The sequence below is a fragment of the Gymnogyps californianus genome, chromosome 5, assembly GCF_018139145.2.
Source record: "Gymnogyps californianus isolate 813 chromosome 5, ASM1813914v2, whole genome shotgun sequence".
NCBI lineage: Eukaryota > Metazoa > Chordata > Aves > Accipitriformes > Cathartidae > Gymnogyps > Gymnogyps californianus.
This window is the reverse complement of record NC_059475.1, coordinates 55137719-55249230: the sequence shown is the minus strand read 5'-3', so window position 1 is coordinate 55249230 and position 111512 is coordinate 55137719. Positions and strand designations below refer to the sequence as shown.

General features: G+C 42.3%; 1 protein-coding gene across 1 annotated transcript; it reads left to right on the top strand.

Annotated features, from left to right (window-relative positions):
- Positions 1 to 24826: 24826 nt before the first annotated feature.
- Positions 24827 to 96912, top strand: CLMN (calmin). Its single transcript, XM_050897827.1, has 13 exons — positions 24827 to 24908; positions 76542 to 76603; positions 79198 to 79293; positions 80829 to 80912; positions 83539 to 83631; positions 84920 to 85110; positions 86907 to 87100; positions 88099 to 88181; positions 89628 to 90938; positions 91986 to 92167; positions 93729 to 93789; positions 94857 to 94918; positions 96469 to 96912. Exons 1-13 carry the CDS (start codon positions 24827 to 24829, stop codon positions 96620 to 96622), a joined length of 2655 nt encoding a protein of 884 aa, XP_050753784.1. The 3' UTR covers positions 96623 to 96912.
- Positions 96913 to 111512: the final 14600 nt, after the last annotated feature.

The following is a 111512-nucleotide window of genomic DNA, read 5'->3' as shown; positions in this document are numbered from 1 at the left end:
TTTATTACACATAGGATATGTTCTTCATCTGGGAAAGACAACTTGAATGATGGGTGGATTTTTATGTCTAATAAAGCATTAACTGTGATCTAAACTTTTCCTGCAGTTGAAGTATTTAGAATGGCTCTTTCCTGTGTGGATTCTCTGATGTCTCTCTCCTCTACCTGGCTGCTTATTTAATATAGAAATTGCAGGAGCATCCTGTCTTTGTGATTTCTCCTCCTTGGTCAAATCTGGTTGAAACTGGTCCATGAGTTCAAAAGTTATTATGGGAAGGGCAGATCGAGATGCACAAACATACACACACACAGAATGTGATCACATAAGCCTTTTTATCCAAGCTAAAAATAGAAAACCAATGAAATACCCAAAAATGACTTTAAAAGATGAAGCTTAGGCTGGAGATAGACTGTTTTTCATCTCCAGTATTAACCATCAGTATTTTGCTGTCTGCCTTCAGTGTGCCTATGGGGTGGAAGGTAACCCACTGGCCCCAGCAGTGGTTTCTGTGATGTGAACACTGGGCAGTTGTACCACAACCTCATTACCTGAAGGACTAGTACATAGGTGCAATTGTCGCCTTTGGGGAGGAAAAGCTGCTGGTCCTACCCTGCGTAGCTAGGCTGCCACATCATCCCTTCTACACGAGCCTCTCCAGGGAACGCCACTGCCCCCTAACTTACATATTTTGATATCACAAATAACCATGGAAACGGGATTAAGCCAAGACTCAGATGGGAATTTCTGTCGAAATTTGGATCAAAATCCTCACAGCAGGGCCCTGGAGAGGGCTGGGAGCCTCCAGCATCAGTACCTTGCTGACGTGCCTGCGAGGGTATGCCACTCTTTCCCCATAGGACCTTCCCCAGGACAACAAACCCACCAGCCTGTAAGACACCGAATCCATCTCTCTTAATGAAGATGACGTACCCTGATGTACCCCAGCGGAGCATGGCTTACCCAAGCAAAAACCATCGGGTCGGTTTATCAAAGAGCAGCTTTTTGCAGGCATATGACCTGCTTTTCTTTGCCTACCCAAAGCCTAGGATTTCTTGGTTTTGCGGAGAACCATTTCCAGTTCCACCTGCCACCTGCCACAAAGGTGTAGTTGTGCTGCCACGCAAAACGGAGACGGCTGCAGAAAAGCACCCAGACTGCCTCAACAAAAGGCCCTAAACGTGAGGGAAACATCAAAAAAAAAAGCAGGAGATGTAGCTCAGCCAATGCAAACATGTAAGAAACTGTGCAAGGGCTCAGAAGAGAAACCAGATTGCTGTTGAAATAGCTGGTTAACATTTTGTCTGGAAGCACAGCTTCAATAAAATAGGTAAGGAAACCAGCTAAGGACCCCCAATGGCAAACATATTTATTGAGAATCCAATAAAAGACTCAGAACAAATAGCCTGAAGGACCTGTAGACACAGCCTCTGCTGTAATAAAAATGCAATACAAGGCATGAGGGAAATGGTAAGGGAAAAGGGCTGCTCCATGAGAAAACCAAACAAGAATCCCAGAGCACAAGGCCTGGAGACACAGGCTGGGATGTAATAAAATAACTGCCATTGGGGAAAAAGAAAGAAAAACAAAACATCTAACAAAGGCACAAAGAAGCCCCAGATACCCCAGCTAGTCTAGAAAATCACCACGAGTTGCCATAAAAACACATGGGAAAATAGGAAAAGAATAATGACTGCAAAGTGATCGACTCCTGCAGGTACCTAAAGGCAGCGCATAGGCGAAAGTCCACAGGAAGCCATGTCAGCTGCAGTAAACTCTGAGGGTGCCTAGGAGACAAAGCTGTAAAAGGTGACAAAACAGCGGCCTCAGAGGGGCTAAATCTCTGCATTGGAGGGAGATTTACATTAAATGCAAACCCCCACATCGCACAGAGCTGCTCTTTTTGTTTTATTTATCTTGGTCAGCAAAACTTTTTAGTAGGTACAAAAAGATGCTAGAGAATTTCTATTAGAAGTGCACAGGAAAAATTGGTTTCAGAGACATCTGTTCGCTCAAAGGGTTCAATCTGTACCCGCTTATTGCGAATTCTCATGTATCGTAAAAGCAGCCAGAAAAATGGGCAATTATCGTCAAAGTCATTGTCATGTTAAGTACTGTTAATGAAAATGACATAAATAAGGGTTCGTAGGAATAAGCAAGATTTTTTATTAAGGCAAATGAGTAAATTGAGAAAGAAGGTGATTTTCATTTCCTGGCTTCAGTCGCACGCTGCAGGTCATGGCCATAAAAGAGCGGTTGCCTGTTGCAAGGCAAGGACCCTCATTCTTGGACCGCGCTGCTGCCTGGACCCCTGCTCTGCTAACAGAACACATATACGGACAGGACAGGTCTAGGCTGGCATCTCAGCAGCACATTCTCCTGGCTGACGGCAATTTAGCATGCCTTGCTGCAGAGAGATGTTTCAATATAGGTAGGTCTGCCACAGACGTTTCTCATCGCTGCCCCTGGTTTTACCATCAGTGAGCAAGGGCAGCGTCTGACAGTTCTGCCTGGGTTTGGGCAAGGATGCCCTCAGGACAACCCAAGGTGCAGATGTCACCTGATTTTCTCCAGATAAATGCCAGCCTTGGAGGAGCTGTGGCACACACTCGTGTTATGAATAACACAGCTCTGCAGTTGGGATTTTTGAGTCTCTTCAAAAATTCATTCAACCCATGCCCAGAGGTTTTGCTTTTTTTTTTTTGTATATATATACTTCTCCTGGAACAACCGCTGAGTTAATTTGCTTAGAAATGTGCTAGAAGTTGGCAGTAACAAAGTATTTTTTTGTTTACAAGCCTCTGAACTAGGAAACCTAACGCTGACAGTGCTAAGTTAGACCCATGAATCCAGTTGTCGAGTTTTACTTTACATTGCCGGCAGTGCTTTTTCAACACAAGCACAGCACAAAGTATGTGCTTTTTCAACAACTCTCCTTCCACCTGTTTGTCAGTTCTGTTCCTTGCACCAATCCCTCTAACCACCTACACTCCTGAAATTGTCCTTCCTGAACTCGGCTTCCTAGGCTGCAACGGTCCTAGGGTTTGCTGGGCACATGGTTTAATGGTAGAGGATGGTGTTTTTAAGATTTCTGAATGACTCTTCAGCCGAGCAGGTAGCGGGCTATTCCTCACAGCCTAGATCTCTCCAGCTCCCATCGATACCTCGGGGTAGATTTTGCCCTCCTTGGGTTACTTACAGTGTCACTCCCTGCCAAGGAGACTTCAAGTTATAGCCACTTCTTCCAGTTGTCAGGCCACCTGATGCAGATTTATCCATCTCTACCCAAGTAGTTTCCATCCGCTGCTACGCCATGAAGTGCTGTGAGGACATGCTAGTGCCTGCAGTTTGCAAAGCCATACGTGCAGGGGTGCTCTCATCACGCGCAGGTCTGGAAGGAAGAAAACCCGAAAAGACCAGTTACAGCAAAAAGGTTAAGCTGTTATGTCTGTGGTCCAAAAGAGTGGCGAGCTGAGCTCATTCCACCAAGTCTCTTGCTAATCTGGTGCTCTCATGGGTGTGAAATATTATCAGCTGTTAGAGTTATTAACCAGTGTTAACCAGGTAGTGCGTGCACTGAGCTACGTTTAAGGTTAACTGTGCCATTAAGGGCTTACAAACTCAATTAAAGATTTTAGTGCTCAACAGTTAATGGTTAATTTCTGCAGATGTCCTGTTTCCAATTACTATTCATACATAATGTAAGCAGCATGGCATCACACTTCAACTCAGACAGACCAATTTTTTTTTTAATATATTTTATACCAGCAGAAGGTTTCACTTAATTGCGTAATACCCAATATTTAGTATTCCTGGACTGTCTTTGAAATCCCTCCTAAATCCCAAGTATTTTCACCTTTCTTTTTCTATTATTATCACTGCTCCCTGCCTCACTTGTGCTCATCTGACCCCGCAAGGGTATGGAGGTGTTCTCCACGTTGTGCCATGACCCTGCTGCCCGATGAGGAGGAAGGCACGCTGAGAAATGGCCCTCCTGGTCCCCGCAGCCACAGGGAGAGACTCAGAGATTTTCTTTTTTCTCTCTCTTTGGAAATGACATGGGAAGCTCACAACCCTCAGTGTATCGAGGAGCTCAAATGCAGATTTAAAAGCCTACATTTGAGCCCGCTGAGTTTGGAAATTTTTAAGCAACAAAAACCCTCTTGTAAGACCAACTCTGATAAGGGAGCGTTTGACTAAATCTGCAGGTGGAGTTAAGTGGAAAGTTCTGAGTCCTGGAGTTACACCCAGGTGGAAGGAAACCTGCTACTGTCAGTAAAGAGAAAGAGTGAATAAATCCGCTCTCAACTAATGAGACAAATAAACTCATAACTGGAATCACCCATTAGGAAAAATCAATTCCTTTCTATACACGCAATTGTGATATTCCTCCTGAGAAATACTCTCAGTTCAGCGAAGAGCATGAACGCATACCTAACTCTGCACATGTGAGTAAATCTATGCTTATCATTAAATTTAAGTTAAGAATATAATTAAATTGAAATTAAATATGAAATGCCTTGGGAATTACTCATGAGCTTGAAATTCAGTCATTTAAATGCAACGTTGAACTGCGGCCTCTGGGAGAAAAGGACCCAGGGAGATGCACACAGCGCTAGGCTTGCAAAACCCTATGAGATGGTTCCACCAGTGCTTTCAGCCATCTGATGATTGCACTGTTATTAAAAAGGCATGTCCCACCTCTTTTCCCTGCCATGCTTCCCCAGTACCGCAACCAACCAGGCTGTTTGGCCAACTGCATCAGCAAACTGATCTGGACAAAAACCAATCCTACAAAAGCCCCAGTCATTTTCAGATGGGTGTGTTCTCTGAGTCATCTCACTGCGTGGCCACGCGACTGCAGGCGCTGGCCCACGAGACAGAGGGGTAAGGGGACAGGGTGATCCTACCTCCTCTGGTGGCTGCAGAGTCTTCAGTCGGTCAAGCTGATAAGGAAACCTCATGTGTTCTGAGGGCCTGTTACAAAGTTTGCATCATTTGGGAAGTCTTTGCAGTCACTTCTGATCTGTTCTATTGCATGTGAAATCGTGGCTCTTCAAGTCATTCTTTTGGGTAGAGGAGCTTTTTGGAGGATATCTAAGGAGATGTTCTTTGAGATTCACAGAGGTGCAGCATCAGTGCCTCCTATGGCTATACAGGCTATAGTTAGTCTCTGCAGAAAAGGTGTGAGCCACTTGATGGTAGAGATATACTTTTTCTAAAGAAACATCAACAGGAGTCATTAACCCCAGTGGCATAAGTGTGCTCAGCCATTGTAAACTGGGAAAGATCTCAACAAGAAGTTAACAGAAGAGAGATACAACTTCAGCTATTAAATACAAAAGAGGCAATGCTAAGTTCATATGATAGCATATCTAAAAATTATCATGGATGGAGATAACAGATGGTTGGGACTCAGAATTTGTCTAGAAGTCTCCAAAGTTTTGGGGTGAGATCCATCCTTCTCAGGTGTACAGAGGTTTTACAGTGTGGGTAGAGCTACTCTGGGCAGAAATCTCCACTCTGGTGGTTGTTCAGAAGCTGTGGGAGAAACTCCAGCAAGATGTAGGACCCATCCTAACGCTCTGTGCTTCTTGCTCCAAATGTTAGGGGCACTTTTTAACCTTGTCGTCTCCCACAGAAATACAGACTATTGGCACCTCTAAATGCCCCCCACCGAGTCCCCAAAGGGGAGAGACCAGCCCACACAAGCCTGTAAATGGAGAGCAGGTGAGATGAGGAATGAAGCATGTATGACAGATATTCATCACTTCCTTCAAGGCATCACTGGATGAGGTTCACACAGGCCGTGCAAGTATGAGCAGTGTAGAACAGATCCAAAACCAGAGGATTTATCTATCAAAAGATAATGCGTGTCTGACTTTTTCTTTCATTTAAGCTAGTGAAAATGACGGAACAGACAATCCTGCTTAAGGACCTGTTTCCACTTAGTGTTGAGCACCTCGCTGAAGACATGTGTTTTTATCAAGCATTTATTTTACAATAGCGGTGGCACCTCTAACCACGATCAGGCCACCAGAGTAGAGAATAACCCCAGCTCCTTACAAAGAGACGAAATCAACTGACGAGTTGAAAGGGTTTCTCAGACCTCATAGGATTTTTCTTTGCTTTTTTTTCCTCGGTGGAAACTCAGAAAAGCACTCAAGTGGATGGCAAAGTGTCTGACAAATATCTTGTATAATTCGGTAACCACCATGTTCCACATCTAATTTCATTACAGCACATTGAATGTTTTGGGATTTTTTACAATGGTTTTTGCACCTTTAACAACATGTTGATTATTGCATTTTGAAATAACTCACTTCTTTAAGAATAACTTAAGTGAAAATTTCATTTAGAATTGCAACACCTGGAGAAAATCAACATCATGTGACTTGTAGGCACTTCTAAACAGGAAATACTCCGTTTATTTTTTTAGCTGTGTTTGTGTAATAAAGTCTAGCATCCAAGTGTGAGCAACACATTTTCTTGTTTTATTAAACAGCATGAAAGGATTTATTACTTCTCCACTGAATACACTTCTGGCACCAAATGGAGCTGGACAATAATTGTCAGGCACTGAGTTTAACATTACGAGAAAACACCTTTGGTGGAGTTCAGAGTTTATTGTATAATGAAAAATACACCTAGATGGTGAGGCTTCCTCTGAGAATTTGCTTGGTGAGTGTAATCTCAGGTACTGCTGCTTAATAAATTGGATTCTTTGAAATCGAAATTAAAGTACTGAAATAATATCTAAGAAGGTTTTTTTTCTTTTCCTCCTCCAGCTACGTGAAGTTCCTTGAGAAGGAAAATAAAAATAGAGGGAACAGAGAACATTTCTTTTACCACTCAACAGGTTAGGGCTGTGAGATGCTCTCAAGAGCCGTGTACCACGCTCGGAACTTTTCTCCCCCTCTCCATTGATCTTTCTCAACTGCACTGGCTGCTCCTGTTCCTGTGGTCCCACCCCTGGCCGGAGCCAGGCGTGAAGCACTTTCCTCCCTTTCTTTGCTTTATTCCCTGTATTGTAAGGGAAATGTGCCCCAAGCAGGGCAGGAGCCTTGAAGATGGGCTTGGCTGGAGAGAAGTCACTGGGTGTTTTGCAGGTGTGCAGCATTCTTGTACCCTCAGGAGTTCCCCAGAAATGGAGACTGATGAGAAAAGGGAGAGATGTGGTTAAAATCAAAGTCCTGCTCTTCAGAGGATGAGCAGAAGGGACCGATCTGCAGCGCTCTGCTCACGAGTTCCCTGCACCTCGTACAGGCAAAGGTGCCCATGCAAAGTGCCTGGAAAACACAGACGGCAGAGCTTTATGCTCTGTTGACACTGTCACAAATGACTGCTCAAGGTCGAAATAAGAAAAAGGCCCTGTATACCTCTATGGTCCTGGGCTGACAAATTCTCCCCAAGGTGTCACTGGAGCATTGCAACACTCAATGTATGATTCATTTTCCACCGAGACTGGCAGTGCATGTGTTAGAGGTTTCGGGTTAACTACAGGAATGGGAAAACGCTTTACACAATCCCCAAATCAGGGGTTCTGACTAATGAAAAAGCTCTCCCCTTAACTGCCTTCCTCTGTGCAGGACAGCAGGCTCCGGGCACCATGGCACGTCCTGCCCCAGCTGCCCTGGTGGGGAAGGCAAGAAGATGGGGAGGGGAGCATGGGTCGGCCCGGTCCCCCTAATGCAGGGAAACACTGAAAATCTTCTTTCTGAGAATTACCACAGTCTTTAACATCTCCCTTTAGTGATCTGTAAACGGGTAAGTTGGGTTGAAACCAGGAAACCCCACTTTTTTCTGTGCCGTGCCTCGTGTATCCCTGTGGTGCGGTTTTAACGCTCCCACACCCGAGTGCCACATCTACAAGTTTGCACAGGCCACCCGAAGCAAGCCGAGATGCAGGGAGGCGCCAGGAGAGGGCAGCGGTGCCCAGGGCTGAGCGGCTGCCCGGGGGTGCGCGCCCTGCCCGGCGGCGGGGAGGCTGCGGGCTGCTCCCTCCGCGGAGCTGCACCCCGTCCTGCCCCCCACAAACAGGGAGGCTGCACACACGCAGGCATTAGGGGCGATTTTCTGCATCAGGCACAGGGACTACAAATTTGCTTCTTGGCTGAGGTTCCTTGTTTCCTTTGACGGTCAGATGGTGCATTAATCATCAGACGTACAGAAATTCATCTTGCAATCACCCGACTGTAGTACAAGAGATTTCTTAAGGAGTTGCAGGTTTTAAGGCCAGAAGGGACCTTTACAGTGAGACAGTCCGATCTCTTGTCTCAAATGGGCCTTGCATCGTGGTGCCTGCAAACAGCACAGATCCCTGCGGAGACCTCTCCTGCGTGTTTGTAACGGGAAGCATGGCGGATGTGTGGTAGGAAAGAGGGGTTCTCCTCTGATGGCCTCTCCTCTGGTCCCCATAGGGCTCCTGCCAGCTTGGCCTGGCCCTTCCTACCCTGGGGATGCATGTGCATGCGTAGAGCAGGGAAAGGAGCACCAGAGGAAGGAAGGAGAAAAAAAGTGGCCTTTAGCCAGCATGGAGACCACCCTCCCAGAAAAGCTACCAGGCTGACAGCCAAAGGGTTACGGGGCGGACATAACAAAAAGATATCTACAGATCAGGACTGTTGCTGGAGCGCTGGTTTTCCCCATCTTGTAACATCAGAAAAGAGGGCCTTCCCTGAAAAATGAAGGTGGTAAAATCAAATCAGTCATTCCTCTTCACACAACCAGGCAGCAGAAAAGCCGCTCCTAGGACAAATTCAAAAGTTCTCCATTGCCCAGTTTAACCTGTTATTAGATCTGTGCATAGGTAACACTAATACCCAGAATTGCATTAGTTAGCATTGACAAAAAAAAATCAGAAGCAACGTTAAACATCATGTGTCAGCTTTTATGCCAATCTCTGTTTAAGGAACCAGGAAGGCTTCCAACATAGGACAGACTAATTCATGTCTGCTTAGCGAGAGGTTCTTGCATCTTTTGATTCTCTCAGTGCTAGTCACGGTTCCAGGAGAGGACATCGGACAAGATGCCCTTCCTGGCTGACCCTGTCTGACCAACCCTGTGCTCCCGTTTTCCATAGTGAAGAAGAGCTGCCATGTATGTTTTCTTGCACTGGCACACTGGTAACAATGGACGAGGAGAAGGCTGAGGTACTCAACAACTTTTTTGCCTCAGTCTTCACTGGCAACCTCTCTTCCCACTCCTCTCAAATGGATGGACCGCAAGACGGGGACTGGGGGAGCAAAATCCCTCCCACTGTAAGAGAAGATCAGGTTCGAGATCACCTGAGGAACCTGAACATACTTAAGTCTATGGGACCTGACAAGATGCATCCCAGAGTCCTGAGGGAATTGGCTGATGTAGTTGTCAAGCCACTCTCCATGGTATTTGAAAAGTCATGGCAGTCAGGTGAAGTCCCTGGTGACTGGAAAAAGGAAAATCCATTTTTAAAAAGGGTAGAAAGGAGGACGCTGGGAACTACCATCCTGTCAGCCTCACCTCTGCCCAGGAAGATCATGGAACAGATCCTCCTAGAAGCTATGCTAAGGCACATGGAGGACAGGGAGGTGATTCGAGACAGCCAGCATGGCTTCAGCAAGGGCAAGTCTTGCCTGACCAGCCTAGTGACCTTCTATGATGGAGTGACTACATCAGTGGACAAGGGAAGAGCTATGGATGTCATCTATCTGGACTTCTGTAAGGCCTTTGACACGGTCCTCCACAATATCCTTCTCTCTAAATTGAAGAGATATGGATTTGATGGGTGGACTGTTCGGTGGATGAGGAATTGGCTGGATGGTTGCATCCAGAGGATAGTGGTCAACAGCTCAATGTCTGGATGGATATCAGTGATGAGTGGTGTCCCTCAGGGGTCCGTACTGGGACCAGTACTGTTTAATATCTTCATCAGTGACATAGACAGTGGGATCGAGTGCACCCTCAGCAAGTTTGCAGATGACACCAAGCTGAGTGGTGTGGTTGACATGCCTGAGGGATGGGATGCCATCCAGAGGGACCTGGACAAACTCGAGAAGTGGGCCTGTGTGAACCTCATGAAGTTCAACAAGGCCAAGTGCAAGGTCCTGCACCTGGGTTGGGGCAACCCCCGGTATCAATACAGGCTGGGCGATGAAGGGATTGAGAGCAGCCCTGCAGAGAAGGACTTGAGGGTACTGGTGGATGAAAAACGGGACATGAGCCAACAATGTGCACTCACAGCCCAGAAGGCCAACCGTATCCTGGGCTGCATCAAAAGAAGCGTGGCCAGCAGGTCAAGGGAGGCGATTCTGCCCCTCTACTCTGCCCTGGTGAGACCCCAGCTGGAGTACTGCATCCAGCTCTGGAGCCCTCAGCACAGGAAAGACATGGACCTGTTGCAGCAGGTCCAGAGGAGGGCCACAAAAATGATCAAAGGGCTGGAACACCTCTCCTATGAAGAAAGGCTGAGAGACTTGGGGTTGTTCAGCCTGGAGAACAGAAGGCTCTGGGGATACCTTATTGCAGCGTTTCAGTACTTAAAGGGGGCTTATAAGAAAGATGGGGACAGACTTTTTAGCAGGCCCTGTTGTGATAGGACAAGGGGTAATGGTTTTAAACTAAAAGAGGGTAGACTTAGACTAGATACAAGGAAGAAATTTTTTATGATGAGGGTGGTGAAACACTGGAACAGGTTGCCCAGAGAGGTGGTAGATGCCCCATCCCTGGCAACATTTGAGGTCAGGTTGGCCAGGGCTTTGAGCAACCTGAGCTAGTTGAAGATGTCCCTGCTCATTGCAGGGAGGTTGGACTAGAAGACCTTTAAAGGTCCCTTCCAACCCAAACTACTCTATGATTCTATGATTCTATGATTCTAAATAGCATTTATTGGTTATTTTCAGTTGCTTCTTGTGAGTTTAAATGATCATTTTCATTTGGGTGTACTGCAGATCTCATTGGCAATGCATGAGAACCACAGGTGAAGCAAACTGGAAACAAAAGAAAAATCTGTCTACGCTTCTTGCACTCACTGAAGGAAATACAGAAAATCACAGCCGGTAAATATAGTTAACAGTAAGATAAATCTAGTTAACAGTAAGATAAATCTCCAAAATTCTTTATGCTTTTACACACTAATGTCTTGATGCAGAAAACAGTTATGCATATAATTACTGTTACCACCATGATAATCCCATCATGACGTATTTGCTGTAGGTATTTGCATTTTTATAGAACCAGAAGCCACGATAAGATGTTTCAGTTCTACCTCAGTTATGCAAGTTGCAGGATATTACGTCCTTATGAACATGTGGATAAGTGACATTTTGAGGAAAATTATTATAATTAATAGATATTATAGGATCAAGACCTGATTATAAATAACAAGGTCATTGCTAAAATGGGGATATTTTCCAAGCAGTTTTAAAATTTGTCTGGCAAAAAATAGGTCAGGCCACCCTAAATGGCATTTGCAGTATGGTTCCAGGCAATTCTGAAATCAGTTTGGAGGAACTGATTTAAAACTTATATGAGATGTATCATATAAATTACAACCTCAGGGAACTCAGATCGTATTTATGTGATTCTGCTCTGAGCATGAAACTTTGGTTTCAAAAAGCAGAATAATAAATACCTGAATCTAAGAAATCAGATGTGAGAGAGGGGTGGTCAGAAAATGTCCTGAAAACAGTCTTTCTCTTATACTATAGGTATGTACGGGAAATGAATGGCGAACTTCCGATGCAGTTCTTTGGGCCATCCTCATTACCTTCATAATCCTGGCTCCTCACAGATCATAGATGTCTCCTTGCAATCAGACCCTGGAGTCACTGATCCAGAGCATCAAGCCTTCATTTGGCTGGCAAATGACTCCTTCTGAATATTGCAGTTGCACACACAAAGTTACACACTGTATGAAGGCCTGTTCCTATGGAAAAATGCAGCTGGGATTCAAGCTATTGCTTTTATTTATACTTGGTCTGTTTTTTCATAAGAGGTCTATCCTGTGTGATACCGATGATAATTCTTGGGTGACTAGGCAGCTCTGTGCCTGGAGTCTGTTTCCATGGACAGAAAGACCTAGCCTGATAACTCATATTGGTGAAACTGAAGTCTGGTAAGAGTAAAAATAATTACAAGTATTTTTAAAAATGTGTCTATTTCCAAGTTTCTAGACAAAAATCTAGAGCTGGCACTCTCATCATATTTTAACAGACTGGACATTGTTACTCTCTGATGATTCAGCAAAGCAGCTAAGCATGTGCTTAGATATAAACGATGGCAGGGACGGAGGGAGGGAGAAAAACACGATCAAATGTAGCAGTTCTTCCTAGGTGGGCCTGGACCCTGGAGGTATCTTGGGATGAGGAGCTGGTCATTAGAAATCAGGTAATTACATCAGGGTTAGCCAGAAAATGTTACCTCTCAAGAGGAGAGGGAATTGGGAAGACCCACATGGCATTGGCAAAATGTATGACAATCTAAAACCAAGCCAATAAATACATAGCCAGCCTCCAAGTCAAGTCCTCTCCAGCATCATCCCCATGAAATGCATGTACATGGTAATAATTCCATCATCCCAGTGTCTGGGACATGTGCAGGAAGAGGTTAATTCCCTCTCAGCCTTTATGGCACAAAGTAAAAGCTCTTGTTATTTTTGTTTTGTTTTTTTAAAAAATTGTGTGGAGAAAGAGGCAGGCTTTAAATATTTGTGTAGGCTGCTTGGCAACAAATTGCATGTGATCTTTACAAAAACAATGAGTTCTCATAGAATTTACATTGTGTTTGAACTGGGTGCTAATGGCTCCTGACCAGTGCTCAATGGCTGGTTTGTGGGAAAAAACAGCAAGAGTGTTATATTGTGCATTGTGTGCTGCTACTCCAGCTCTCTGGGAAAGACGGAGCTGTCAGAAGTTGAGGACCAGAGCAGGAATAAAGCTGTGGCTTTTACAGTACATAAAATGCATTAGGTGAGACCTGACACTGGTTGTGGTTGTGCACTTAAGGCCACTGCTGTGGGGTGTAATCCGCACACACGACACGGTGCTCCTGAATATAACTGACGGCTGCAGGCCTGTCTCCTTCAGTCTCAGGAAATTAGCTGTGTACTCGATATTTTTCCTTCAGAAACGATATCTACTTGTCTGCGGTAAAGCCACTATTATACAGATTGTAATCCTTTCCCTATCAGCTGAGAACTGATTTAAAACTGACATATCATCTGTTCAGCCATGCAGGAAAGGCAGAGCATACCTGCACTTGCAGTTGCTCTAAGATTGTTGAAATCAGCTCAGAAATCATGAGATTTCTCAAAACAATAAGCACTACTCACTTTTTTCTTTTTCTTCTTTTTTTTTTTTTTTATTTTTCCCCCCTCCATTTTGGCCCTTTCACCTTTAGGATACAACTGAAGCATGTTTTCTTAGGTTTCTTCCACTACTGCTGAAGCCAAAACCATACTTCATCCCCCCCCCCCCCCCCCCCCAAATTCTCTTCCTGGCAGGAAAATGGACTTTTAAGCAGATATCATTTGCAACAGCAGTGAGAAGAAAACAGTGAGGATTTCTGGTACTGGGTTTGCAACCCCTTCCATAACCTGGGGACGTTACACCATTTCCCTGCACTGATGGCCTTAGGTTAGGACCTTTTGAACCACTCCTGGTGAGGGTAGAGGGGTTAAGCATGTGCAGTACCAACTGGGTTGCTCTAAAAGAGGATATAAAAGAGTTGAACCCAGGTGTATCTGATACCCTACCTTAAAATGTGCATGAATAAAAACTCTGATCACTGTTGCTTCACTTCTACCAGCCAAAACACAGCCATTGCTTTCTGTTTACACAGGTAATAATGAAAGCAGACAGCTTTCCTGAAACTTCCTCCACATGAAGACATGTGAGTGTAGCAGCTCACAAGAGCTGGGAGAAGTAGGGCATGGTAAGCAAACAGCATCCAGTCCTGGAAATAAGATAATATGAATTCAGAGAAGTTAAGCAACTTACATATGATCATCTATGCCCTAAGCCAGAGTCAAAGCCAAACTAATGTCCAGATTTTCCAAATTCAGGTGCTCTGAATTCAGTGAATGATGATGATAAATTCCTGTAGGTGTATAGCAATTTGTGTTTTAACTCTCAGAACATACCTAAATGGGAAAAAGGAGCTCTCAAAAAGTGTCACCCAGTAGCAGGGCACCCACTGACTATCCGAGCCTCTCTCTGCAGATATCACATGAATGTTATGAGTCTTTGTGAAGTTGCATGAGAGGAGCATGAGGCAGTGGCTCCTTGTGCACGGATGTGTACGATTGGTAGAGATGGTGCTGAACAAACGCAGACGTGTGCACATGTTCATGTTCCACCAACAACACTCTTCTGTTTACTCCCATATTCATTAAGTCCATATATATGTGTATGTATATGTACATACATAGAGAATTTTATACACACCTGTGGCAGAGAGGCCATACAGGCTACATACATATACAGGTATGAACTGTGCTATAACAAATATCTAGCAACATGTGTTTTCAAACATTGTGGCGTTGGGTTTGTCTATAAATGCAGGATAACCTCACAAAAAATGGACTGTGTGTTTTAGTGACTGTCTTGCTGAATTGATAGCAGAGGATTAAATTATGACTATCAAACCATTCACCTTTGTCAATGGATCTAATTGCAATCTGTTTGATAGCGACAAAAAAAATACTGTCTGACGGCAGCTTTGTAGCTTTGTGAATGAGTGAATTGGTTCCCACTGGCTGAGCACTAACTGCAAACTGTTATCACTTCGCAGTTGCTGTATTACTTTTGCTTTACTCAATGGCTTCACTTTCCAAGGTAGAAATCTGTAAGGAATGGAATTAAAACTCTTTGACCTAGTCTGTGTAAGAGCTGGAAAAATGAAAAGAAAAACAATACCCTTTTAAGATAAACCTCACAAAACTAAAGGCAAAGGACCATTAGACAGATCCTCTGATATGGCTTTTACATTACAGGCCATTACACTTCACACAATTAACCCACTTTTGAATAAACTGTACTGTGTTTGAGTATGGCACATCTTCTAGAAAGGCATGCTCTCTCTCTGAAGACAGTAAGAGTTGGCAAATCGTCATTTCTCTGGATGACTGACTCACTATTAAAATCTCCTCATTTGGATTCATCTTGGCTTCAGCTTCTGGCCATTGGTTTTTGTCTTTCTTGTCCCCAGTGAATTTAAAAACCCCTTGATGCCTGGTGTTTTCTTCTTAAGAAGAAAATTAACTATATGCATGAAGAGCCCTGAACACTTTTGCCTCTTCATGAAAGACTTCAATGGTATTTCACCAATCATCATAAGAAATTGCTCCCGAACAGACATATATTTTTTTAATCAGTTGTGCAATAAAATGCAACAAGATGTGTAAAAGTGGGTAAAAATTATTGAATATAAAAGGCAGAACTCTCCAGTGTGATGACATGTGGTCACACTTTCCTGGAATCTTGAAGAGCTCCCATAAAAGTTTGTTTGAATCAAATGGGATAAGCCATTGACTTGTATAAAAACACATGAAATATAACAAAGAAAATCCTTGATTGATTGGGCAGCCTTAACAGATCTTACCAAAGCTAGGATATTTGGTGGCTTTTTACGTTGGCAGTTCTACAGTCCTGAAACAGTTATTGCTGTTGGGACTTCCGTTCAAACCCATCACTCACTACTGTGTTGGTTTTGGCAGGTAGGAGATTGCACCAAATGTCTTGTCTTTTTTTTACCAGTTATTCACAGGGGAGAATTACAGAGTGTTTTCCATCCCCAGACTTTCTTTTCAAATTACACCAGTTGAATTTTGTACTATGATATCATCTGCCAATTCAAGTCAACGGAGTTATAACATAAATGGATGTATTCCTGAGCCTTTCTCAGAAGCAAAGTACAAACATTTCCATCAAAGCTGACAAGAATATTTGCCAAGTGATGATGCCTCATACGCTTGTCTTCCTCCTTAACTGCTGTTCATTTTTGCAAAGAAGTTATGAAACCAGGGAAAACAATGCAGAAATACATACAAATCCATCAATTGCTTAGCCCCTCAACACTCATCTCTGCAATCCAGGTGTGACTGGGCGATGCAGGGGGAGGTTGGACATGGGGAGAGGCAACTATAATGAAATCCCCATGCTGACCATTGGCAAGTTATAACCTTCAGCCTGCATTTCTCTGCTCATGCACACACAAATACCTACAAACTGAGCGCAGGAAGTTCTTTTTGGTGCCCCAAACCCCACAGATACCACTGTTTGTTTTCTCTCCAGATTTTTCTGTTTAAAGCACGTGTTTGAAAGCCAGAGCTTGATTCTCATTTGTTCTTGTCCCCTTTTACCAAATGCACAGTGATAGGAAGCAGGCAGCCACCTCTCACTAGAAACACGTCCTTACTGGGGTGCTCCTCTCCAACCCATCACTGAGGGCCCTGCTGACCCCAGCAAAGCAGGGAAGTCAAAATTTGCTCAAGCAAAGGCTCCACTGTGCGTTCTCTAACATGACTTTTAAAGTGATTAGTCTTTAATGACATATTGTTTAGAGGTTGATAAACCCTGATAGATGCTTGCAGTTAACTGTGGTCAGGTGAAATACCACCAACCATGACTTCTAAACTGCCATCTACAGCAACCACAAGGACATGTCTGACATTGGTAGCGCTCCTCAAGGTCACACTTTGGAACATGGTAAAGAGAAACTTTCGAAATCATCAACCTCCTTCTGCTAAGGAATGACTGCCGGGTTTTAATTCTCCCTATTTTCAGAAGCTTCTGGCAGAACTGTGACATTAAATATTCAGTGAAATATAAGTAAGGTTTGAAAATGCCTGCTCTGAAAGAGCTTGGAACCATTAGTCCATCTCATACTGCAAAAGCCTCTGCCTGGCAGGTTATGCATCAGTCATCCACTTTTTACCTCAAAAAAATTATCAGCTTATTTATCAGCTACAGGGAACTGCCCCTCCATTTGAAACATTTATATATTTCTGTTACTTGCAAAGCTAATGTTGTTTGGGAAGGCCAGGGAAGGAATCTCTTCTCACATCTCTTTCACAGTCAAGTTGACTTGACATTGGATGTAAAATTGAAACCACTTCTTCAAATAGAAAAAAACAAATCGGAGAAAGGTTGAATTATGTCTGAAGGAAGCTGTATCGACAGGAGGTTTAGCTGAATGTTGCATTTGGAGAATATTTGACATCTCCAGTGCTGTGAAAGAGGTCAGGCAGTTCAAAAGGAGCCTTCTTGCTTGCTTGCTTCTAAGAAACTAATTCATTTTGTTCTTATGATGAAGTACGCAGAATAGATCACACATAATTCGTTCTTCCACAGACATTTTATTGCAAAAATATGCAGGTTGTTTTCTATAATATAAAATACTATTTCAGGGCTTGTAGATTTTGTTTCAGACAGGTTAAGCCAGGAAATTACAGCAAATTGCAATATACAAGAGATTTGAGATCTGCAGATGGAAAGCTGTGTATAAAAGTCAGCAATGTTATCATTATTTTTATTGCATCTGCAACTGCAGTGCTTAAACACTGTAATAACTACCTGCTGCCCTGCTTCCAATCCTAGTGTTCACGGGGTAAAAAGCAGACCATGCAATCTCCATTTTCCACTTGAAGCATTCACTTCTGGTTGGTGTTGGAGACAGCTGATTTATTATTTACATTGTGTTAAATATTTGTAGTTATGTCCAGAAATAGTCTTTGCCAGTGAATATTATTGCAGAGGCCTTGACTTGTATCAATTGTGTATACAGCGAAAGTACCCCAAGTTTCTCTAGTCAAGATAATTCAGGAAGAAGGTAACCTGGCTAGAGAGGGTCACCTGAAGCTGAACATCACCTGAAGCTGAACATTGTGCAGCAGAGTGAGTTGGCCTGCCCTGAGCAATGTTCAGCTGTGGCTGGATTGCTTCTTGCACAATTTCAGCAGCTTATATAGCTCTGCGGGATCTTATCGTCAGGCATCATCATCTACAGAAATACCCACCATGCCAAATCACTGCTCTGTTGTCCCTCTCTCCTTCCATGAAGTAAGCCCCTACACGGCATAGGCTCCTCTGTTTCTTGGAGCTGCTGCTTGCACTAGGCTGGCATCTCTACCTTCGCATGGAGATCAGATAGGATGAAACAATAAAACTTATGTTATGGGTTGTGAAGAGTTGGAAACTCCTAGGAGACACTCCGATACTTTTAAGATGAAAGCCTTACTTCATGGGTCTTTTTCCTGGCTTTTGGGATGCTACACAACATCTATAGCTGGAAAAATGATCCCCTTACTGCTACACATTGCAACCTTTATTCAGTATCTACTGGGGCAACAAATCTGCATAGTGTGCTGGAGCATACAGAAGGGAATCTGAAGGCCCTGAATTCAGTTGGTCACAGACGACTGAGAGCAAGTCAGGCTCAAAGGGGCAGAATTACACAAGTACTTAATGTTCAAATGAGTTTTACATAACTACTCTCCTTTTCTTCCAACCTTCAGACTGCATGAAAGAACAGCAGAAAACCAAACTGAATGTAAGAAAATCAGTCTGCAAGCCAGGAAAGGACCTTTCCCATTGCCTCTGTCAAATAAAGCATGCACGTTCTCAGTAAGTCACACCTTATAATAAACCATGCTCACCAAAGCAAATGAAAAAAAAACAACAGAGGAAGGACTGGGAGTGACCCACACAACCCTGCTTCCACCACACCAGCTGCCCCAGTGAAGAATCAGAAGGACCTCACCTGCACAGCTCTTGCACGTGGAAGCTGTCCTTGATGTGACATCATCCCCCCAAAAGACCCAGTCTTGAAAATACCACTGCTCACTGGAAAGTGCATTTTGCTACTAAGTTGGTACAAACAGTTGGTACAAACAAACTTCACCTTGGTAGCAAGCAAATAAAACAAATTCAGCTGAACTTGTCCAAGTTAGAAGCCACTGTAACTCCTGGCATTATTCGGAGACTGTGTGATGAAACTTATTTACAGCACATAGAGACCTTCTAGCAAGTCCCATAGTCTATTTATTGCCATTACGTGGCAACAGTTGTCATGAATCAGTGTGACTTATCAGTGCGGCCTACATGGTGGACTTCTGGGAGTCAAGGAAGGAGGAGACACAACAGACTAAAGGAGGGAGGCTGGTCAACATCCAGAGTTTGTATGCTCAGCGGTACATTGAGGCAGGGCCAACACCTCTTCCTCTGTTAGCATCTGAAAGGGACCAAGAGGAGGACTGGTTTAGTGGCACACAGTACTCCTGTTTCTAAGCTGGTATTCATTTTATTGATTATATAAGTTTTCTACATTAATTCATTGCTTGTTATCTAACTTTGGTTGGAGAATTAGAACACACATTTTAGTGTACTCTCCTTTGTCTTTAAAGAAAAAGTCATAAAGCACTTACATTTCATAGCTTATTTGTTTTTTTGCACATGACCTCACTTCTTCCAGTTGCTTAATCGTCTTATTACAATATCTCTCATTCTTTTTGCACCTTTTCCTCAGAGTCTCCTGATTACTTAGTTGAATTAGACTGTCTTTTTTCTCCCAACTTTCCTGGTGTTTTGCTTTGAAAGTCTGTTTTACATGGTACCCCTCCCATTGTTTACATGTGTGTGGGCAGAGGAGTCAGACTAAGGGGTGGCTGCTGTTGGACATGGTAATAGAAACGAAATCTTTGCTTAGCTATTCATCTGGCACAGCTAATGAGTCTTTTCTCATGGTTGGCACTCCTTGGTGTTTCAGATAAGGACTAAACAAGGAAAATGAAGTGTTGATGAGACCTACGGTGGCATGATTATTGCCTTGAAGTGGAGTCACCATTCAGGTCAGGTTGTACTGTATCTGTAAAATATGAGAGTTAAATAAGAATTTGGATTACTTTCCTGTGTTATAGACTTCAACTTTCCTCCCTTTTCCTCATTCAGCTATAGGGTAAGAAAGCCTCCATTTTCAGTTCTCTTCCAGGAACACTTCAGAAAAACTAAACAGGTTAAAAATTGAGTGAGATCCTCACCTTCTCTGTAGCCCCTTTAACGAGCCAGAAGAGCATGCAAAGACTCGAGGGCTACGCCAGTAGTGTAGGGGCAGGACCCAAACGGACCTTCTGACCTTTTCAGAAACAGTATTTGTCGTGGGCAGAGGAGCACCTTGCAGGCCTCTGGTGTTCAACAAGGATGTTTTGGGAATGTGGGCAGAGGGCGGTCTAGCAGGAATCAGTGTGGAGTTATTTTTGTACCTCTTTGACCAGAGCAGCCAGGGGTGGCTAAGGCATGCCTGGATAGGAAGTTACACTTCTCTGAGGTTTGGGCTGAATATACACAATGTCCTCACATGGACGTACCTATTGCAAGATAGACAACATCTTTTTCTGGTTAGCATTGGTCTGGAACTGGTTTAAACAAAGCCAGAAAATAATCCATTCCTGGAATGACTGTTCATATGGGGAACTCTCTTTATAAAACCAAAGCAATTCAGCTACAATGGCATAAATATCTTCCTTAATTCCATAAATAGCTTCCTTTGTGTCAGACACCTTCCCTTGCCGTTTTAGCAGGAGCCACAAGGCACCCTCCATCTGGACAGGCACAAAGCCTAGCTGTAGGATTGGAGGGTTTTGTTGCTACTATCAGACAATCTTCAAGTATAAATTTTCTTCTCAAACTGAGAATTCAACTCGTTAAATCACTCACAGGCAAGATATGCAAAGGATGGTAAACTAAAAGCTTTTAAACATCTTTATTCTGCATACACTAAAAAGAAAAAAGATGAAGGTGATGTAGAACAGTGGTAAGTTCCCCATGAATTTCCTATTAGACTCCCTGCCTTCTCATATGTGACCAAAATCTTTTTTTAATAAACCTGTTATTATAGTTGAGAGTCTCTGCCAAGTGTTTACAGTGTTGCCCTGAGTAACAAGTCTGAGCCAAGGGACTTAATTAAATGTAACCTGCTTTTTCAGTTATAGAATTGTCCTTAAACATCAAAAGGCAAGTGAACTTTAATAATAAAATCTGAAATCACTTTTTGTTTAAGAGAAGTTCTTTACTCCTCACTGTATATAATCAGTTACTTCTTAGAAGGCATATAGTATTTTCACAGATAATTTCCCACAAGCATTTACAGATTTTATGACAAGTAACATAACGTTTGGAGTTCTGGCTTTATGTGAGAATCTCAGATTTCATACTTTCTTCTTGAGCTGATTCACAGACCACAGGGTTGCATGGAAGAACATAAAAACTTAAAGAAAAATGTTTATAAAGGATGTCCCTTTGATCTCACAGTTTTTTAGTGTCCTTACAATTTTAGAGGCTTAGCTTTTCATTTTGGAGTACTTACTTAGTTCTGCATATATTGCAATTTTTTTTACAACCATCTCAGAGGAGGTTCTACCTATGAGGGCTTCTGCTAACCACAGAGTTGGTTTGGGGAAGGTGCTGAAGAGCTGTCTGAAAGTCTCGGATGGACAAATGCAGGCAACACGGCTGCTGCCTCCCTGGACAGAGCTGCACACCTGCTAAGTGAAACTGGACCAGAGTTTTCATTCACAGTAGCTCATGGCCCAGCATATTAACGTAAGATGAGGTCGATGCAGCTTATATTCATGTGCTGGGCTAGAAACTGGAGTGGCCAAACCTGCCAGATGGGCCTGGACCCCAGGCCAAGGTTGAGGTCCCGCCTGACTCACCAGCTGGAGAAGGGCAGGCTGCAGTGTTGATGCTCTCGCCTCCCATCAGCGCAGGAAGAGCGGGCAGTGCCAGCCTGTGCTGCCTGCTGGACCACACTAGCCAGGGCTATTTTGCCAGGCCGATCTCCTTCAGAGGATGGGGGTGCACAGAGCGCACGCCCTCCCAGGTAAGAAAGGTTTAATGCCTTTCTCCTCTCCCTAAGCGGAAGTTTTAACTTCCCTGTGCCCACAATGTTAATCATTTCCAACATCTTAAACCCAGCCTGACCCTGAGACCCAGACTGTGCAGGTCAAATGCAGCTATCCGGCAGGCCTAGAGATGTCAGAAGCACCGGGGCTGCACCCTCAGCCACCCTGATAGTGGAGCTGGACAGCTCTCACACAGGGGCAGGGAGCAGGGTGAAGGCAGTAATTAGCCCCAGAAAAATGTGCAGAGAGCAATGAATCACAGCTGTAACTTCACACGTCAGGTGTGGCTGGCAGTGAGGAGTTACTGGATTGCTTCCTCTGACCTTTGCTCCTTCTGCTCCACCTCAGAGTCTACTTTCTGTATCAGAAATGGTGTGGCCAGCAGGACTAGGGAAGTGATCGCACCCCTGTACTCGGCACTGGTGAGGCCGCACCTCGAATACTGTGTTCAGTTTTGGGCCCCTCACTACAAGACAGACATTGAGGTGCTGGAGGATCTCCAAAGAAGAGCAACGAAGCTGGTGAAGGGTCTAGAGAACAAGTCTTATGAGGAGCAGCTGAGGGAACTGGGGTTGTTTAGCCTGGAGAAAAGGAGGCTCAGGGGAGACCTTATCGCTCTCTACAACTACCTGAAAGGAGGTTGTAGCCGGGTGGGTGTTGGTCTCTTCTCCCAAATAACAAGCGATAGGACAAGAGGAAATGGCCTCAAGTTGCACCAGGGGAAGTTTAGATTGGATGTCAGGAAAAATGTCTTCACCGAAAGGGTTGTCAAGCATTGGAACAGGCTGCCCAGGGAAGTGGTTGAGTCACCATCCCTGGAGGTGTTTAAAAGACAATGTAGATGTGGTGCTTAGGGACATGGCTTAGTGGTGGACTTGGCGGTGTTAGGTTAATGGTTGGACTTGATCTTAGAGGTCTTTTCCAACCTAAATGATTCTATGATTCTATGATTCTGCTGCTGAAGGTTGCAGACTGGTCCACTTCTCCTCGTTCATTTACCTGCGTCTCATACCAACTCCCTTTCTCCAGCTGGCGTGTCAACCATAGCAAGCGGCCACTGGGAGGTCTCACGAGCAGGCCAGTGCACACTGGGACAGGCTATCTAGAGAGCTCATGAAACCCCAGCTCCTGGAGGGTGCCCACACATGATGAGACAAAGCCTCAGCTGTCCCCATCCGACACTGGCAGTAGTCCTGCTTCGAGCAGCAGCATGGACTAGGGACCTCCAGCCGTCCCTTGCGGACAGTATTTCACTGACGCTGTGAAGTCATTCACCTGCTTTTCCCACAGCCGTGCCGGCTCAGTTTCCAGCTCCACCTCTAAAAGCAGTACTGATGCATTCAGCCTGCTTGGATACCTCCTGGAAAAAACAAGTCCTCCCAGAGCAAAATTAATTCAAACCCTGGCATTGCAATTTGTGCAAATCTGGCTGAATTCAGATGTGTTTTCCTTTTCAGAAGATGTTTCTTCTGCTCCTCGCATTCAGGTTTATAAACTCTTTGGCGTGGCCTTCAGCTGTCCTTACATTTGTGCAAAACTTTTGAGCCTTGATATGTAAACAGTAATAAAGCTGAAGACCGCCCCAGACTCTTGGAGACCGATTTTGGGATAGTTGACTGGTGCGTGTTATAGCGGTGACGAATAGTTCACCTATTAGATGCTTTATAGATGACTTTGCCTTCTCATCATCTCAATGATTTTGAGTCGTAACAGAGAAATCACCAGAGTGGGCTGTGGGAAGAGCGCCGCATTCCTGAGCTGGGTGAAACAACTGGTTGTGTGGAGTAAGCGTTTACTGGGGATCATATAAACACTTCCAACTTGAAAGAGCCACAATCTCTGCATCTCAGTTTGTTTATATTTAACTTTGTAGATCTGGGCTTGTGTGTTTTGCTAGTCTAACTAATGATGCTATACTAGTCTGACTGGATTGTGTTAAAATCTGCTGTTTACATTATACAGGCTTCACAGTTCGAAGAGAAAACAGGCATGAAAGTACAAATAGTGGTATATTGTAATGAAATGCCCTGGATGTAAAGCTCATGCTGTTCACCAGGTTTGTAGAGGGCAGATCTTAGTGATACTGAAGAGCCTCGATTAACAATTACTGTCCAATTTTGATGAAAAATGGTGTAAAAAAAGATATTTGATGTGAAAATTCACCACAAAGGAAATTTGACAGCCTAAACAGACTAGCCTAAAGAGCAGGCTAAATGAGTATGCAAACGGCATATTAGTGCTTCTAATTTATAGTGGCGCTTATTCCTCTCCACGAGGAAAACCCCTCTGCTGTTCATACCGTCTTCTTCCATTTCTGCCGTGGATGCGTGACATTTATTCCGGGGGACGACACTTCTCCCGTCCCCAGGCACAGCAAGAGAAAGCGGGCAAGGGCTCGGTATTGTTCGCAGCCCCTCTGCTGCCTCAGCAAGAAAAACGCATTTATTTGGAGTGCCAACAGGCCGCTCCCGAGCGGGATGGGGCGAGGGGCGGCGGGGCAGGCGCTCCGTCCGGGGGCGGCGCGCCGCCGGGCCGGAGGTCGCGGGGGGCTCCGCAGCGCCGAGGCCGGACCCGCCTGCGCCCGGGGGGGGCGGGGGGCGCGCTGCCGCCCACGCCGCTCTCCGGGGAAGCGACGCGGGAGCCCCGCCGCCGCTGGTGAGGGGAGGAAGGGGGCGGCCGGCGGGGAGCTGCCCGCGGCGGGGGCACGGCCGGACCCCCGCCCCGCTCCCCCCCGCTGCGCGCCAGCGCTCCGCCGCCCCCGGCCGGGCGGAGGGAGGCGGGCGGGCAGGAGGGGCGGGCCGCGGGGCGGGGCGCAGCGCGGCGCGGCGCGGAGAGGGGCCGCCCCCCCGCCCGCTCCGCTCCGCTCCGCGCCCGCCGTCGGTGCCGGTGAAGGCGGCGGTGCCGGTGCCGCCGGCTCCCGCCGCCCTCCCCTCACTCCGGCCCGGCGTCCCCATGGCCGGGCAGGAGTGGGACTGGTTCCAGCGCGAGGAGCTCATCGGGCACATCAGCGACATCCGAGTGCAGAACCTCCAAGGTAAACCAACGCTCCCGGAGAAACCCCTCCCTCCGCCCCCGCGCCGCCCCGCTCCGCTTCCTCTCCTTCTCCTTCTCCCTGTGCCGGTCCTTCCTCCCCCGCCTCTCCCCGTGTCCCGGGCTCCCCAGCCCGCCCCGCCCCGGGCCGCCCGGTGCGGGCTCCCCCGGCTCCCCGAAGCGGGGGCGGTGCGGGTGCGGGGCCGGAGGAGGAGGACGGCGGGGCCAAAGTTTCCCCCGAGCGCGGCGCCGGGCCCGCCCAGCCCGCGGAGAGCCCCGGCGCTGGGGCGAGCGGCGCCGGGCCCCGCGGGAGGGACGGGGCGCGGGGGCTCCGCGGGCGCTGGCGATGCTGCGGCGGCGGCGGGGGGCGGCACAGCCCCGGACCCGCCCCGGGGGGGACCCTGCCACCCACAGCCTCCTCCTGAGGGCCGTCGGGGAGGGGGCTGCATGCTCCGGCTCACCTCGCTCCCTCTCGGGGGGACCTCTCCGGCTGGGCGGTGCAGAGCGAGCGGTGCCGGGGCTCACCCTGCCTCTGCGGGTAACGGGAGCTTTGCCTTTTGCTCCCCGTGGAGCCTGGCAAAGGCGCCCCGCAAGCTGGGGGGCAGAGGCCGCCCTGCCACTCCGACCTGGAGATTAGAGGTACTTGGCCGCGGTCAGGATACGGCTCTAGGTCCGTATCAGCGCAATCTGAAGGGAAGCCGATGGCTATCCGAGTACTCAATTTCATGTGCCTTCTCATAAGCTACTGTGGAATAAACATGGGCAGAGCTTTTGGATAAATCATCTACGAGATGCTCTCCTATTCTGCCACGGGCTGTGCTGGCGGAAAGGATGCAAATATCTAGGTTTGAATGTAGTTCGGTATCAGTGTCGTAGTTCCTCCAAAGTTATGTTTGCCCCTCACCAGCTAACTCTTCGTGATTGGGAAGGACAGCAAGAATCGATGGAAGAAGAAAAAGCAGCAGTGCTTTATGGGAGAACAATTTGTTTAATGTAACGTACCAGTCTTAATCAACAGCTCACATTATACTGCAGTGTATCTTCATGTTCCATAAAAATAATAGACTTGAATTATAGGTCATTATCTCTTCCTGTTTATGCATAATGATATTAAGGCACTGTCTACTGGCAGAGGCAGTGCAGTTGCTGGAAATTAGTTTTGGTTTGGCTTGATTATAGAAGATGTATCATTTATCAGAAAAGAGACTCAAATTAGCCATTCTTTCAGCTCTGATGTTGTATTAATGCAGTTAACTGCTGATGGGGTCACTCCACAACATTTTGACCTGCGTCATCATAACCTCTGAAATTCAGGTTTTGAGTACAGCCAGGGCTGTCAATTCCAAGTTGAACTCCCCTTGGGTTTTGACAGTCTGTCATTACAGTGTAATTCTACATTTCTGACTCCTGGCTCTGTCTCTTTCAATTCTGTGTGTTAGCATGGATGGCCTGCCTCTGATCTCTTGTTGCTCAAAACTGTAGCAATTAAACCAAGTTTAATCCTTAATTCATGGGCATTTTTTGAGAAGGAATAGAAAAGAAATCTGTTCTTAAAAAGAATAATATGTTTTTGGCTTTGCCTTTCAGTCATTTGTGTGAGAAGCAGTTAAACTCATTTGCCTTTCTGGAACTTAAAATGCATTTATACAGATGCACACAGCCTTCTCTAAAATTCCTATAGTCCCGTAGGAGAATGTCATCCTACAGGGCAAATTCCTTTGAATAACATTATGTTCGTGAAAAAAATCTCCTGTTCCCCTCTTACCATACAAGAGGAATTTTGAGAGATATATTAGTTGTCACCTTGCTTGCACTACTAAATAGGGTTTTAAGAAGTTTTATGCCCCATGTGGGCTCTTATAGGGGAGAAAAGGCATTTGTTCTAAGGTGCTGCTCCAAAGCAAGTGATAATATCTATCACTTACAGTATATATGATTTGTAACACATAGTTCTCACATTATCTTCTAGAGTTGAAAAACATGTTACAGATGGTGAGTCTGATACTCGGGAGAGTGTGATTTTTGTCACTCAGGAGCTTGGTGGCAAAGCATGGTGCTTCCATTCAGGATAGTTTCTTGTAAAATGGCAGCTTATGCTCTGTGTTCATATGTAGTAATTAAACTTTCTCCTGCTTTATAATTCAAAATTCATTCTCTCCTCTCAAAACAATGAGATCTGAATCACCACTAGTATCATTGTCGATCAGTTGCAGAATCAATAACAGTTTTGATGTGCTAGAAAGTCATGAGTCTAGGATGAAAAACTAGCTGAGGATGATGCAGGGTTTCCAGCAGCACCAGCAGAGCTCCTGCAGGGCCCTGCTGCTCAGGGCCACACGAAGGACCTTGGGTGGTGAGGGTCCCCATCTGCTGCTGCATCTCCTGCTCCTGCAGCACTCTCTTGCAAGACCAGCTGTGTTTAGGGTACGTGCTATGAAGTCGATGGTTTGTCTTATTCTGGAATGCTCCCTTTCAATGGGACATTTTACATATGTGAAGGTAATTCCCGGTCTCTAAGGACCCCATGATACGAATATAGACCCAAGAGGGAGTATATTGTAAGGAGAGGACGGGAGGCAGCAGCTAAATATTTGCAGATATGAACAACACATGAAAACACTGGCATGTCTGCATGGAGAGATGGAGACTACTTCTGCTGATGCACAGAGCCAGCCAAATATGAGGTCTTTCAGGTCTGGAAGGCAGATAGAGGCATTACTGTCATGCTGTGTTGAAGCTATCCTGTCCAGCAGCCGATGGAAGAGCCCAAGGAGATGAGCCCAAGTGGCGATGACCATGGGAAATGGTACCACTAGCACCTGAGCAGCCTAGCTGGTATTAAAGTTTCTGCAGGCATCATACAGCCATCTGCTGTAGCAGTTTTCCGTACCCTTTCTGCCTCCTTTTTTAAAAGCTAAAATTATTCATTTCTCTTGAAAAATTCTTCATTATTTCTTAGCTAAGCTATAGAGCACTGCTGACGTAAAATACTATTTGAAGATAGCATATGCTGTTTCAGTCTGTTGTACCTTCCCTCTCTAGTTTGGTAGTTCCACATCCAGGAAGGATCCAGGATGCTGGTTGCTGGGAAGTGTCTGCTCTCATGGGGATGCTTTTGCAGTGGTATGATCCCACCAAATTCAGGAGTTGTTTTAGGTGCATGTGCTGGGTGCAGAAGTAGCCTCAGGAACTATATATTCTGTCATGTAACTGATGGGTGAAAGTATGGCATGTGTGGGGTTTTCAGCTTTTTCACAGGGAGACCAAAACTGACAGCCAGGCGTGAAATTTGCTAAATGGGCTGGACATAGGGGGAAAAAAAAAAGGATGGTTTTAAAAATGGAATTACATCTGGATATTTAGACATAGGCGTATGATGATGGGCTTTTATTTTTGCTTTCCATCAAGATCTGAGATTTTCCATTTTGTTTTTTCAATGAAGGAAGTGATAGTTCAAAGCTGTCGCAGGTAAGTGATGCTAAAAGCCAGGCACACTGCTTCCGTTCTCGACACAGGTAGTTTCAGAGAACAGAAGCAAAAGTGACAATCTGATGGAGAAGAGGAGAGGGGAATGTAAAGAGGGAATAAACACCAGGTGTGGTGATGCACGAACCAAGTTCCTCGCTCCAGGTCTGTTCAGTTTCTAAATGCATTTAATAAACTGATATTCTTGTGCTCTTTGTTCTCTTTGTATATTCTCCATAGTGAATTTCTCCACATACTGAAAGAGAAAAATGGAAAGCCTGCACAGAATGTAGGAGCGCATCATCAAGCAATGGAATGCTCAATAATTAATTTCCTGCCAGGAGATGTTTTTTTTTCTCTTTCTTTCTTTCATTACAACACCAGCGGGAACATTTTGTTACAACACAAGAATATTTTAAAATCTTCCCTGCTGGAAGCTTGATTTAGGATCATCAAAAATATACTCCCTTATGTGGCGAATTGCACTCACTAGAAAGAGGCAACATCCTCAGCAGGAATTATTCTCTTTTAGATGATGCTTTGGTCCTGTGCTTTGCAATAGTCTGAATGTATATTTAGTAGTATGTATCTTTCCTTACATTCCTTGGAATGAAATATGTGGAGATGAATACTTGTGCAGTCAGATGTTTTGTCCATCTCTGGCAAACAAGTGCTGTTACCACCATTTAAAAATAATTGTGGTTTGAATGTTCATTTCATATATTTTTAATAGAGTACATGGGCTGGGATGGTAGAACTCTACCATTCTTCTGTCAGAGGACTAGACAAGGAGCCCAAAGTCCTGCTACTTATTTCCCTACTCACTCAGGGTTTGATCCCGAACCCACAGAAATCCATAGATGTTTATTCCTTGATTTCAGGAGATTTAAATACTTTCCTGAGTCTCTTGAGCAGGCTTGCTCTGCTGAGGGTTGCATGGCCTTCGAACATATTTTGGCCTTCGAACATATTTGGAGGGCTATGCAGGAATATATCGTAGTGTTGTCAGAAATAATGCAAAAAAAAAAAGTGGTGACAGGCTGGAAGAAATAAGCTGAACAATACCAGCCCCATTGGCTCCCCGCCCTTGCCCTAGTTTGTACCTTTGGGTGAATCAGTCATAAACTCCCAGCACTCTCTGATTTTGCTTGTCTTCCTGTTTGGATCCTTAAGATCTCGGTTTTGTAAGCTTTGGACGGTAGTAACTATAGTTGTCACTGATATGAACCTCAGCTTCCATTGAGGTAACAGGTCACGAAGCCTATGTCTTAAGAGATAATACGGATGCTTAACTCGTAAAAGTTAACTCTGGCAGTGAGTGTATCTACATATCTTTACTTTGGGGGGCTTAGGCATCTCTGATGGACAAGCAAAGGCCGGTGCTATAGTCAGTCTTGAAAATGTTTCTCCCTGTATTTTTGTTTACCCATTTATGTATGATGCATAATTCTTATGACTTTTGCACTTAACTACAGAGAGTAATCATGTTTTTTAATTACAAGATACAGCAGCATTCAACCTGTTTGCGATAGTTTGACATGCCTTTCAAACACATGGAAATTTTACAAATAGAAGGAAACCTTTTTTAATGTATCCATTCGTTCTGACAAAAGTAAGGTGCTGTAACTGTTCGTGACTTTAACTCTTCCATAACTTGTCGCCATATTCAGCAGAATTTCATTCTGCCTGTAGACATGTTCATTTCAGTGGAGCTCTTTGTAGATTAGGGTGACATTTGGAAAGATTAAATTGCCTGGAGAACCTTAGACAAAGCCTTGTAGAACCACAAAGTGATCCTATTCTATATAAAAGTGAAGTTAAATAGGCCTGAGAGTTATAAATGCGAACCCCCAAAATAAAGATTCAGATCTAGGTATAAGAAACCAAAGATAATGCTGGAAACATCAGTCTTCTGGTGGGGATGGTCTTTGTCAGGGTACTGTCATACCTGACAGTACTTGTCAGCAATGGAAGGAAGACTTACCTGCCTCAGATATAGGAAACCCTGGCAGTGAAATAAAGGAGCGGTGAGAGGTAAGGCAAAGTACAGATTGCATGTTTCAGCATGCAGTTTTAACAAGGTCAATGCCTAATTTCTCTAACAAATTAGAAGTCTGGGCTCTCTGTCCCATTGCATGAATGAAATTACACCAAATTCAAATCATGCCCAGTAGCTCCGCAGTCAAATGAACTCTTACACCCACGTATTAACACCTCATCGTAAGAGAGACTTGTGTTTGGCATCCAAGCATGGACATGACTTGAGGCATGAGGTTGATCTGCTGTCGCTCGCCAACATCACCTTCTCTGTCTTTCCTTGGTGAGCTGTTGTTCAAGCACTGACTAGCCTCAGCGTTAGGAGAGCTGGTGACATCTCAGACCATATCACTTGCCTGAAGTTTAATGGCAATAGTTTAAAAATGACAGTCTTCAAAACACTGTGTTAAAACTAGTGCCAATTTAAAAATATAACGTACTTCTCATAGTTTCTCCTGCTCGTTTTTTGTTTTGTCCGCTCAGCTTGGACAGAAATTCAGACAATTTTCTTTCTGCTAAAGACAATTTCAAGGTTATGTCACTTGCATCCTGAAGTATGTGTAGCATTTACTTTGAAAATATTACAAAGGGATGACTTGGTTTCCTTTTTCTGTTTTAAAGACAGCTTTCTATTGGACTAGAAGAAGCAACCTTGGGCATTTTGGCTTGTCAGTGTCCATTTAAACGTTACTTGTTTATGTCCTATGCTGTTTAAACTTACTGTTGTTGCAGAATGATTATTAAGGGCATATGTCTAAAGGGGAAGAGCCAAATGTTATCTGTCTTGTCATGTAGAAGTCAAAAAGATTCTCAAAATTATGTATTCAGGAGAAGAAATTACCAGATAAGCAGTCATATCTGTGTCAGTGCTGGGGTGGTGAAGGGCATCGCAGCACTTTTTAAGAAATAAGTGTCTTTTTCTACATGTCTCCTTACCTGCTATTCTATTTTTATCTCTCCCCAACCAGTTAAATACAGGGACTGTAGGTGGAGGATTGCAGGATGGATTTTACTTCATTAAACTTGCTACAAATTTCTGTGCAAACAGCTGAGCTATGTTTTAGCTGTAGTTTGAGGCTTTATAGCCACAAACACAAGTTTAAATTGGCATCTTCTAAGGAGGCTCATAGTAGCAACAGCCTGGATGTCTACAGAGTGAATGCCTGTGGACATGTAACCTGCAAGCAGGGATGATTTCTTTATAAAACCAGAAATCCTACTGAATCTGAAAAGATGTTATCAAAAACACTTAAAAGATAACTCTCATCTCTATGCCCATTACTTAATTTGATGGCGTGATTCAAAACATAATTGTTGAAATAGTGTAATACTTTGAGGGATTCTGTTAATTATTTTCCACTAATTCAGACACATATAAAAACATATTTTATGCTGTAGTACCTTTAAAGTTACTCCTGATATGTATCAGTGTAATTCAGATCCAGTGAATCTACGAACAACGAGTTACCCTATTTTTTATACTTCTTATGTTAGCATCTTTTACTGTTTGTAGTCAGAAATGAGACCTTTCCCGACCAGTGTTGTTGATCTGCTTCATTATGGCAATTTTTAAGTTTTTCTCTTTCGGTAGTATAATTCTAGTTGTTTACAAAATAAATGCTCACTAGATATGTGCCACAGGATTAATTTCAAGTAGAAACATTTATATTCCAGTCCTTGTTGTCTTTAATGCCTGTATCCCTTTGGATCTTCATCCTGTCCTAATTAAGACTGGGGATGAGTGCATTTCGTAGAGTCCCAAGCTGGACAAAGAAGCCTCTGCACTTGCGCAGTGTCCAGTACCAGAAAACACAGCTGTTTAGTGGCATATTTAGATTTACATGCCAGACAGACCCTGGCCCTGCAGTGGAGATCCCGCAGGCTGCGGTGCTGCCTTGCTCGCTCTGGTGATGCTCCATACATCTGAGTCCATCCAGAGCCCTGCTAAAGTCAGGGATGCTCTACCCATACCCATGAAATGGCCCAGCTAGATCAGATTGTGTCAGCAGGGCCTTCATGTGCGCAAGGATTTTAAGTAGAAGACCAAATCTTGTCTGAAGGCAGTAAATCGTACTCTGCTTGACTGTACTGGTGGGTTTGTGGCTTTCTGGGCAACTGGACTTCTCAGTCTTCTGTTTTGCATTTGGGTCGGGTTGAAGACTCTTGTAGATACCTAGTTGTGAAATGAGTCTCCAGTGTGTAATAAACCTCCAACACGGTGGATGCCATGGTGCTCCTGTTCTTATACTGGGACCCCCAGGGTAGTTGCTCCATGTTTTAGCCAGACTTAATGGAAGCTCAGATTTAGGTCCTGTACCGAGGACTGTCCCTCAGAGGGACTGAAGCTCTCTGAAGCAGCTGTTGTTCACAGTGGCTCAGCAGTTTGCAGTCTCCAAATTAACAAAGAGCCTTTAAAAGAAAGCGTTTTGTATGTTGCACCAGGAAGAAGGTATTTACAGGGGAGAAAATGAACTTCAAATAAACTGCCTATGTGCATTTTTTTCCTCCCCACCCAGGTTACCATCACTGTCAGTGGTAACATGGCAGGTCTTACTGTTTTGGACCTGTCCCTCAGAATAATTCACTTGTTAGCACTTCTGAAACCTGTGAAAGGTCTCTGATGTGCACTAATCTTGCTATTGCCTTCTAACTCTCAAGTGCTTATGGTAAGCTACATTTTTATTTTTCCAGCCTGTTTTTCCTATATTTTCTTCAAGAAACTCAAATAACAGTACAATAAACCCCTCGATGATCAGGCAGCCATGCGTTATTCATATGTTGCGAGAGCCATATCACAGCCTGAACTGTCCATTTTACGGGACTCCAGCTGAAGCTCTGAATTGCTGCCAGAGCACCAGGACTGGTTACGTGCACGGGCTGTCTTTCTGTTGTGCAGTAATGGTCACATAGAAGTACTTTGCCATTTTGTTTTAGTCTTTGCAAAGAACCCCCTAATGTATATCAATAGGTGTTTTGCGTATGCAGTCAGTGTAGTTCACAACTAAGGGCTGATTATGCTTCTCTTGGCTCAGTGAAAAATGGGAAGGGCAAGAGTCCTGGCACTGCGACAAATTAAAGCAATGTCAACAAAGATAACTTTGTTAAAAACCGATCCTTCATATGAGTGCGTCTGGACACGTGATTAAAGTTTTCTGGCTCTTACTGATGTTTGTGATTGATAAACACAAACTGCAGTTATAACTTAATAAAGATACAGTATTTATCAATAACATAGTATGAAATGTCCACTTCAGAAGTACTATCTGGGATATATATAAGGAAAGAAACATAAATCTATCTATCTATCTGGGCTGTTTGCCCAGGGAGAGTAACAAGGTAAACAGAAGTGGGCGAATGGGGAAGAGCATGGTCCTCAGAAACCTAATGATAGCGCTGGAGGGACTGCGGCCAGCACCTTCATGCGATACTTAAAATTGGTGAATCATAAAAATCCTACCCAAATGAGAAGATGAGCTTTCAGAGACAAAATTCCCACTAACTCTCCCTTTTTGACAAGGTACTCAGTAGGCCTCTTTCTGGTACAAATCCTGAGCGATTCCAGCAGTTACTGTTCAGAGTAGCTGGGAAGCATTCGGTCCCTGTCCTTGTTCTCAGGTTCCACGCCGGGTAGGGGACTTCCTGGCCCTGATGATTAATGCCACTGAACAACATTTAGTTCCTGTTACTCTAAGGTTTTTTTTGTCTCTCTCTTTTTTTTTTTTTTTTTTTTTTTAAAGATCTCCCTGGATACAGGACAAGGAGTGATTGGAAGTTATAGGCACTCTTGTGTGAGTTTTTCCATTTCTTCCTGTTATAAAGAAAAAAGTTGTTAAGGGACCTAATGTTGGTTAAAAAGAACTTGTGCTCAGCCTTCTTCCAGAAGTTAATACGATTATTGACGTTGGCTGAAAGACAACAGAGTATGAATTTTTGCTGGCTAAGCTGCATTTCTTCTTTTGAAGGTAGATGGTCTTTTTGATGTATTCGATGTTGGCCTTTCAAAACTTTAAAACATTGTGTGTTTATCAGAAGGATCAAAGAAGATAGGAGACTTAATTGTCTTCAAAAACTATGTGTATCAAGAGGAAGCACCATGTTTTGGTTGCTAGTACAGCTAAGGGACTCTATAAAATCCTTTGTCTGTAATGCTGCAGTTGACAGGATCACTCGTCAAGAGTTTATTTTAATTTAAGAACTTGGAGGTCACACCAGTGTGACTACTCTGAAGTCAGGAAGCAGTTGTGACCCTGGTGATTGTAGCCCATGTCTGCAGGAGATGGACAGCGCATGTTTGCCATCCAGTCCTGGATGTCACCAAGAGGGGCCGTCCTCAGGTGCTGAGAGATCCAGATGTAGCTGGGGAGGTCTGGAAAGTTGGTACCCATCTGTCTCTCAAGACTGTTTGGAAACTAATTAATGCAGCAAGTTGTGTTCAGATTTTGTTTCAACTGGTCAGATCTTGGGTACCTTTCAAGTCCTTGACTTCCTTTAATTTTGGGGGAGGTCTAAACATTGTTTCATTGCCTATCCCACGGATGGCTCTAGAGCAATATTTTTTTCATGCAGGATCCCAATTTTTTCCATGCATATTGAGTCCTTTGCTTTTATGCTGAGACTGATTACGAAAGCCAGTTGCAGAGGTGGTCTGGATGCCTACAGCAAGCTTAGATGAGACCCCTATTGCGTCACTCAAGTCAGTCGACAGCTTTGTCATTCAGGCACATAATTATAAACTGAATGTTCACTTGACCTCTTATATTCTCATTTCACTAATGAACCAAAACTCAGGAAGAGTGACTGACTGCAGAGCTGCTGCAGTTCGGGCTCTTCGAGCCAAAGTTTCCGCTCATTTCATTTATCACACTAATGATCAGTTTTGGAGCCTAAACACAGGAGCTGCATGGAAAACACAGCTTAATGTGCTAACGTGATGTCCACGTGACAAAAAGATTGGTGTGGGCTGCCCACTTCATTTTGGCGTGCTGGTCCTGCTATACATGTGTGTTCTTGCACGCTGCGTCCTTACAGAAGGATGGGGCTGTTATGGATGTGGAAGTAGCATTTAATAACTGTGGTTTTACAGAGAGGGTCCAACCTTGAGTTCTGGTACTCAGATAATATTGATGCCGATGGGCTTTCTTTCCCACTGCTTTGCGTTTGTTTGACTAACATTGAAATGTGTTCTTAATACATTCTAGCAGGGATTTATTTCTATCTTTTTAGTATTTGAGTGTCTCATGGTTTTGATGTATTTCTCTAGATGACACCCTTATGTTAGGGTTGGGGATCAAAGGCACATGAAAGCCAGAGGATTTATTTCCAAGTTATCCAGACAGCCTAATGACATACTTTTCTGTGTGCGAACATGGAAAGTTTTGGTGGAGCAGGCCTTGAACCTTGGTATTCTCTTTTCAAGGTGACCATTGTAACTACCTGACCAAATTCCTCTCTTCACACCTTCTTTTTCTCTCCTTCACCATCTGACAGCAAAAGCTAACAATGTCATCTAACAATTCACATGAACTGTAATACATGTATGCTGCCTTCTCTAATGTAAACTTTTACAAATCGGTAATTCACATGAAGCTACAAACTCATCTTTCGTCCCAGCATGTGGTGTTCCCATGTTTGGTGGCAGGCGGTTTCCTTCTGGGTTTGCTCATGATTATTGGTGTTCTCTCCAGCGCACACCAGTTGGTGTGAAGGCTGAGTGCAATCAGATTTCATTTTGGCTTGGCTTAGGGGTTTTTTAATGCAAGAAGAACAAAATGTTTGTGGAATGGAATCAACCTGCTTTGTTCTACTTCTCCCTATTTGTGAAGATGTGTTTTTTGAATTCTCATGTTGATCATCTTTATAAGTTACTATTTATCATCTAGGTAAAACCTTTTTTCCTCGAAGTGCTTTGGAATTACCTCAGTCAAGATCCAAATCAGCTGTGCTCCCTCTGCCTCTTCTTACTGTGCTTTCAGTTCACTGAGTTTGTTCCAGGAGTTTTGTTTGCTGTGGTTTGAGTATGTGTTGCTGGAAAGGAGATAAAGTGGAGCTGGGGAAGGAAGAAAACTTGTTACTAGAAGCTGGAAGAGGGTAATTCATGATGAACATCTCCAGGAACTATGATTTGTTTTCTTTGAGGAATGTATGCTAATAAAAGCTTCCCATTTGCATGCATAAATGAATCAGATGAAATTTTATCCCAGCCTGAACTTGCTGTCAAATCATGCTCTTCAGTTCAGTTCTCAGAATCATCCAAATGTTATTTTAACAGAGAGCAGTGCTATATCCGCTGTCCTGAAACCGTGTCTGCCTTGCGCACGGGTCTGAAAGAGCTTGGTGGGGTAGAGAGGAAGACCAAGGGAGAGCTTGCTTAGGGCTTGGATAAGACATATTTATCTTGCATGAATGTGGAGAGATATCTTCCTAAAGGTGTCTGTCTGCCCTGGATGATTGTAAGGATATGTTCTGCAGGAGAAGGAAGTCAGAGAGTTAACAGAAACAAAATTAGAAATAGGAGAGCAATCAGATTCTGTTTTTCCTTACTGCAAAGGTCATAGAGGGATGAGGCAATGAATTGCCTCACCTTGAAATGTGATTTATAATGGAAGCTCTGCGATACCGTAGAGTGTAAGCTGCCTTGACTTGAAGCCAGTTGAAGCCAGTGTCTTGTAGAGTTACAGCTCGATAAATAAGCCATTCTGACCTGCTCCTGGAAGACTCCTTTTCTTCTTTGTTTTCTTTTCCCGGTTTCTCAAGCTCTTTGGTATTTGTCTGGTGATCTCCATCTAGGCTTGGCTTCATGGCATGAGCAGAGGAAAGCATTGCTATTTAGTCTCATGATTCTTAGAGATGAGTTATTAATACGTAAAGGAATGAATAGATGACAGGTGCTTTGCTGAGCCCTTCCCCCCCACTTTCTCAATCTTTCCTCCCACTGGAGCATGGGAAGTGCTGAGACCTGGTAACTCCTGAAACAGCCTCGAGTCTTCCCTGGGCAGAGCCTCCCCACTGCACATGGGCGCTGACTTGCGATCAGCATGTGCGTAGGAGCTGATCCATTGCTTAAGGCTTCTTTGGGAACCCCAAAGAACAATAATATCCTGTTGACTAGGATTTTACTATTTATATCCATCAGCTGAGCAGCCGCCGCCTCTGCCTGCTCCCTAGTTACCAGTCTGTAAATCTCTCTTTGGACCACGTTGTCTGTTGCGTAGTTGACAATATGATTTTTAATTTCAAGATGAATTTGCTTGAGACACTTAGAAGGGCAAATGCATTGATGAAGAAAGGTGTCAGCTTTTCTTGCTTTGTTAACCCCTTAGCTTTTTGGACATCCGGCAAAGAGACTGGCAGGAAGCTAACCTAAAAATAAGGGGTATCATTAGAAAACAGTACAAACCTATAGCAATGCAAAGAGGAAAACAATTAGATCCCTTATAGGTATGCTTGTGGAGAAGTGCTGACATACACCTGTCAGATTAAAGACTGAATCCTGCCACCCACATACTCTCCCAGCAGTTTATTCCTTTCTTTTTTCTTTCTTTCTTTTTTTTTCCCCCCATTTTTTTCTGCAGCAGATTTTCAACCTACTTGAGTAGAAAAGGTGTCATCTTCTTCCAGAAAAACCCTTCCCTGGCTTTGAAACATAGGGAAAAACATGTCAAATTCAGCCTGATATTTTCTAGGCTGCGTTTTTAAAGGTGAGCCTTTTAAGAGAGGCTGTACAATTTACTTAGAAGAGAAAAAAATACAGTCAAACCTGTGGGAGTCTGCTAGGATGAAGTGAAAAGAAAGCAATTATTTCACTGTGAGCTTTTATGAAGATTTTTGAGGCTCCTTGCAGAAACGAAAGTGTGTTAATAATGGGACCTAGTTCTAAAGTTCGATTGCTTTGGCTCCGATATGGATAAACCCCATCACGGGGGGAGGGAGTTAAACCTGATCTGAATCAGAAGAAGCCACTGCTCCTAGTTGGAGCTATTTTTAACCATATGAACATGGATCACGTAGTTCCCTAGTTTTGCTTTGGTGCCATCCTGCATGACCAGAGACCAGTTCTTTTCTGAAGACCTTGCTAGTGTATCTACCAGGGAAGCACCGTATAGCTCTTGGCTTCCCGGTTCCTTCTTCTCTGCACTTTGGGAATGTGATGGTTCCCTCCCCTCTCCTGTGCTGTCGCTCCCCACCTCTGCCTTTTGAGGTTTTCTAGTGAATATACATCCTCCTTGTTAAAACAGTGCAAGCAAAATAAAGGGCATGTTCAGCAGTTAAAAGTGAACCGGGAATTCTCAGAGAAACCAGTATATTTTCTGAAACCATTTTTTAATTACAGTGAAAGCTTTGTGCTTATAGAAAGTTTGGAGTATTTTTGGTACCATCTGGATACCTAAGCTAGGACAACAAATCACTTTGACATAATGACGACAGTGTATAATACTGTGTTCTTCTAACCCATGTCTCATTAATGTGGAAGCACATGGATTTTCCTGCAAAATGTTGATTCACCATCTGTGCTAGTATTCTTTGTACGAAGTGAAAGATTGCCCTTTGTGTTGCGACTGCAATGGACCCATTCTGCTTTTACTGACTTTTCTCTCTTGGACCAAATGGGTAGGTCACAGAACAAAATAAAACTACACCAAACAGTACTTACTGCTAATGCTTATTTACCTTACTTCCAATGTGGGAGCTATCAAAATTTATTAAAGGTGGAACTCACAAGATTAAATTACATTTTTCTGTTCTCACTTTCCCATGTTTTGGCTTTAATTTGCTTAGTCGGGCTGTAAACTCCTGGTCTTGGGGAAACTGTGAATTCCTTGTATGCCCCTTGTAGATGTCAAAACCTAAATCAGAGAGTGTGTAAAGGACAGTAACATTGCTAGAGTTAAAATGGTATAGGTAGAGTTAAAATGGTATAGGTGAGAGTTGCCCATTGAATGGGTTGCAGCTTGGTTTGAGTTGTGTTGCACCTCAATTATAAAGTAGCTTAGAGGTTATTTACCTTCAGAGCTAGGCATTGGCATTTTGAGTCTGGTCTAAGTCTGGAGATGCTCAGCTTCATTGTACTTCTCTACTGACTTTTGAATTGCTCTTTAAATTCTTCTGCCTTTGTTGTGAGGCCTTTTATATTTACCGATTAATAGCTAAGATTCTTATATAGAAGGTTTTGCAAAGGTCTGTCTCTCTATCATCATGTGATTTGAAGTATCACAAAAAAGATGTGTTACTTGCTCTGAAACTTTATTCCACTATCATATAATTGGTAGCTTCATTTATACTCACAAGCCAGTACTGATGGTTTCCAGATGAAACCCATCAAACCCCGGGATCTTTAACCATCTAATTTTTTCTTCATCTCTCTTGAGTCCTTCTGCTTTTTCATATGCTTGACCCTGAGAAATAGACGGAACATCTTTAAGTAAATAAGTATATTAGCAGTAAAAATTTGATCTGCTTCAGTAAATTCATCAACATAGTATGACTTAGCACAGTACAGTTAAGGGACAGATTCTGTTTTCTTGCATTTTCAGTAGTTTTACTCTGCAACCTCGTGGAGATAAGCTGCTTTATGGAAGATATTGATCTGCATTTTGTTAATGAGTTTTTAAGGTAATTTTGATACATCAGTAAATAATACCAAAGAGGAAGGAAAGGGCTTAAAAAGAGATTCTTTCTGATGTGTTGTGACAAGGGATGCAGAGTATCAGTTGCAGGGTTAGACTTCTCTAAGGACGCTGCAGGGGAAGACAGTTACAACAGGACAGCAAGAAGATGACTGCTCCGGAGGGGCTGGAGCCAGACAAGCTGGCGGAGCAGGAAGGCAACTGATCCCTGTGCTTTAGAGGCAAGTCCATCTCTCTTCAGACACAGTGAATGACTCCAACTGGATTCAGTCACAAATTGGAAACAGCAATAGCGAAGCCTTTCTTAGCTCCTTGAGGCTAACTTCTGGTGGGGTGTAACAAAGCAGAAGCAGCAGTGGCTGGTGGCGGTCGGCAGGATATTATCAGGGAATTGGCTGGAATAGCGTTTTCCGAAATGAGAGAATGTGAATAGGAGAGACTTGAACATGTAGGTAGATAAAAGCCTACGATCTTGCCTGCTGGGATGAGAAAATCCAAGGGTGTTCACTGGGGACATGGAGGAGGAGGTGGTTGTGGCATAGGAAGCTAAAAGATCTTTTGATGCTTTGTTCATGACTTAGATCCACCAAATTATGCACATGCGCAAACCTCTGTAACTATAAGCTGTTACGCTTGCCTTCGTCCTCCTTACTTGTCATATTAATATCTTTGCCGGCAACTGGGAGCTGATCTTGCACCCATTGAATTTTTTGCCATTGAGCTCAGTGGGGCTAAATCTGGCTAGTGCAGTGGAGGGGCCACGCATCTCTGCCAGCCTCACGTGCACAGAGTTGCATGCTAAGGCTCTGAGCACACAGTGAGGGTCCTCCAAGGGCTGCAGTATGGCTGCAGGCAGTTTATATATCTGCCTGCAGTCCAAACACCTGAATATACAGAAATACGTACCAGAATTAGATCCAGACCCTCGGATCAGCCTGATATCCCATGCACTTGTCCTTGATTGGCATGTTTTCAGATGGGCCAGCAGCACATCTGTGCAAGAGGGGTGATGTGGAAGCCCCTAGGTGGATGTTACAACAGCTTTATGCGTGTATTTGCCTAGGTGTAGGAGTCATTACTATGGCTTCTGGCCTACTTCTCAGCAAAGCAATTAGCAAGTCCGAAAGGTCTTGCCTCAAGGCTCTCACAAGCCATGAATTATGCATTTAATTCTGTATCCGGCCTTCCATTTCTCTAACACGCTCTTTCAGAAGATTGTGTAGTGTCTTATTTTCACCTCACATAAAAATTCAACAGCCTGGTGCCCAGAGCAGGGGAACAGGAAAGCCTTTTCGTCATCTCTTCGCAACATACAACTTTTTTTTTTTTTTTTTTCTTCAGGTGATGGTTGTTATGAAGGAAGATGCTTGTTGCCAGACAATAATATCTTTAGGCTATTCAGTACCTTCCCTGATGAGAGTCCTGAGAGCAATAGCAATCTGCTGGGCATTCAGCAGCAACAGCTGCTGCCTGCCTGATACCATTAAAACACAGGTTTAGCATTTATTTACAGTACCATGGAGCAATAAACCTGGCCAGTGCCACTCTGATATGGTGTAGCTGAGGAATAACGTAGAGTACATCTACATGAGTACACTCAAAAGTTAATCCAAATTAACTTTTCCTGAAAGTCGATTAACTAAACCACTCTGGATGCTGGTGTGATGGTTCCTCTGCAGAACTAAAGTGGCTCTACCTCAGCTGTTTTTAGTTAAATGTAAACTGAATTAAGGATGCTTTTTTCCTCTGCTAGTGTTTTACTTGAGACAAGCTGTTAGCAGCACGGGTCTGTCGCTGCCTGTTTGAAGTCAACCAGAGTCTTGGCAGCGGAGGTGGATGCAGAGCAAGCAGTGAGGGTGGCAGAGGAAAGGACCCTGACCTCCGAGTTCGGACTGTTGGGCCAAGCGTGTGCTTTGTACCAGGATCAATCCACGTGGAGCTGGGCTCAGTCACAGCTGCTGGTGCTGGAGACTGTGCCGGGAGAGGCAGGCAGAGGAGCGGTTTAGCTGGAAAGGCTGAACGCAGAGCCCTGTCCTGCTGGAGCAGTGGGGCTGAGGCTAATTTGTGTGTAATTCTGGCTTTTGCTTTTCTGTCGCCTTGAGGCAGTGAGGAGTTGTGTGGCTACCCTAAACAAAAATAGGCTTGGAAAGAAATTAATGAGTATTTCCCTGCATTTCTGTCTCAACAAGAAGCTCACTGGGGATGCCTGAGCTCTTCTTAATAACAAGGATGCTGAAAAAGGGCCACATGTCTGTGTGTGTGGATATGTTTACTGTGCAGCTGACAAGGCAGGGTTATATACCTTACTGTGCTTAATTCCTGGAAGCAGTTTATTAGTCCTCTCCAGACTTCAGGATGCTCCAGGTAAAATTCTGCTTCCCTAAACTCTCCTAGGTATCCCTGCATTGCCCCATGGCTATACATCACCTGTTCATCTGCTCATCCATGGGATACAATTATTCCTCCAGCCTCACAGAAAATGCTCTCCTGATTCAGTGCTGTGACAGTGAATGTGGAGTGAATAATGGCTTTCAGCCACTTCAGGAGCTTGCTGCTGCCGCCTCTCAGGAGTCCCTGAGGAATCCTGCACGCCTTCGAGGCAGCCAGCTCGTCTCTCAGATCAGTTCTTTGGGATACAGACCCACCCACACTAGCGATGGTAATTCTGGGCAGTGTCAGCTGGGAGGTAATTTGGTCCCAAGGCCCATCGTTTTGCTTCTGGGGATTCTCCACGGATGCTGGGATTGCAGCATGTGGGGGTGGAGGAACTTGCAGATCCAATGCCTGCTCTGGCAAAATTATACAAGCTTTGTCTCCAGTACTGGTGTTCCCATGCTTTCTTTGCCCTTCTGCACTGAAAATCCTGTTTAGTTACAAAAGTCAATTATAAACTGAGGCTAGAAGTCTCCGACTTCCAGCAAATGTAAAATTGAATTGTTAGCATGAGAAATATTTGGATAGTGAAGTTGCTGCCATGATATAAGCAAGGCAAGGTTTGTAGGGAGAGGTAATGTCTTTTATTAGGCTGGCTGATAAATTGCTTTGTTGTTTTTCCAGCTCCTGTTTGTTGGCCTAATAAAAGCTACTACCTCACCTCAGACTTTTTTTTGTGGCATGCTTATCTGAGTAATAGAAATCAATGAAGTTAGCCTAGTGCAAGTGGTCATGTTTTCAGACTGCAAACTATGAAACAAACAAATTCAAGGTTAATTTGTATAAATCCAGATTATTTATTGCCTTATTATGTTGCTTTTGTTGTCTAATTTGTGACCATTGAGAAAAAAAATATGTTCTTTCATTTATACAGAGTAATCTCTTGAAAATACCTCATTGCTTCAATAGTGTGACTACAAATAAATTACAGCAGTGACTGACTGAGAATGACAAGTAACCAAAAAGCACAGCCAGGGCCTAGCCTGACTGCAGTTGCAAAATGTGAAATTGCGGCCTTGATAGGTAGCAAATGGATGGATTAAACTAAAATGGTAGGCAGGAGAACATTGTTTAGCTGTGCTACCATCACCTCAGTTTTCCGGGGTCTGCCTGGTCCCTCAACAAAGTCACCCAGCACTGTGTCATGATAAAAAGCAACGCATAAAATGCGCCTATCCAGTCTGCAGTGTCGTTAGTAATTCCAGCATGTATAATGTATCAAAACAAGAAGTTTCATTGCTTGAAATGTAAATATTACAAATCATACATACATTTTCCCTAGCTTATTTGACTGCGTAGGGCAAGGCCTATTTGAAGTTCATCCTACCTTAGTTTATTTATGCATGGAAAGTATTTGAGGAGTACTCCAGGGAGGGGGCACGAGCGAAGGCCGGGAGATGCCTGAGTGTTTCCCAAGCCCTCGCCAGGCTGTCGACGTTGTTCCAGGATCGGACGTTCCTGGGAGCAGCGTTAGCATTGAATTCACCTTTTCTGTTCTTGCGATGGCTAGCAGAGCAAAGTGGAAATGTACTTTAATTTACTAAAGCAAGATTCGATTTATTAACGAAAGAACCACATTTGGGAGAGCTTTGGTGTAAACAGTAGGGAGGTTGTTTGAACTGCTCACTTTGAAACTATTTTCGCAAGTGTTTCCTTGATGAAAATACAGTCTACTCCTATCTGCAGTCACCGTAACTGCTGGTATTACAAGCCTGGAAGGTCCCTCGTGTTGACTTAGCCCTCATTAAAGCTGTGCGTTTCTCCTAGCTGCGACTCTTAATGACAAACACGTTGAGTTGTGGCACTTTGCAGTGGCTGGATGCGATTCCTGAACCTAGCTGTCCTGTGTCATAAACCCCCCTGGGACTCTCTTTACAATTTTGGCTTAATGGGTGGCATTTCTCTCTCTTAAGCCCTAGCTGTCTGGAAGTTGGACCTCCTCTGCTAGTCATGTAGACTTCCTCTGGAGCCGTGATTTTTCTCTGGTTTTGATGGTTGTTTGCAGTACGTGAGAACGTGAAATACTAAATGCAGGGCTGGGAAAGGACTCTCATTTGCTGTGAGAGAATTAGGCTCAATTTCTGCCTCTGCTGTAACTCCGTAGACACGGAAAAAGATTTGGGGCCAGCAGTGTAAACACTGCAAACTACAGTGTAAGCCCTGCTGCTACCAGGATGGCAGGAGCAGCGGGGGGAGGCAGAGGTCGCCCCGATTTCCTTTTGACAGAGTCAGCAAACACTGATCCTTCTCTGCCAAAGGAGAGTTGCCCCGCTCGCTCGCGGGAAGCCCTCAGTCACGTCAGCCTGTGTTTATGCGCCGCACACGGTACGAGAGCAAATAAAAGAGCAGAGTGTTCTCAGCTGAGCACCCCCCCGTCCTACATAAACGCTGCCTTGTTTAGGCAGCTTGGCTAGTCATTTTGATTTCATTTTGCCGGCGTAAGCTCCTTTCCTTTTTCTCCTGTGATGTTTATAGAAGAGTGTGATCCATCTATTAATTGCATGTGGTCCTTGCTTGCCGTGTCTGCCTTAGAAACCTCCAGGTTTGCACATCTGCACCGTCGTGGGTGAAGACCGTAACGTTACCAGCGAGAATCAATTCCTCCCTGCCACTGCGTATTCTGAATTCAGCCTTATCTGCTTACCCACATTCCTTGTTTTCTTTCCTAGTGCAGACTGAATATCAAGTGCTTATGCACAGGTAAAACTGTGTTTGTTAGAATTGAGTCAATCAGGTTAATGCTGAATTAACGGGACAACTAAGTGAAAAAACCCCTGGGTATGGTTGGGATGTTAATCTCTGGCGCAAGGCAGGGTGCTCTAACTTACTTGGCAGAGATCCATTGTGTTTCATGTAGGCCCAAAGAGCATTTTGTGTGGAAAAGAACAAACAACTCTACCAAATCTGAGTTTCTGTTAATCTAAAAAAAAAAAAAACTTGTCAGGTGATTTCAGTTTTTGGTCTTTTTTCCATGTTGTTACTTTGTTCCCTTGACCTCTTCTTCCCCATCCCACCAATCTGAAATCATAAAATATTATTAAATAACTTCTAACAAAATTGGAGCTCTGATAGTTGCAAACCTGTCCTTGCAGAGCTCATTGCTTTTCACAGCAAAGCATGCAAGTGTGGAGCAGAAGGTAACTCCTTCCTCCCTGAAAAAAATCTTTCCCAGGTCAAAGAGAGAATTTTTCGTGTGCAGAACTTAAATAATACTCAAAATGTAACTTTATTCTAGTGATGTTTGTTTTTAAACAACCATTGAAGTGGTATTGCAAAAAAAACCAGTGGAAAACCCCCACAACACCCCCTCTTTTCAAGAGCTGCCTGGCTACGGTCTCCCTGTCACTTGTACCTTAGCATGGTGTGCCATCTTGTATATGTCTAAACTATGTTGAGCTTGTCTGGAAAGAGCCTGGAAGTGCTTCAGGGTAGTAGCTTTGTGTGTGTGTGTATAGCTATGCAGTCTGGATCAAACTCTCTTTGATTTTAAGCTCTGCTAATAATTAACCCTCAGCTTGTAATAACTATCCAGCATAATGATAACCACACCGCTGGCTCTTGTCCACAAGGTTATTAGGTACGTACTACACAGCATATCCCTTCCACTCCATGTTTGAGAGCTGATGTCTGTGAATGTGAATGGATGTGAAATCATCTAAATTAGGGACACTTCCCAGTATCTTTTTCCACATTCTGTTACTTTATAGGCAGATGTAGTTCATCTGTATTTTAACCTGTTACGTCAGGCTTGGAGAGCCTGCTTCTTGCAGAGACTTCATTAAAGCTCTTGAGCACACATTGTGGGCTATGCTCTCATGTTTGCACTAGTGATGGCGCTTTTTCATGTTAAACTGGTTTGACCATAAATTGTGTGAGATTAAGTCCACATCTGTTTTATCTAGATCGCTTTTTGCACTTCCATGTTATGTGAAGGTGGGTAAGCAAAGCAGTAGTTGGGTCTCTGTGTTTCTCATCAGTCTTTCTCTCTGACTCCTTGAGGTATGGAAGATGCAAACAGGCAGCAAGCTTGTTTATTGCTGCCGATCACCCATGCTTTGGCAGCTCACGTAGAAAACATTACAAAGAGGTGCAGAAATTAATGTAATTTTTGCTTAAAATATCATCTGCTTTAACTATCAGCTGCTCTTTCTTGTCGGATGCTTATTTCCTTTGCCCTAGCTGCTTTCCCTCAACTGATTGTCATCAGAGCCGAAATCCTGGCACATTTGATTCAGCTGCAGAGCTGCATGATTGAGTCTCGTTCTGGTGGCTGAAACTCAGTGAGGAGAAACTTTTCATTGCAAACCAAAGGGAGCTCACGCAGCCCGGGAAGGGAGAAGGGGAGCAGAAAACTTGTCTTCCCCCCTGCCTGCTGCCTGACCCGGCGCGGTGACCCCGCGTCTCGCTCCGCAGATGGGCTGTCCTAAGTCTCCCAGGTAGCCGATTTACGGCCTCTCCTTAAGTGCATGTGTGAAGGAAAGGGAAAACTGAGCTGTAGTTAATCTCACGTTTCTAAGCAACCAGGTAATTCTCTGCAGCCGATCCCTCAAGGGAAATTCCTGTTTTCCTGCACCCCTGCTCAGCTGCGGAGGAGGACACCTTCCTCTCTGCCTTCTCCAGCTCCTGGGACACGGGGACCTGGGGCAGTGGAGTCCGAGGACAGTTACAGCTTTTCAGCATTTCTGCAAATGTCATGGGGAAGGGCAAGGAAGCACAACACGGGAGCTTTGTTAATGGTCTGTAACAAGTAAGGGGGTGTTCATTGCAAAATCAGTAGAATAGAGGGAGTGTGAAAAGTTTAAATGTTTTACAGGGCTAAACTGAAAATCACAGTCACAAATGGGGGCTTCCTCTGCTCCAAAAAGCATCAAAATGTCTGAATAATGTATTGCAAATCCTGTTTAGAGTGAAACCTCTGTTTGCTGTGAAGTTTTGGTGATAAAAATGACTGAATTCTGTTTTGAGTCTGAGCCCCTTGGAGTGACTATAAGGGACTAGCCTTTTATTAAGGCTGAACTTGAGACTGTAGAAATAGAAGTTAGAGGAAATAGAGATCAAATGAGATCTCTGAGCTTCTCCACCGTCTGAAGAATGTGGATGCCTGGTTGGGGCTCCAAAATAGTAATTATTAGACCTTTTTTTTAAGGAAGCCACATGAACCGTACACAAGCAGTTATACTGCAGGGACCTAAATCTGCTTAGCTCCACTAGTGAAGGTGATGTGTGGTGAACCCAGAGGTGTGCTGGAATGGCGCGGAAAACTGGGCAATTAACCTGAGTCGCAGCTCCAGCTGCAGCCCCAGCAGGGAACCTCAGTGCCTGCTCAGTGAAGCGGGGCTGGAGAACTTGAGAAATGCTCCTGTGGGTCCAGGGACATGTTTCTGTCTTGCTGAAGGCTGCCCATTTGACCAAATGTAAATGCGGGTTAGACTGGGGGAAAAAAAACAAGGAATACAATAGTAGTCAACAGGAGGGAATATAGTTAAGAGAAATGAGCATGCCTTGGCCATGTAGGACAGATGCATCACTGTCTTGGAGTTTGGGCTTTTTGACTTGCCTGGTGTTTGATAATCTGAAGCTCAACTGAGAACCCGTCCCTGTTGTCCTTTGTCCTGTGTATTGACAAATATGTGCTATTGGCCACTGTTGCAGATGAGATTCTGGGTCAGGTGGACATTTAGGTCTGATCCAGCCTTATCACTGTCCAGAAAAATGCATACTAAACCACCCTGCATGAGGGTTTTACAGCTTGGTTAACTGGATGCTGGGAGCGTATTTCTTTAGAGTAAGTCTACAAGCCTGATGCATTTAAGCCTGTAACAAGCATGCGCTTTTACAGGGTGAAGTATTGGAGTAGGTGAACTTTTGACAATATCACTTCAAAGTGTATTGTATTCTGAGTTGTAACTTGTGGGAAGGGTACTCGTGAGATGGACTTGCCTTTGGCTGAAGTGCTGACCAGGCATGGCGCCTTGTCCCATGTACCTCCTCGCTGACCCCAGGAGAGCCACAGAGCCACGCTTCTGGAATGACCAAGTAGCTTCTTCCCCCACATCGCCCTGGCACTTCACTGGTTTGCCTACTTGTAACGCAACTGGAGGTTCATGTAGACATGACCGACCGAATTGCTGCCCTGCCCATCATGCAGCCTGTAGACGGGCTTGCCTCGCATGGTGATGCGCGGAGGAACACAACCAGGGCTGCCCAGTACTGGACAGTTTTTATTTCAAGGCAGGAAATGTTATCAGGGCAGATTATGTGAAATGGCCAGGAAATCTTCCAGCGAACTCATTTTAATCTTGGGTCTGGATATGTTTATCTCTTTTCATGTAGCCATAGAAGAGCACGTATCGCAGGGCAGTGTGGTTCACGGGCTTCCGCTCCAAGTTCAGTTGTGCAGCTGTCCACGACAGCAGCTAACATCACCACAGCAGGTCCTGTGCCATTACGTGAGGCTGTGGGTAGATACCAAGGAGTAGAGTCTGGCTGATACCTGGCAGCATGTGCAGAGTAGTAGGAAGCACAATGAGTTTCTTCCTCTCTTGTACCTTTGTTGAGGATCTGACCATGGGCAAAGGGAAAGATTAATGGGCAGGAAGTCCCTGAGAAGACAGAGATTAAAGCTGTTGTAATTTTGGTTTGGTAACACGGCAGAAATATTCTAGCTGACACCACCAGAGCTGCATTTGAGGTAGCTGTTTTCTGTCAGGCGTGTCTCCTCTCAGCACCAACATGCACTTTCATCTGTCCTTAAATTGGTGTTAATTACAAGTTATTAATTTTTTTTTAAAACAGCAAAATGCAGCTGAAAGCAATTACCCCTAATTGCTAATTTGTGTATGTACACCCAGAGTAGTAATCTCTTCATCTGAACACCCAGTTCTCACTGGAGTCAGTCGATGTGTTTTTGCTACCTTTTTTTACTTCAATTTTGGATCGCATGATAGTTATTCTTTTTAGTGGCTTCTCTGAAAGCTACAAAATCTCTTCCTACAAGTGCTGTGATCTTCTTGAAAGTGTGATCTTGTTAACTGTTAACAAGGCCTCAGTAAAGAGAAAATGTTCTTTGGTTTTGGCAATAAAGCTTAAATGGCAGTTGTTGACATTGGGAATTACTCAATTCTTGCAAGTTGTGCCTCAAATGCAACTGAATTTCTCTTGGATCTCGATTTCATCTGTGAACAACTTCATCCTTTTTCAGTAAGCTAAAGGCCACCCAGACTGCTGTTCTTGTGCTGATAATTCATGGTACAGTTCAACGCTGACCTCTGCAATCCTAGGTCTCAGATTGTTTTGGACTTTAAAAATTTAATTCAGAGATATCATGGCTTCGCTTTCCATCTGCATATTTTCATCCTTGCTGGTGTAGGAAAGATTCAAAGCTGCCAAATTCTGCCAGTGGGAAATGGCCTTTCTGATACTGCAGACACAATCTGGTGGAACAGATTGTTAGGTGGGTTGAAAACTGACGGGACCACCTTTGCCTGGACTCCAGGAGATCAAAGGGCTGACATCCAGCTGGCACCAAGTAGTGAGCAGAGTACTCAGGGCTCGAAGCTGGGGTCCGCATTGCTTGACATTTTCATCAGCAGGCTGGTGAAGACACAGAGCGTGCTTTCCCCAAATGTGTTGATGGCACTAAATTAGGGGGAGCAACTGACATGGCAAATGGGAGAACCTAAATCCAGAGGGATAAACCTGGGGACTAGGCCAACATGAAGCTTGTGGAGTTCAGTAAGAAAAAGCAAAATGGTCTGCACCTTGGCCAGAACATCCCCTTGCATTGGTAGAGGCTAGGAAGTGACTGTATGAGTTGTAGCCCAGCTGATATGGACATGGGTATTACTGTGGATGCCAAAAGATGCTAGTAGATATGAAAGTTGCAAACAACCCAACAGTGCACCCTGATTGTGAATAAGGCAAACCCTCTACTAGGCTACATTGAGAAGGTCACTGCCAGCCGATTGTGGGAAGTTATAATGCCCCTGTGCTTGGTTACTGGGGAGGCCACCGTTGGAGTGCTGTTTCCAGTTTTGCCCCCCACCCCAGGTCAAGAGGGATGTGGAGAGGGTCCAGCGGGGGACTACAAAGATGGTAAGATGACTAGAGCATGTCCTAGGAAAAGATATTGGGGGATATGGGGCTTCCAGAGGTCCCTTCCATCCAGCATGCCTGTGACTGCATAAGGAGTGACCCGATGTGCATTTGCGTGATCTGTGTTTTCACACTGTTCTTCTTGAACTCTGCCTGTTCCAGTTCCAAAGGAGACCTGAAAAAATATTAATATGCTAAGGCAGGAAAAATGTTAGTGGGTAATTACCAATCGTTAAAACAATGGCTTGTCTTTATCTAAAATAGCCCAGCTTTTACAAAGAACTGAAGGAGGAAATACAAGTGATTTTTATGCCACCTAATCTTAGTGATGTTACAGAACCGCCTGCCCTGTTTAGAAATGCAGTGTTGCAAGTGCTCAGGAATTTCTTTCCAGAGGCTGAGACCTGCACCTGAGCCTGATGCCCGCTCTGCATGCTGCCCTTTGGGCTGCCGTTCCCGCAGCCAGCAAATGCCAACTGCAATGTGATCGCTCCTCAGAGAATATTGGTTGTGACTGACGCTGAAACGCTTTGTCCTACGGTAGCGAGAACTCACTCATAAGTGGAGGTGGACAGAGGACTCTTCCATGATCTGTCTTCAGGTGTTTAAGTTCAGTTTAGTAAGCTGAGTATTCAAAGGGACTTGTCTTCAAAAGCTGTTCTCTGATTTTTCTTGTTTTCATGTCCTTGCCTCAAATGATAGATCCACCTCTTAGCCTGAGGTATATCCATAGTACTTTTCCTCCCAGTAATAAGGATAAGAGGACTTCTGACTGTGCCACTGGCACTTGAAAGCTGTCAGGCTGTTAAGGAGGAAAGTGCAGCTGCCAGCTCTACTACAGACCTTGCACGTGTCTGTGGGCGGCAGAGCCAGCCTCCATCGCCGGGCTCTAACACAGAGATTTCTGGAGCGGAGAAGCATTTGTTCCACCTCTCGTCCTGCCTGGGTAGGTGTGGATCATGCTGTGTGTGCCCAGCCGATCTCAGTGAGCCCCAGCAGAGCTGGCAGCACCCAGCCCCCTTGGAGGGGCTGCCAGGGACGGCAGCTAGCAGCAAGCTTTGCGGCTTCAGTGAGAGCAGGGATTTTAGTAGGCTTCACCTATGGAAAGTGATTTTGCAGGCATGGTCTATATTTAGCCAGCTTCTGTTTGTGCAGCATTAAGTCATTGGAACAAGATAAGTTTATTGTTTCATTTCCACCGATGTGGCATCTTGCAGCTAATGCAAGTCAAATCCCACAGCCTGAGTGCAGCTCTTGTTTAACCATGTGGCATGTTTCATCATGGAGCAGCTTGTAAAATTAAACTGAAAAAGAGGGAATCTTCATCTGCCTGTAACGTGCCACCAATGTGGGGAAAACGGGACAGTTGTGCAAGTCCTGTGCAAGGCAGGGACATGCCTGTGCAATGAACACGTTACCCAGCTGAGAGCCAGAGTGACTCAGGACCAGTGGGTGTGCGCTTTGCACGTCAGACCTCCCCTGCCAGCCTGCTCTGCGTATGGCTCAGGGATTGATCTTTGACTCTTCTAAGCTTTTTCTTATATATGAAAGTCTTGATCTGTTAGATGTTGTTCTGCTCCTAACTGAAGATTTAGTTCTTGTACAGAATACCTACCTTTTTAATTATTCATTCCTTCAGATACAAAATAACCAATATAGAGGATCCTTTTATGGTTAGCTGGATTTAAAAGGTAGCAGCCCCTTGTGATTCTGATATTTAACGCATGAGCAGGGACTGAATCCTGCTATCAGGCCGCCTGAGATGGTGCCTCAGCTGCTGCCTTTGGGCAGCGTAATGCATAGATGCCTGAGGGGCATTTTGTTCATTTTGTCCTGACCTGAAATGTTATAGCTGGAGTGACTAGATATGTGTAATGCTGCTCTAACCACAGCTATCTCAGAGCAGCATCAGAAATGGGTTATGCATTGTTCTGGTTTTCTAACTTGTTGTCTGGTAAGGAAGGGAACTACCTCTGTAGATCTGTGCCACTTTATCTGCTGTCGGAAAGAACGAACAGAGAAGGGAAGAGGAACAGATAACTGTGTACCAAGATTACAGACGAGATCAAGGACTGAATGGGGAAATCAGCACCAGCAAAACAAGGGGGGTAGGAATGATAAATGCAAAGAAGGCAAGGAGGAAGGTGGTTCTTGATCCTTATGTCTTCAGCCACTTGTGCAAAACAAGTTCCTCCATTTACGTCATTGGGAGTAGGATTGGGATGAGAAGCTAACAAAATGTGTAATTTAACTGTTCTAAATCAACAGTACGTATAGTTTATTCTGTGGCTTGTCACAGAATAGGTAGAGGTAAGGATTAGAGACAGAAGGGAGAGAGAAAATGAATGAACTCTTAAGATAAGAACTTCCCTTGTAGTGCAGGCATGCTGTCTCAGAGCACCCGTGGAAATACACAGGAGAGAATGGACAGCCACCCTGTTAACATACATTACACTTATTTGGTTTGTATCACAGCTCTATGTTACATTTTTAAATGCTTTTAAGAATCTCAAGAATCTTAAGTTTTTGTCAGTTCTTTTTTCATAGACATGCAATCAAAAGATTAGCTCTCATCCTGAGACCTTACAAAGTGCTTATGAAAGGTGGTAACACTGTGGCACAGAGATGAATTTATTTGTTTGCTTCTCATGTTGGTGGCATATCTCGGCAATCCTCTGCTCTAACTGTGGGACTAGAAGTATTTCTGAAAATACAACCATTATATACAGCCATTGGATTACTGAATATTTGATTAGACATATCATAATTTTCCATCCTGTGTGAGGACTCATGCTTTGTTTATGAAGTGTCTCCAGTCTGGACAGCAGCAAAAATCTGTGTGATGTATGTGTGACTCAGGAGACTAAATAAAATGGCTCAAGGGCTATTAAGACATACTTTTACATACAGTTTAAATAGAAATAAGCCAGTGCTGCTGCCAAGACAGGCAGAGCTATAACACACCCTTTTCCCCCTTGGCTCGTACAGGCACAAGTGTTTGTGTGACTGTGCAGTGAATTGGATCGAGTGACCAAGTTAAAATAAACTCTTTTGTCCACCAGGTTAATTTTAGCTGGCATCAAATCCTGCATCTGGTTTCCCATAGAATCACAGAAGGATTTAGACCGCTCTTCCCTATCTCCCACTTTGCACAGGCCATTTCAGTTTGTGAACTGCTAGAGAACATTAAGCAAATCTTTGCGCAAGGGCTATCTGCATGCCCTCATCGGGTATGTAAGCTGAATCTGTGATAAAGGTAGGGAAAAACAGATGTGGCACTACGCGTCGAGTTTAGTCATGTAGCACTAAAGGACGAAAAAGAAAGCAAGTCGTCATTCTGTTGGGTCTTTTCTTCCTGATGAGATACCTGATTGGTATTGCAGACTTGCAGTTGTGAAATGAGATACATATTATGTGGCTGATGAAGCCTGTTGTAGGCAGTTATTTCTCCATTTCTGCATTTCTGCTTTTGATTGCTTCCCAGGATGAAGATTTGAATCCATCTACATTAACACTTCTAAGTTAGAGAGACAGTTTAATGTTTTAGTTATAACTGCTATTTCCAAGACCAGGTAATAATGAATGACATGTAATTGAGTTATAAACCTATTGAAATATGATATTCATATTAAAAGTAGTAGATAAAACTTCTTTGCTTTTAAAGACTGTCTCTCACTACCTTCCGTGAGAGTATTCCTTCCCTTGTGAATAAGCTCTGATCCAGGCTCTCCCCAGCCAGTATATTTACGGGTATAAGGGCTTTAGTTTGCTTCCAGAACTTCATTGGCAAGGAATTGAGGGCACAGTGGGACAGGCCGAATCTGCTCTTCTTGCTCTGCATTTGGATACCCTCAGTGGTTATAAAAGGAAGTCTGAGGCTGTCCTGGGTTGGATAGCAACTGGCTGTGCTAAAATGCAAGGTGAACCAAGAGCAGACTTGACATTAAATTTTCCCCTCCTGTTTGATGCCAGGACATGGTGCACAGGCTAATGGGTGACAGCCTAACTCAGGAAGGAAGTGTTGCCTAATGCCCCAGCTCATTAAAACCAGGGGTTATTTTAACACTACCTAGCCCATAGCTGTTAATATTGAATATATGTTGTTAATGTATGATAAAGCAGCGCAGAGGTGATCCAGATCACACGTGGGCTCACTTCTCTGCTGAAGTCACCAAAACATGCAATGAAGAGTTTGGCAGCTCTACACTTACATGCGGGCTGCAGGAGACCAGATAATAACTGATGTGGTCTAAAACTTGGTGGTACAAAGTTAACTTGTAACTTGTTTTAAATAATAAAGTTGCTAGGTTCAGTTTATATTAGTTCAACATTTTGTATGATGTGGGTTTAAAAAAAAATCTGGTTCTACAAGCTTTAGGATGGATTTACTGTACTGTTGAACTACAGCGTTGTTCTTTGCTGCTTATGCTATGAAGTTACTATGTTTATCTCTGAAGATAATGAAAATGAACTCAAAATTGACTTTGCTTTGCAAAGCTTTTACGAGGCAAACTCTTGGCTAGGAAAACCAGCCTCAACCCAGCATTAAGAGTATCTTTTTGCATGATTTTCTGGAAAAATTATAAAACCTACATTTGGGACCCAAATTACTGTGGGAAATAGAGAAATTGAATGCATATGGGGAAAAATCACACTGTCTCTAATTACTTTTCTTGTCATGTGTCTTGGAACATCAATAAATGTTTAAAAACATGACTTTTTTGTAAGGGTAGGGGTAGGCAATTGTAAAGGTAGACAATTGTAAAGGTAGACAATTTTTTGTTCGGTTAACAACAGGTATATTGTTTGGGCTCCTTACATGTAGGTGAGCTGAAATCTCCAAATAATGCTTCGGGCTCCAGAGGTGCACCAGAATATCTGTCCTTTCCCGTGAACACTACCAGTCTCCCTGTGGCACCTTCTTATCTCATTCTTTTTCTGCTTCTGTGCCAGGAGAGGAGTCTAAGGTGTCTCTCTGCAAATGTGGCTGCAGGGCTTTTATCCTATTCATAGTTTAAAGATATTTTGCAACTAGCAGGATTAGATTTGGGGATTTTTAATAAAAAAGTTCCTTCTGATAGGTAGAGAGAATAGTTAAAAATTCAACAGATCTTTTCATTCCTTATGATTCAATAAAACTCAGTACACTTTGCATTTTTAAAAAAACAATTGGCAACGCAGTATAACTTTAACCAAAGCTTACAGAAACTTATTTTTGTAGCTCCAAAGAAGCATTATCTGAGATGCTGACACGGATAGGAAGGTAAAGTCTGGAGACCGATATATACTTAACAATGTGCATAAATCCTTCCTTTTCTCTCTTCCTTCCTTTCAGAATCTTTCTGGCATGGAAAGTGTTATTTTCCATCACTTTGCAATTGCATGGCTCTTTTTGATGCATCACACTTGCACACTTTCCACAAACTCTGAGCTGCTGATTAATCTTATTAAGGAGTCGTACCCAAATTATACAATAGGAGTCAGTGGTCCTTTTGGAAATCTTAATAAATAGCATTTAGTCATCTGAGGAATAATATACTTTACTGATGAGAGTGATGCTTTTAAAAGGAAGTGGCGGACATAGCTGTTTCCTAATTGTTGAAAACATTTAAACTGAAAGCAGTTTAAAACATAATGATGCTTCTGTGGATGCTTCTGTAGAGGAACCTTTCATGTCCCTGAATTATTTACAATGCTGGTCTGCTGTGCTTGCTTTTCTATCTGCTTTTCGTATGTATGCAGAAAAAATGAAATATAAAATACTTGTGATTTGCATCCACATTTTTTCCTTGCCCTTGAATAAAAGGAGATGATTTGTTGTCACAATGGTGTAAAGGGACATTCCTACTGGAGGTCAAATTATCAAACCTGGAGAAAGAGCCAGAGAAGTAGTATGTCTATGAGGAACCACAAGAACTGCTAAAAAGCAAGATGGAGCAATTTGCATTCAACTTCGAGGAAGAAACACAGATTACAGAGGGGAGGAATTTGGAGAGCACCAACAAGAGTCTGTGTGCACCTAGTGAGATACAAGCTATCCTTGCAGTGCTTCCACGAGCTGGTCTTGGGATTAGCCCAGGTCTTTCTGAAACCAGCCTTTTCTGATCTTTTCTGAAACGTTATATTTTCTAGTACTTGGTGTGTGTAATAGAGTTGAAGTCGTCAATTTAGCAAATAAAGAATAGAAAGGGAAAGCAAAGTGACAATAACTAGAAAGACTATACATCCAGTAGAAACTACCTGGAAGAAGGGGCTTCTTCGCAAAAAATGCTTGCATGCATGTGGAAGCAAGAACAGAGCCTGAGTGCAGAGAGGACCACAGGGAAAAAAAAAAAATTAAAAAGCCTTACTTAATTTTGTTGTCTAGTGGTAGAGTGGTGGAGCAGATGACAAGCTGGTGAATCTGCAGCACTTCTTTCTGCTGTTCGAAGTATATGTTGCGTCAGTTTTTAATGGGATAGAATGTACTTTTTGGTGACAGAGAAGTATGCAGGTTGTTTTTTCTTTTCTGACTTGATTCAAGAAGCAGAAGAGGGATGGATGGTGGGATAATCTATGGAACATGTGAGTCTATATCCCAGGAAAAACTGAGATTCAACCCTAGAGAAATGCCTGTAAATAGCAAAGGCAGCTGAACTCTTAAGGGAAAGTATAAAATAATACCAGCCACTAGTGTGGAAAAAGCTTCCGGACTGCAATTAAAGGAGCTCGAAGAGATTAACAAAGACAGAAAAAGTAGCATCTTATCCACTGTGTGTATTTTAGACAGTGGCACGCAAATTATGAAGTAAAACTCCTCATTGCAGGTTGGGGCGAGGGAGGGAGAGAAGACGGCACCACATGTGTCCCAGGCTGGCAGAAATCCCCGCAGGGCAGCACCGGTTGTCTGCAGGGCCTGGGGAGCCCGGCTCTGGGCAGGCATGGTGCTCTGGCCACGGCATTGCTGCTCCCCGGGGTCTGCCCTGCTGCGTGCCTGGGACCTCCTGTCATGGCTCGGCCACTGTGGTTGCACGGGAGGTTTAGCAAAGGGGGATTGTTTCGACAGAACTGGGTTAGCAGTGAGTTTCTCTGCAGTTTTGAGAAGAATTGGCAGGAGGGTACAAATCTGGGACGGTGATCTGGGACGCTGAAAGTAGTGATGTGGAGCACAAGGGCACGCATCTGTGAATGGGCACCCAGAGGACATGTGGAGAGTTGAGTTAGGCCTCATTGGGTCTGTAACTTCATAATGAGGAAGAAACTTCTTTTTCTGTCTAAAGAGACAGAGTAGAGGACAGAAATTATCCATTTCCAAGGACTGATATGCCTGATACTACTCATACCACCAACTCTATTCAGGGCAGAGGGTTTCACTGTTTTAAACCAGGAATGAGCATCCTGGTTTGCAGAGCTAGTTGAAATACCTGATATCACTTACGAACCTCTTCAGTACAGACAACTGCAGACATTAACTTGGTTTCATGGATGTTTTGGTACAATTTGAAGAAAGAACTGGAAGGGCATTTAAAGGAAAAGCGTGAGTTGGTGCTTCCAAACTGAAGGTGAAAATTCAGGTGTGCCATACTGGCCATTGACCTCTTGTTGATCCATGTTACAACCTGAGAAACTATAAGCTGTTAAAGAAATGTCTTCTCCAAAATATGTGGATTGCTGACAGCATTCCTCGGTGTGAAACAATTCCACCTTCTCACCTCCATGTCTGAACTGGATACGGAGTCTCAAAGCCATAAGAAACTGCTGATGAATGTGTCCAGACCAATGCAGATCATTTGAGGTTTAAGGACTACAGCGTGAGAAGTTCCTGCCCAGAAACTGCAAGTGGTGGCAGATACACTAAAGGGGACATGTCCTTGGGAGCGCAGCACAGGTGGCTTTGTGGAAAAAATGCTTGGATGTGCACCTTATGTGTAGGTCATGATACGGATAGTTGCAGCGCTTGGGGACTCAATTGATTCCTCAGTAAGAACACAGAGTCCTTTTTGATAACTGTGGGGCTCTTCTCTTTTGCTCCAGGTGCAATTCCTGAAAAAATACCAGTTAAGAAATACTTTTTTTTCCCCTCAGAAAATAAAAAAGGCAGCAATGAGATGCTTTGAATTGAAAGAGCATTCTCATATAGCAACACACCAGCAGAATTTTTCAGAGTCAAATTCTTAGCTTGGTATTTGACGGATAACTTCTCTGCCCAGAGCTTGTTCCAAAGTCCCAGGATGCTCTTATGGGCCAAAGGCAAGTACATTGGACAGTAGGTGCTGACGCTCCTGGAAGCTGCAGGTTTCTTTAAAAACAGTCAGTTGATATTGTAATGTTTCCTTTTTAAAGCAAGTAAATACAATGGTGACCTTGTCTGTCAAGCAATTACACTGTTAGGAAAACCTTTAATAGCAGCATTTTCCATATCCCTAGCTGTTCAGCAAACCTACGCTTTAGTACAAGAAGCTCTCCTGCTGAAGGAAGGGAAAGAAGAGGGCTGTTCATACAGCCTAGTCAAAGGCAAAGCAGGGACAGCCCAAGGCAAAGCAGGCAAAAGTGGCATTTTCTGATCTCCGAGATGCAATTAGGGGGCAGGCTGAACTAAACAGATCTGCAAGGGGATGGAGAAATAAATCTCGAGAGGATGTTGGCATCAGTGAAATAGTGCTCGCTATGAGGGTAAGAGAAGGTAACTGCTCTTTGCATTCTAGTCCACATCAAGCAGACTGTTTCTGGTCTAAAAATATTCTCTGTGGTGACCTGTCTGAGAATAATTTTGTATCACTTTCCTGACTTTATTTCTGGCTTTTGATTTCCCATAGAGATCTGGAGTCTGATGGATTAGACCTGTTTCTGGGAGTAATTGCGGCAGTCCTGTCTTGGCAAGGAAGGGCCCCGTATCTGGAATGTGCTTTCCTTGGCAAGCGCTGGGTGGTGGCAACCGTCAGGGTGTGACAGGAGACCTATTTATTTACTTTGGTTCTTATGCTTACTGTAGGGGTTTTTCTGTGTGTGTCGCACTTCAGATGCCAATACTTCTCTCCCACCCATGGGCTCAGTGATAGCTATGCCCTGTAAGACATACACTACGGAAATTTTTCATGGCTGTTCTATTAACAGATGGCTGGTTTAACAAGGCCAGCTGTTTTATAAATAGGGTAATACATTTTAAATTAATAAAGTCATTTGTTAAAGCAGTTGACTTTAACAAGGCGTGTTACTTTTTACCAGTAAAAGTGAGTGAAAAGCTCTTGGAGCAGGTAGCCAAAAGGGTTGTCTTATCCAGGTCCTTCCCCCTCCTTGCTTTTTTTTTTTTTTAATGTTTCTGTCCGTCTAAGGGTGGGACCATCCAAGATCACTCAAAGAAGACTGTAAATTGATGTCAAATATGGTAACAGTCATCTACTTACCTGCAGTGGTGGAAATCCTACTGTAGATTGGACAGAGTGGGCAATAGTAAAAAAGAAAACCAAACCCAAACCTCTCGCCTTCCCATGAGCACAGGGATTGCTATACGAGCATAAAACTACAAAGGTTTCTCACTTCTTTTCTACCTCCCAGGGCCTTTTATCCAAAGTGGTCTTTTGCTTCAGCCTAGGGATATGACAGAGTGCCTTCAGCCCAGGTTCTCTTTGGCTTGTCCCACAGCTGAGACTCGTCCACTATAATACCTGATAGAAGAATGTACTGGAGGCCATATAGTCACACAAAGATCTGTCTAGCCAAGTATCTCTGTCTGACAGTGGCTAAAAGGGGGTACCTTGTATAAGAACAGGGCAAGCAGTTTTCACAACTTCCTCAGCTAGTCTGCAACCATTTGCAAACCAGGGACTTCCAGAGCTAAAAGGGAGTTCATTGTAGTTAATAAACATGGGTGGATTTCCCTTCTGTGAATGTGCCCCCCCTTAAGCCCTCACTAAATGTGTTGAATCCACAGTGTCTGGCTGTGAGGACTTCCACAGTGCAACTATGTTGTGTGTGAAGAGGCAATTTCCTTAATTTTGTTTTTAAACCTGCGTCCTGATGTTTTCATTTGATATTCCCTAGTTCTTTTGCTGGGAGAGACAACAACAGATTAGTCTGTCTCAGTGCCACTCATAAGACACCTCGCACAAAAAGAAAAAAATATTCTGTCAAATCTTAAGTGTTCCTTTCTTCAGATCAAATAATCTTTCTCTTGCCACCTCTCTTGTATCAAAAGATAAAAGAACTGTTTGTCACCGAAAAAATCCATCTGCCAGGTAGGTAGTCACAAGAGATCAGCATGTTGTCTTCCAGCACCTCTCTTTTGGTAAAGCATAAAGAAGACAGAGCAAAGGCTGGTATCACTCACCCACTTTTTTTCTGAGCTGGCTCTTCCTAGGCAGAGACACAAAACAGCAAACACTCTGCCAAACCCACTGCAGCTTGGAGTTCTTGTTAGGAAACATGCCAGGACCAGTGCTGCCTCCTAGTTGTAGGTGGATATTGGCAAGAAGTTCAATGCAGGGTAACCAGAAGGGATGCTAGAAATATGCAGCTCCTTCTTCTTCTTGCACTCTCACCATGAAGTATTCACCAGCATTTATGCTTTATCCTTGAAGAAACTAAGACTAATGCTTACATTAGTGCCTGGGCAAGGAGAGAACCTATCTCCTGAAACGAAGCACCATGGTGACTTCACAGATTTCCTCCACTGGTTCCCAGGAGCTCCTCAGAAATGTGCATTTCATCATAGCTTAGCTGGGGCAGCTCTGGATTCTTCTTTAATAAGTGATTGGTGCTCCAGTGTGCCAGGCATGGTACGAAGTCAGGGTACAGTCCCTTTCCTGGAGTGCCTGCAGTGCCTGCTCAAGCGCTAGCTGTCTCATATTTGAAGAGTGTTGAGCAGTAGCGCATCTCTATTTTTATGCCAGAGGTCAAAAATGCATTAGTGCTCCTCCTAATGCATGAGGACTTGCATCCTCTGACTTTTGGAAATAACTTGGACCACAGTTTACTGTTGTTGCTCTCTCAGTTATTAAAAATAGATGGATCCTGAGAAATGACGAGATTTGACTAGAGCGGGCAAGTTTCAGGGATACTAACTCAGCACTGATTAGCCCGTTTCTGTACTTGAGGAACAAACTGTTAGTACAAGATATGAGTGGAGCAACTGTATTTAGAAACATGTTTCCAGGGAAACATTAGTTTCTCTGGAAGACAACCCTGAGACATGAAATTTTATGTGACTCTTGGGACAAATCTAAGTTTGAAGACTTTTCCCCCCCTACTTTTTATAGCGAGTACATTCTGCTCCAGATTTATCCGTTTCAGACCTGTATGGTAAAACCTATTTTAACCGTGGAGTCCAGTATCCCAGTGGATTTCATTAAGAAAAGGGCCCACACAAGCTGCAGTTTAAAGATCTGTCGCTTGCATAACAACTGAAATCAAATCAGCACTTTCTAAGCATATCCTTACATACCATGCAGAGTGTGACTTCGAGAGCAAGGCTCAAGATGTAACTTGGCTTCTTGTGTGACATTAGACAAGTCAATTAACTTTAACTTGTTTGTAAAATCAGTATAGTGATAATTTCTTACCTTTGCCCCGAAAATTGCAAGGATCAATTTATTAAGCTTCTAGAAATCCAGAGAAAAAGGGCCAGTTTATCCGGCTGAAAGTTTTTCCTTTGACTAGCTCTTCCTCCTGAAACCAGACAGAATTTCATCTCTTAACCCCTTGGCAGCTTCCTTTCCAGGCGAGTTCTCTAGAAGATTGTTGGCTCTCACTTAGTGAGCAAAGTTTATGTTCTTTATACCAAGGAGGTTTCTGTTGAAATCGCAAATACCGTGAACTTGTATAAGTATTTTTTCTTGTTATTTTGTAAATTGTAATTTACTTATTCAGAAACTCAAAGTTTTTTCTTGTCTGCATGTTGTCTGTGACAAAAATATATCCTTTGCTATATAATTGTACTTCTATACTAGATTGTGTAATTTTTTATTTTATTTTTTTTTTCAATGGAGAGAGTGGTCTGGAAGTATGTAAGTGGAAGGAATTCTATAATTAAGCTTTAAAAGCCTGTGTTCAGTGGACATAGAAGTAAATCAATCAGTTGTTATTTTTCCAACAGAGACATAGGAGCCAGTACCGGCATGTGTAAAAGTCAGCATTTATCTCCATTTCTAGTTTTCTGGCCAAGATAGGAGAGGGCAGATAAAGTTTGTCTTGTGAGTTTGAAAGGCCCATGGTCCTTGCTTCTCATCTGTTAATGTCAGAGTCTTTGTCTGCTTACACGTGTGAGGTTTAATGTGAACATCAGTAAAACAGCTATAAAATTAAACCTTTTCAGTGTTGAAAGAACAGAATAACTGTTATTTATGTCGTAATAAAATGGACTACGGATTAAATCTGTTTGTTTTAGAAGACAAATAAAAGCTAAATCCGATGCCTGTCTTTAGCTGTGGGTACTTGTCAAGGAAGAGTCTCTGTGGGACACGGCTGTGCCCAGAGCACTGCAGGATGTGAGATGAGTGGGGGATGAAGGCTCTCCAGACCTTAGAAGAGGTGTGCAGCATGTTGTGGTGTCATAGCATCAAATCCTGATTAAATTATGTGCTTAGGGATTTCTGACAAGCTTTTCCTACTTAATTGCCACCCACATGTTTCATCTGGCATAGAATTGTAAGTAATTATATTGCTGTCTTTGGTCCGTACTTGCTTTCTTTGCTTTTATCACCTGCTGATCTCCAGCAAAGCAGGAGAAGCCCTCTTCTGACAACCTGTCTCCAGTCAGATGGTTCCCACCTACTCTGCACACACCACAGAATGTGAAAATGAAGAGTGTGCATGTAATTGGTATTGCTCTTGCTGACCGTTTGAAAACAAACAAAAAGTGAAATAACTGGTCTGGCGGCCAGACGCAGCTGTAGTCAATAGTGTGAGCTGACTGGCAGTAAAGCAACATGGAGTGAAGTTATTTTTCAATCAAGTTAGGCTTTACCATACTAATCCACTGAAACTGCAAAGGCTGTTTTCAGTAAACTCGTCACTTTATTAAATGGGAGCCAAAGCCAAAGGAAATCCACTTAAGAAAGAAAAGCTAAACAATGTAATTCTGCAGCTGTAGAAATAAATTGAAATAGAGAAGGTATATTTTCAAAGCCATTCTTACAGCTAAATTGCAGTCATTATTATTAATAGAGAAATACACTAAAAGATAATCATGAGAAGTTTCACTCTCTTCTTCCAAGTGAAGTTACACCAAACAAAATTCCCATCTTGACTTTTCCGGTGGCTTGCTTATGAATGTAGTGTTGGTGAGCAAGGGAAGAATGGTCTGCTGATGAAGTTCAGTTGTAACTTTTTCTCCTCGGTTGCTTCCAGTATCATAGGGTTAGTAGGTAAAAGGTGTTGCTGTCTTTACAACTTTACTGCACTGGGGTCAAACTTTATACAGGTGCAAACAAAACTAGCACAAGAGTGGCACACTGTTCTATCAAGCCCTGTTGGCGTTCTTTTCTTGGCTGTGTAAATGATATTATTGATCAGCAGTTGTGATATTGTTAGATAGATGCATCACAAAAATCATCCTATGAATTGCTTATTTTCTAAACGTTAGGGCCTGACTGTGTAGTTGTCACCGAAGTATCTGACTGCCTTTGCAGTCAGTGTTGGTGGGTTTAATTTCAAGATCCTTTCAAAGCACGAATGATTCCACTGTTAAAAGATGAGAAGCACAGAGATCATGGAAATTTGCTCAAGGTCTGAAAAGGATTCCTTCAGACAGTTAAGACTTCGAGCCTTCTCCTTACCATCTTCTACATAGTATTTTTTAATAGAGGTCATACTCTGGCATCCATGACCTTCCTAGCAATATGTTGTAGCAGAGTCTAAATACTGTTTGACATTGAGAGTCCTTTTATTTCTTTTAATGATACCTCAGTTTCAAAGTAGCATCTTTTGCTTAAAGACTTACTATTTCCCTCTTGCCATGCAAGAGGCTGCAATCAGGTAGTTGTAGTCCTGATTATTTTTTTTTTCCTTATGAAGATTTCATTGTGTTTCTGATCCTGAGGGGAACTGACTGTATGATCATGTTTTAGTCATGATTACTCAGTTCTCTGGCCTGACTTTGCTTGTACCCTGTGTGCTGTGAGTACTTTGATGAAGCTCATTGCCATGCACACTTCAAGCCTGCCAGAGTTCTTGGAATACTTAATAATGTCTTTCCATGACCCCAAAATGACAGACATTGGGGATATATGGACTCAGGCTCTCAAAACCCATGAGTCAGGTCTTGTTCCTGAAATGTTTGGTTTGCCTTAAGTCATTTCGTACAGCTGTAAAGAGTAGAAACTGTTCACAAGAGTTAAGCTTCTCACCTTAAAACCAGGCTCTCAAAACTAAGCAGTTGCTGAATGGTGTGAGCAAGGCAAGGCACTGATTGCTGCACAGGACCTTAACCATCTGCAAAAGCTTCTCAACTGAAAGCACCATGCAAAGACAGAATGGTTCTGATGTCACTCTAATACGGTTCTGTGAGACACATGGGGTTTTTTATAAGAATCTCATACAACTCTTATACAAATAGTACTAAACCAGCTTTGAAGTCTCTAGGTCTAAGCACAGACATGGCCTTAGTGAAGAGAACATCTCATCATCCTCTGTCACCCAGAATTCAATGTCCATGCTTGTACTAGCTCAGCTGATCTCAATGTTGTTGATAAGGTGTTGTTGACATCAGAGGCTGCGTGCAGCGCAGCCTTCCTGGTGCTTTCGGTGTCTTGCTTTTCCTATTTTACTGGATTGTCCAGCTGAGTTGCCATAAGGAACCGGAGTGTGTAGTCCTGAAAGCAGCAGTGTCCTCACTGTCCTCTTTCGTTGCTCATCCATCCATGTCACATCCTACAGATGAAGAAAAATGGAGGTCGAATAGCGATTTTTGTGTTGGAGAGCATGCACATTCCAGCTCTGTAAGTACCTGCAGGCCTAAAGAAGGTGGATGTATCACCTATTAACCATATCCAGCATGTACCAGTGGTCCTCTGTGCTGAAACTGGCAGGTGTGCCTGTCAGAGTGAGAAAAAGAGGCAGAACAGGAGCTGACTGCTTAGAGCTCTTCTGACTCCTATGGCAGTAGGAATGCTGTCAGTCCTCATGCTCTGCGTTATTCCCATTGCACAACATTCATGATTTGATGTGGCAAATGGATAAAAACATGCGAGGAACACACATTAACCAGAATCCTGTCGTTCGGGCTTGGGATGAGAGATGCAAGGCAGTGCAAGAGCAGCGTGGCGGGGGGAAGAGTGAGCTAGTGTGATAGTGTTTAGACATATAAGCGCTCTCAGGCCAAGGGCTGATGTACACAGTAGGCCAGCTCTGCTGTCAAAATGCTGTTTGATGCCCTCCCTGTGCTGGCCGAAGTGTTTGCTAAGCCTTTTAGTGGCAGTGCGGATCTGTACTGGGTTAATGGGTATGTGAACCTACGCTTCTGCATGGTGCAACTTTGAAGTCCCACCAAGCAGGCTGCAGTGACTGAACGGTTCCTTGTCTTCATCTCTCTAATAGTCTTGGGGAGTGGCCAAGAGCACCAGGAAGCTTGGAAAAAATCATTTTAATTGGCATTAAAAGAAAAGTACAAGTAGAGAACGGATCCAAAGGGCTGTAGAAACCAGACCCTCTGACAGAAGCTCCTTTGCTTTCCAAAGTGCCTTTATTCCTCTTGTGCTGTGGACTATGACATATATTTGAAGGTCTGCCTTTCTCTGGAATGTCTGATTACTGTTCTTCTGAGTACAAGCTAACATAGCAAATAAAATGGCTTACGTCCCGTTTTGAAGTATATCTCTTAAATCCATCTCAGGAGGGATTGTTATGCATGCTGAGCACAGTTCAGAGCAACAAAATACGTGTTCTTTCCATAAGCTTTTTTGTTTTTTTTTAACTTGCCTTTTGGAAAGATGTGATGCCATATGAGCACCATTGAGTGTATTAAAGGAAGGGCTTGTTGCTTGCATGATAATTAGTCCCTGAAGTTCTTGGTGCTCCCATTTTCTCCTTCGTAACAGGAGGCAATGCTTGTCCCCAAGACATCCTTGTCCCCAAGGATGTGAAAGTCTGATAAGGGGGATCACAGAGCTCATTGGGTTGAAGGTACTGTGCAAACACAGAGTATAGCTATGTAGTAACGGGTTTTTGCTTGAAAGAAGATTGTCTTGCTATGAGTAATACTGTACATGAGGAATGCCTCTCTGCTAGATTTTGTTTCTGGAAATGTCCATAAATAACACAAATATTTGCTTGGCACTTAAGTCCAAATTCTTTTATGTTTGCTTTTTCTTCCGGGTGGATGTTCCGTGTGGGCCATGAAGGAGAAAAGGTGAGTTTTCATGGTTCCTGCCATGTTCTCATTTGAATTTTGGAAAAGAGTTGCAAAAAATAGAGAAGTAGAAAGGTGGTGGTTGTCCTGGAGGTTACAGGTGAACTATTTAATGACAGAGTCAGGAGGCATGACAGTGTCAGTGTTGGAAGAAGCATACAGAAGTCTACAGCTCATTGTGCTCTGGTCTTTTGATGGCATTGGTTTAATGCCATAAAATGGTACTATTTTAGTGTTGGATCCTCCGAATGAGAGAACATCTATACACTGTTCTTTTGCTTGGGTTTTCATCCTGGCAGATTTGCTGAAACCTGCTCTCAGGCATACAGCTAAAAATGTGGAGCTCCATCAAGAGCTTCAGTTAGTCACTTGAGGGCTGCATTGCCACATTCTGGGAGACTCTTAGGAAGAACTGGGATCCTGAGTGTTACAGCAGGCCCCAATCCAAGCCCAGTCCAAGATTTTGTCTGACACCTTCTAGTTTTGATTAATTGGTAAGCTGTGCCAATGCTATTTCCGAATGATCTTCACACGTTATAGCCTGGTTTCAAAGCCTGCTGGAGCAAAAGAAAGACTGCTGCTGACTTCAGAAAAATAATTCCTCTGCTAACTTTTGGCAGCTGGATAGCATCACCCAGAATAACGCCCAGGACTTCCAACTCATAGTTCCCTGTGGTACCTAAAGCAATGCTCACCAGCATGCAGAGGGGACCAGGCTTTCTGCTGTGCTGCCCACAAAGCCTGTGTTAGGGTTAGAGGGGGGCAGAGTTAGGGTCAGAGTCTCGTGGGGGAGGCTACATGATTGACTTAGCTGAACACTGAGAAGTTTGCCATCCTTGATCTGCCTGTAACTTCTGTGGCAGCTACCCTTTTCTTAGAAAAGCAGGTGTAACTCTCTTGAAGCATACCTCCTAGAAGGTCATTTAAGACAAATGGCAACTCCTCAGGGGTATCCACTGGTCACTGCTAGGCTCTTGCATTTTATAATGCATCTTAAAAAGGACCTCTACTGTAGTTCAGCTTTTTAGCCATTTTAATCTAACTTTGGCAGCTTACACTCTGCCTTCATCCATTTTTAAATGGCAGTTGTCTTGCTCTGTGACACAGCACCTTACAGCGTAGCTCCCATTTCTTACGTTGTGTTTTTGGTTTTGTTTTCCTCTCCATCCCTCCAAGAGTGGTCTCGTACCCTCTACTCCAGATCACGTGTCTGGCCGACAATGGACAAAGCATCTGCTTATTCCTCCAAAGCCACAGGATTTTGCACTAGTTAATATTAATCTCCGTAAATCTCTTCAATCTTTTGCTCTTAGAGTTGCATGTATTTCTGCATGTTTCTAATATTCATCTGACTACCATGCTCCTCACTCTATTTCTTCTGTGCTGCTTAATGGCTTTGATAAGTGACATTAAAAGGATGGATAAGTGGGAGAGAGGCAGAACGCAGTGTGATTCTGTGTATTTTCCACTAGGGAGACCCACCTGAGGCCACTCCTTTCTTGAGCATACCAGTAGGTTTTGGTGGTCCATGCAGTGGGTTACTCTTCTGGCTTTTAATACTGGTTTTGCAGTACTGCACATGTGTAATTAAGTTTTACTTCTGAACCTCTTCTAGTGCCACGGTGTCCTGTTCAGAAGGCTTCATAAGCATTTCTTGGTTTGGATAATGTACTGGCTGGGTAGTGTCCCTAAGTTGTTTTGGGACAAGGAGGGAAGCAGAAAAGAGAAATCCAGAAGCCACAGGCACCCCAACAGGCAATTCTTTGTGATTTCATGGCTTCTGCAAGGTAGTTCTGTGTCATACCACATCTGTGGTTGCCTTTTCTTACCTGATTTTAGAAAATGAAATGACCGTCTGCTAAGTACAAGTTTCCTACAGGTAAAGGCAAATTCCAAAGAAGTTTATACGTTTCTGGCAGTTGTCTCCTCAGCCCTTCTGTACCATCCTGTAGTTCTTTGAAGGTCCTGGTTACTAATTGCAGGAGTTCAAATTTTGTGTTAAAGACTGACTCCTGTAAAGGAGCTCAGGAAGCTGCCCAGGACTTCTGTTGGAAGTGGATGTGTTGCCGGTCTCCTGTGCCTGCATTTTCTTCCTTCTACTCACAAATTCAGTTACAATGGTTTCAAATGCATAAAAGTACAGTTAACCACCAACCTATTAACATTAACTGACAAATATAGGAAACAGTGGGACTCTGGGCACACGCTAGTTCTCATCTGACTCAATGTCAAGAAATAACCCTGATGATACAGTGTGGGTTTTGTTGGGCTTCTTTGCTCATCTCAAATTATTCAGGCTTTAGCACTGTTGTCAGAACTGATGTAAAGCAGAATATCTTATTGCATTTCAGCTTTTGATGTCTCAACAAAATTAACCGGCCAAAAGGATTTTTTCTCCTCTCTGGAAGGAAAAAACATAAACAATAAGGAATGTTTCACAGTCTAGGCTTTCTAGGTTTGCCACAACAAATAAGGGTAAATGCAGAGCAGTGCAGATGAAACGGACTGGACTTTGTGACTAGCCATTACTTGGCTGAGGTAGGATGGCTTCTGGAAGATGTTCTTTTCTTCTTAGATGCTACAGGATGGGCACCGAGATCTTCAGTTAGGAGTGATAGATACTGGTGCAGATATTGGTATAGGTACAGGGCATTCCTCTCCATGTGGGAGGGAAAGGGCTGTGCTAGTGCTAGTAAAACGATGTTGATGTGAACTTGATTCAAGAGCCATTCCTCTAACTAACAAGAAGACAGGGCTAACTGGTACCTGGCTGCATGCAGTGACTGTAATTTTGTTAGTTTCAGAAGGGCACGCCTGATTTTATTTTTGAGCAAGTGAAGAGAATCAGACCTGATATACTCAAATAGGTAGAAAAGGTGCAAGAAGAGGTTGAAATTGAAGTTGGTTAAACATTTTGCCCATTGCAGAGCTGGGGACCTAAATACCGCCAAGAGACATCAGCAGTCCCAGGAGGTGAACTGTTTGTAGAAACCAGTACTAGTGCAGCAAACAGCACTGGAACACAGTGAACCCTGGGCTAGGAGAAGCTCTTGAACCAAGACGTAAATGTGCATTGCTCTTAATGGCCATTGCTGGAAATAGCAAATCCTGTTTATTTTCATGTACAGCAGGAGGTATTATGCTCCTAGTACAGCATGTAATATACAACAAGAGGTGGTGTGCACAGTGTGAAAACCCCTTGCTGTATCAATGCTTAAATCACTTGTTAGATCAATTCCAAACCCATTGAATTTAACTTAATTGCTACTTTGTTGGGTCCAGTAACCTTCCCAATAAACACTGATGTTTGTTTCATTCAAAGCGTTCAGAACAGAATTGTATTTCTCTTTTTTAAAATTGTCAAATTTTGTTCCATAAGAACATTCCTGGTATGTAAATGAGAAATTTTCTTAATCTGTTCAATAACATTTTCCATGTGTATAAAAAGTCATGAGAAGAAAGATGTTTGCTTTGTGATTGAAGGGTACAGGGAGGGGAATCTTTACCATCTGCCACTACCAAATTAGTTTTCAAGGGGGAAAAATAAATCCCTCTCACTGGAAGCTATTTTGATCAGCTCTAATAGTAATATTTTATGTAGGATTTCTCTTCCAGAGCCCAGTAGAATTTACAAGTAAATTCATCTTTCTAATGCTTTGGTAAGAGGAACATCTGTCTCAGACATTGTGAGGATGGAAGCACTAAGAGTTTTTTAGAAATCTCATATTCATCCTGCAATATTTTTCTGGTGTATGTAATCCTAATATACCAATTGCAGCAGTAAATATTTTGCTATAACCAGACATTGAACTCCAAAAGAAACCTGTTTAGCTGCAGCTAATGAAAATGTAATGCCTGTGATCCTGCGATGCTTGTGTTCTGCAGCACCAACCTGAGTTTTAAAGAATTTTGAACCAGTAAGACTCAGACTCTGCAACTTTGACGGAATGAAAAAGCCTCAAGCTTTCAACACCTGCCATAGAAATTTAATAAGGACCCTAATAAATGGGTCAGTTTCAACAAACAATTAACTTAACAACTTCATCTGGAAGGCTTAGAGGCCCTATTTCATAGGAGGTAACTTGAGAGCAGTCTCATGTTATATAGTGCAGTTAATGTTTCCTTTAGAAAACCAGAGTTTTTAAGATTTAATATTTCATGTGCTCCAGATTACATCAAATTGGCATATGGTACACAACAAAGCCTTCAACCCCTGTATAGATCAAAAAGAAAATCTGTATTAATCTTCTAAGCTGTTTGAGAGTTTCTTAAGCACAAGGAAAATATACAATTCCCAGGAATTCAGAAGCTTATAAAATGAATTTTGTGAGCAATTTGGATAAAATTATTCCTTATACTTTGATTATGCCATTAAAATTCACACTGCTACAAATATGGAGATTTTCTTGTAGGTACTGAGTACTCACTGAGCAGTGTAGCTGGACTGCACCATATAGCCTTGAGAGGAATGTGTTTTCCTACATGTTGTCTTGTGTTGTGAGCTATTTTTTCAGCCTCTTGTGAAAATATATAATAGAGATTAAGTCTCTGAGGCTTCATAGTTCAATTTGTTTAATGTAACTCTGTGTTGAGATGAAGCAAAAGTAGAAAATGTAATTGCACTTTTCCCTGCCCTACTTTACACATTTCCTCTTAAACTCTCCATTTATTTTGCTGTCAGTTGCTACCCCCCACCCGTCTCCCTTTCTCGCCCCTCTTTTTTTTTTTTTTTTTTTTTTTTTTTTTGTTACAGCTTACCTCTCATCACCCTTCCCATGTCAGATGTGTTGCTTGCATGTGCCCTGTCTTTTGTCTTTGCATCTGAACTTTGTCCCATGTGTTGTGTTTGAACAGTGAAAGGTCTCCTGGACAAGGATCTGTGCTTCCTTACAGCTGTCGATATCCTGTACATCATGGCAGCCTTGTCATGATCTGTAAAAATAATATGGGCTTTCATGTCTGGAAATGCACTCTTCAGTGTTTGAGACATAGTAGCACAAGCTTGGAACGCTGCAGGCAGCAAATGAGCAATTTTAGGTAAAATCAGTTTTCTAAGATGTCATTCTGGCTTCCTTCGTGAACATTAAGTTTGCAGAGAAAACAATATTCAGACTTGATAGTATGATGACTAGCAATCAGAAATACCTAGGCTGAGTCACAGTGTAGGAACACCATGAAGCCCAGATTAAAATCCAGTTCTCATTTTATTTAGTGGCCTGGAGTTTGGGTAGTTCAAAAGTAGATTGTTCAATGTGTGTTTGTTAGAGACTGATTGATTGCTTGGCTATATGAACTGGGGTTTTGGGGTGAGGAAGGTGGAAAGAGAGGAATTTGCATTTCCCAAGACTTAGGGTGGCTGAACCACGTTTCAGTTTGGAGTTAGGCTGTAGTATTTAAATATCATACATTTGCCTATATATTTTTGTTGTGTAATAATAAGTGCCATTTCTCCTGATCTAAGACTTTGGCAGATGCTTGGATACCTCCAGAGCCATACACATTATGAGCTGGTTCTGTGGTGGCCGTTGGTTACTGATGAAGTGGATATGGGACGATTCTCCTGGCAAGTTATTGCCTCTGAAGCCAAAGGCAGTCAAAGCATCCTTTTTTACAGTTAGGTGGCCAACACCACGATTTCTGTCTTGAAAACTTGCTTAATGTTAATAACAGGTATATCTTGGATCTATAGAGGTTATAACTTGCGGTAGAAACAAGGAAGCCAGCTTTTGTGCGTGTTATAAAACTAGTAGTTAGCAAGATGTCTTGAAGGTAAGTTGCAAATAGATCTAAAAGCCAGCTTGGCCTGTTGTGAAGGTTTTAATGTCATCTGATGATGATATCCTGGAAGAAATGCTAATAGCTTTGAAAACAAATTTAAGTGACCTTCTGCTTCACTTTGGGAGTAATATCCATACGTGCAAATCAAGCAGTTTTCTGAAGCTATGTAATTACACACCGACAAGTGTTCCACTCAAATCAGCTTCCACGTTTCATAGTTCCTTCATGTGCCCAGCCCCGTGGTGGTGTGCCTCAGAGGATTATTCATAACTGGTTCTACAACAACAGAATAAACAGTATTTAAAAGCAAATCAATATTTGCTATCTCCAATTTGCTGTTGAACGTAGAGGCTGCTAGGGGATTGGCTTCTTGTAGGTATTGCAACACTAGTGACCTTTGAGGAGATACGAAGGAGGAAGAAATGGCATTAGCAGTAAATGCCTGAGGAGTTTCTAGGCTGGTGGGGAAGGAAATAGTGCCACAAAGGGAAGCAGCCGAACTCTCTTGCCCATTAACAGCTTAACCTTGAATTTGCCCAAGTGGTTTTTGAACTAGCTTAGTTTTACTCTGTGACAAATTAGTTGCCTTTGCCATAAGATTTGACGAACCAGAATATATATCTTTGTGAATATTTATTTGCAAACTGACTAGGCCAAATTCTGCCAAATTCTGCTGTCCTCTAGGACACAGTTGTGGGGCAGAGAACTGTGTGAGTTGTACAATAAGCTCATCATCCTACCAGTACACCTCTTCCTTTTCTAGGGGTTTCTTCCCCTCTAAATTATTGCAGCTAATGCCTGTCAGTGCCTTACCTGTGTACTTTGATATACATACTGTGCCTCTGCAGCATCTTAGACCCTACGGTGAAAGCATGGTGCAGTTGAGCTTATTGGAAGAGTATGGAAGACCCAGCTTCTGTGTGGTGGTCAAAATTTCTCTTTATAATTTTTCTCTTATGTCTAGGTCTGAGTTGAGCTGAACCAAAATGGCAATTCCTAACTTTTTACTACCTTCAAGCATTACATCTTTGAATCCAACCCTCACAGCAGGCATCCTTCTTTTCCCGCATAGGATTTGTGTGCAGGCCAGCCATATGGTGTGTGTAATTATTATTTTATAATGGTGTTACTGCTCTCTAGCTGCCCAGTAAACCCAGTGCAGTTTCAGTAAACTATATACATAAGGATAGGAACTTTAGACTTGAATGATTTTCTTCACTTTTATACAATAGTAGGTGTGAAGGAGAAAAAAAGATTCCATTTAATTTATAGAAACTGTATAAAGTTTATAGAGTCTCTACAATCGTCTCAAATGAAAAGGTTGTGGAGAAGAGGGGCTGTACCAAAACTGGGAGGTCCACAAAGCTGGAGAAGAATAACAGTTAAAGGCACACATCAGTAAATACCTGTGCTGAACTTTTCCCATTAACTCTACTATTGAGCGTATGGACTGCATTAGGGGTTTGTCTGCCTTAGGGATTTTATAAACACATTTCCTCCCCTTCTCTCTTCCCCATCCAGTTACTATTGCTGTAGGCTATTACAGAATCAAATAGTGTCCATTCTGGAGTCATCGTTCTTACTGGAAAGAGGCTGTTGTCTATAGAAACATTCACTGATTAGTGTCAGAAACCTGGGTATATATGCAAGTGCTTTCCTGAATGCACCTTTTTTTTTTTTTTTTTGGTGTGTGAGCTTCCTGAAGTAGTAATACCAGCTTGGCTCGCCCATCCTTTCAGGCATATGTGCAACTCTAATTTGCATCGATGGCAGAATTTCTGCAGCAAAAGTAGGAGCCAATGTGTGCTCAGTTCTATGGATGATCTGTAAATAAACACAGCTCTCTTTTGCATCCTTATCTACCCTGAAAATGAAGGTTGCCAAAGTGACTGGTGAAAAATAGGACCCAAAGCCAAGAAACCAAGCCTCTGATGAAATCAGAAAACATTAATTTTGCTTCTGTGTACCCTTCTGTGTTTCCTCTTTGATTTTGGTCGACGTTGGAAGTCTGTATATCCAGCCCATTTGGTAAGGTCTCCTGTCCTCGCTGACACCTGGCACTGCCCATCCGAGCATTCCTGAGCATTTCAGATAAGCTTAAGAAAGAGGTGGCCTCGTTGCCTGCCACTAGCTCCTGCACCCATTCTGCCTTCCCCTTTGCACCAACACATGTATTTGAACGAAAAGAAGTGTATCTGGGAACAGATCTGACTTAACATTAACCTCCACCCACCCTCAAAAATTAATTTTAACAGATCGATTGTGGAAGTTACACCCTAGGTGACACATAGCACTTCTGCTGCTCAGCCGTGGATGTGTGAGTGCATGGAAAGCCAGTTCTGCGGTCGAGGTGCTGACAGAAGGGAAGCCCAAGAAAGATGTGACATGTCTCTTAGTTTATTGTACTTTGAGATTTGTAGGTGGTAAATGCTGTGGGTTTTTTACAGATATTCTGGAACCCTAATATAACTTACAGTTTCATTTGTAGAGAGCTGTTTCAAATCTGTGCACATTCTTCTAAGATATTTTAAAAGAAAAGCCAACAGCAATAATTAGTTTGGCATTTTCCATGTTTTCTAAAGCACTTAAGGGGTAATGACTTTTTTTAACCAATCTTACATAAAATCAAGTTTTACAGGAATAAGAGGACTTAAAAGGCCTGAACGGCCATCAGTGACATGTAATTCATGCTGAAAGCTCTGTTCCAGTGCATCAAAATAAGGAAAACAATTATACTTATGATTAGAGGCTGCTGACCCTTCAGTTAAAATGATCAAAAAGAACAATATTAAAATTTGATTTACGGAAGCTACTACTTAGCCTATAATTAGTCTGACCAATAAAAACAAACCAGACTTTTACAGCATATGATTTCCCAGTAGATAGGTTAGCTATTTTTGTAGGGCTGAAGAAACACAAAATGGTTTTAAAATATATTTGATATGCTCTATGAGTAAATTGAAATACAGCATATAACTAGTTTTAATGGTTTTTGTTCATAAATTGCCAGATTTCCTTAATTCAAGTGAAATTTGAGAACCACTTGAGAATAATTGTCTCTAAAATGAAATATTACGTTGTCAGTCTACTTCATTTATATTAAATATATGGCTTACTTTTTTATATTAGAAGGTAAATGAAAGTTGGTCAGTAATATGATTCCCCTTACACTTTTGCTGTAGTTCACTATGGAAATGGATTCAGGAAATGGCAGATGTGATTAAAAACTCTTCAGCTGGCCCAAGAGCTGTTTGTACAGCACCTAGCATACAGCACTTCTGGCAAGGAACAACCACTCCTCATCTTATTGCAATATAAATAAAATGATTCTTCAATGTAGGGACTTGGAATTTTGATTTTTAAATGCACTAGTTAGGAGATTGGGAAGATGAGATTTGATGAAGCTTTTCCATTCATAAGAATGAAGACAAAATTGTTGTGTTGGCTAATGCGGTCCTGTTTCCTTGTGCATACAAGTAAGTACATTGGAATCCACGCCAGCCCAATTTGCATGAGGGTGTCAGAGCAATGATCCTATAAATTGACATAGAAGGGTCAAGCTGCCTGCTCAGAGGCTAACATCACTGGAGAGCTGTGCACAACAGATAAATGTTCACCTCTCAAAAGCTACATTGAAGACTGCAAAACTAAGAGAGATTTCTTCCTGCATCCCTTAGAATGCATCTACAAGTGTATAGCTCATATCTGGGCAAAGAAATTGAATAAAATACCATAGCTCAACCTTAGATCTCCCGATTTGGAATATATTTGTTTTATTCACGGGGCTCTCATGAATTCTGACTTTTTTGTGCAGTTTTTGAAATTTCCTACCAGCTTTCCCTCTTCTGGAAACTTAAGTGCTGTTTTTTGTTTCTGATATTTCTAGTGGAACGGGAAAATGTACAGAAGAGGACCTTTACCAGATGGATAAACCTACATTTGGGAAAGGTAAGACTGACAAACAGTCTTGATATTGAGATACAAGGACACAACCATAGACAGACTGCAGTTAATTCCTTTTAAAGTAGTTAAAATTTGGAAACAAAATTGACTTCTGTGTGTATGGGAACGTTTGGAGGAGAACGAGGGGAAGCTGAAAGCATGTTTCTGGGTAAATGAAAATTGCTTTTCAGGCACAATGAATGCTTGGCTGGCTTTAGTTCATCTCAGGTGCATTTAATGCTATTGACTGTTATCATGAGGCCAGAATTTTCCCACAGAACATACCCACATAAAATCAAATGTGGTTGAGGCTGCTCTGAGGTGATGATGACTGTGTTCTTCCCTGGACTGGAAGTTCGAACATCTGAGGCATCATGGCCAAAGACAGATGTTCTTCGGAACCTGGCTGCATCCCAGATCTGCAGATGGGAAACATTAATTCCTTGTCAGTCATGTTTTGGGGGGGCTGTATGATGGGATCTTTACATATCCACTTACGTTAGAGAACTAATTTTTGGACATAACTTCATATTTTTAAGATGTAATTGTTTCTAAATCATACCGTAATATGGCTGTTAAACCTAATTTACTGTTCTTATTGATAGTAGGTAAGTACTAACTCTCCTGAGTAGTCTGCCATCCAGAGAATGATTTTCCTGCTGTTGAGGATGAAAAGAGAAAAAAATTCTTAATATTACTGAGACAGCAGCAATGCTTAGTGCAGGATCAAGGAATGAGACCAGCTTCCTGATCTAGACGAAGTCCTAACTTGGACTGGAATTTGAGCTTCACAGTGCTTTTAGTATCTGTGGCTAAATTTCGTACAGTACAGACTGGGACTAAGTTTGGGCTACAAGCTGACTCTCAGTTAACTCCTGTAGTTCTTGGGAAGTGATTGCATTTCAGACATAGTAAAGTAAAGGGGTTTTAGAAGAAAGGCATCACATATATAGTTGCTTAAGTAAGTCCACTACTTTGCAGTGAGTGTTGCTGAAGGAATAAAGGGATCCTCTTAAATCTCACTGGAAAATCAGAATAAGGCTAGTTGGAAATGTTTTGACTAGCAATTGCTCCCAAAGGTCTCTCAGAACAAAGACAGTGTTACGTGATGCCTTCGTGAATCAGGCTCTAGGGCTTTAAACTAACTGCAGTTTTGGAAGTTGTCAAAGAGCGTTGTCGAATATGTGACTGTGGAGAAGGTCTTTGATTTACAGAAGGAATTAGATCATGAAAAAGGCTGTAGGGTGCTGTTAATTCTGCCATGCCAAGCCTATGAAGTCTTAGAAACTTTGTGGGCAGGTGAACTGTTTTCTCTGGAGTGCATACAAATTTTTTTCCTCTCTGATTCAATGAAGAAAAATGCTTTTCTGAAGAAAGGCAAAAGTCTGCTGCTATATTAATGTTTTTCCTGGAAGTGGCATAATAAACATACCCATGTAAACAGCGAGAGCTTTGCTAAAGCTCTCTCTAATTACAGGTGATCCCCCGAGGACACCCACTGAGGAAGGTGGCTTCTGCCTTTATCCTCAAAGAACCACTGCTTGCAGAGTAGCTTCTTTCTTTTAAAGGCAGCAGTGGAGTCTTCTTCTTGTACTTCTTCAGGAAACTTATGGTGTGGTGTGTCCCCTTTTGGAGCAGACCATCCCATTTGGGTCATCTTTTGAGAGGAGCTGGCTCTACTGGTCAAGGGATAATGGGGAGTAGTCTGCATCTTCCGAGTTCTGCTTGTTCTTAAGTACTGAAAGAATAAAAAAGGTCTGGGTTTGAGGCTTTCAGATGATAGATTATTTAATTTTGAAATGAACGATACTTTGCTTTCTTTCAGTATGGAGCATTGCTTAGTACTCTTGGCTAGATTAAAGACGAGTAACGAAAATGTATGGTCCCAGTTTGCCAGAACCAGTGCTTAATCAAACAGTAGTGCATTGCCCAACCAAAGATAAAAAGCTTGGGCTCTTTAGGGACACGTGAGTGAGTGACACCTGAACAGAGCATAATTGTTGCAACTGAGACTACCCCTAAGGGCTGAGCTGACTTGGCTGTGTGCCTCACAGCGCACACATCATCAGACACCTCGGTGAAGTGAGGAGCTGGTTCCCTTTGGAGGAGTTTGCTGAGAAGAGAGAGACACAATACAAGAAGCTGCTATTTAAAGTACTTAGAAAATAGTGGGAAACAGAATGGCACCACCAGAAACCTTACAGAGGAGACAGGACATTGTGGCCGGCTGGATCGCGGGCTTATTTCAGCATAAAGTGGGATTTGCTTCTGCTGGACTTGTCTTAGTCTGAGGGATCAGCACCCAGCCTTTGGGTGGTCGCTTGCCAGGCAAAGTATTTAGGGTGAGATTCTGTTATGGGAAATCTGGAATAAGTCCTTGTCTGATCTCAGTTACATGAGTACTATATCTCAGTTTTAGCTTGGACATTCCTAGGACAGAATTGCCACTGATGTGAAGAATAGTCAGCCCTTTCTTCCTGCAGGCTACGATTTACTTCTAGTATCTCTGTCTTGTAAAATTCTCCTTCTTACTCTCTGAAATCATGGTGACTTACCAAGCAGTACTGCTTTAAAAGCTACCTCATTTCTTTTCTTCACAGTGCAAGCCTCCTCTGAAAGTGAAAGACTTGTTTATTGATATACAAGATGGCAAAATCTTGATGGCCCTACTGGAAGTCCTGTCAGGACAAAAGCTGGTATGTATACAAGAGGGAGAAACCTCCATAGGTATGGAGCTCTGTATGTTATGAGCAACAGTGTATGGACATCCAAGGAATAAGGGTGAATTTGGTCCCGTGTCTTCAGTATAGTAATAAGAATTTCAGCAACTTTGTTGTGATTTCCTTATGCTACAGGCTGGTGTCCTGAGTTGTAACTTAGATTTCAAGGAAATATATAACAATGAGGTGTAAATGGTGTGTGATCAGTGTAAATGTTCCTACCCCTCAGGTTTTTTAAGGCTTTAATACATTAATGCTCACATATTCCATTTGGAGATCATCCAAATCACATTACCAAGAAAAGACATATTTGCTGTATTATTTTTTTAATCCATAAATTCTGTTTCTATTTTGTCTAAGATCATTATGACACTTAATAGGTCTGCTGATGCTTGATGTAGTTGTGAGTTTAGTCCTGGTATCCTGGCTCAGATTTCATTAGTCTTACTGATGTGGTCTAAACCAGAAGGGCAAAGCTTCACTTATCAGAATCTTCCTCTCTCCTCCTTTCTTTGTAAGAGCTGTATAAAGTTTCACGTACCAGAAATGGAAACACCCAGTGCAAATATAAATGACCAATTACAGTTGACTTGAATGTTTTCTTTCTACATCAACCTTGTCCGCAAGTAATCTCTTCTGTGTGGGTATCACACTTGGATAAGAGGAGACACCTGTTCTGTAGCCGTCTCACCAGTGCAGATGCACTTGCAATCACCTGGTGATGCTCTATAGTGACTGAACCATCTGCACACTGCAGCGTGAATGGCCACTGTGGTCACTCATTCAGAACCACCTATTTTTTAATATTGCAGTTTTGGGGAGCTGTAGCAGAAGCAGCAGTGTCTCTGTGTGCACTCACACAGATTGCATTGAGAGCCAGGCTGGAAAGGAATTGAAGGGGGAGACACATCATGGTAAACCCTAGGCTATGCCCCGGAGGTCAGGGAGGAGGGCAAGGAAAGAGGAAAGGTCAGCTGGCCAAACTTGTTGCGCTGGCAGTTAGGTGTTCCTGCACACATGTGATAAAAACAGCGTGCCGAAGTGGAATTGCAGGGAGACAGGCATGCAACAAATCTGTTTCATTTCTGCCAAAGTGAAGGTTTCTGCCTCCCACCTGCCTGTGCCTGCTATGAAAACTGCTCACGCTTCCTCATTAGGATAATTTAATTTAATTCAAGACAAAAAAAATCTATTATTACGAATTTTCAGGTAAATTTGATCCTGTGACTGAACGTGGTTCGGGAGTGATTCCATAAATAATCAGTGCGGCAGGTCCAAGAGAGTGATAACATCTGGAGAGCAGGAACGCTGGTTGCTAACCCTGTTTTGCTACAGCAAGGGCAGAACATGTAGTTGAAGCACTTTACTGATCAGAAAAGTTGGCAATAATTTTACAGAGGTAGATTTCCTTAGCTTTATTTTGCCTCTGTGTTTGTAGGTTTTTAAGCTTCGTATGACGTGGTGAATAATTCCACCATTTTTAAAAACAGCATGGCTCTTATTTTTTCTAGATGCACGAATACAAATCTTCAACCCATCGCATTTTTCGTTTGAACAACATAGCCAAATCACTTAAGTTCTTGGAGGACAGTAATGTGAGTATTTCCAAAGGCTGGTCTTAATACCTTCTCTTGATGTATATTGCAAATTGTAATTGTTGTAATTGTAACTAGTCTGATGCGCTGCATGTACATAAGAGGAATGTGCCGCTTAAAGGCACTGTGACTTACCTTAGCAGCAAGGCTGAAAAGCCACATAAAAATGCACAACGAGAACACCTACAGAGTCTAAAACAAGGATTATTTGTTCATTTTATAAGGTAAAAGTTCAACAGGATTAAAGGATCAGGAACCCAATATTAAAAGAAAATAAAAAGAAATGCAAGTAGTTTTTATGAACTGGGTCTTAGTGGCATTACTTCAGTTACGCTGAAGGTAGATGACTTTATTTTATCAGAAATACTTTCAGTATTACAAATCACGTATTTATCTGGTAAACTGCTGCAGCAGCTGATCATGAGTCAAAGGCAAGAGAAAATTAAATCTGGGAACATGACATAAATACATAATTCCAGGAATCAAAACCTTATAAGGATATAACTTCCCTCATAGTCAGTGTGGCACCACTGCAACAGCACTTCCTAAAGTTTTAAGTGACCAAGCAAGATCAGAGCCTGTAGCTTGAAATGATTCATTCCTTTTTTATTTCTCCCATTAGGCCTTTATTCCAAAGCCCTATGGATGTGGCCTGTGTCTTGAAAACTCTGCTCTTGAAAAATGTTGAGAAGTAATGGGGTCAAGAGAAGTCCCAGCCATGTAACAACTCATATACATGGTATACCTAGGTCTTTCAGAAAGAGAAAACAATTATTGGACTATGTCCTATAAAGGACTGCAGCAGGGTTTAAACTTTATGGGTGAGGAGGGATCCGGTGTATGCATAGGGGCAAAACCCTGCCTTGCATGGAATGCCACAACAGAAACTGATGTCACTTTGCTGCTTCCCTGCAATGAGCTTAGCTCTTGCTCCAGAGATCCTCCAGCAGTGCTAGTCACGCAGAAGAGTCAATGCAAACCCCAGTGCAGGAATGAGCATGATGTGAGGTCTTAGTGGATCTCTTACGACCGCGTAGATGTGGGAGGTTTAGCCTCCTTTGCCTTTTTCCCCAGGAGAGGATGTGAAAGGTCAAGAAGTTGTCCAGTAACTTCCAGGTGTTCCAGTCTCCTTTTGGAAACTCCACCAGTAGGGGCTGATCTGGCCCTAAATGTGTATGTCTACATGTCCCACTATAGAACTGCTAAGAAATGTTTTACATGTTCACATATTTCTTAACAGTTTCCCAGTTGATGCTTTCTACCCAAATCCAGCTAAGGCCCACTGGCAGATGAGATTTTTTCTCTCTGTTGATATCAACACATTGCAGAGCCGCAGCTGAAGCATGTCTGGTTGCCAGGACCTCGCTAGGGGACAACCTAGAACCTCAATGAGCAAGACCAGGCAGGAGGAGCCTTGGACACAGGCAGACTTTTAATTAGTAGTGCTAGAACACCTACTTTTCTATGGATTTCTTGTTTCCTTAAGAGTAAGCAGCCAGTATCTTTGAGCCGGGTATCTCTACTGGGCTGGGTGACAAACATAAGCAGCAGTAAGAGGACAGAGCTGACACTGAGAGCAGTCTAATGATGAATGCCACTTGCTCCTCATTTTGGAGAAACTGCTATTCAAATGTGCTAGGTCTTAAAGGTTTTCCCATGCCAAATACCTTGGAGCTAGCAAGAAATCTGAGCCTTGAAATGTGACAGCTAGAGGTGTCTTCTTGATAAGATTGAAAACTGTTGTGTGAACCACGAGATAAAAAGTTATTTTGCTTTCCTTTTTTCAGTTTAACCAAACCGGTTAGTGAAGGGTGGTGATGAAAGTGTTGGCAAAATGCCTTGGCTGCCAAGAGCTTCAGGGTTAGATATTAAACCACAGTGGGTGGAACCCGTCAGCATACGGTTCTGTGGAACTGGGGCAGCAGGGTAAAGCACTGCTAAGTGATTCATCGTGTACAGGATTTCCAAGTGATAAATGGACTGTATGCTGGGCTTTAACTCGGTCTGGGTGCCATGTGCAGTACTGACAGCTTCCTTGCTTCCTCCCTCCTCCATGACCTTTGCCAAAACCAAGTCTGTGTTGTCTAAAAGAATAACATCCTGGTGTTATCAGGTGGAAGAAACCTCAGTGTGGGAAAGTCTAGAGTTTGCTTGGATTAGGCAACCCTATCCTTTGCTAACTGATTTAATCAGAACCCTGTGACAAGCTGTGTAAGGTGAGATAAGCAAGGAGAAAGGAGATGCATAGCAAAACAGACGTAAGCAGATCTTATTAGGATTTTAATTTTTGTACGAGAAGTGACTCTCTACTTTAAAGAATAGGATCTACTGGAGGGGGCACCATCTTGTTCCATTTTTGTATGGAGGAAACACATTTGTGGTCCTGACGATGCAGAACTGGGCTCACTTCTGTTCTGCAGACTATGCTGGGGGCTTGAGATAAGAGTTCCATGAGCAGGGTGGTTGTGATCAGGGCAAATTATGATTAACACAAGATTTCAGTATTGCTTTTTGGCTGGCCAGTCAGTGGCAGAAGTGTTCTGGACATATCCAGTAGTCTCAGTGCATTTTTTGCATTTACCTTGCTCCTTTGAATTCGGCTCTGAATTTATGATCTCTTCTACAGGTAAAGCTTGTTAGCATCGATGCAGCAGAAATAGCAGATGGAAATTCCTCTCTGGTACTTGGACTAATATGGAATATAATATTGTTTTTTCAGGTAATAAAACTTGAATACTTTAATCATAAGTGAACAATCTTTATGGTATCAATCTAATCCAGCTGAATACTGATTTTTAAATTGATTTTTAATCCTAAAGAACATAATTAAGCATGCTAAACCTGAGCTTTTCCTTCCTAATATATGCTATTTTATACCTGCAGCTGCTTTCGTTTTACTTCATTGAACCTATTTTGGTGTAAATAGGAGATAATTTAAGCCCTCGTTTGACTTGGACCAGAATTAGAGCTTCAGATTACTACTTTCCTTTCTCTCCTGTGCCTTCTCAGCATTCTGTTCCAGATTCCCTGGATCTGAACCAAAGTCTCGGGTTTGGTTCCAGGTCATAGTTTATTTTCAATAACCTTTTCTTGATTTGGTCCAATGTGGTGGGAAATTCCGTGTAGAATCACTGATCTCCGGAGACTTACTCAACATGGCAAAAATTCGCAACTGATGTAGATGGCCAAATGAAAGATCTTGAAGGGCCTGGAACTGATAAAACTGATTTGAGCCTGAAAATTGATTGAGCGCCAGGCTTAGATTAAAACTGCTCCCTAATCTACACGTACTTTGAAAATGACCTTCTAGACAGTACCAGAGTCTAATGAACAGAGAGAGATGGAGGGGAGGGTTCTGCAACTCTCGTAAGTCTGTGAGGCTCTTTCATTCTCTTGGGCTCACTTAAAAAATGGCTATATGTTCAAAAAATAATCTTGAAGTTGCACTGGGGTTTCTCTCCCTGGCTGAGCTGCTCAAGCTGAACAGTGCTGCACAGCACCAGTTTGGCCAGATGGCCTCGCAGGCAGAGATGGTGCGACCAGAATCTGTCACCCCAGCAGCAGAGGGCATGGGGGACCTAAGAGCAGCAGAGTGGATAATTTGGACTCAAATATCAATGCTGACCAAGGACAGGAGTGCTGCTGCAGGTCACCATTTCTTGACTAAAAATATTTCACTCAAGCAAGTCCTGCAAAGAGAACAATTTCAGTTAAACTAACTTTTATTTCAAGGACATGTTTCTTTGCTTTTTGTTTAATATGAATTTGCTCATTTCAGCCTGGACTGATACCTTGCTCTGTCTGTTTCCTGGGGTTGCCAGCTGGGCTGCTGCTGGCTGTCACGCATGTGCAATACACGTTGAGAGTTATAATGGACGGGTCTGTAATTACCTCTTAAAATTCAGTTATGGCGCTGTTATCTTTAAAGTTTGCATGAAAACAAACACTGAGTTCTCCATGCAGCCGGTATTAAATCAGAGCACTGCGTGTTTCGCCTTCTATTACAGATTAAGGAGCTGACAGGCAATCTCAACAGGAACTCCTCCTCCTCCAGCCTGTCCTCCGGGCCCAGTGGTCCGGAGTCAGACACATCCCACCCCAGCACTCCCAGCGTGGAGAGAAACATGTCCGTTACAGTGAAGGATCAGCGGAAAGCCATCAGAGCCCTTTTAATCTGGGTTCAGAGGAAAACCAGAAAGTAAGCTAACAAACCCTTGTATAAAACTGTGTTTTGCCACCTGCCCTTTTGAAGCTGAATCTCTTTTCTCTCTCCTGCCCCGTGTGTGCGTTACCGTGCACCGTGGCTTCTTCTGCTTTCAAAGTCTGCAAGCGCGCGGTCTTTGCAGGGGGGTATATAACTACAGCCCTGTGTCACAGTGTCCGTCTGACCTTGAAGCCGTGTGCGTTGCTGGCTTCATGATTTGAGTGTTAAATGTTAACTCGCACTAATCTGCTTGGCACTGTTTAAAACAGGATCATTCCCTCCTCCCCCTACCCCCTGGCCTTCGTGCAATCTATTTGATATCTTTTGCTTATTAAAGGGTAGGCATAAACAAGAGGTGAACTGAAAAAATAAATATATTTGAAAGATTTTAGCAACAGCCTTTTAAATTAAGCAGCAGCCCTGAGGGAGCTTCTCTGTGTGCTGCAGAGTGCCTTGAAGGACAGAGCCCCTATTAGAGTCCCTCTTTCCTCAGAATTAAAGAGGGGAAGGGGGTGAATCTTAAGTTGCTTCTCATGAACATGTAACATTTGGGTCCCTTTCCGTTGCTCAACACACCTCTCTCCTCTTTAATAAAAAAGCAGTTCTTTCACCAAAGCATTTTGTCTAGTAATGCTTTAACCTGGCAGAGTTACTGTCGGGTTAAAAAACTTTAGTGTAAGATGTCTAGTGCACATGTAAATGCTTGGAGCGTATTTTACATATATTATTACCTGAAGTGATGACTGCCAGAGAGTTTTAAAGAGGGCATGGGTCAAACTTACTTATACAAGTTGGATAGCTAAATATTTGGCATTTTTGTCTGTTGATGGATTTATATGTCCAAATCTGCCTGTGAACACAAATGTTCTGTGTCTAGTGTCAAAGATACAAATTTACATCTTAAATACTTGGTCCTGTGGGCCACATCATCCCTTGGTTATTTCCAGTGAAGGTAAGGGTGCTTGTTGTGGTCCCATTGAGATCCATAGTTCACTGCTGCCAGTGCAGACCATAGAGGAAGCACAGTTTTAGTCCCAAAATAATGCTGATATTGTCATTAACAGGGAGGTGGTACAAAAAAAAAAAGTGAGGACCAGAGAAGTAAAGGCTGTAGACTTTTCAGTCCAGTCAAAGAGCACAAACTGAAAGCACCTAATAGGAGAAAATTGTTCTTGCAACTGCACTATTAAAAACATAATAGCATCGTTATAATCCTGTTATCCAATGACCTGTGCAGAATTTTCTATTCTGGGGCTGTATGTCATTGCAAGTTTGATGGTTGTTTTTTCCTCCAAAACTTTGGGCATCTAACGCACTTGTGGTTTATACATATACTGACATCATTTGCATTTGGCAAAGCACAATTTTCTGCTATAGAAGGCCAAGTACACCGGAATGTGAATCATTTATGCTTATGTTTTTAAATATTTGTTGGCAGTCTTCCCAAGCTATGGCATTAAAATGCTGGAGAGTAACAGAAACAGGAATCACAGAGACATTTGGTTTTGTGAATGTTAAATGTGGTTGCTGAGTTCTTGAGGGCTTTGTTTTTACTAACTACTTCCTACAAGCAGGTTGATGTCAGCTGTTAGCCACACTGATCCAGTTTGTGAATCCTTGTTTTTTGTGGACGTATTTTGCGCATTTCAAAATCCAAAAAGATCTCAAATGTGACTAGTGCAAATCAGCAACCTTACTTTTAACTTTCAGGAGTCTTTGAAAATGATGGTGCCTTTACTTTGTATTTTGTAACACAACCACTCATGTAAACTGTATGTAATTCTCTTCAGGTACGGTGTTGCAGTTCAGGACTTTGCCAGCAGTTGGAGGAGTGGCCTTGCTTTCTTAGCTATCATAAAAGCAATAGATTCTACTTTGGTAGACATGAAGCAAGCACTGGAGAAATCATCTCGAGAAAACTTGGAGGATGCTTTCAGCATAGCACAAAATAAGCTGGGTGTTCCTCGGCTCTTAGAACCAGAAGGTAAAACGCCTACATCAGCTTTGTTGGGTAACATTCAAACTATAATGAATTCATGAATATTGCATTGTGATACCTACCAAAAACCTCCCAGTGATTAGGCTGTTGATGTGATCAGTGTGTTGGGCTGATTGATAAGAAAAATAAAAATGGTCACTGGCTTGTAGTCATATGCTTCCAGTCATATTTCTAAGCTCCTTGGGGGCAGAGATCTTCCCATAGTTTTAGCTGTGTACACTGGTCCTGGTTAATGTTTAGATGCTATGTGACAACTGCATCACTAGCAGGCATTAATCACCACCCTGTTGTGCTGAGAGGTGTCTCAATGCATCAGCACCATTTCATAATGCCTACAGTCTGCAGAGACTAAATGTCACTCCAGGATGAAGTGTGCAAGTCTGCCATACAAGGAAAATGGATAGATACCTATTCAAATGTATTTGCATCCCTCAGTTTTTCCTTTACAATGCATCTATACATGTATATATATTTTTATATGTAAACATAAGCATATATGTTTGTATATAAATATATGTATATAAATGGAGCTGCTTCTTGCAGTGTTTCTTGCAGAACTCTACTAGACAAGTGTTAGGCTTTGATTTTATGATTTAAAGCACAGATTGGTTATTTGTGCTTTCATGGGTCACCTGTTAGAAGACTGGGCCATCCTGCTAAAAATAAACCTCTGTGCTGTCACTCAACAAGATCACTGTCTAGTGACAACATAAATGACAGTATGAAGGTGGATGAAAAGGAACCCTGATCAGGGTTTGGTATGTGTTTGGAAATAGGAAAAAATTAATGTGAGTAACATGTTGAGAACTCTTTCAAGTACCATCAGCAGTGAAAAGTATTTCTCTTATCTGTCAGAAAAAGAAAAGCGTTTGTAGCTGTTATTTCTCTCATCATAAAGGCAGGATAAATGTCTGACGATCTGTTCCTCTGCAAGAGCGTTTTAAAGCCATGTGTGCTTAAGCCCCTTGCGTCTGTCTCCATAGATATCATGGTGGAATCACCCGATGAACAGTCAATTGTGACATACGTGGCGCAATTTCTGGAACACTTCCCGGAGCTGGAAGGGGTATGTGTTTACTCCTATGTCACGTCATTGTATTAATTTGCTTTGGTGTACTTTATTAAGTCAGATATTGCTGTATTTATCCTCTAGGTTTCTTTCTAAGCTATTTAAAATAAACCACAAACTCAGATTTAATTTTTCACATTTTTGTTAAATCCAGTAAAATGGGCTTTCATTGACGATTGCTAAAATGCTTTCGGTAGAATTGTGCTTTTAAACATTTACATCCAATTATAACTTTCAGATGTTAGAACTGGTTACATAGGGCTCTACTACTTTGCTATGTTAGTCTTAAATAAGGCTGAAATTTATCCCTTCATCTATGATGATTCATTGGACTTTGAATTTCATTTTGACTTCCATCTTCTCAAGTTTGAGGGCCACAATCAATCTGAATTTAGCAGGTATCAGACACAAGATAGCAGAGGCTGAATCTTGTCAATGCAGCAGTCAAAAGCACTCATTGTAAGCGTGAAATATACTGCAGCTTAAAGGACCAGGACTTTAATGCAGACTTTATCAAAAATAAAGAATTGAGGAGCAAGCAGGGACTGACAGTGTCTGGGATTGACAGAGGTCTTTTGGAGAAACAGAGGATAAACTTATAGAGGAATTAAAGGAAAGGAGATGGAGAACTTGAGGAAAAATGGGAGGTCCCAGGAACTGGAGAAGAGATCTGCATAAGTTGAAAAACTGTTCTGGAGGCTGCTTGTACTTCCAGACAAACCTAGTTCAACATAGTCTTTTTGGTTTGAAAGGATCTCCACGGGACTCGGTGTCCCTCAGTATCTGGGTAAGTTTTTGTGCTAGAGTACATGCACATAAATGATGGTTCCTACAGCTCTCACTTCTTGACTGAAGGTTCCAGTTGGTATGTATTTTGTAGCTTATAAAATTGGTGGGCATTACTAAAGTCACTGGAATAAAAATTAGTATAATAATCTAATTATTGTTATTAGATTAGATGAGCAATAAGATTTGTTAGTATTAAGACTTGTGGGCATTTTAATGGACAAAGAAAAAGCCTACTTTTTTTTTTTTTAATACAGTCTGTTGGAATGGAACAATCTAGTATATTAATATATTTCACAGTGCATTTAGTGGACTTGCTAGATTTATTTTATTCCCAAGGTTTGGGATTGTGTCAAAAAACCAAGTCAGTTGTCTCCACAGGTGCAGCAGGGAGAGATGAATACATTAACAACTGAGGAGTAGGCTTGTCTGCATTCTAATCTTCCTGTACAAGTGGCTTCTTGACATTGAGCTTTGTTCAAGTCACTTGACTTGCTAAATTGGTTTCCCTACTTTCAAAATAAGTGAGTCATTAACTGGCCATTCACAAGGTAATGGGGTGATGGGCTAGGTAGTTATTCTTTCTGCAGTGTTTGGGAAAAGTAAAATGGTATCTGAGATATGATTTGTCTTTTAATGGTGTATCATCACTTATAGGAAGACTTTACAGATCCTGACAAGGAGCTTCCAATTGAGTCCATGTACGTCCACATCAAAGACACACCTTCAGAAAAGGAAGGCAAAATCTTGATTTTAAGTGAAAGTGAAGAAAACATGTATACTGTTAATCACGAAAGGAGTCATCCTGCTCCTCCAAAGGTTCATATTCGTGACACCCCTGAGAGAATCCCATCAGAAACCGTTCCTGAAAAATGTAATGGGAAATTGAGTCAAGTGTTAGGTGATTCACAGGAAATGTCTGAAGAGGAGCCTCAGAGGCCTACCTCACTGAAAATTGCAGGATCTGTCAGCTTTGAATCCAGTTCCTCTTGGGAGGTTCTAAGTGATAAATTCATGCCAGGTGAAGGGGGCATATCTGATGATCCACTGAAACAGAACGATGACCTTTCTCCAGCTGTTCTGACAGATCAGAAAAATTCTGTTGACTCTTTTGAAGACTACTCTGAAGAATTAACTAAAGAAACCTCTACTGAATATGACAACGAAACTAAAAGCCTTTCAGCCAATACTTCTTCTTTGAGTCCATTATCCTGGACTTCAGGTATACTTACAGATGAATCTATAAATAAAGTAGAAGAGAACAAACCCCAGACTTCAATTCTTTTACCAGAAGATACCTCAAAACAAGAAGATACACATAAGTATGTTCTTCACCTTCTAAATGAGGAAATACTGAAACTTCCACAAAATGAACGTACAAAGCAATCACCTGTCTTTGAGACAACAGAAACTAACCATTGTTCACTGAATGGTTCTAATCTCAAAAGCCAAGAACTATCTACACAGCATGAAACATCTGATGACTCTCTCTCAGATGTACCTAAAAATCCAGAGGACCTGGACAGCTGTGATGAGTCTTCAGCTGAAGTGCTACCCAGTTCATCAAAAGTATCTGTAATACCCCACGATCTCTTTTATTATCCACATTATAATGTTCCCATATCAGCAGTTTTGAATGCTTACCTTGAGCCTTGTATTGAAGGTTATGGTACTGGAAATGACAAAGCTTCCTCTGAAACAGTAACAGATGTTTTACATGAGAAGGGCTTACTAGAACAGAACTACAAGGAAGATGCTCCAGAGGCAGACTTAGGGAATGAGCTAGGTGTCCCTCCATCAGAAATGAATACTGACAATGGCGAGGAGGAAACAACAGATATTAACAGTCACATGAATTCTTCTGATGAAAAAGAAGTGCCATTACTAGTAGGAGAAGAGTTAGAAATTGAAAAAGATGGCAAAAAGGCCACCAGCCATCAAGATTCCACTATTCCACAACATCCTGAGGTATTTTATTTTTTTATTACCAGCATTTCTTTGTGTATATATGGAGGATTAGCATCTGACCTTAGTGGTTTTCATTTGCTTTCGTTTTGCAATGCTTTGGAGAAATATGTAAAATGTATTTGGTTTCCTGTCCAGTAATGCTGTTTGCCGCAGCCCTCTACTGGAATGAATGGAACTGCAGATCCCTGAGAAGATCTGACATTGAAAGAGAGAATAAGCCCTAATACCAATAGTACTGGAAAAATGTGAATTTTAATTATGTTTTAAAGTAGTTTGAGGCTCCTGTATAATCCTTAGGCATAAACGATTATCACAGGGGGTATTTTTAATAATTTGTAATTATATGAACAGAAAGTAGTATTGCTGATACAGAAAGAATACAGGCAAAGGTAATTTTTGTCTGAATCCAAATAACTTTGCCTACAAAAACTTACACCAATTTGAGTAGGATAAGTTATGTGGGTAAAATGAAGGCTTGTCTACACTGGAGGAGGAGAAAGAGGGAGGATTTTTGGTAATTATTCTGTGTATTGGATTTAGGCAATTTGCTACTGCATCTCTTTTTGCAGACACTGATTTTGAATTGTCTTACACGTTTTCCAGCACAATAATTTTAGACAGTGTTTTTCAGGAATGAGTGTCCGTTTCATGTTACTCTACATGTTGCTTAGACAAGTTGCTTGGTCATGTTTTGGTCCTGACACTTACTAGAGTAATGAAGTCAATTTGCTGTTAGCTTCAAAGACTAATTGGGGATAGATTAAAAAAAATCTTAGCGGATTACTTCAAAGAGCCGTGTCACGTCATGACTTCTTATATAAAAAGAAGTGACAACTAATTGTATGTATATTGAACTGATGATACTTTATAGCTCAATGTATCCAAAATGATTTTCAAGAAATGAATTGCTTTTTATTCTCTTCAGTGAGACTTTCAACCTTGTACTACATGCAATTTAGCATCTGAGTAGGCTACACCAGTAAGATATTTAGAAGGGTAGGGAAACAGTCTTGTTGTCTAATGCAAAATGTTTCTTAATTTCAACAGGCCATAGTAGAACATGTAGAGGATTTATCAATAGCCATAAAGAGACCAGAAAAAAATAGTAATACAGAGGAAGAAAGGAAAAATATGATCAAAGCAGAAGACTTGCAGATCTCAGAAGTTGCCAGTACTGCTCTGTCACAAGATAAACTGGAAGAAATTGCTGATTGTCAGGAATTTACCAGGTATTTCACGTTAACTTTGTCTTAAATACACCTAACTGGTATGAATGCCTGGTCTTTTGAAGTGTGCCGTGTCCATTGGATGTTTCACGTAGACTTCTTTTGGGAGCGGTGTATTGGGACTCATTGGCTTCTTCCTGTGTTTATCTTAAACACATCAAGTGATTCAGTGCCAATGGGACTTGATTTGACTTTGCTATACAAATTTTGCTACGCAAAACCCAACTGGAACCCCAGTGCATTTTGAACATGGCAGTGTTATAACTGTTCTTCCAACAGAAAGAGTGTTTGTAACGTAGATGAAATAATTCATGTACATTGTGACACTATGTGGAAGCGTGACACTGCTTTATTCCAACAGATATTTGTTGGCCTTTTTTCTGTCTCTGAACAAGTGAACGAGATTGTGGTAGGTTGACCTTGGCTGGCCACCAGGTGCCCACTAAGCCACTCTCTCAATCCCCATCCTCAGCAGGATGGGGGGAGAAAATAAGATTAAAAACTCATGGGTCAAGGTAAAGGCAGTTTAATGAAAAAAAGCAAAGCCCACGTGTGGAAGCAAAGCAAAAGGAGACCAAAAAAAAAAGATTTATTCTCTACTTCCCATCAGAAAGCAATGTCCAGCCACTTCCTGGGAAGTAGGGCCTCAGTAGGCGTAGTGGTTGCTTCAGAAGACAGATGCCTTAATAACGAGCGTGTGCTTGTGTGTGTCCCTCTGCCAGCTTCTTCCTTTCTCTTAGTTTTTATTGCTGAGCACAACATCATATGGTATGGAATATGGCTTTGGTCAGTTTGGGTCAGCTGTCCTGGCTACGTCCCCTCCCAACCTCTTGCCCACCCACAGCCTACTGGCTTTTGCGGCGGGGTTGGAGAGACAGCCTTGGTGCTGTGGGAGCACTGCTCAGCAATAGCCGAAACACTGGTATGTTATCAGCACCGTTTTAGCTACAAATACACAGCGCAGCACTATAGGGGCTGCTATAGGGAGAGTTAACTGCACCCCAGCCAGACCCAGTACAGAGACACTCAGCTAATTTTACTCCACTCACTTCTGTTCCCTCTTATGTTCTAATTTAGTTCTTAGGTAATGTATTTGAGTGGGACATGAACTGTAATTTGTTGATGCTTATCACTATGCACTTATCACTAGCACTCTAATGAATTTGAAAGAGTTTGCTTAGAAAAACACATTGTCTCCTTCAAGCTTTCTGTTCCCTGCAAGGTCTATCAGTTTTTTATTTATATAGACAGCCATAAAACCTGGGGTATACTCTCACTTAAATGTCAATGATGTCAAAGGTGCAAAAACCCTATCAGGTAACATTTTTCAGAAAAGATTCCAATTTGAGCATATAGATTTTTTTATTGTGGGTCAGATTTTCCCAAAGCTATTTTTTATAATGTTACTGATAAATTCAAGTCCATATTCTAATACATGCAACAATGCATATTTGTGGTTTTGCATAGCTTAAAACTAGTATGTGCAATTGCAGTGGCTCTCTTTAAAGTCAAAACAAAACTTAGCTTTATGAATTTAAAAACTTTGCTTTTACATACATTTCAGAACCAGTGACAGTGATTCCAACATTTACCTCCGAAAAAGATCTGCTAATACTTCTGAGGAGGTAAGTATGTGGAAATTTACCTATCGCTGTTTCTCTATTTCTCTTAAACTCCAAAAGTTCACATACTTTAAAAGAGTCTACTCTCTCTATAAAGCTCTGTGATAATACAAAAGCCCTGTGACTTCTAGTAATTTTAGTGCCAAAACCAGGCATAGCTGAAAAGCTTTACTGAACTTTCCTAAATATATGGAACTGAACCTTATTGAACCTTGAACAAACCCACAAAGGAGTACCCTAATACTACAATTAAATCTATTGTAACTTTGAGGCTTACTTCGTCATAACTGTATAGCTGCAACATTTCGCTTCTTTGAAGCTGCCTTTATTTGCTGTTGCAGTTTCTTTTAGTTTTGTGCATTCTCTGTATGTATGTTGGTGTCCTGGTCACAGCCGTGCAAAAATGCTGGGTGTCTCTTGAAGTGCACTTCTTATGAAAGATAGGGCTCTTTTCCTCCCCTTGATAGTAGTGATGTATTGTATTATCTCAATAGCAGCAGCTAACCCTAAAAGAATTTTAGTGTTAATGTGAAACTGCATCCTTAATGGCAGATGTAATTCATACTGGTTTCTTGAGAGCACACTATACAACTGAGCTCTGGATTTTTATTTTTTAAGTCAGAAGGAAGGGACAGCATCAGCAGTCTGGGCACACTGAGCAAGGACAGGAATATGGCTCTTTTCAGCACAAAATAAAATTCTGACTGTCTTGGAGTTTTAAAGAAATGCTGCCACCAATGTTCAATGAAACGGAAGTTTCACACAGATGCTTTAGTTTTGCAACGCTGTCAGAGCTACTAGAAATATATATGAATGAGGGGAGCTTTATTCAACTGAATGAAAGCAGTTGAAAGCAAAAAAATCTTGTTATTTCACAACTTTTTTCCTTTTCTGTGTGTGTACCAGACTGCAGTGGTGGATGTGCTGGCAGGAAATAAATTTATAAGCACGCTTTCATTTTATTTGAGCAAACGTTAGACATGCTCTGCGTAAAATACACACACAATTACCATCTTTTCGAGATGCTGAATTTTATTTTTTTTATATAATCTGTTCCTGGTTTGTTTAAGGAAACCTATGGTGTAAACGAGCAGAAGATGACAGACATGGGTGAAAATCCATTAATCATCAGGTGAGTCGTTCTTATTCAGACAAAGCCTTTTGCAAGGAATGCATAACTCCTAGGTACTTCTAACAATGTTACAAACGGAAATGAAAATTAACTATAATGGTAGAGATTGACTGGATGTCTAGTGTAACGGCTCCGAGTCCATATTTCCCATAGGTGTAAGATACAAAACTTCTTTATTGCTCGATGTCCCCCTGGACTAAAATGCTTTTTCTTGACTTGAGAGGAAAGATTCAGCTGTCTAAGCAAGATTGTGAGCACTTTCCCCACATGGTCGATATTTCAGATGAAGAAAAGAGTGGGAGGACTTCAAATATGAGGCCCTCTGGCAGTGATGACTCTTTCCGGGTTTGGAAGACTGTCAAGACAATGTTTAGTGTGGTCAGTGCTAGGGAAAGACGATACTTCAGTGGAGTTCTGGCCTCTGTTAGAGCACCCATGAGTTTTTATAATTTATATGTGTGTTTAATTTAGACTTAGGGTGATGGATCCTGAACACAGAGCGTGTATCCCTTTGGTATTAGGGTCTACATATCTATCAGAAACAAGGATTGCTCTAGGTTTTCACTCTCAGTTGATACTGAATAATACCTCCCAGAACTTCTAGTTAAAATGACAGTTGCATTTAAATGCAGAAAACACACAAAATATTATCGGGATCCAGTGTCCTGGTCTCACGCTTCTGTTAAAAAAATACATGAATAGCTGTCACAGTTATGCCTGTTTGCAGACTGCTGATATTGAGCAAGTTTTGTGTAATACTCAGGTATATATGCAGTATCATATCTGAGCAAGTAGGATGCCCCAAGCCAGAAAAGGGACTCATTAAAACAGGCCAAAAACCAGTTTTCTCCAAAAGTAGATTAAAAAAAAGTCTACCAGAGAGTGATTAATGTAATATTATAAAATTATAAAATGAGTGTACCATCTTGTGCCTTTTTAAATAAGATCCTTTCTTGTCTTTGTGAGAGCTCAGTGGTGCTGGCAGGGGCCAGCGGGCTTTGCCCTTATGAACCACAGCTGGAATTTTGGAAAGTTGGAATTGTCCTACAAAACCCCAACTGCTAGTTGGCTTCTGGAAGTCTTGGGCTTTTTCTGTTTAATGTTCTGGTGTCTGACATGAGAAGCTCTGAAAGTAGATGATTTGGGGAAAGTATATCAAGTCAGATACAGTGTGTAAGTAAAATTGTGAAAGTGTGATATGTGTTGCCCAGAGCTGTGTTTACTGTTCTGAATATAAAAGGACATCTTTTTGACTGATGGAAATCACCTTACATCAAAGGACTGTACTGTAATGGCATGTATTTAAACTACCTGAGAATTTGTCCAGAGTTTTCAGAGGATTAATTGCTATGTACATTGGCTCCTAAAGGAACACACTGCTAAAGCCCATTATGCACCTCCTAGTCTAGCTTGGACTCCAACTGACTAGATTGAAATGGATCATTGAACTGCTGTCTTTCAGTCTGCCCTTTGATCTTTACAGTAAATATTACCAGTGAGGGTTTTTTCTTCTTTTTCCTGCCTTTTATCAAATTCTCTCCTGTTTTCAGGAAGAAAAAGGACTTGGAAGCAAGTGAGACTCCAGCACCAGCTCATGAGATTATGATTGTTGAGCGGCCAGAGCTATTCTACTTCATCATTTTCTTCTGGGTGCTGGTCTACTGCCTTTTACTCCTTCCACAGCTTCTTAGCAACAAAGTTTGATCTCTGTGAGGTGTGGAAGAATAAAGGACGGTGGCTGGATTGCTTTGTGTATCTGCATATGAATATGTTCCTTCAGGTGAAGCACAAACAGAAACGTAGGACCTGGTATTTGTGTTTATTATCAGGTTGTCCTCAATTCCTCTACTGTTGTGCTATGACAGTGTCTAAGCACATTTTATATTATGATAATTGTGTAAATATATATAAAAATGACCTGATTTAGACGCAATTTTGTACATTTGTGCCTTGCTTTATAAGATGCTAAATAAAACCAGATAATTATCAGTAGAAATATGAACAATTCAGAGCTCTAGTCTTCAAAAATGATTCTTCTGGCTTCATTTACTTACGTAAGGCCTGACAGCTGTGGAAGAGGGGTGGACTTGCCATGAACCTGGCCCACCTGCAAGGGCAAGGCTAGAAATGCTTTTTCATGTTTTCCATGGAATTCTTTGAGAGAGCTGGAGGCAGAGCAGAGCTGCAGGTGGTGGAACACTGCAGAAAATACACTTTTTGTATGTTACTGATGGTGGCCATCTTTGAAAAGATGTTCAAGAAGCTTAATAATTTTATCAGGAACAGATACCATGGTTTTGTTTTTGTTTTTTTTTTTAAAAAGTACCTCACTGCTTCTGAGGCTGCTTCTGCTTCCACTTCCTTTTCTCTGCTGCTTTTACTTACCCGATCATGTGAACGTTTCTCTTTTTTGATGTTACAAAAAATAATAGGTAACCTAATTTGCTGAGGCTACCGCTAAGGCACAAGTGCATGGTAAAAGGATTAGAAATACCCTTCAAGTGCCCAGATCAATAGAGAAAGAAATGACAGATGTAAAACTAAATACAGAGAAATGTTAACAGCCGGTATTGACTTTCTAGTGCAACTGAAGAGACTCCTGTGGCTTGTCCATAGACACAGTTGAGCCACTTCTGCATCTTGTAATTTTTGTCCACAGCAGTGATCACTTTAGGATATTTGATTTAGGATTTTTGCCAGAGAAGGTGTACCTGTGCATTACAGGACTAAAGAGAAGTCTTCAAACTCAATTTAATAGCAGTAACTTTTCTCTGTGTGACTTTTAGTGAAGTCACTATTTTTCATCAGCACATTTTTAGTTTCATAGTATGCTTTATTAGACTATGTCGTGTTGCTGCTTCCACCTGAAAATTCTTAAGGTTGACTGCAATGTGCTTCATAAAATGATAATTATATCATTTATAGCATTCTTAATAATTTACATTGAGTGAAAGTTACAACATGTGGCTATAAGTTTTAGATATTTTGTTTTAGCGTAAGGTATATCTCTGCCTTGGCTTAGTTTTCAGCTGAACTAATAGTACCTGGCATCAGGACACATCAGAATATATAGCAATTTATTTGCAGGTATTTAAAACCTGTTTGTAGTCGTGTTATCTGCTGGGGTAATCCTAACCTTCCATCACACTTCATTCTTCTTTATAAGCTTTTTGTTTCCCTGGGATTTTTCTTCTGAGCTGCAGTTAGAATTCAATAGCAGCAGTGCACGGCAGGAGATCTTAAACATTGAAGATGAAATTCTGAACTTCTTTCAGTCAACAGAAAGCTGAAATCTTTCCTATTCTGTCCTGTCCCTGTTGACTAGAGCTGGATTCACCCCATGAACCTAAAAATAAGATCCTTTTGTTCTTGGTGAGGAACAGATCCAAACTTCCCAACTTAATTCAGTGTAAATCAACATAAGTAAAGAAAATAGTCTTTCATCTTGCTGATGAAAATGTTCAACATTTTGAGTCATCTGATTTTGTGATGCATGAACCTGTTTGTGCTTATTGATGAAGACAGTGATACTTTCTTCCAAAAGAAAACCTGTATTAGAATTTCTGAAGATGCTTTCTTGAAGTAGGCTAAAATATAACATTGAAGGGCTAGTGCTTTTTCTCTGAAAGAAGAAACTTTATATCCTTATCCTAAAAACCAGTGAATACCAGGCTGGGGTATGGCAGCTATTTAATAGTAGCAAGTAGCAATGTACATTAGTTTGGAGCAGATGTGTTGACAGCTCTTCGTTATGTGCCACTCTTCATAGGTTCCTTTGGTTGATGACAACTTTTTCTGAGCCTTTGTATCTTACCCTCAGGTTCTTCCATGTTTCTTAGTCTTCAGCAGAGATTATCTGGAGTTGGATTACAGTCTCTTCATAGAACTTTACAGCTATGAAAGTTCAGTCAAGGAAAGTAAGCTCCCTTCTGTCTTCTCTCCTTCCTCCTAAGAAAATTAATCAGAATGAGGAGGTCTTTGGATGTCTCATCTAAACAACTGACACCCATAAAGAATGGAAAAGTGAATGGGAATGTACTGATGCTGGCAACTTCATTACACAGTATTTTCTTCCAAGAGGGAGAAAACCCAGGGTTTTTGTTCTTGCCTCCCACTGATGAACAGTGACTGAAACAGTGAAATGAGCTGTTTAAATGTCAAACAGCATCCAGCAATTGTCTTGATCATCTCAGCCAATGTTTAAACTGATGTATGCTTTCCAGCCTGTCCCATTAAGAGACAGAGATTTTTTCTTCCACGCAAAATAGATGGAAAAAAATACTAAATTAGCCCATGATACTTGCTATTAAGTTGCTTTCCATATTTGGATTTTTTTGGTTGTGTTCTTGCTATAACAGAAGCAGTCTACCTTACTCAGCCATTCCATGGGTAAGAAGATCCAGGGTAAAGAGTTAAGAGTCATTATACTGGTATGGTCAACTGTGCATGAAAAGAGACTGAACTCGTCAGGAGTTTTGCCATTACTTGGAACCACAAAAAACGACACCTGCATAAGCAGTAGCTTCCCCCACTTAAATTGACTTGTAAGCCTGCATCTCTTCTTCCACAGTGCAAGATCCAATCCCTCAATGCAAGTGCCCTGTTCTGAAAACATTGCTTGTTGTTAGACTTTGTGTCCTATTCTGAGCTTACAGTCTAAAAGCCTGATTGTGAAGCATTCACTATGGCAAAGCCGGTTTTAACTGGCTGGCTAGAGGACTCGCTTGAGGTAGCAGAGGCTTTAAAGGCTGGTGGGCAATCTATCATCTATCCATTTTCCAACAGATATATGCACTGTCTGAATAAGGAATTTTTTCCTGAATTTTTGCCTGGGTTTTTGAAAAATGCTAAGCTTGAACTGACCGCATTTGGTATTTTGATTTAGCAGCAGAATTCAGATACACAAGGGTACCGATCTGTTAAGACCATTTCTAAACCCCATTGTTATTGACCAAATGTGCGGGTAGCAGAGTATGGTAAAGTGTAAGTGTCAGGAAGTGCTTGAGGATCACTGGATAAAGGATGTTTGGTGTTCACAGAAGCACCATTAAAGACTGGGAGACAACTGTAATAGGATGGTTCAATGTTATTGTAGTCATGTAACTTAACTGCAAAGCGTTTCACTGTGATTTTACAGAAAGTGCAAGGAAAGATATGCTATTAAAGACAGAACCCCCCTAAACATTTATGGGGCAGATGTCTTAGAGTTGAAGAAATGAGTTGAACAGTCACTTAATCTACAAACTGAATTGAATATAGCCTTTGCCAAATTGTAGGAAATTATCAGTGCAAAGATAGGGCAAGCACAGATTACAGTAAAAAAATGACAATCACTTTTCAATGCCATGAATATTTTTGATGGATTGAGCTCTAAAATGTATTTTTATTGAGGTTTCTAGATTGTAATGAATGTGTCTACAGAATTTTATGCGAAGCTTGAGAGTTCAGCTGTTTTAAAATGATTTTTTATATAGCAGTGATTATTTTATCTATATATTTAATAGAACTGTTAAACCATTTTAAGAGTACCTGTAAAATTCTATGTATGTGATATGATTATTTATTAATTATGACTCATGAGAATGAACATTAAGCTATGCATCGGTTGTGTCATCCATTTGAAAACTGCAAACAGGAGAAGAGTTTTTAATGAACAGTAGACTTGAAAAACATGGGAAATGATTTAATACAATTGTGTGATTCTTAAAGCTGCATAGCAATATGTTATTTTGTGATGTTTCAGCTAAAGTTGCAAAATATACTGAGTGATTAAGCTACTTTCTTCCATTAAAACTTCCTGAGGCTGAAATTGCTACATGTTGATATTTGGTGTCTAAACACACTTAAATCCTCTACATCTTCTGGAGACTGTCAGTTTACTCTGGCTCAGTATGACTGTAACTTCTTTATCCAAGTAGTGTTCCATTGAGTTTATGGGGGTACCATGCAATACCCAGCGGGTTTTTTTAGGGTTTTCCGCACCAATCCCCACAGTATCAGAGCTTTAGAAGATTAATTTGGCCAGTGTATGTGGCATCATATTCAGCCACTTAACAAGCAAATAGTTGTAACAGTGCATTATCACTTATGCTAGCTTTAAGTACTTGGAGTCCCTTCTTGCCAAGCGCAAACTTGAATGCATCCAGTGATGTGTTCCGGTCCTCTACTTCTGTGGAAGTTAATGCAACACATCTGTGTGCTAAGCACACACTAGAGGATCTGGCCCTGAGGCAACTTAAATCGATGTTAATCACATAGGCCAGGAAGCAGCTGAAGCGTATGCATTGCCCTTAGCGCTGGATCCCCTCAAATCCAATGTACACAAACAATGCCACTGACTTCAGTTAACCCCATTGTACACATAACATTTGTTTGCCTAAATTCTGCAGGATCAATCCTCTCTTTCTTTCAGGAAGTTAACATCCGCTTCCATTTTTGATTAAGAGAACAGCAGCGGGGAACGAATGGGTGGAAGACGAGGGTGAGGTTACAGGCTGGAATGTGGCTGTGAAAGTTCCCAAACCACTACAGCTGAAAGCTCTTACCCTGATAATAGGTTGCCTGCTGTTTTCCATTGAGCTAATAGGTAGTGGATCCGAATGGAGGTAAAAAACCCATAAGTTTTTGTATTTCCCATTGTGCAGCATTTTATCAGGTAAATAACATCAAATTGTTCCCCTTGGCATACCACTGATAACGCTAATTTACAGCTGCCCAACTTATGATTGTTCACGTTCTAGGTTTGTATCTAAACAGAACTTGCAGTATGGCTTGCTCCCACCTACGCCGCCCCAAGATCGTGAAGCTATTCATGCAGGAGGATGGGAGGTATATGCACATTAAATGATATGGGAAAGTCATATTCTGAATGGGATAGGTTGCTTACTCTGTCCATCGCTTGACACAACTCTAGAGCTCACAAAGGCTGAAAAATTAACCCTTTTATTCTCAAGTGCCATATCCACTTCAGGGTTATCTTAACTGAAATTGTGGAACATCAAAGTATTCCTTTCCTCCTCTAAATATCAGAGTGGAAAACTTCCTTCCACCTCAGTGGCACTTTTGATGACTCCTTTCCAGGCAACTGCTACTGCTGATACTGGAAAACAAGAACAGTGTTACTTTCTCACCATGAAGGGAATGTCTAAGTTTATGTCTCTGGAACATAAAATTGGCCCCTGGGTGATTAATTTACTTCTTTTTTCATGAAAAGGTTTGAAGAGGCAATAAAAAGAATTAATTTTACCTCGGTGATAAATACTAAAACCTACCATTCCAAGAAAGGCTAGATCCTGGCCTTCACTGCTGTGTTCAGGTCAGGTAATATTTTATTCCCAAAGTAGTTTCATTAGTTTCACTGGGCCTTCCTGGAATCTCTTTGATTCATGGTATTGATTTGCTCTGTGTCCAAGGACCAATTCGTACAGGGGGGTCCTGATCCACGGCCATTATTAGACTGTAACAGAAAATCACCATTGTTTACTTAGAAATGACTGGTCTGATTTAAATCACATAACTTTCAAATTATATGCTGCTCATTTTTTGAGAGAAATAATGCAGTCATTTTTTAATGCCAAATAACTTACACAAGTCTATTTTTATTGTAATAAAAAAAGTCAACTTCTGCTTTTGTCTTGAACAAAACATATTTTAGTAGGCATACCACTTTGTGCTATTGTATTCTGCTGTGTAAAAAGCTGAAGAAAGTGTTCTACCCTTCTTGTTAAAGTTCCCCAGTTTAAAATGTAATCTGTAAAGTGCTAGTTTGCTAAAGAGTTAATGAGGGACTTTTATCCTGAAGATATCATTCGTAAGTCAGGAGTGTAATTTAAAATACGTGTTTCTCTTTGGCAAGTGGTGAGGAATGATGATTATTTAAATGAGAACAAATGCTGGGAGGATTTGAGTGGTATCAAAAGATATACTGAAGGAGATGCATTTTTGTGTACTTTCAAACACATTTCTTCTGAATGCTTTCAATCAGTGGTATGTATTGAATGTTTGCACTTGTTGCTCAAAGCTAATTTTTGTGAGAAAGAAATATATTCTTCTGTATAGTTGGTACACTAGAAAAGAAAATGTTTTTAGAAACTGTTACGCTGTAATAGGAATAGTATTTACTAGTGAATAGTTCCACTTTATTTTATAAAATCTCCAATTTTGAAATAAATGGACAGGCTTCCTGTATATAATCTGTTATCTGTGGGTTTGTCCTTGTCCTCCCAAGAAAATATCTTCAAACATCTAATTTCAGGAGAGATCACCATTTTGTTCTTATTTTATTTATTTATTCATTATTATTACATATGTTATATCTTATTTTATTTATTTATTCATTATTATTACATATGTTATATATATTACCATATATTATTTTTATTTATTTATTCATTTTCATGCCCAGAAACAATACTAATTTTTCAGCAGAGAAGATCTCAATAAACACAGCAAATTCATAAAGTGCATTGCTTCCCCACCTACCCAAAAAGTGACTTTTAATTTTGGAGGAAGAATCTAAACTTTTATTCCAGTCAACAAACATAATGAATTCTAAATTTTTATAAAGGTGAAGATTTATTAATTTATTAATGCATAGAAATTGGCATTATAAAGGCAAGCCACCGGAAAGCTTACAAAAACAGCTGTGCTGAATTATATACTGTTCTTACAATTCAGTTTATCTGGCCTGTTTCTACGTAAATGTTTAGACTTGTGGATTAGTAAATGACTAGGTGCAGTACTGATTCATATTTACTACGTTCCTCCCCCTTACACCTTAATTCCCTTTGCAGTATATGAGAAAAGGAAAACAAAGTACGACAGAGGTGCAATACAGATCAGAATCAGCCCCATGATCTGTCTCCTAAAAAAGACATCTAAACTGGATAAACACAGAGCAAGAAAATAGTATATAGGGAATGGAGTAGGAGTGCTTCTTCTCCAATTAAACATAAAGTTTGGTGGGTATCATGCTTTAGAAATTACGAATGTTCCTCTGTGCCTTCTACAAAATCAAATCATCTCACATGCTTTCAATGTGTTTCTCACCACCCCTGGAGCAGCTGGTACCTGCGTATTGGACCATCTTCCCCCCCACCTAATCCTTGTAGGTAGTAGGAGAATATTCATAATGCTGTGGAGAATTTGGGATATTTGGGTCCAGTCCTGTTAGCAGTGCTGACTTACAGAATCAAGGAATGGTTTGGGTTGGAAGGGACCTTTAAAGGTCGTCTAGTCCAATCCCCCTGTCGTGGTTTAACCCCAACCGGCAACTAAGCACCATGCAGCCGCTCACTCACTCCCCCCCCACCCCTGGGATGCGGGAGAGAATCAGGAAAAAAACCTCGTGGGTTGAGATAAAGACAGTTTAATAGGACAGAAAGGAAGGAAAAACAATGATAATGATGATAATAATATGACAATAGTAATACTAAAAGAATTAAACTATACAAAGCAAGTGGTGCACAATGCAATTGCTCACCACTCGTTGACCAATGCCCAGTTAGTTCCTGAGCCGCGATCCACCCCTCCCAGTAACTCCCCCCAGTTTATATACTGGGCATGATGTCATATGGTATGGAATAGCTCTTTGGCCAGTTTGGGTCAGCTGTTCTGGCTGCGTCCCCTCCCGACTTCTTGTGCCCCTCCAGCCTTCTTGCTGGCTGGGCATGAGAAGCTGAAAAATCCTTGACTTAGTATAAACACTACTTAGCAACAACTAAAAACATCAGTGTGTTATCAACATTCTTTTCCTACTAAATCCAAACACTGCACTATACCAGCTACTAGGAAGAAAATTAACTCTGTCCTAGCCGAAACCAGAACATCCCCCTACAATGAGCAGGGACATCTTCAACTAGATCAGGTTGCTCAGAGCCCCATCCAACCTGACCTTGAATGTTGCCAGGCTTGGGGCATCTACCACCTCTTCATTACCATGACTTTAAAATCTCTAGATACAATTTGAGACCAGTAGCTTTTACTGGTGTCATGAATGACACCTAAGTGGAGAATAAGAAGTTTGTGATTTTTTTTTTTAATTGGGTTAATTTTTTGCAACTGACACTGTAATTAGGAATTTGCAGGTGGACTGCAGGGGAGGGTGTCCTGGTTTAGGCTAGGACAGAGTTAATTTTCTTCCTAGTAGCTGGTATAGTGCTGTGTTTTGGATTTAGTAGGAAAATAATGTTGATAACACACTGATGTTTTTAGTTGTTGCTAAGTAGTGTTTATACTAAGTTAAGGATTTTTCAGCTTCTCATGCCCAGCCAGCAAGAAGGCTGGAGGGGCACAAGAAGTTGGGAGGGGACGCAGCCAGAACAGCTGACCCAAACTGGCCAAAGAGCTATTCCATACCGTATGATATCATGCCCAGTATATAAACTGGGGGGAGTTGGCTGGGAGGGGCGGATCGCGGCTTGGGAACTAACTGGGCATCGGTCAACGAGTGGTGAGCAATTGCATTGTGCACCACTTGCTTTGTATAGTTTAATTCTTTTAGTATTACTATTGTCATATTATTATCATCATTATCATTGTTTTTCCTTCCTTTCTGTCCTATTAAACTGTCTTTATCTCAACCCACGAGGTTTTTTTTCCTGATTCTCTCCCCCATCCCAGGGGTGGGGGGGAGTGAGCAAGCGGCTGCGTGGTGCTCAGCTGCCGGCTGGGGTTAAACCACGACAGAGGGGCAAAGTTCAAATATGCAAGATGGGTCAGCTCAGAACGTGGGAGTGGAGTAAGCTTTTACAAGAGTATGGGATCCAACTTCAGTTCAAATTCAAACACGGTAAGAATAGGAATTGTTGGACTTGATTTCTTTTCACTGCTCTGGGATAAAAGTCATTCTGATAGAACCTGCAAAAGTAATCTCCCTTATCCTTGCTGTGTAAACACAATTTTTGTAGGTTAAGAAAGATGCAAATGCAACATAGGAAACATACCCCTCTGGATCTTGGCAGCGATGAAGACAAGCACAGTTTTAGTTTCAGATAAGGAACCATATGCAAGTATGCATACTGAGCACGCACACTTTGGTTGTGTAGGAGCCCAGACCTCCTAAGGACAACCTGTGGACATCATCCATATATTCTGGTTGGTAGTGTATACTGATACCTTTGTTCTCTCTTCAGTGCTTATTTTGCCGGATTGGTAAACAAAAGCCAGCAGGGGCAGGAGTACCTTCAAATTGCTGGGCAGATACAACAAAGCCTTAGACTTGAGCTGTGATTTCTATTAAGACCCCAACATACAGCAATAATCTCTTCTTGAGTTGCTATTCCTATTGATGTTACAAGGATTATTTCCAGGAGAGTTAATTGCAGTAATTTATGAAATGCCTTCTAGTGACTAACTCCATTCCTTGGTTAGACAGTACCATTGGCAGTTCTCTGTCCTTGCCAAACTGTACGCTTTACCTTGGAATATCATGTAACACATGATCAAAGCAAAATGTATAGCTCCATCTGCTGTAAATACTTTGAATTGATTATTTTTGCGTTACTTTTTTATGGCTGATCTGTACCCTGGGGAACTGATTTATCACTTTGCTGGTATGTGTTTTCTGCATGTTAGCAAGAATCAGCATAAATACAGCAGCTAAGTACATTGCAAAGTGGTATTTGTCAGTTCTCAGGCAAGTAGGAGCATAAAAAAGGTGTGTATTTCAAGGACATTAGGAACTTTTGTTAATTATTGTATGATAGATCTTTTGTACTGTGTCATTGCAGCTGCTTGTGAAATGCAGAAATTACATGACTTGCTTAAGTCAGTGATGGATGGGAAGAGATTCCCAGTTATGCTTTTGCTAAGCGATGGCTTTCCACAATCAGGAACAGCAACATTTTTTTTAGGCAGTAGTCATCAATGCTGAGTCCCTGCATAGGAAGCGTGAATGAGTTGATATCCCATTTTTTATGCTGATTTAAAAACGCAGACCAGCAGTTTAAAGAGGTCAAAAAACCACTAAAGCAGTTAAAAATATTGAAGTTTCTCTTGGACTAGGGAAAATATCCTTATTTGGAGTTACAAAGTCTGGGTCACTGAAGTGTGAAAGCACGCCAAAAAAATTTTTTTAAATAGCAGCTTCGGGGGAACAAAAAGTTTGTGCAACCTAACACCTTTTTAAAATCTCAGCTCTAGTTTTAGGAATGGAATCTGTTCAAAACAGGTTCTTTCTTTCTTTCTTCCAACTTCCTCCTCCATAATCATACCTGCAGCTTTTTCTCATAATACATTGCAGGTGTTATTATTAGCACTGTGGTTTAAAATGTTTGCAATTGCTCTTTTCTGCAGTGATTCACAGCTATGAACTGAAAAACCTGGTAGCCAGACTAGGTGCTGTTTGAGAGGAAAGTCTCAAGTTAGATTTTCTCAAGTGGAGTGCAGAATAGGCACATCATTTCCTGGCCAGAAACTTGAATGCAACACTCTGGCCTGTATTTTCTCGATAACTGCCAGCTTGTTTCAAAGACGTGCATTACTGAAGTAGTGTGTGATGCAACCACAAAATAGCATCATGGCTGGTATCAACAGGAGGGAACAACAGAGGTCACCATTGTCTCGTGGGAAGGAATCTCTGAAGAGTCCATTTTAGAACCTGATGAGACACGTAGAGCCAAAAAGCACAAAGCCTCATTTCCACTGGCATGATTATACAGTTCTACAGCATGAACAAAGACAATTACTTGTGACAGTGATTTTTTTTTTTGTAAATTGCAATTTTCCTCTTTTCTAACCCATTTTTTTTTACTCTTAACCCAACAGGAAAAAAAAAGAAACAACCCCCCCATCCCTTACTGATATGATTTTTTAAAAAGGGGAAGGGAGATAAATGTCTCTGTTTTCTTCTTGTCTTACAACAGTTATCCCATAGAGTAAAACATCAGCATTTCCAGTACTAAAGATATGGGGAAAGCTGTAATTTGGTACATTGTTACTTATTCTGTTCTGGATTTTAATTAGTTGAGCTATTCTATTCTTTTCATCCAATGGCCTGTTTGCTTTGTTTTTATGGTTGGTTGTGTGGTTTTTACCAAACACTGAATGCCAAGCAGTTTGAAATATGTGGAATTTTTCAGAGTTGTGTATCACATTGATGACTTCATCTTACTTTAAAAATCTTTGTAAGAAATTTGTGAAATCAACATAAAAGTCAATTTTTTTATTTGGGCTTAAACTCTGAAGGTTAGCTGTCATTATACAAGCATATGACATAAAATATCCATTTCTTTCAATGGAGAGAGGATAGTGGTGATTGATAGAATAATAAGGAATAGCACCAATTTTATCCTAACTGTGCTTTTAAATCAAAAACTCCTGTCAGCAGGCAGGCTCAAAGAGGAAGTAGCTGTGGAGAAAGACACTCTTTTTTTATATGAAAATAACTTCCAGAATTCTCCTGGCATTCATGCGTTTTGTTTTCTGTGTTTTAAGTATTCTGCTTGCCTTCTCTTTGAACCTACTTGAATTGGATAAAATTCATTATTTAATCATGGCCTGCAGAGGATTAAGGAGGGTTTCTTTCTGCTCTATTTTATGTTAGAAATAATCAAGAATGCCAATTTCCTTCAGTACTTCAGCTTAAATTGGAAAAATAGACCCATATGTTCTGACAGCTCCCACTGGATAAGACTGAACAGCTGCTCCTCTTCCTAAGCTTTTGTCACGGGATATAATTATTCTTCCATCCATAAAAGACAGAAGGATGCCCCTTCAATGCTATAAAAATACCTAATACTGTAATATTTAACAACATGGGCATTACAGAAGACGTGCTCTAAAGAGCAACAGAGGTTTGAGTCAAGAAAACACTTAATTTGACAATACCCTAGGCTTCTGTATCACTTTTAATCTGAAATAATTTTACTAAGGTTGGTTTAAATGAACCTTAGAGTGCTCCAGTTAGCTTTACCTTCTCATAAAGATTTTGTAGGCACAGTTATATTAAGGATGATGGTAAGTCCCTGATAGAGCGCAGATGGAATGAGGGAGCCTGGACCTCCAGTGACAGATTTTCCGTTGCATACACACTGCCTTCAGCACAACTTAAAAGGGGAGTGGCTGGCCAGAAGTGGCTTTGCATTGCATTTATGGTCATCTTCTTCATTAGGCAACAAGTGATGATTTCCAGTCCTTGTGCAAGTATACGTGACCTTAGGAGACTCCCAGTTGGTCACTTGGCCTAACACAAGTGCGACTGTTTCTGTACCTGCACACCTTGCAGGGTTTTGCAACAGGGCAAGCAGGATCAGCAAAATACAGCACACAACCAAATCCATCCACTGTGGAAAGGAGGTGCCAGGAGGCGGCAGAATGGGGCCAGCAATGTATACTTACATTATTTAAAGATTTCCTTCCACAAGAGTGACCACATTGCCCACATGTGGCTGTATCTTTACATTTTTGGTGTGGTGATTTGCATGAGCAGTCAGTCCATAGATCTGACCACTCATTAGCACTATAGGTAGGCCTGTTCTTCCGAGCTTTAAGCGTGTGTATCCCATCATGAGGGTAAAATATGGCAAAATACAGTATTTTTTTTCTTGCACAAAAAATAAGAAAACTACTGAAAAGTAATAGAGCTTTTGGACATGTGTGTGAGTGGAGGACAGGGAGGAAGAGTTCAGCTTGAAAACTGAATTGTGCATTTAGCAGTGAAAATGACACCAAAGCAAACTGGGGTCCCTAACAGCAAAGTTTTTCATCATTTATGTCCATCTTTTGGCACAGTTCTTTTTTCCATGCTCAGGGGAAAAAAAAAACCAAACAAGAAAACCAACCCACAACCAAACCCTTTCTTGTTGGTCAGCAATTTCATTTCTCCATAATGTAAATGAAACCCTGAGAAGAAGGGCATCAAGGTAAAAAGGATGAGCTATTAACTCCATGGAGAGTAACAGGATAATCTTACCAGCTGAACATTGACACTGACAAACATTCACTGACATATTGCAAAAGATGAGCGCAATGCGTTGAAGAACAGGTAGTGATTTGAGCCAGATGCAGCTTTTCCATGGTCACTTCCAGACACAGCTCTTCGGGAGTGAAGCAGCAATTTTGTGCTCCACCACTATTGTAATTGATGAGTAGATAATTCAGCAGGATGATTCCTCTCTGGTTCCATAAAATTGCCGTTTATTTGGGGATGTGACCAGACATGAGTGGGATGTGATTGTTGCCTTCAGCTCTCTGACAATCCATCAGGACTTACACTAGGCCCAGGGACTTTCAAACTCCAAATTTGAATTCACGAGAGTTATCCATTTCATTACTTGCCCTAAGCATCTATCTGGTCCAGGCAGTGGCTATGGATCTAAAGTCATGCCTGGAGGTTTGGTTATTAGCTACATCTCTGTGAGGAGGGTTTGGTCTTCTCACCAGTCGCAAAGAGAACAGTGTTGGCAGGCAATGCCATGGGAGGTGGGAACGAAGGAATTAAAATTAACTGACATTGGAATCAAAATAAACTGTAAGGTAGCTCCAAATGTGCTAGTTCTCGTAAACTGATTCACTCCAGTCCTATGTCCTACCTTAGTGACCAGTTATTCATACTTACAACTGAACCTTCTCCTACATCAGGCATTGTATGGCAGTCTTGTCTGACAGCCCAGTTTAAGTAGGTAATTTGTTCAGAGCTTTCTCATTGTCTAACATTTCCCCACAGTTTTCCAAGGACACAGCTTCCAGATTTTTATGTCAATTGTAATGAAAATAAAAGCTGGAAAACAGCAGCATCTGAGGCACGAGAGAAACTGTGTTCCTGTGTTTCAGCACCACCCATTTCCCTTCACTTCATCTGTGGCTGAAGGGTTTTGATGGTGGAAAAGAGTTACCCTACATCAGCTGTTTAAGCCAAGAAATTTCAGGGCACTTTTAAAAAAATTTAGTAGTAGCTAGTAATGTCACTCAAGCCAGTGTTGACAAGAAACTGGAGAAAGACCAGTGGTCCAGCTAGTCAACAATCTACCTTACGCAACGGCAAAAGGAGATGCTGCTTAGGGAGTACACATAAACCCAACCAGATCCAGTGGTCTTTTCTTCTTCCACCTTCTGGGTCTAGCACCAGCACGGGCTGAGGGCGCCAGCCCCCTGGTGCAAAAGCAGCACTTTGCCCTTGGCAGGAAGGACACTCCTGATGGAAATGACCTCCTGTGTGTACGGAAAGGTGGGCTTTCGTTACACAGCGACGAGAGAGCTCAGCGCTGCTCTGCCCAGACGCTGCCAAAAGGATCGCTTTTCTCCCAGGGCTTGTCTGGAGCCGTACGACAGGACAACCCCGTTCCCTCAGATCCCGAGCGGCGCCCTGGAAGCGGCCTCGGCAGCTCCACGCTCCCCCAACTCCCGCCGGCCTACCCCCCAAGATGGCGGGTGCCGCCCTCGCCTCAGCGCTGCCGCCCGCCGCCTCCCGCGCGCGCCAGACCCGCCCAAGCGCGTGCGCGGGGGGGAGCGCCGGGGGCCGAGAGCCTCGCAGTCCTCCGGCGGGGGGAGGGGAGCGCGCACACACGTGGGCCCCTGGACCACCCGGCGACTCCCCGGCCGTTGCTGTATCCCGCTATCGCATTGGCTGCCTTGTGAACCTTTCACCTTTTACCCG

What these genes read in the sequence shown, in the direction of transcription:
- CLMN (XM_050897827.1), top strand. Translation starts at nt 24,827, where the DNA reads ATGGCCGGGCAGGAGTGGGACTGGTTCCAGCGCGAGGAGCTCATCGGG. An exon ending in AGTTCTTGGAGGACAGTAAT is followed by an intron (nt 80,913 to 83,538) that starts GTGAGTATTTCC and finishes TCTCTTCTACAG; the next exon opens with GTAAAGCTTGTTAGCATCGA. An exon ending in TCGGCTCTTAGAACCAGAAG is followed by an intron (nt 87,101 to 88,098) that starts GTAAAACGCCTA and finishes CTGTCTCCATAG; the next exon opens with ATATCATGGTGGAATCACCC.